General features: G+C 30.8%; 18 protein-coding genes across 18 annotated transcripts; 9 read left to right on the top strand and 9 right to left on the bottom strand.

The window, feature by feature from the left end:
* Positions 1-649: 649 nt before the first annotated feature.
* On the bottom strand, positions 650-2,523 carry LOC112721162 (serine/threonine-protein phosphatase 7 long form homolog). Its single transcript, XM_025772235.1, has 5 exons — positions 2,486-2,523; positions 1,552-2,017; positions 1,256-1,494; positions 1,082-1,169; positions 650-997 (listed from the first exon to the last, which is right to left on the bottom strand). Exons 1-5 carry the CDS (start codon positions 2,521-2,523, stop codon positions 650-652), a joined length of 1,179 nt encoding a protein of 392 aa, XP_025628020.1.
* A 9,740-nt stretch (positions 2,524-12,263) lies between these two features.
* On the bottom strand, positions 12,264-16,113 carry LOC112735558 (chaperone protein dnaJ A6). The gene is made up of 8 exons (XM_025785090.3): positions 15,676-16,113; positions 14,744-14,918; positions 14,315-14,483; positions 14,082-14,220; positions 13,478-13,611; positions 13,254-13,396; positions 12,899-13,097; positions 12,264-12,800 (listed from the first exon to the last, which is right to left on the bottom strand). The coding sequence occupies exons 2-8, from the start codon at positions 14,894-14,896 to the stop codon at positions 12,475-12,477; spliced, it is 1,263 nt and encodes a 420-aa protein (XP_025640875.1). The 5' UTR covers positions 14,897-14,918; positions 15,676-16,113; the 3' UTR covers positions 12,264-12,474.
* Positions 16,114-22,353: 6,240 nt separating this feature from the next.
* LOC112721153 (serine/threonine-protein phosphatase 7 long form homolog) lies at positions 22,354-23,389 on the bottom strand. The gene is made up of 3 exons (XM_025772224.1): positions 22,881-23,389; positions 22,711-22,798; positions 22,354-22,575 (listed from the first exon to the last, which is right to left on the bottom strand). Exons 1-3 carry the CDS (start codon positions 23,387-23,389, stop codon positions 22,354-22,356), a joined length of 819 nt encoding a protein of 272 aa, XP_025628009.1.
* A 3,603-nt stretch (positions 23,390-26,992) lies between these two features.
* Positions 26,993-27,532, top strand: LOC140176504 (zinc finger BED domain-containing protein RICESLEEPER 1-like). Its single transcript, XM_072208040.1, has one exon. The coding sequence runs from the start codon at positions 26,993-26,995 to the stop codon at positions 27,530-27,532; it is 540 nt and encodes a 179-aa protein (XP_072064141.1).
* Positions 27,533-30,708: 3,176 nt separating this feature from the next.
* On the bottom strand, positions 30,709-32,558 carry LOC112735550 (hydroquinone glucosyltransferase). Its single transcript, XM_025785083.3, has one exon. It carries the CDS (start codon positions 32,354-32,356, stop codon positions 30,890-30,892), a length of 1,467 nt encoding a protein of 488 aa, XP_025640868.1. The 5' UTR covers positions 32,357-32,558; the 3' UTR covers positions 30,709-30,889.
* Positions 32,559-40,768: 8,210 nt separating this feature from the next.
* Positions 40,769-44,637, top strand: LOC140176497 (replication factor A protein 1-like). The gene is made up of 3 exons (XM_072208037.1): positions 40,769-40,783; positions 44,151-44,421; positions 44,534-44,637. Exons 1-3 carry the CDS (start codon positions 40,769-40,771, stop codon positions 44,635-44,637), a joined length of 390 nt encoding a protein of 129 aa, XP_072064138.1.
* Positions 44,638-46,498: 1,861 nt separating this feature from the next.
* On the top strand, positions 46,499-53,825 carry LOC140176495 (uncharacterized). Its single transcript, XM_072208035.1, has 13 exons — positions 46,499-46,516; positions 46,711-46,828; positions 48,931-49,005; positions 49,208-49,348; positions 49,449-49,532; positions 49,711-49,935; positions 50,192-50,197; positions 50,316-50,754; positions 50,861-51,789; positions 51,979-52,704; positions 52,876-53,196; positions 53,331-53,639; positions 53,749-53,825. Exons 1-13 carry the CDS (start codon positions 46,499-46,501, stop codon positions 53,823-53,825), a joined length of 3,468 nt encoding a protein of 1,155 aa, XP_072064136.1.
* Positions 53,826-58,624: 4,799 nt separating this feature from the next.
* Positions 58,625-60,259, top strand: LOC112718125 (hydroquinone glucosyltransferase-like). The gene has a single exon (XM_025770025.3). It carries the CDS (start codon positions 58,639-58,641, stop codon positions 60,085-60,087), a length of 1,449 nt encoding a protein of 482 aa, XP_025625810.1. The 5' UTR covers positions 58,625-58,638; the 3' UTR covers positions 60,088-60,259.
* A 4,941-nt stretch (positions 60,260-65,200) lies between these two features.
* LOC112721132 (hydroquinone glucosyltransferase-like) lies at positions 65,201-67,729 on the top strand. Its single transcript, XM_029289819.1, has 4 exons — positions 65,201-65,211; positions 66,415-67,012; positions 67,145-67,283; positions 67,446-67,729. The coding sequence occupies exons 1-4, from the start codon at positions 65,201-65,203 to the stop codon at positions 67,727-67,729; spliced, it is 1,032 nt and encodes a 343-aa protein (XP_029145652.1).
* A 4,396-nt stretch (positions 67,730-72,125) lies between these two features.
* LOC112721122 (uncharacterized) lies at positions 72,126-73,302 on the top strand. Its single transcript, XM_025772195.1, has 2 exons — positions 72,126-72,426; positions 72,521-73,302. The coding sequence occupies exons 1-2, from the start codon at positions 72,126-72,128 to the stop codon at positions 73,300-73,302; spliced, it is 1,083 nt and encodes a 360-aa protein (XP_025627980.1).
* A 10,815-nt stretch (positions 73,303-84,117) lies between these two features.
* LOC112735542 (hydroquinone glucosyltransferase-like) lies at positions 84,118-85,988 on the bottom strand. Its single transcript, XM_025785077.3, has one exon. The coding sequence runs from the start codon at positions 85,876-85,878 to the stop codon at positions 84,364-84,366; it is 1,515 nt and encodes a 504-aa protein (XP_025640862.1). The 5' UTR covers positions 85,879-85,988; the 3' UTR covers positions 84,118-84,363.
* An 8,655-nt stretch (positions 85,989-94,643) lies between these two features.
* LOC112735525 (uncharacterized) lies at positions 94,644-96,820 on the top strand. The gene is made up of 4 exons (XM_025785061.3): positions 94,644-95,318; positions 95,433-95,591; positions 95,685-95,793; positions 96,280-96,820. Exons 1-4 carry the CDS (start codon positions 94,998-95,000, stop codon positions 96,459-96,461), a joined length of 771 nt encoding a protein of 256 aa, XP_025640846.1. The 5' UTR covers positions 94,644-94,997; the 3' UTR covers positions 96,462-96,820.
* Positions 96,821-97,071: 251 nt separating this feature from the next.
* On the bottom strand, positions 97,072-98,459 carry LOC112721115 (transcription factor DUO1-like). The gene is made up of 3 exons (XM_025772189.2): positions 98,242-98,459; positions 97,911-98,142; positions 97,072-97,581 (listed from the first exon to the last, which is right to left on the bottom strand). Exons 1-3 carry the CDS (start codon positions 98,457-98,459, stop codon positions 97,072-97,074), a joined length of 960 nt encoding a protein of 319 aa, XP_025627974.2.
* A 3,670-nt stretch (positions 98,460-102,129) lies between these two features.
* LOC112735507 (obtusifoliol 14-alpha demethylase) lies at positions 102,130-104,559 on the top strand. The gene is made up of 2 exons (XM_025785043.3): positions 102,130-102,760; positions 103,340-104,559. Exons 1-2 carry the CDS (start codon positions 102,296-102,298, stop codon positions 104,339-104,341), a joined length of 1,467 nt encoding a protein of 488 aa, XP_025640828.1. The 5' UTR covers positions 102,130-102,295; the 3' UTR covers positions 104,342-104,559.
* A 193-nt stretch (positions 104,560-104,752) lies between these two features.
* Positions 104,753-107,162, bottom strand: LOC112735516 (UPF0481 protein At3g47200). Its single transcript, XM_025785052.3, has 2 exons — positions 106,961-107,162; positions 104,753-106,210 (listed from the first exon to the last, which is right to left on the bottom strand). The coding sequence occupies exon 2, from the start codon at positions 106,187-106,189 to the stop codon at positions 104,837-104,839; it is 1,353 nt and encodes a 450-aa protein (XP_025640837.1). The 5' UTR covers positions 106,190-106,210; positions 106,961-107,162; the 3' UTR covers positions 104,753-104,836.
* Positions 107,163-120,424: 13,262 nt separating this feature from the next.
* Positions 120,425-125,554, top strand: LOC112735501 (glutamate receptor 2.8). Its single transcript, XM_025785037.3, has 5 exons — positions 120,425-120,763; positions 122,006-123,345; positions 123,473-123,785; positions 123,989-124,395; positions 125,009-125,554. Exons 1-5 carry the CDS (start codon positions 120,469-120,471, stop codon positions 125,552-125,554), a joined length of 2,901 nt encoding a protein of 966 aa, XP_025640822.2. The 5' UTR covers positions 120,425-120,468.
* Positions 125,555-126,507: 953 nt separating this feature from the next.
* On the bottom strand, positions 126,508-132,472 carry LOC112721109 (UPF0481 protein At3g47200-like). Its single transcript, XM_025772183.2, has 2 exons — positions 132,149-132,472; positions 126,508-127,912 (listed from the first exon to the last, which is right to left on the bottom strand). Exons 1-2 carry the CDS (start codon positions 132,291-132,293, stop codon positions 126,525-126,527), a joined length of 1,533 nt encoding a protein of 510 aa, XP_025627968.2. The 5' UTR covers positions 132,294-132,472; the 3' UTR covers positions 126,508-126,524.
* Positions 132,473-135,767: 3,295 nt separating this feature from the next.
* On the bottom strand, positions 135,768-139,468 carry LOC112721101 (UPF0481 protein At3g47200-like). The gene is made up of 2 exons (XM_025772177.2): positions 139,146-139,468; positions 135,768-137,472 (listed from the first exon to the last, which is right to left on the bottom strand). The coding sequence occupies exon 2, from the start codon at positions 137,428-137,430 to the stop codon at positions 136,054-136,056; it is 1,377 nt and encodes a 458-aa protein (XP_025627962.1). The 5' UTR covers positions 137,431-137,472; positions 139,146-139,468; the 3' UTR covers positions 135,768-136,053.
* Positions 139,469-144,179: the final 4,711 nt, after the last annotated feature.

The raw sequence follows: 144,179 nt of genomic DNA, 5'->3' as shown, positions 1-144,179 counted from the left end.
ATCCACATGCGCAGCATCGGCCTTCAAGTTCTGGTTCTCATCAATACCCTCCACACTTCTCCACACTAAACTTGGAAGCTCTTGCTCAACAGGAAGACAGTGGTAACAGAGTGGGTAGATCTTCTACAGAATTTGAGATTGGGCAATCGTTCCAGAGTAAAGATGAAGCTGTGCTCAGTGTGAAGGACTATAGCATCCGACGAGGTGTTGAGTACAGAGTCATAGAACCCACGTCAAACGTCGGCTGATCCATAGCTGATGCTGATCCAACTACATCCTCAGCGGCCACGTGACCAGTGCTGCCCCCCTGCTCGGATGGTCCTCCATCAGGCGCACCTCGACGGTCAGGCCGCGCAGGTGGCCGTCTGCCTCTACGTCGAGGAACACGGTAGTCCACTGGATCCCCAGCCTCAGCTCCAGGAACGTCCTGCTCCAATCGGTCGGCAAACTCCCTCCACTCGCGATCGGTGGTCCGGGTCCCAATACGGCGACGCCGATCGACTCGTCTGTTATCTGGTCTGTCATAAACGTGCACTCTAGGAGGTGCCTGGGACAACCCTCTGTGACGCGCCTCCTCAGTCAACACAATCGGCCTCGGATCCTGAAATGCTACATCTGGGGATAGGAACCTGTGCGCCACACGGCACCACTACTCTAGGTAATCTGCTGATGGACCAGGGTCGAGCACTCGATCGACCCATAGGACTGACTGATGCCTGTTCTCCCAAAGCTGGTGCCACTCCTGATAATATGTTGGAAACCACCGGTCCCCACCCCTACCATCCTTCGCATGTAGCCAATCTATGTTCAAAGCTACATCTGGGAGATGCTGAACACCGCCGAACTGGGGTAGAACCCTATCCACCTGGAGCCACTCGATCGCAGCAAAATATATCAGGCTAGTGACGGCCGTCCATAGCCGTCGGTGCTCGTCAGCTAGTATCTTCGGATGAATAACAGCAACAACATCGGCAGAAGAATAAGGCTCCCACACAAACTGCATAGAAACAGTAAGACTTTCATGAGGCAGTGGCATGTAAGAAAAACTAGTACAACTATCAGTAATAAATAAATCACTCACATCGTGGACACGCAGTCGATCAAGTGCAAGGCGTGCGGAAACTAATCTCTGTGCCCCTGCATTGTTCCTCGGAACAAACTCGGCCCACCTACAATTTAAATTGAAATGATGTCAAAACAAACCATAACACATGCATTTTTTACAATTTATGAACGCCATATTTTTAAACCATACCTAGAAGCAAGAGGAAAACCGAACTGGTCAAAACCAGTGGGCCTCAAAGTGGGAAACCTCCAGAAAATCCAAGACTGTAGTAGCTGTAGCGGCCCAGCCAAGTTAACGACATTTCTGTTTGTACCACGACAAAGACACCTATACAACCAGGCTAGTGCAGCGGAGCCCCAGCTATATCTGCCCAAGTCGTCCAATGATGCCAAATAAGGCAACCAGCGAAGGTGTACCCTGTTTGCATTCTTGTCCGCAAACAGCTAAGACGACAACAGCATCAGGATATAAGCGCGTGCGTATACACGCACGGTCTCATCAGTAGCATCTGCAGGGAGAACTCGGAACCTCTCGTGGAACCATGTGTAGCACACTGTCATCTGCTTCACTTTACTCTGTGGAGGTAACTCCCCGAACAACTCCCGGACCCATGCTGGTCTACCGTGTTCCATCAGATTCTCAAACTCAGTCAAGCACCCACTAACGGGTGCACCATCAATCGGCAAACCCAGCTGATACGCAACATCCTGTAAAGTAATGGTGCACTCACCAAACGGCATATGGAACGTGTGGGTCTCCGGACGCCACCGCTCGATAAATGCGCTAAGCAGAGACTCATCAACCCAGAACCACTGACTGTTTAGCCTAGCAAGATGATACAAGCCCGCAGTCTCCAGATACGGTATAATCCGGTCATGTAAGGGCATATTCTGCTGCCGCCTAACGGCGGTAATAACCCTACTAGGCTGCAAAACGTCGGTAACAAAATCCCTTAACATACAACCATTACAAACAACAACAAACATATTCTTCGTAGAAATTATTAGACTGCTCACATTAAATTCATTGATTCTGTTTTTGTGTAGTAAATACTGAAGCTAAGAAAACTATGCACTCATTACAACAAATTAACAATATAAATACAGAAAAAAATATCTTTGAATAAAATATTAATATTTATAATAAAATATTGTACAAAAATACTATTAACCACACTAAGAAGATAAATAAGCATAATAAAATATGCATTACTAACAGTACCGATAATAACATTAATATTAACGTAAATAATATTAATCAGAATCACAAAACAAATAAACGTAATAAAATATTTTTACTAGCAATATTCCTAATAATATCAATTTAAATTTAAATTTAATATTAGAATTAAATTTAATAACAATAATAATATTAGAATTAAATTTAATAACAATAATAATAACAATAACAGTAACTAACCTCTTCGTCGATATATCCTGCCACGTGAGCGATGCCATTTAGTCGGTACAATCGATCCTCATCCTCCATTGGCCCCACCACCCACTTCTCCTTCACACCTCCAAACTTTTTCCAAACTCTCTCTACAACCCAGCAACCCACTTTCTTTCCTGATGTCCCTAATGAATCCGTCCCTGCCTTCCGCGGATTAGTTATATATATAGACACACGTAAACCGCGGTGGGTTACCGGGTTTTACGTTCAAATATGTTTCCTCATAAACCGTGGTGATTTCCCACGGTTTATGCAAGCCAATTTGTCTTCGTAAACCGTGGTGACCTACCACGGTTTACATGTAAATCCATTTGCTCCTAATCCGTGGTGACCTCCCACGGTTTATGCGTGTTTAGAAACCGTGGTGGGTTGCCACGGTTTACATATAAATTCGGTTTTGCACATAAACGTAACAACAAACAGATTTGCACATTTTGGTAAACATCTCTCCCATTCTATTTATTTTAATAAATTGCCCTTAAAACAATATATAGCATATATAAAATCATATTTTTCTCTTTCCATTTCATCTTTTTCCTTTTAAACATTAAAAAAAAAAACACAAAACAGATCACAGGCCAAACAAACCTTGAGTTCTTTAATTTTTCAATATATTGAATTTTATAATACATTAAAATATTCAAACTTTCTACTTTAATTTAATTCTTTAAACTAATATTCTTAAGACACCTCTATTTATAATCGAAACATACATGTGTTAACAATGAAAATAAAAGTATGAACTATATTTTTCATTAGAATATTGTGGCACTATTCTCATGATTCTTGCACAAAAGCACCATTTATTAATTAATGTATAGATATTTTATTAAAAGTAGAAAAAAATAAAAAGCGCTCCTTTTCACATGTATTATGCATACACTAAAATGTTTGGAAATTATTTAAAATATGAACGATAATAATGTTAATAAAGACTATCGCCCATGGCAAGAGATATATATATTTCAACTCAATTATAATAGGAGAAATAGTCCAAAAAATATCCTACAACTGATTACACTATTTTCTTAGGCATTATGATCACGAATGACACAACGAATTATAAGATATTATAAACAAAATACCCAGGACAACTCATATTAATATACGCGTCTATCGGTCTATAGAATTTTGGTTATTCCAATCGTTATTTTCCAATACTTGCTTCAAACATTTCATTGCCATAAATACTTAATTTTTCTTTTAAATTATCACGCTACTCATACAATTTCATCCATTATTAATCCAATCTAATAGTGAATGAAATGTATGCGAGTTAATACATAAGGATGTTACTCAGATAAAGACGTCTAAAACATATTTTTTTAAAGATGTTTTTATATTGTGTTTTAATTGGTTTTTTATAATTTATTCAGTGTTCTTCATCACATATTATTAAATTTTTCAAAATTTTTTTTTAAAAATAATAAAAAAATATTTAATTTAGACTAAAATAAAAAAGATAATAGATTAACTATTATATTTTTTTAAAAGATTATTTACATAAAAAAAATATATCACATTCATCAAAATATATATATATATATATATATATATATATATATATATATATAACAAGCTCAAGCTTCTTAAAATTTTTATAAATAAAAAATAATTAATTTATATTCGTACAATATATAAAATAATTACTATATTATTATTATATTATAGATTAAGATTCACTAATTTAAATTTTTTTATTTTTAATATAAGTATTAGAAATAAATAAAATTTTTATAACTAAATGTAGTGTAACAAAATATATATAATATTAATTAGTTCTTAAAAAATTCTAAAAAATAGTTTCTTTCATTTTAGTAAAATAACTATTTATTAAAGTAGACAAATTAATTATTTTCTTCTCATATACAATTTTTTTAAGACTAAAAGTAATTAATTAGGACATTGGTTAAGATAATTAAAGTCACTATTTTATTAAATTTTTAATTTAAAGAAAAATTCTAGTTAATTTTGGTATAGAAATTTCGAATTTGAAAACATTGATAAAAATTATGTTGAATTTTGATTTATTTGATTCTCATTTAAATTAATCATTACATAAGTTAAAATTCTGTTTTGAAGTTATATTCAAATTTTAATCTGATTTTTAAAGTTTCAATTTACTTAATTTGATTTTTTAACTTAGGTATCCATAACTCATATTAGGGTTTTAAGTGTTTAGTTGAAAAAAAAATAAGGTAAAAAAAATTTCAATTGTCACATCAAATAGTCGCTAGAATGTATAATGTAGCAGTCGTTAGTCCATCTCAACATGTCGTTAACGATTTTGTGAGACAGTGACAAAAATAAGATTAGGAAGCAATGTGAGTCATAACTATTAAGTTGGGAGACTAAATTGAGTAAATCGAAATTTTTGAAATTAGATTGAAACATAGTTGTTAGAACCGAACCAGTGATCGAACCGGTCAAGCTACTGGTTCACTGGTTTATTGGTTCAATTGATAAATCACTGGTTGAACCGATAAAACCGGTCTCACGTAAATATAAAATATAAAATAGTTAAAAACTTAAAATTAAAATTTGAAATACATATCTTCACTAACATTTTATGAAGAATCAAGTCTCAACTTCTAAAAATAACTAATATAAAAAACCATAAAATTTTAATACTATAATAGTATCTTATTTTGACACAATAAAAAAATAATTAATTCACAAAACCTATCATCTAACTATAATATCAGTAGATTTTAACACTAACATCAAAACAAATAACCTTAATCACAATATTAGCAATAAAATAGATCAAGTAAGTTAACAAATTTTTAGTGAAATTTATATTTATATTAATAATGGTATATAATTAAAATATAATTAATTTTAAAAATAGAAAAAACAAAAATTAAATTAAATTAGATATTTATGTATACTATATAATAAGTATTTGTCAAATATAGTACTTAGAAGTGTAATAACTGAGTGGCAAGTAGAGGTTGCTTTTACTTCAAGTTCTTGGTTCGAGACCTTGTGGAGACATTTTAAAAATTTTTTCAAGTAGACCAGTTCGGTTAGACCGGTTCTTATCGGTTCACACCGATTTTATTCCTTAAACGGTCCAAGGAGTAAACCGAACTGATTCTAGTCCGGTTCATTAATTTTTCGGTCGAACCAGCCGATCCAGTTCGGTTTTTACAACTATGGATTAAAATACGAACATAATTTCAGAAACCAATAAATATTATCTCTTTGTTGACAATTAAGTTGTTTTAATGTTAATTAAGATCTAATAATGGTTTATAATAAAATAAGCATTCTTTTGCAACAATAAACCTATAGTAGTAGTTAGGGGTGTTCATAAATTAGGTCATATCCATATAAATCTACAGTATTTATCTGTATCTGATCTATAATTTGACGATATGATCTGATCTTTAAGACGATCGGATTGGATCGAATCGGATCCACACTCTAATCAGATAGAAGTAAATATGTTTAAAAAAAAAGTAAACAAAAAAAATATTGACTTTTTTTATAAAAATAATTTTTTTAATATTTTTTATTTTATGGATATATTTGATATCTGATCCAAACATAAAAAGTGCAAATATCGAATTTGATCTAATGAGTTTAGTGCGGATTGGATCGAAATTTCAGCCATATCCCATCTGTAAACACCCCTAGCAATAATAATTTAAAAACTATAATGATTATATTTTTAACTAAGAGGAAGTGTAAAAAAAAAGTACTAAATACATGAACAATTAATCAAATATTAAAAGAAAATTTTACTTTAAAACAGTTTGACTTTTTTTGCTCATATATATATATAATGTAATAATAATAATAATAATAATAATAATAATAATAATAATAATAATAATAATAATAATAATAATAATAATAATAATAATAATAATAATAATAATAATAATAATAATAATATGATAATTGTTTTATATATCACACAAATATAAACCTTTTTTTCTATGATCTTAAGAAAGGTTTTGTAAGTCCCTAACCTTGTTATCGATTTTTGTAGTGTTAGCTCTCATATTGTCAATTTGATTCATATATAATTCGGATGATAAATTATTTGGTGACGTGCTTCTTTTTTTACTGTGATATACTTGTTTTTTATTATTATTATTATTATTATTATTATTATTATTATTATTATTATTATTATTATGTACATTAAAAAATAACAGGCCAAATTATTGTCATAACATAATAGAAGTATGAAAGTTTATCATTCTTCTCTAATGGAGGAAAGAAAATTCTTTTCAATAGTTTATTTAACGTTTAGTAGAATAAAAATAAATTTTATTAGAATAAATTTTAGTACGAGTTTAATAATTTTATTCATCACAAAAGAAAAAAAACCATGATTTTTAATTTTATTTTTAAATAAAATTTATTTTTAATTTTAAAATAAATTTTAATTTTATTTTTTAATAATATTAATTTTTTACCGTATATAATTATTCAATTATTTTTTAATCATATATAAATAAATTACTCTTAATAAAACTTTTTGTGTTATTTAATTATCTTTTTTAAAAAATAATTAATTATTAAAATAATTAAACTTTTCACAACAAAAATAATAAAAAAATTATGAACGAAAAAAATTAACCATCCTGATCATTTTTGTATTTTTATTCATATTTTAATTATAAACATAAATATAATTTAATTATATTTTTATGAAATATGACTATAGATGTAGATAAAATTTAATTATATTACTTATATATAGTTTTATTGTATTGTATTACTTATAAAGTTAGATTATAATTATGACAATAGAATTGTTCTTGTATTTTTATATGTGTGACTAATTGATTGTGTTAAAACATTACTCTTAATTATAAATAAGGTTTATAATTTAAAAAATCAAAAACTCAATTAAAAAGATACGAAAAAATGATGTTAAAATATTCTAACTCTTTAAAATAAAAATTTTCGAAATTCAATTAAAAATTATTTAAAATTTAAACTCAATAAAAATTTATATTCAATGTGTTTTGTATTAAATATATTTAATAACCTATTATATCCTATTGGTTGAAATTAGTTTTTATAATGTTAATTTTTTAATAACACTTTATTAGAAAAAAAACCATCTTTTTAAAATTTTTTAAAAACTAATTAATATTATATATATTTTGTTACATTATATCTTGTTATAAAAAATTTATTTATTTCTAATGCTTATGTTAAAAATAAAAACAAAATTTAAATTAGTAAATTTTAATCTATAATATAATAATAATATAGTAATTGTTTTATATATTATACGAATAAAAATTAATTATTTTTTTATTTATAAAAATTTTAAGAGCTTTTTATATATACAATTAATTATATATTATACGAATAAAAATTAATTATTTTTTTATTTATAAAAATTTTAAGAGCTTGTTATATATATATATTGATAAATGTGATATATTTTTTTATGTAAATAATCTTTTAAAAAAAATCTAATAGTTAATCTATTACTTTTTTGTTTTAGTCCAAATTAAATGTTTTTTATTATTTTTGGAAAAAAATCTTTTGAGAAATTTAATAATATGTAGTGAGAAGCATCGAATGAATTATATAGAAACCAATTAAAACACAACATAAAAACATCTTTAAAAAAATATTTTAAGCATCTTTATCTGAGTCGTTTTCGATATGTAATAATGTCGGATATTTTATATATATATATATATATATTCATAAGATAAATAATTATTGCCTGATATTTAGATAAGGTGGGACACTCCAACCACAATTCACCCAATAAAAATGCATAATTTATTACTTAGTAAATCAAATAAATATGATTTAGATTTATCATTGTATAGTATGGGTATCTTTATATAAATCGAAAAAGGTTTATTTGATTTAGTATGATTTTATTTTTGTTTCGTTTTTTCTTTAATAAATTAAATTAGGTCAATTTAATTTAATAGTTTATATAATAATTTGACTTTAATTAATTTAATTTATATAAAAATATTTTAAAACAAAATGTGTAATTAATTCTAATTTTAGACATCTGTTTAATTTTTAACTCTATTTATTTTATTAAAGTAAATCATCCTAAAAATAATATTTAAGATACAAATGTGTATTATATATATAAATAATTTAATTAAATATATAAAAATATTTAATTATTTTTAATAATATTTGTATTTTTTTATATACTAATTCGTCGCGAATTTGCTTTTATTGAACTTCATTTAAAAGTTTATCACTAATAAATGGGTTACTGTATGAATAAAACAAGATTTTAATTCTCGATATTTATTTAAACAGACTAATAAGTTAACTACTAGAACAACTCAATTTGATTATGTATGGTTATCATTTATTTATTCTTTTCTCTAAATGTATTCTATAAACTTGCTAGTTGCTACTCCACATTTACGCTGAAAGTGATGCGAACCAAAATCTCTGTTAAAAGATATAATTAATAGGTGAATGCTATAGTGCCTATAATGTGGTGTCTATTTACTAAAAATGGTTAAAAGTTATTATTTTATTTAAAAGATATAAAAATAAATAATTTTTAAAAAATTAAAACTTAGTACAAAAAGTAAGTTAGACAATATTTAGGCAAAAACTCATAAGCACCATAAAATTGGCCTAATTAATAAGGCAGTAGTCATCAATATGACATTAGAAAAATATGACATTAGCTCCGCACATCTCGTTTATTTCTTTCACAATGAGCAGGTTATTGCTGAAATGGTGCCTGTTTCAATGGCCGAAGTCATCAATCTTAGTTTGTAATAGTTTCAATTTCGTATTAGCTCTATAAAATGATTGATTAAGTATATTATATGAGAGGATTTTTCTTCCTCTTACGTATTGTAGGCTACTTAATTATGTAAAGTTAAATATGAATAACGAAAGTGGTATTACTCCCATAATATGGCGATAGTTTTATCAACGCTTTCAAATTAACCAATTAATTTCACTTATTATATTTGTTTTTAGATTTTTAGAAATGATTCTTAATTTTTTTTTCTTTTAATTGATATTATAAAATGTGCTCTCTCATTATATACGTGGGATCGGAGAAAAAAAAAATATATAAGTGATATTGTATGATACAAAAACCATTTAACCACATCACTTAAAAGAAAAAAAATCGAAAAGATCTATTCTCCTAGCTTTCTTATCTCTTATTTTTATAATGTAGTTTTATTATTACTATTATCATTATTAGAGTTGAATTTTGATGTATTAATAATATAAAATATTTTATAAAAGCATATCGTTATATTTGTTTCTTTGGATGAAAATTCATAACTATTAACTTAGGTTTAATTTGAGTAAATAATTTAAATAATTTTTTAAAAAAAAAGAGACTAAAGTATAAAGACTTTTATTAATAGCAGCTTATAAATAGATTATTTTATATTTAAATTTTTAATTATAGAAGTACTTATTTTAAAGTTATAGCGTTTGGATAAATAACTCAAAAAATACAATTTTTTATACAAGAAAATGAAAATTAAAATAAATGATGATAACAAATATTTTTCAATATTAAATGTTGATTTTACATAATCTAATCAATAAGATTACAATCGTTTAGGCAATTCATTCTTTATTTGCTTTCTTATTAGTTCCATTTTTTAGACAATTAGTTCTTGCCACGTAATATCATTAGAAATTGGTTCTTCTATTTCACCTTCACCCATAAGGGTGTTTTTGTATGTGGTGAATAGTAATAAAATTTTAATTCACAATAATCTTGATGGCAATTCCAAAAAAATTATTGTGTAGTTAGTTAGTATATGCTGATTTATTGTGTATGATATAGTAGATAAAAATAAAAAATAAATATAAAATGTGTGTCAATATATATTTTGTTGTTGTTTTTTTATTTTTTTTACTCCTATTAGTCTTCTCCTTTATTGGGGTCAAGAACTTGTTATAACTAACTATAAAAAATTAAAAATAATAGCAATCTATATAAAAATAAAATCACATGTGAAAAAATAAAATTAAAACTAAAATTTTATACCACACACAATATTAAATACAAATTTAATAATAAAAATAGAGTGGTAAAATGATAAAAAAATAACCGGAAAGAATATATGCAGGAGGTGATTCAGATTCAGATGGAATATTGTTTTAAAATGGTGGTAGAGAGTCAATACTTTTAGCAGATGAATGGTGGTGGAGGCCAATACTTCCAGCAGATAAAACATTGCGTGAAAATGATGATAGAAGGTTAGTGTTTCTAATGGATTTAGATCTTCTAAAGTTTGAATTTTATTTTAGAAAATAAAGTGTGATCTCTTACCATTGATTTTATAAGTGGGACCAAGAATAAATATAAAAGAGAAACTATTCGTGAAAATGATGATAGAAGGTTAGTGTTTCTAATGGATTTAGATCTTCTAAAGTTTGAATTTTATTTTAGAAAATAAATTGTGATCTCTTACCATTGATTTTATAAGTGGGACCAAGAATAAATATGAAAGAGAAACTATTCAAAGATAAAAGATTATACTTTACTCTCTGAAAGTAAAATTTAAACTTTAGAGGATCTAAATCCGTTTCTAATAGATGGAACCTTGTATAAAAATGGTGATGAAAAATCAATATTTTCAATAGAAATAAGAAATATTTTCATAGAGCCAAAAATGAAAGTAGATATATTTGTTTTGTAGTCAATTTTTTTTAGAAAATTGATAGAATAACTTATCAAAAAGAAAAAGGCATATATTTTTATTTTTTTAAAAGGTTGTGAATTAACTTTTTAAAAAATTAAAATTTTTTTAAATAATATTAAAGATGTGTAATGTGACTTTTTATAATTCAAAAATAAAAAAAAAATCTGCTGTTTTTCAAGGACTCTTATTTTTTTGAGACTGTATATTTGACTTATTCTTCTGGAATTTAACGCAGGCCGAAGGGTTCATCAATGCAACACTACAGGCGTGAAGGATACAACGGGCCAGGCACTTAATGAAATATTATACATGGGCTTTAAGAGCTTGTGTTGGAAACCGATGAACTAAAACTTATTCAGTAATTAGAAATATTTTTTTTTTACTTTGAAACAAATAAAAAAATTTAATTTAAATTTTTTTAAGAGTTTTAATTTTCACTTTTTCTTTGTCTATAAATGAGACAAAAAAAATTAATTTTAAAATCAATTCTCCCACTAAATAAATTTAATAGGTCAAACATAAAAAATATCCATGTTTACAATTAATTGTTCCAATTTTGTCTTAACACACCTATTTAGTCTTTTTTCTTCTCTTTGTAAAGAAGAAAAAATGTAAATTATTCCAAACTAAAACTGAATTTTATTCTATTAATATGTTAAAATTATTTCAAATTATAAAATTGAATCTCGAATAAAAATAAATTCTATTAAAAGAAATAAGATTATTTTCTCACATTCAAATAATTTCCAAACAATCTCTAAATAATTAGTCCTTATGATGACCAAAATGGTCTTATAAGTTCTGTTTAAATTTTCATGAAAATAAAAGAAAGCTTTTATTGCAAGAGAAAATAACATAAAATTAATAAATTTGGTTTCAAACACTACACAGGAAATTTTCATTTTGCCATAGCCGTCGTCGTGTGATGTTCCAACCTCACCACTCCCCCCCCCCCCCTTTTCTTTTTTCTTTTTTCCCCATTCTCTCTCTCCCCCCTTGTTTTTCTCTCTTTTTCCATCCGAAAAATCACAGATAATTCCAAGAACCACTGGACCACAGTGAAGAAGAAATGCAACCAGGAACTACAAACACCATTGCACAATAACACGAAGGGATGTTTAAATTTTGATATACTAAATATTACAAACAAAATCTAAATAAACAGTGGCAATCTTCTATGAGCTGTTGTGAATTAAATAACACCAAGCGGAGCCTACGGGTAAAAACTGGGACGCAGCAATAACTGCATTATGAACACAGAAAATAACCATGCAAGATGAAAAATAAGCAATAGCATGAACTGCACTACTGTTGAGCACATTGCACTCGAGGCATGGATTGCTCATCATCATCATCATCATATGCCTCGTGGTAGTGCTGTTGCTGCTTTCTTCTCATCTCATCCTTCATGTTGACATCATGTAATGTGGTCTCCTCACACTCATCCAGCTCCATATCTGTCAACTGCTTGCTGGATTTCTGAGGTAATATCGTCTCTAATAATCGGCATTGGTCAGGGGAAAGGAACCCCGAGTCTGGAAAATCCACATTGAACTTGATGTAAAGACGACCCTTCATGAAGGGCCTATTATGTTGTGGCATTCCCTCATCATTTATGGCTTTTTGTTGGCCTACATTGCAGATTTTATAAGAGATTTGTGAATCAAAACTACATTCATAGAATGAAATTCCAGTGAAGCACAATCCCAAAATTATCTATAGATAGTACCTGGTTTGATGACTTCTCCAGGGTTTGATTTGATCAATAGTTGTCTCCCATCAAGATGGGTGACAGCAAACTGGAAGCCACAAAGAGCCTCGGTCAAGTTGAGACTGTGCTCAATATAGAGGTCATCATGCTCTCGTTTGAATCGTGGGTGCTCCTTCACTTGTAAGACAAAAACAATGTCTCCTGTGATTGTGTCAGGCTGCAAAAGGGCCGCATACATTAATTTAAAAAACACCCATGGAGTGGACTATGATGATTAACTTTAGCCAATCTTACAAAGAATTAACATAGTATACAACCATACATAAGTAAAAGATAACGATATGCTTAATTCTGAACTGTAATTTCTACCTACCGCTTCATCAGCTTGACCTTCAAACACAATCTTCTGGCCCTGTTGCATCCCCTTCTCAACATGCACCTCAAGCACCTTCTTTTCTTGGGAGACCTTGTTTCCCTTGCACTGAGTGCATCTATCTCTCTCGCTAATGACCTCGCCTGCATGAATTGACAGATAAGGTATAGGAAGGTACAGCAAAAATCAAGTTAATGGAAAAAGTAAAATGAAGCTTCCATTACCACTTCCTCTGCATTCAGGACAGATGTGTTGCATTTGTTGAATCATGCCCAGTCCAATCTGCCTTGTTGTAATCTTCATACCCGTGCCTTGGCATCCATAACACCTACCAGCATTTCCACTTTTGGAACCCTTCCTGATTTATCGAAAATTGAAATACAGATAATTGTCATCACTTATTAGCTATATGCCTTAGTATCAGTGAAATAAATAAAAATATGAAGTAACTAAAACCTAAATAAGAGTTCAATAAGTGTAAACAGCTTGACCACAACACAAAGGCTGTATGATAAATGTCTCTAGCATACTTTACCTAGTTTATCATGGTGGGATCAAATATTTAAGAGCTAGTCATTATGGAAGCAATAGAAAAATGATTTTTCACATGAATTGGATAAATAATTGAGTCAACATCACCCAAGTAGATAATCATAACATTACAACATAAGAATACATGCACATGGTAAATTCTACAACAAAAATATAACATCAGCCTAACAGAAATTTCTTTATGGGAAAGAGAACTGAGAGAAATTATTCAAATGCGAAATTTAAGATGGTATGATACAATAACATGAGGCACACAACATCAGTACAAGTGCATACCCTTTACATTTCGGGCACAATACATTTCTAGAAAGAGATAGTTTCTTTGTTGTGCCATTATAAACATCCTCCAAGGAAACCTTTAGAGAATGCACAACATCTTCACCATGCTTTTGTCTTCTACCTCGTGAGCTACCACCTATTAAGAGATATAGTAATAGTGAGCTTATCGGTGTTTACACATTAAAGATTTACAGATTAAAACAATACTATTGTCAAAATGAACATCTTACCACCAAAGCTAGCTCCACCAAAAAATGATTCAAAAATATCAAATGGGTTATGGAATGAGCTTCCTCCTCCTCCCATTCCTTCCTTAAGGGCATCTTCACCATATTGATCATACAGTTCTCTCTTTTCCGGATCACTTAAAACTTCATAAGCTTGACCTAGCTCCTTGAACTGAAATAAGAACCGTATATTTTAGTATGAAACCAAAATAAATGCAATGACAATGACAAAATCCACAACAGGTAATTTTTCAATGATTGAAATTTCAATCACAAAAGCTTCCACAAAATCATAAGTGAACAACAAAAGGACTATAAATTGAAAATTTTAGCATGCTCAAGTTATCTGCTGATCTGCTTGAAAGAGAGATTAGGAACCTTGCTGTTAAATGTTAATACATGCCCTGGCATTAACAATACCAAGAGGCTTACCTTCTCTGGATCTCCACCTTTATCTGGATGATTCTTCATTGCAGCCTTTCTATAGGCCTTCTTGATTTCATCTTCATTAGCGTTTTTTGAAACACCGAGAACATCATAATATTTGGTGTTATCGCTGCTCCTTCTTGCTCCACGCCCAAACATGATTGATGCACCTCAAAAGGCACTACACACACCCCCAAAAAAAATGAGGAATGAACGACAAGGCAAAAGTCAATAATGAAAATCTTCATATCATATCTACATGCTGCACAGCAGTTCACTTTATCTGCTCTATATAAATTTCACATTTACACGAGACACTAAGGAAAAACACCAATACACCTAAAACTGTAGCATGCATAGCTAGCATATTTTACTAACAGTTTTCATGGAACAAAAACTAATCGGCCCAATATCAATTAAGGAAATTCAATTCAAAACCGTCATAGCAGACTCTCACCCCACACGCTGAAATAAGACTGCCTTCTCAAATTCGTACTATGATCGCAGTCAATTGACTCTAGAAACATTGACCGACGATTCCATAATAACGTATTCCTTTACCAGGGATCAAAGAGAGAATTTTTGTTTCCAATACCAAGAAGGGGGAAAGAAAAAGTAGTAACATTTAATCGAGAAATTGATCTAAGATGAACTAAAATCGGCATCACAAAGTTATCAAAACCTCGAAAGGAAAGTTCATAGAAAAAAAATTGATCGAAAAAGCCAACGCAAAGGTAAGAAAGTTCTCCCAGAAAGAGTTGACTGAAAGAACTAAAGCAGGAAATTCGCAGAAAAGAAAAAGCCAAATGATAGGATCAATTTTCCAGTGGAGAGAACTCCACGATCGAAAGGCACAACAGAATTGGAACAGCGGAGGGGATAGATCTATAAACCCTAGAAATCAAAGTAGAATTAATTGATAGATAGAGAGAACATACAGAACGGGAATTCGTTCGCGGCGGGTGTAACCGCTGCAGCTGGCGGTGGTTCTTGTTCGAGGGACAAAGAGAAACCCTCGAATCGAAGGAAAGAGAGAGTCTTCCTCTTTCTCTCTCTTAGTAGATAGCTTTAGCAGCAGTGGCAGTAACAGGTAGAGGTAGGAAGGGAAAGAGGAAAGGAAGGGTAAGGAGGTGGAACTGGTTTTGTTGGAGAATGGAAATTGATATTTACAGTGATACCCCCGGAAGAGAGGTGAGGTGGACCAATAACGAAAGAGGCAAAGAGCATTGGGAAGGAGATGGAGGGAAAATACAAAAATGTACTGTATTTGTGTGTTGGGATGGTGTTCGATGTCAATTGCGGTGCTCAACTTGCTTCAGCTTTTGCTTCGCGAGCGACTTCTCTTCTTCTGCGAAGGTGTCAGTCAGTTTCTTTTTTTTTTTTTTTTGGTCCCGGTAAGTGAGTTTAACTTGGTCGCCCTTGGCGGCGCTATTTTGGGCTTCATTAAACAATCCATGTAGTTGAGATAATGATAACGAGAGTCCATATTATTGTATCTCTTATCTCATCAGTCAGTTGTACGTAGGTTGTAATATGGGTCTTAGTCCTTTTTTTTGTTGACATCAATTAATTTAGGCCCAACAAAAATCAAGCTAATTCATGATAGTTTAATCCCACAAACAATATGATGATTAATAAAATAAAAATTTATAAATTTTTTTATGAAGTTAATAGTTAAATAATTTAATATATTTTATTAAATTATTATTTAATAATTTTTAATTATTAATTTTATATTAATATAACTGCATATGAATTATTACTCATTAATAAACATAATTTGGAGTTTGATGAATACGGTAAACAAAATAATAAAAAAATATTTTTTTTTGGTTTTTGTGTAACATAGTCTATAGAATTAGGGATGACAATTTTTTTTGACAGAACGAGTATTCGCGAGGATTTACTTGCCGGGAGATGGGAATAGGGACATTTTTTCACCCGTGGAGGGCGGGGACGGGGATGGAGACGGGAATCCGCAAAATAAACGGCTCCCCGCCCCATGGAGACCCGTATAATACCCGCATATACAAAATGACCAAAATATCTCTAGTATATATATTAGTTTTGAAACCCTAATTCCTAACCCTTTCCTATTTACCGCCCATCACTCACTCACTCTCCTCTTAAAACTCAGATTCTCCTTCTCCCTCTCCGTTTCTCCTCCACGCTCACTCTTCCACTCAGACACTCTCTCCGCTACCCTCCTTCACTCAAACACTCTCTCCGCCGTCCGGTTCCCTCGTTCGCACTCACTCGCGCGCCTGACACCCAACCCTAGGAGGACCGTCATCACGAGAGGCAGATTCGTCACGAGGAGGTTGAAGCGTCACCATTTTCATCTTCGGCAGAGACAGAAGCGTTCTTCACCGCCGCCTTCTTCATCTTCTTCGCAGAGACAAAAGCTATTTTTTTAGTGATTTCTGTAATTTTTATTTACTTGAAGCATTTGTTGTTTTTTCATTAATTGTCTTGTGGTTTCTGTGATTTTCTTTGAATTTCAAACAATTATCTTATGATTTTACTTTAATTGTTATGTTTTGAGGATATATGGTTCTTGATAGTTGAATATTTAAAATATTAATTTTTGAATATTTGAAGGAGTTGGTTATGTTTTTTATGAAAGTTGAAGCGGGTTTGTAGAAGATCTTTGATAGTTGATGGTTAGTTTGTGAATTTTGTTTAAATTTTGTTTTTGGATTAGTGATGGCCGGATGTAAATTGGTGTTTGATGTGGCCGGTTGATTAATTTGGTATATGATTGTATTCAAATTGAAAGCATGAATATAAATGTTTTTATGATTTGAGTAATTTTTTGTGATTCATTGACTTGGTTTGGGTATAGATTATGAACTTCTGAGTTATGACTAAATATTGTTGGTGATGAAGATTACGATAGTAATGATAATTGAGGTTTATTTTATTTCTCTAATTTTTTTTACTTTTTAAAGAATCTGCAAAGACTCCGATCCCCGATGAATACGGGGTCCCCGTTACCCGTCGCGGGAACGGGACAGATTATGGGTGACGGAGACGAGGGGCGGGGGCATATTCCCACCCCATGGGATCCATTACCATCCCTATATAGAGTATAGACTATAGCTTTTATCACTTTTACAAAATAATAATTGTTTAATTTATAAAAAAAATGTTTAAGGGTTTACATAAATTTTTTTAACCATTACTTTTAGTCATTATTCCGAACCTGATTTTTGAAACCCAAATTAGAACAATTATAAATCCAGTTATTTAGACTGACCATCAATTCGGCTCAATAGCCACAAACTCTAAATTAACATTTAAATTCAAGTACTTCACTTATCTTAACCAATAAGATAAGTTGAGTTAACAATACAAACTATATAAAGGGAGCTAGGAGCTTCTTCAGGTACGTTACACACTTTTAATTCTCACCTACACCTCTAAGATCCATTCTAACTTGAACGTCGGAGTATTTTTGCAGGCAGGGACGAATCCAGAAATATTATCAGGAGAGGCCAATAACATATATATAATATTAAAAAATTATGCAAAAAATTATATAATGTAAGATATATTACAAAAATATACCGATAGAAAATATATTTTAAAATACAAAAAATATGTGTATACTATTTATTAATGAAGTGGTCGATTCTTTGTATCATAAAATTCATGGATAATAAAATCTGTGTCAAATTTTTCAACAATTTTTTTTTCAATATAATTAAGAGACAATTAGTAAGAAATTCATCTTTCATTTTGTAGTTATTCTTCACAATATTCATAGCTAAAAAAATCTCTTAGTTGCAGCAGTTAAAATAGAGAGAATTAATACCAAATAAATCAAGAAGGATAGTCACAAGAAGAAAAAAATTCACTTTATGGGATTTAAAAAATTTTATTTTATTAAAAACATTAGTAATAACATATTTTTCAGATTTTTTTAATATTGTTACGTACTTGTTAGGTATTAAAAATCCTTAATATTCAGGTTGGACTTGATTTTTATTTATACTAGACTAAATACTAAATAATTTTTTAAAAAAATTAAATCATACCTAATAACTTATTACTATTAACTTTTTTTAAAAAAAGCTAGAGGCGAGGCCTCCACTCGCCTCCGTATGTCTGTCCCTGTTTGCAAGTAGCACCCCCGCCGCTCTAAAAGTTTGATCCTGTCACTCCCTGACCAACTAGTCCTTGATCCATCTCACAACCCATACCAACAACTTCTTGCATAGTTATCCATTTAATTTTTTTAATTTAGTAATCCAACAACATATTTTAAACTTACACTTTTAAACATTGATAACTAACTGCTAGTCAAAAATAATAAATTCAATTGGTCCTCTAATAAGCTTCCTCATTTATAAATTATTAATATTTTTAAGGGTAAAATGCATATTTAAACTAAATGGAGTCCAAAATTACACAATTCACCCAAAAGGAAAAACGTTACATGAATCTTCTAAAAAGACATTTTTATATAAATCGAATGAGCCCCATTCGAATTACCCATTCCAATACTAATTCGAATCAGGCCAATTCAAATTACTATAAAAATATAAATCGAATATGACTAATTCGATTTACACATGCATGGAATGTCCTATTGAATCGAATCACATTGATCCGAATTATGCATGCAAGGACATGCCTAGTAATTTGAAACAACCTGTTTTGATTTACACATAGAACTATCCTTATATAATTCGAATTTGACTGATTCGAATTATCAAAAACATGTAAATCGAACAAGGTAAATTCCATTTACTTAGGCCCCAACGTATATAAATATGATGTGAACGTGAATTCCTCCAATGAGAGTGAACACAATGGCTAGTAAGGATAGGTTTTTAGTGTTCATGCACTATAGAGGGTTGATTAAGAAAAAAACACGCTTTGGAATTAAGTTTACTGATAAGAATCCCCTAAGTGTTTTTCTGAAACCTACAACGAGCTTCGTTGAGTTCCTGAATTCATTAACCCAAAAACTGGGGTTGCAATGTGTGAAACAGGTTGAGAAGTTATTCTATCGCATTCCAATTTCACTTTTGCGAGATGATGTGAAATACGATTCATTTGTCATATGGAGTAACGAGGATTTGGAGGTTCTGTTCTATTGTCGTTGGCAATTTCCTGAGGTCAGGACCCCTGAGTTGTTGGCCAAGCTTGTAGATGTGGTCTCCAACTCAGGAGGTTCGAATTGGAATCCCCAAGCTCCAGCAACGACAGCCTGTTCTAGTTCGAGGCCTGTTGATGCCTCTCAATCCTTGCATGTGATTGCACCTCAGGCAATGGTGGTTTGCTCCCCATCCTTCGCAGCTGATCTAAACTGTAGTGGTGACGGAGAAGTTGGTATTATTCATATGGCACCGGTTTCATTACAGGGTGGGATACCGGATGGTATAGACGAAGTATTACTGGATGATGATGACGATGATGATGTGGAGCCAGACATCAATGTCGATGATAGCGGTGATAACATAGCAGCGAGTAATCCAGGTGAGGCTGGTGGAGTGTCCAACTCAGAGACTCAGCAGTACCCCCTTGTACTTTTCAATTTTGGACTTGGATGCCATGGGACAGCAGGGAGTTCCTGGCGAACCTGTTGGATTTGATGCCAGAGATACATAGGGTACTGGAGGTCTAACAGAGTTTCAAGTTGCTCGCAGTTTCAAGACAAAGAGAAGGTCATGTTAAGCATGAAGACCTATAGCATCCGACGCAGGATTCAGTACAAAGTGGTGGAGTCTGAATATCGCAAGTACTTTGGAAAGTGTAAGAAATTTGGCAACGGGAGCACATGGTTGATTAGGATCAGTCTCTGCCAGCGTAGAGGTATTTGGGAGATAGAACGGTACAATGGACCTCATACTTGTCTGGCCACGTCGATATCGAGCAATCACAAAAGTCTTGATTATCATGTGATCTCAGCCTTCATACTACCAATGGTTAGAGCTGATGCAGCCGTGTGTATCAAGGTAATGCTGAATGCGACAGAGCCACATTTCGGGTTTAAACCGACTTATAGGAGGATTTGGTTGGCTAAGCAGAAGACCGTGACACGAATTTACAGATATTAGGATGAGTCATATAATGAGTTTCTGTGATAGGTCCTAGGTGTCCAGATGATGATGCTTGGTAGTGTTGCAGTGTTGAGGATGAGTCCTGTGCGAGTGGGTAGGCAAGTGGACCAGTCGCAAGCCTATTTTCATAGGCTTTTTTGGACATTTCCACCATGTATTGAGGCCTTCCGCCATTGCAAGACGTTGGTCAGTATTGACGGGACCCACCTGTACGGCAAATACGGGGGTACGTTGCTCGGTGCAATTGCCCAAGACGAAAACTCCAACATCCTGCCGGTTGCATTTGCACTTGTGGAGGTTGAGAATGTTGAGTCGTGGTCGTTTTTTCTATCCCACCACCACCAGCACGTGACTCCGTAGTCAGGTATTCTGGTGATATCAGATTGGCAGAATGGTATTAAGGCGGCACTTGAGGCTCCCGACGGAGGTTGGCTACCACCTGCAGCATACCGTGCATTCTGTATTTGACATGTGGCAACAAATTTTGTCCTGAACTTTAAGGGCAAGGATGCACGTAGGCTTCTGGTGAATGTGGCACATGCCAAGACTGAGGTTGAATTTGATTACTGATTTGATATTCTGCAAACTAAAGACCCTGCCATGTGTGATTAGGGTAACAGGATTGAGTATGCGATGTGGACTCAGCATTGGGATGAGGGTAGGAGATTTGGACATATGACGACGAATATCTCCGAGTGTGTGAATTCGATACTGAAGGGAGTGAGGAACCTTCCATTTTGTTCACTGGTGAAGTCTACGTACGGGAGGTTGGCTGAGCTATTTGTTCGCAAGGGGAGAGAGGCAGAGGCCTAGCTGAGAATCGGACAGCATTTTAGTTAACATCTGGTGAAGCCTATAGAGGCTAATCTGAAGACGTCAAGGTGTTTCACAGTGACTTTGTATGATAGGGATAATTCTAAGTTCATTGTCACCGAGACCACGCCTACTGGGTCATTCTCACTTGGTAGTTACAAAGTGTCACTCAAGGCACAGACATGTGATTGCGGATATTTCCAGACACTTCATTATCTATTTTGTCATGCCTTAGCTTGTTATGCATATTCCTGCCTCACTTGGCAGCCCTATGTGCATCGGGTGTATCGCCTTAGCTCGGTGTTCAGCGTGTATCAGATGGGATTCACCCCTCCGGTCCCTGAGGGTTTTTGGCTACCATATGATGGACCCGCAGTCATACCAGATCCCTCCAAGAGGCGTGCGACTGAAGGGCGTCCCAGGACCACCAGGATTCGGACTACCATGGATGAGGCTGACCCAAACAGACCCAAGAGATGTGGACTGTGCAGACAGCTAGGACACACACGTAGGACGTGTCCGCAGGCGGTGTCACCATGGGTACCAGAGTCGATGTCTAGTCATTAGTTTCATATTTGCACTTAAGTATGTTAACATTTCCTATGTAGTCAGCTTTATTGAGTTTATGCATTATACTGTCCGGCATGTTCCATTGTAGTGGCACAACGGGCTTGGGTCTGGCACGACGCCAAATTGAATGACATGATCTGTCCGGTTGTTCCAATGGTGGTGCTAAAACTGCAAGCTGTATGAGAACCACCGATCACCACCTCTGCCATCCTTTGACATCAAGAAATCAATGTCTAGTGCGGCTCGTGGTTGAGACTGTACTCCACCAAATTGCGGTAGCATCTGATCTACCTGGTGCCACTCTATGACAGCAAAATATATTAACGTTGTCACAGACCTCCATAACATCGTATGCCGAGGCTCCAATATCTCTGGATGCACCACCTAAACTACATCATGAGAGCTATACAACATCCAAATGAACTGTGAATAGAAATAGTTATCAAACGTTATCATTAAATATACAGTGTTGCCAATCTAGGAGATATTTGAACTATTTAGAGTGGTTGAAATATTCACATTCCCATCCTGTAAGAGATCTATCATGAGCCTCCAACTCGCAACTCGAGGTCCCTTCTCGCTCACTGTAGGGTTGTGACCTGACCACCTGCAACCCAAACACAGGTTATCGCTAAATAAAACTAACACCAAATAATTGTGACAAACATAGCATTTGAATAGAATACTACCTCGAGGCCAAAGGCCATCCGAACATATCATATCCAGCGGGTCTAAATCCAGAGAACCGCCAAAAGATCCATGACTGAAGCAGCTGTAATGATCTGACAAATTTCACAACATTTCTGTTCATCACGTGGCACAGGCACAGGTATAACCATGACAGAGCAGCTGATTTCCAACTGTACCCACCCATGTCCTCAAGCCTGGCTACATATGGTAGCCACCGAATGTGAATGCGAGTATCGGACTTGTCGCCAAATAGTTGAGTCCCCAACAGAATCATGATATAGGCCCGGGCATACCATCTAACAATGGCCTCATCGGTACCATCAGGAAGCTCTCTGAAAGTGTCCTGAAACCAACTACATCTCACTGCGAACTTGTCGATGCATTTCACAAGAGGAAAAACACCCAGCAGCTCCTCAAACCACGCCCAAGCTGGGCAACCACCCTCGATGTATCGCTCAAAATCTATCAGGTAGGAGTGGCAGGAGTACCCGAACCCCCGAGTACCCATCCCGCCCCTACCCGATCATTACCCGCCCCGGGTGCGAGGCGGGTTTTATCGGGGGCGGGTTCACTAGCGGGGCGGGGTCGGGGTTAGGGTGAACCCGCCCCTACCTACCACGGAGTATATATTACAAATAATAATACAAAATAAAATATATAATATACATATATAAAAACTAATAAATATTATTAAATATAAAAAATATATAAAAAAATTGTGTGCAGACAGTGGAGTGTGGGTGTACGCCTCACTCTTAGATGCAACATTGAAACCCTAGCACTATTCTTCTCTTCTGCATATTCCAGAAACTAGTGAGAGGCTGAGATTGAGAGTAATAGCCAATAGAGCATCGAGCTTCTTGCCTTTCTCTTCTCCAAGTCTCCAACACCTACTCGCCGGCTGTCGTCGTTCTTGCCTTCGTCCTCCGTCCGAGAGCAGCTGAGCAACGCTTCACCGCCAATGTCCTCTGTTCGAGCGCAGAACCAAGCCTCCGTCCTCCGTCCTCTGTCCTTTGTTGCCGTGAGTCTGTTGCCGTCGCTGTGAGTCCGTCGCCGTACCCTCCGTCCGAGAGCAACTGAGCAAAGCTTCGCCGCCATCATCCTCAGTCCGAGCAAAGAACTTAACTGACTTCCTCCGTCTTTCGTCGCCGTGAGTCTGTCGTCATTGCTGTGAGTCCGTCGCCATACCCTGTGAGTCCACTGCGAATCACTTCTTTTTTTTTGGTAATTTTTATTTAGGGTTTACAATGTTTCCTAAATTTAATTTGGGTTACAGTTTTTTCTGAATTTTTATTTGAGCATGGATTTGTTGTTGCATGCAATTCTATTTGTATGAAAACCTGTTCAGATTAATATGAGAAAAATGGTTGAATCATGCTTATTTTGCCACTATATTTTTCTCTTGAATATTATTTATTTATTTATTTATTTTTATATATAAGATTCAATTATAAGAATAAAGATTATAGTAGAGTAAACAAAGTTATGTTCCTGTTATTCATTTCATCTATAGGCTTCGGAGAACATTGGCAACATAATCAGATTTGTGATGTGCTAATTATGCTTTTGTTTCTCCTTTCTCTTAGTTTATATGAGACTTCGAAAAGGTTGAACTTTTGTTTGTTTCACCATGTCACAGTCATTTTTAAGGTCTCATTTATGATTTTGTGTGGAAGATTTTTATTTTTTGGGTACTGTATTGTTGAATGTATTAGAATAAATTTTTTATTTTAAATTAAAGATTCAATTATTTAGTTTAGATTATAGTAGAGTAAATTTGATTTTAGATATACATTTTGTAGCACCAATCATGTATTAAATTGGAAAATTAAAACAAGAGAGGAAAATAATTGAAAAATGTGTTTTGTGATTTGTCAAGTTTGCAGTTTGAAAAAATGTTGTCATTAGCTCAATGCTCTGAACAAATATCTTTGGAAATGTCAATAAAATCCAATAATTTTGGATTGAAATGTCATGGATATTTTGGTTTTGAAAAAAGAAAGAAACACTTAATAGATGTTGAGGCTTTTTAACTGCATTCATCTATCCTTCTATTTCTCTTGAAAGTATTGTCCAATTTTTACTATGACAAAGTGATAATTGAGTTTCTCTTTTCCTTGCCTTTGTTCCCTTGTTATGATAGATGGTGATTGAACTTAAGTGATAGTTACTGGTTCTTACCTGTAATTATGTGAGGATTGTTAAGATAAAAATTGATCAGACAGGTTGTTAAAGAATTATTTTACATAAATGTTATGTGAGTACCACCATGTAATTGCAAAATTATTAGTTTTGTATTATTATTTTATTATGCTTTATCAACCCCTTTTCTTAATGGAATGTATTGAACTTAGATTCGAAGAAATATTTGTGCCCAAGTCTAACACTTTACATTCACATGTGTATATGCTTTTAATTGAACATCTTTATTCTTTTTACGTAAAAGTGAAATGTGCAAGAAAACAACTACTAAACCCTCAGTAACTTTAATTTTATTGATATAGGTGTTTTCAAATTACTTCATTTTATTGATATAGGTGTTTTCAAATTACTTCATACCTAGTAATGCTAGAGAAGACACACAAAGCAACAGTGTTGCTCCTAATGATAATGAAATTGAAGTTCAAAGTAATGCTAATCCAACTTCAAAAATTCTACAAGCAACGGATAATGTCTCAACTCCAAAAGGATCAACTCCTAATGAAGGTGACAATAAGACTCATGTTAAGAGTGCTTATTGGGAGTATTTTGATCGTTTGAAAGTTGAAGGTGAATGGAAGGTGAAATGCAAGTTTAGCAAGAGTGTGCTTAATGCGAATCTGAGGAATAATACCAAGTCATTGAGGAACCATGTGGATCGATATTGTAAGAGAATAAAAGTGGCCAACTCTAGGCAATCATCAATTGTTGAATTATTGTCAAAACAATCACAAAAGCAAAAAGTGAATGAAGATGGCTTTGTGTTTGATCCTTCATTTACAAGAAAATGTGTCGCTGAAATGATTGTTTTGCATGAGTATCCTATGAGTTGTGTGGACCATCATGGATTGAGGCGAGCTTTTGCTTCAATGCAACCAACATTTAAAATGTCTAGTCGAAACACTGTCAGAAAAGACATCTTGAAGATGTATGAGGACGAGAAGCGGAAGTTAACTCTTCAACTAGATGAAAATAATAGGAGAGTTGCAATAACTAGCGATATGTGGACTTCCAACTAAGAAAAATGGTACATGGTTGTCACGACTCACTATATTGATAGTTCATAGAAGTTGCATATGCGCCTATTGAGGTACTTTAAAAATTTTATAAACTTTTATACATTGTGTTGTTTTCATATGTTGAGTTTCGTTAATCTAAAAATGCATGCATGTTTGTTAATCTTTTCAGCTTTTGTTATGTTTTTTGTCCCCATACAAGTGAAGTTCTCACTAAAACGTTGATAAAAATATTGTTAGAATGGAACATTGATAGAAAATTGTCCACTCTTACATTGGCTAACTGTTCTACTAATGATGCTATGATAGATGGATTGTTGGGGCGTTTAGATTCTTCATTCTTGATGTTGGAGGGTAAATCGTTACATATGCGTTATTGTGCTTATATATTGAATTTGATTGTGAAGGATGGCTTAAGTATTGTTAAGGAAAGTATAGAAAAGATTCGTAGTAGTGTATTGTATTGAACTGCAACACAGAAAACGAATGAAACTTTTGTGAGTTGCTGTACTAAAACAGCGATCTCATTTACTAGGAAATTAGTTCTTGATTGCCCGACTAGATGGAACTCAACTTATTTGATGTTAGAAACTGCTTTATTGTATAAAGTTGTCTTTCCTAGGTTAAGGCAGAAGGAACTCCAATATAAAACTGTGCCAAGTAATGAGGAGTGGGAACTTGCGAAGGAAATATGTGATAGATTAAAGTTGTTTTATGATGTTACTCAACTATTTTCTGGGTCTAAATTTCTGACTGCTAATCTTTATTTTACTCTGGTTTGTAAAATAAAAGTGTCATTGGATGAATGAGGAATTTCTACTAATTCGTTAATTGCGAATATGGCATCTAACATGAAGAAGAAATTTGAAAAGTATTAGGATGAAATTCATGGAATTATGGGTCTTGCTGCTGTTTTAGACCCTAGGTACAAGATGGTTGGGGTTGAGTTTCAATTTAAAAAAATGTATCCAGATCCAACAGAATGCTCCAAGCAAGTTGATAGAATTCATCAGTTGTGTAATGAGTTGGTTAATGAATACACTCAACAAATGAGTTTTGATGTGTCACATGTCAGTGTTGGTGTTGGTACAAAAGAAGTTGATGAAAGGGGAAATGCAAATCTATTTGAGGGTGATGATTATATGGTGTATCTTAAAAGAAGAAATATGACAAGGAGTTCATATGTGAATATTGAGTTTAATCATTATCTTGAGGAGAAAATTCATCCTCCAAATGATCCTAACTTTAATGTTTCGAAATGGTGGAAGAACAATCGGATGAAAGTTAAAGTTCCTGCAAAAACAGCTAAGGATATATATGCTATTCCGGTGTCCATTATTACCTCTGAATCTGCTTTTAGTACAAGTGGTCGTGTAATTTCTCCTCATCGCGCAAAGCTCAAACAAGACATAATTGAAGCCTTGATGTGTGGCTAAAGTTGGTTGTGGGAACCTTTATGAAGTAAAAGTGATATATTGTTTAATCTTCATTTATGTTAATTTTTTATATAGTACCAATTAATTTGTTAATTGTTATCTCTTTTGATTTTTATGTTTAAATCTTGATTTGCAAACTTTTAATGATGATGAAGATGTTAAAATTGATCAAGAATAAGGATTGAAGATTGCTTTATATCTAATATTGTAATTTCTTTATTATGGTGTTAAATTTGTAGTGATCTAACACTAGCTTTTTTTTAAATTTCAAGTTATTTGAGCTAATGACATTGTATAAATTTTATATTTGTAATTTAATTTATCTATGAATTTTAAGTTTTTGTCTTAATTTACATATGAATATATAAAAATTAAAATATTTAATTTTTATAGGGGTGGGTAGGGTGGGGCAGTTACCCGCAGGAGCGGGTTCGGGTACTGCAGTTTACTACCCGCAAGTAGTGACTGGACGGGTAGTACATGAGTAACAGGACGGCGGTGCGAGATCGGGTAGGAAAAAATCCACCCCTACCCGCACCACTGCCACCCCTGTTGTCAGGCAACCACTGACATAATGTCCATCGATCGGTAGCCCTAACTGGTACGCCACATCCTGCAGTGTAATCGTACACTACTTCTCAAACGGCATATGAAACGTGTACGTCTTTGGACGCCATCGCTCGACGAATGCACTAACCAGCGGCTCATCCAACCTAAACCAAGTCTCGTTCAGCCTCGCAAGATGGTATAAACCGGTCATCTGTGAGTACGAAACAACCCTCTCGTCTAGGCGCACACCCTGCTGTCGTCGCATGCTCGTGATACATCGGTGGAGCTGCATACAGAACGTAGCAAATTGTCTCTCAGCTCAAAACATATTTATATAACATTATCAACTATGCATATCTTAATCCAAAGAATACAACGTGTATGCAATCAAATATGTTACGTGTTCAAATACAAAATAACATCATATATGCATCAAACTAGGCCTAATAAAAAAATTAGCTAAAGTATTAATATAAAAATTTATTTCAATGACTATGTTTCATGTTAACAAAAAAATCTTACTCTAAATAAGTTTCACCCCCATTATCTTTACTACTCAGACTCTTCTACTTATTTGTAATCACTATCCAAATTAAAAATAAAAATTGCTCCGTCAAACCTCTAGAAACTAATAAATCAATAATATAACCAATCTATCTAACTTAACAATTGTAAATAATGACTAGGTTTATAAGAAACAAAAATAAAAATATAAAAGTAACACATTAAATCCTATTTTCAAAAGAAAAGTGCACACTAACCTCTTCATTGATGACACCAACTATATGGGCGACTCCATCTAAACGATAAAGCCGGTCCTGGTTATCCCCCATCAGCGGAATATGATGTTGAACACTTTCTTGAAGAGTTTTCTCTGGGATTATTTTGGTAACGTAGGGGTTTGAAATTGTAATTCGAATAAACTCAATTCGAACTCTATTTATAGGAAAAGCATTAGTAATTCAAATGAGTCCAATTCGAATTACCTTGGGTTGCTCATTGGTGGTAATTCGACTCAATCTGCTTTGAACTATACCAAGGATAAATCGAAATAGCCTATTTCGAATTACCAAAATTATGGGTAATTCGAATTGGTGTGATTCGAATTAGTGGGATCGCGTGTATACATAATTCGAATCCATGTAATTCAATTTACTAGGCCATTTCATGAATGCATAAATCAACTAGGTTAGATTCGATTTGCATCTTTTTATAGTAATTTGAATTGGCCTAATTTAAATTAGTGTTGGAATAGATAATTCGAATGAGACTTATTTAATTTATATAAAAATATCTTTTTAAGAGATTCATGTAACATTTTTTTTGAGTGAATTGTATAATTTTAAACCCCATTTAATTTAAATATGCATTTTATCTTATTTTTTATCACTCTTTTGAGTATCAATGTTTTCATTAACAATAATGGAACATAAACCCAAAAAACAATAAAATCTTATATTTTGATTATAAATATAAACCCTAATAATACCCATTTAAAATAATGGTTTATTCTCGTTATACATATAGTAGTATAAATATAAATATATTATTGAATTGACGATATGCTATTTGTATAGTAAATAATTTGAAGTCCATTTATATATCAATCCTACTATTATTAGATTAAATAATAGGTTATATTTATCCTTTATTCATTTTTTTTTTGTTTTACTATTGATATTAAAAAATTATGTAAGTGGTGGACACCACTTTTGATATGAAATAATAAATAATATTTTTTTTATATTTATCATGAATGATGATAAGAGAAGGGTAAATATGGCCGTAAGTTGTTGAGCACGTACAGCCACCCAACATTTTATATCCTCATCATGCGCATAACAACATATACATATGGCCATGCTAATGATGCTATTCTTATCAAAATGAAAGCTATTGTCACTCACTGTTATATGTTGAAGCCTCTATAGACGTGGCCGTGCGTGGCCACTATCTCTCTGATGCGACACCAAATGATGGAGGAAGTAAATATTAATACTAATAATTATTAGTTAATTACACAACATAATATATATATTACTTTGATTAGTAATTGTGACTCTGATGAAATAACTTGACTGATTGGGGAAGGATAACAACATTGACTTTGATCCCCGAAAGCCTTATTGTGATATTCTATATGTATTGAGAGTTCACATTCAAGAGTGTTTGAAAAGTCTCAAATATTCTAAAATTATTATATTTTATATGTTTTAATTATTATTGAAATAATTGAATAATATTATTAGATATAATAAAAAGTATATAATTATGAATATTGTATATTAGAAGGATTTCACTTTTGTTCTCATATAGTGATATAAATAAGAAGGTAAATGATAGATCTTAGATTTGATCACTATAAATTATCTTAACAAGGTTATGATGATCCCCACCAATTATTCTAATAAGATAGGGTTAATTTGGGTTATTATCTCTCAAATATTACTCATTGTATAATTAAATTTCACCAATTTTTAAAGTTTTTTTATCTATAATAATTAACAAAAGTTCGAGTTAATTTCATGTGAAGTTAATAGTAAAAAGTCGATAAATAATTTGATAAGTTTGATTAAATTATTACCTAACGGCTCTCAACTATCAATTTCAAATCAAGTACACACGCATAATTGTAATATTATTTTTATTTAAAGAACAAAAAAAACTCATTCCTAATAACTTAGCTATTTGACTCAACATTGATAATAAACAAAGAACAAACATTATATCAATAAGCTTTATTTGCTACCACATCTGATGAAGCAACTATTTTTTGTCAACATGCATGAAACTTTGGCACTTGAACAGTTAAAGGTTCTTGTTCAGCAATTCATGTGCAAGACTAGAGAGTGCCTTGGTAGAAGAGCCATTTTCACTGAGTGCAGCAGCAGCAGCATAACTCAACTCTTGAGTCCTCTTTCTCATTTCCAACCCTTCTTCATTACCGTGGTCCATGATTCTCTTCACAACTTTGGCAATTTCTTCTCTGTTCACAACCCCGTCCTCTTCACCCTGTGGCCTCACTGCAACTCTAAGCACATCCGTGAGCAGAATTGCATTCATTCTCTGCTCAGCAAACAATGGCCATGCAATCATGGGAACACCATGAACAATGCTCTCAAGCGTTGAGTTCCAACCACAATGACTCAAGAACCCACCAGTGGAGCCATGAGCAAGGATCTCAATTTGTGGTGCCCATGATGGAACCACTAGGCCTTGTTCTTTCGTTCTCTCCACAAAACCCGGTGGCAAGTATTGAATTGGATCCTCCTTTTGTCCAATAACATAACCGGAATTCGGAATCTTGTTTGGGACTCTCACTACCCACAAGAATTTGTGTCCACTCAATTCCAATCCAAATGCTATCTCATTCACTTGCTCCTGAGAGAGTGTTCCACCACTTCCGAAACATATATACAACACAGATTTGGATGGCTGATGGTTCAACCATGCAACACATTCATCAATCTTCTCATCTTGGTTTTGATTAGGTTGAGCAACGATGGGTCCAATCGCATAAACAGAACGAGAAGAAGAACCGTTGTGTAAAGCTCTCATGGCCTCTGGTTCTAAATCATTGAAGGTATTCACTATGATTCCATCAACCAAGGAGGCTTTCTGGCATACACTGAGAAATAGTGTGTAGATTTCACCTGATCGAAGAAACAGAACCGGATCTGGAAGATCCTTCACCTTGAAAGATGCATAATCACAACCAGGAACATCCATTGTTCGTTCTAAGTCAAGAAACTCGGGTTGGGATTCGAATTCGGAGGAGAAGCTTTTATCAAACTTTGGAAAGGAAAAAGTAAAGGACAGTGTTGCAGCGCCAGAGGCAAATGCAAGGTAGGAAGAGATGTTCAACTCTTTAGCAAGATGAAGTGCTTCGAGGGAGAACACGTCAAGAACTAAAGCAACAAGGTTAGTTCGAGAACTCAATGAAGCTAATGCGTCTTTGAGAGAGGGGAGAGTGTGGCGAACGGTGAGGACCATCTGGGGAACGGGGTGGTCGGTCTGAATATGAAGGTCTTGAACGTTGACCGGAGGGAGAAAAGTGAAGTCAATGTTTGAAGGGAGAGTGTTGATGATGGCGATGGTGGAAGGAGAAGGAGGACCAAGAGTGGGAATAAGGAAGGTGACATGGAAATCATCTCTGTGATGAAGAAGAAAACGCTTTGCAAATTCAAGAAGTGGTATGAGATGGCCATGTCCTGGGCATGGAACCATAGCAATGCATGTTTTCTTCTTCATCTCCATCTCCAACTCCATATTCATCGAACTTGCATTTATAAATTATAAGAAGCGGTTGTGATTTGTCCGGGTGTTACACAAGTTCAGGCGTCAGGCGTCAGGATCATAGGTAAAATATGAAAGTCAGAGTTAAAATAGAGAAAATGTTTATTATTTTTTGATATTATTTAATTATTAATTTATTTTTTTTAGTCATTTTATTGAGATTAAAAGTGAGGAGGAATTATGAATTCATTACTAGTATTTACTTATTTATATATATATATATATATATATATATATATATAAAACTAATATCTCTAATTAGTTTAAATAAATTATAACACTCTATTACATAGAATTTTATGCTTAAATCACAAAATAGAGGTAGTGAAGTATTACAATTTCTAAAAAAAATTATATATATATATAATATAATTGAAAAAAAAATTATATCTAAAAGCCTTTTTGTAGAAGGTTTAAAACAAAGCGTAAGCAGAACAATGCGTCACTTATGTAAACATTAACGTAACGAAGTAGGTGATGCATGAACATCTTTCCTATTTTTTCCTAATGAATTTGCATTTGAATTGTTAAGTTTAATCAAGATTTAAATACTTTTTAGCTACTATGAATACTATTTTGATTTGTGTGCAATTTTGTTTATTTCAGGTAGCGTTCGGATAGATTTGACGGTGTTTTATAGAAGAAGAGGAAGAAAGTGGATGATGATGCAACCCTGACCTCCCTACATTCTAACGGATATAGCTTGAGTTTCAGAGGTTCAATTGATGTGATTCCAGTGATATTGGAAAGTTAACTTCAAGAGTTTTCCAACGATATATAATAGTGTACACTTCCCTCCCATTTGATACGGTCAAGGTGGCACCTAACTTGGAATTTCTCAAGTTAGGCGCCAGAACCACAAATTTTTCAAAAGCTTGCTGCCAAGGCAATGCCTAACTTGAAATTTTTCCAAGTTAGGCGCCAGAAAGGACTCTGAGACTAAGTTAGGCGCCACATTCTTCAAGTTAGGAGCCAGGAGGGAAACAAAGGAGAAGTTAGGCGCCAGGATAGATTTTTGCACTAAGTTAGGCACCATATAAAGGGAAGCAATGTCGAATTCATTCGGCCATCGCGAAGTCTAACTTCACAAATGTGAAGTTAGGCGCCAGCCTAAGAAAACCAAGTGGTCCCAGCGCCAATCGAAGCAAGCAACAAAGATATTATTTAATTTTGATTGAAATTTAATTTTAATTATAAATAGGAAAATATATTATTTAGTTTTAGAAAATATATTTTACGTTAATTAGGATTAGATATAAAAGAAAAAAGAATCAGCCCTTCGGGCTCTACTCTTCTCTTCTACCTTATTTCGTAATTTACAGTTTTTCAGAACCCTAATTTTCTCTCTGAACCATGAGTAACTAAACGTCCACCGTTAAGGTTAGGAGCTCTGTTTATTCTATGGATTAATACTATTACTGTTCTATTTTAATTCATGTATTGATTTCAATTTCAAGAATTGTTTTCGATCTTTATCTTATGAATCTGGGTGGAACGGAAGTATGACCCTTGTTCTAATTGAGTTCTTGTAAAACTTGGAAAAGCTTTTTGCTTGAACAACAACTTGAAAATAATTTCTCCTAAATTTCTAATTATCTGGACTTAACGGGATACGTGACATATAATCTTCTTATATTTGGGTAATTAGGATTTCTGTAGCATATAAACTAGAATTGAACTTAACCCTCTAATTGAAATCAAGTGACCAAGGAATTGGCGGTTGATGAAAGTTAGAGAAGACTAAAAATGTCTAAGGAATTAGGGTTTAGTCACATATATTTTGTCATGAATTGAATCTTGCATGATTAAAATAGTTGGTAGGAAAAGTTAATCCGGAAAATAAATATCTCTGAAGTCTTAACTGTTTTCTCCATATATATTTCACCTCAATTTACTGCTTGCTTTCTAATCTTCTGAATTTACTGTTTGATGTAATTGAACTCTCAACAATCTTTTCAATTTGTCTAACTAAGTAAATCACTTAACCATTGTTGCTTAGTCCATCAATCCTAGTGAGATCGACCCTTATTCACTTGAGGTACTACTTGGTACGACCCAGTGCACTTGCCGGTTAGTTTGTGGATTATAAATTCCACACCAGTAGGATAAGAGAGTTTTAAGATACAGATAACAAGGCTCCCGACCCGGCTCGCGAAGTTAAAATTGGACAGAGCATATAAACATATATACACAAATACATGAGAATCTCAAAATGACCCAAAGCAGGAAAAACAACAACCTATTTCTCAGAGTCAACCTCTAAGAGGGATAAACATAAAATATAAGATGGAGATTCTATATACGTATATAACCATAAACAAAATACGTCCCTGAGTTCCAAGAGTTCTTCGTTTCATCACGGACTCTAGAACCAGTGGAATAACCACTACTACGGCTACTACCCAGGTGGGTGTTTAAAAGCTCAACTTGGAGCAAGTGTAATAATTCACTACTGCTGCTACTACCCATGTGTCACAAACATTGACCTGGAGCAAACGGGACGAACCACAATCCTTGCTATTGCCAGGCATCTCATTCAAGAATTCATTCAATCTCAAGTAAATTATTAATTTTAATTCATCAATATTTCATCATCAATCATTCTCATATATCATATTCACTCGAAATTCTATAATTAACTCAGTTTTCATAATTCTCCTTTCTCATCTCATACCCGGAGCAAGTGAACAACGCCACTGCCTACTACCCAGGGGTCACATATCACATTCATTTACAAACCATCATCATTTCTCCCATTCTGTTCATCAATAATTCAAACTCAAAATACCATTCATTCTTTTCTAAATAAAACAAACTCAAAACGTAATTCTTTTCTTAATAACTTGATCAAAATCAAATTATAAAATCCTTAAAAATTCAAATATTTTTAAATGATCACTCCAAATGAAGCCTCCTATTTTCATAGAATTTTTGACAGTATCTCTTCTAAAACTTTGACTTTTGCCATCCTTTAAGGGTCCCAACCACCAAAATAAACACATCTTAGTCATTTAAATCATCCCTAATATCAAACTATTTCAAAATCAAACAAATTCCAATATTAATTTTTTTTTAAATAAAAAACAACCAACTCCATTAGTAAACTGTTTATAAAACCAAATGACGCATCTCTCAACCAATCAATTCAATTTCACAAACCCACCAACAATATTTAACATATCAACAATCATCATTATTTTATACTCATTAAAGTCATAATTCAACACATACAAATTCATTCCTATCTTAAGGTCTTCTAGCCTAAGTTTTCACGTGATATTAAACATTAACTACGAGAAACCAAAATCATACCTTGGTCGATTCCTCCCTAATGTCAAAGCACCTCAATTATCTTCGTTCCTCCAGTGTCCAAAGCCCCAAATCCTCACCGAACAAAAATTCAACCTCCACGGTTTGCTTTCTAATCACCGATATCATCGAATTTGTCTTCAAAACATATATCTCACTCTAATTCCAGATAAATACTACAAAAATCAAACTAGGGTTCAAAATTATTAATGTTCTGCAAGATTTAAAGGTTCCTCACCTTAGCGAGAGAGATTTGGACAACAAGCCCATAAAGTTAATTTGATCATAAACACCAAAATCACATAATTTTCAAAAATCAAAACCTCAAAATCATGAAACTAAAAGGGAAAGAATTGGGCATGAAAACTTAAGTTTCTTACAAATTTTTTGGATGAGTTTTGTAGAGAATTCTGAGACGAACGCGTGATCGTTGACGGCTTGTCAATCGGAGCTTCGGATTGAAAGTTACAAGAATTTAAATTTTGGAGTGATTTGGGAATTAGGTTATCACCTCAATCTCTCTTCCAACGTTGCCCTTTCATGTTTGACATGAAAATGAGCCTGAATGCCTCAAGGTTAGCCTTATATATATTGGGCCTTGAGCCCAAGATGGACCTAGTCCAATTGATTCGGCCCGTTGGCCCAATTTTGAGCCAAAAATTTTAAAATTAGTGTTAAAATTCTTATTTTAATTTTCTCTATCTCATTAAACTATAAAATTTTATTTTCTAATTTCTTAGATTAATAATTAATTTATTTGATAATCATTTACTAATTTTTCGGATTTTACATCCTACCCCCTAATAGAAATTTTCGTCCTCGAAAATTCGCTCTCAAATCTTCACATACGCTCCCTCAGATTCAACTGACCTCGTATTATTGATTCTATTATTCACCGATATCAATTCAAAACTAGTTCATATTCTCCATTTTCATGTACAAGATCATAAACTTAATCAAAAATCCAAGCATAAGTCATACTATTTGTTTCACTCTTAGCTTTGTCTAATTCTTTCTCAACGAATACAAACTTCCTTACCCTTCAAGGGTTCTCTCTAAATGAATTTAATCCCAACTTCTTAGCTATCTCAAATACTAAACAATTCCGTAATCTCTTAGTCTGAGTCAATCTGTTATAACCTAAACCACACATTTACATTCTGGCGTTCCTCGATCCTATGTTAATCCTCGAATCATTATCATATCCCAAGACTTCTTCCTCCCATCACTACAACTCTAGAGTCACAAAAAATTATCGCGCTTCCGCAGCACCACTCTGATCATTTATCACTACGATCTTAATCATTAATTCATTCGATTGGAAACCGGCTTGAATCTCTTTCTCATACTAACTAGACGTCATCAACCATTGCTTCAGCTGCACGAGTTTTAATTTTGTTAGTTGTCTCTACCGCCAGGTCGATTACAGTCTACATCACCGTTCCTAGTTTGTTCACTCCTTCCATTCAGCAGAAGCTTACTTAACAGCAGCCATAGAAATAACCGTATTACCTCACTAGCGTTCACGAGATGCCACTTGGGTCTTGTCCACACCGAATAATTGATATTAAGGTGATCAGACTTATTATCTCAAGTCTAGTGCTTCAATTCTCCAAAAGTATACTCATGAACATCTATGCTATATATATCAAGCAGACATCCTAAATAGCATATACACACAGCCAGAGTATGCTCAGAAGCGTAGTCAATCCGTCCCTCAGGCTCTACAGGAACGAGCTACTCTGATACCATAATGTAACACTTACCACACAAAGTCTTATGCTTAAGTTATAAAACAGAGGTGGTGAGTTATTACGACCTCTAAAAGAAAAATTATATATATATATAGTTGAAAAAAATTTATATCTAGGAGCCTTTTTAAAGAAGGTTTAAAAAAAAAAGCGTAAGCAGAACAGCGTGTCACTAACGTAAGCATTAACATAACGAAGTAGGATAAGAGAGTTTCAAGATACATATAACAAGGCTCCCGACCTAAATCGTGAAGTTAAAATCGGACAGAGCATATAAACATATATACATATATACATGAGAATCCCAAAATGACTCAAATAGGAAAAACGACAATATATTTCTCCGAGTCAACCTCTAAGAGGGACAAACATAAAATACAAGGTGGAGAATCTATATACATATACAAACATAAGCAAAATAAGCCCCTGAGACCCAAGAGTTCTTTGCTTTATCAGAGACTCTAGAATACAGAGTAGTGCTTCTCAACCTGCATCTAAAAAATAACAATATTATATGGGATGAGAATCGGGGTTCTCAGTATGGTTGAGGTTCCCACATATATAATAAATAAAGTCCCAGAAAAGTTAGAGGCAATCTTAGAACTCCGACACTCAGATTATAAAACTTAAAGAATTAAAACAGAAACCTTAAATCATGGTGGTTCTCTAAGGCTTCCTAAACTTAACCAAACTTAAACCTAAACCCTCAATCCTCCTCTTTTCCTCAAATCCTCCAACATCGGTGAAACCGCACACACAAACAAGTAAACAATCGCAAACACATGTAGGATACAGATACAGCAGGTAGCAAATATAGCAAGTAAGCACAATAATCACATAGGCAAGCCCAATTAATGCACAATCAAACAAAACACACATAGATACATATGATGTATGCTTGCCCTATGACTGATGATATCATCTGTCAGTTGTATAGCCAATCTGACACGTTCTCGTAGCTAACCATGGACAGAAACACCCATTACGGAGCAAGTGGGTTTGAGCTATAACCCCTTTGCTACTACCTGCTTAACCAAGAGCCAGTGAAATAGCCACTACTGTGGCTACTACCCAGGCAGGTGTTTAAAAGCTCAACCTAGAGCAAGTAGAATAATCCACTACTGCTGCTACTATCCAAACGTCACAAACACTGACCTGGAGCAAGCGGGACGAAACACAATCCTTGCTATTGCCCAGGCATCTCATTTAAGAATTCATTCAATCTCAAGTAAATCATTAATTATAATTCATCAACATTTCATCATCAATCATTCTCATATATCATATTCATTCGAAATTCTATGATTAACTCAATTGTTCATAATTCTCCTTCCTCATCTCATATCTGGAACAAGTAAACAATGCCACTGCCTACTACCCAAGGGTCACATATCACATTCATTTACAAACCATTATCATTCCTCTCATTCTGTTCATCAATAATTCAAACTCAAAATACCATTCATTCTTTTCTAAATAAAACAATCTCAAAACGTAATCTTTTTCATAATAACTCAAAATCAAATTATAAAATCCTTAAAAATCTAAATATTTCTAAATAACCACTCCAAATGAAGCCTCCTATTTTCATAGAATTTTCGACAGTATCTCCTCTAAAACTTGGATTTTTGCCACCCTTCAAGGGTCCCAACTACCAAATTAAACACCTCTCGGTCATTTAAATCATCCCTAGTATCAAATTATTTCAAAATAAAACCAATTCTAATATTGAATCTCTTTTTTTAAAAAAAATAACCAACTCCATTAGTAAACCATTTATCAAATCAAATGACGCATCTCTCAACCAATCAATTCAATTTAATTTCACAAACCCACCATCAATCTTTAACACATCAACAATCATCATTATTTTATACTCATTAAAGTAATAATTCAACACATACAAATTCATTCCTATCTTAAGGTCTCCTAGCCTAAATTTTCACGTGACATTAAACATTAACTACGAGAAACCAAAATCATACCTTGGCCGATTCCTCCCTAATGTCAAAGCACCTCAATTATCTCCGTTCCTCCAGTGTCCAAAGTCCTAAATCCTCACCGAACAAAAATTCAACATCCACGGTTTGCTTTCTAGTCACCGATATCATCAAATTTGTATCCAAAACATATATCTCATTCTAATTCCAAATAAATACCACAAAAATCAAACTAGGGTTCAAAATCATTAATGGTTCACAAGGTTCCTCATCCTACCGACGGAGATTTGGGGCAATATTCAACAAGCCTATAAAGCTAATTTGGTCCTAAATATCAAAATCTCATAATTTTTCAAAAATCAAAACCTCAAAATTACGAGACTAAAGGGGGAAGAACTGGGAACAAAAACTCAAGTTCCTTACCAAATTGTTGGATGGATTTTATCGAGAATTTTGAGACAAACGCGTGGCCACTGACGACTCATCAATCGGACCTCCAGATTGAAAGTTACAAGAATTTGAAGTTTGGAGTGATTTGGGAATTAGGTTATCACCTCAATCTCTCTTCCAATGTTGCCCCCTTCAGGTTTGATGTGAAAAATGAGGCTGAATGCCTCAAGGTTAACCTTATATATGTTGGGCCTTGGGCCCAATATGGGACTGGTCTAACCGGTTTGGTCCGTTAGCCAAATTTTGGGCTAAAAATTTTAAAATTAGTGTTAAAATTCTTATTTTAATTTTTTCTATCTCATTAAACTATAAAATTTTATTTTCTAATTTTTAAATTAATAATTAATTTATTGGCTAATCATTTACTAATTTTTCGGGTTTTACATAAATCACATGATGTGTATTATCTTTTCTTAAGTTGGCAGATAAATGTTTATCATGCCAAACTTAAAAATGAAATTATTGAACTGAAATAGAGTTACAGGCTTTGTAAACACATAAACTAGTTGGTGTTATGTCCGAACGTGAATGAGATTCAAGAATTTTGTCACTAATTGTTCTCGAACAAAGTGACAATTGGTTTCAATATGCTTTGTTCTCTCATGAAATGTGAGGTTCGTGGCAATGTAAATGGTTGACTGTGAATCACAAAAGAATTTAGAAGATGAAATGTCAACCTAAAAGCTAGAGAGAAGGCCTCTCAACCAGGTTAATTTAGCTGCCACTGCTACCATGGCCCGATATTCAAATTCAGGGAAAGACCTTGAGACAGTGTGCTGCTTTTTTAATCTCCAAGAGATAAGAAAATCACGAATGAAAACGCAGTAATCAGTGACCTTTCTTCTAGTGTCCGAACAACCTACCCAATCAATATCAGCGTATGACTTGGCAGAGAAGAGAATGCCTTGTCCCATAGTCTCTTTTAAATACCTCAGTAAGTGATGGAGAGTAATAAGGTGAGTGGTGGTTAGTTTGGATAGAAATTGACTCAATGTGGAGATAGCGTATGTGATATCAGGACGTGATATTGTAAGGTACATTAGCCTCCCAATTACGCCTATAAGTGAAAGGATCATGCAATAGGTTCCCATCAGAGACACTCATTCTCAGATTTGTCTCTATAGATAAGAAACTCGGCTTAGCATCAATGAAGTTGGTGTCTTCCAATATGCTCAATGTGTATTTTTTTTTCCTAAGGACAATGCCTTCAAGTGATCTTGCAAGTTCCAGCCCTAGAAAGTATTTTAAATCACCTAAAATCTTGAATTTGAATATAAATTCTAATAAATGTTGCACCTTGCACATCATTTTCTTGGATGAGCTTACCAAGATGATGTCGTCCACATATACAAGTAAATAGACTATGTTATCACCTGTGCCAAAGGTGAAAAAGGAGTAGTCTCTCTTGGATTGTTTGAAATTGTGGCTCCATAGAGAATTTAAAGAATCATTGTTTGGATGCTTGTTTCAGGCTATAGATGAATTTATTCAATTTGCATACAAGATTCGATTTCTTGGTCTTGTATCCAAGAAGAAAATTCATATAGACTTCCTCAAAGAGGTCGCTGTTAAGGAACGCATTATTCACGTCCATTTGTAACAAAAACCAATTATTGATGGCTGCTAGTGATAGAAGAACTCGATCAGTAGTTAATTTGGCTACTGGAAAAAAAGTATCTTTGTAATCTATCCCAATTTGTTACGTAAATTCTTTTGCGACTAATCTCACCTTGTATCCCTGTACTAATCCATCAGCCTTACACTTTATCTTGTATATCCATCTGCAATCTATGGTGTGTTTTCCTTGCGAGAGAGGCGCCAAGATCTATGTGTTAGTTTTTTCTATTGCTTGAAACTTTTCATTCATGACTTGTCGCCACTCTAGATATTTAATAACTTAGTGGTAGAAAACAGATTTAGGTATGGTGTTTATATTGGTTATAAAATTCATGTATAGTTTGGTCAAATGTTTGGAATTGATTATGTTGGCAACATTGTGACATTAATAATCATAAAGATATTGTGGAGGTTTAATTAGTCTAGTAAATCTTCTAAAGATGGGTTGAGATGGTTGAGGTTCAGGGATAATACAAGGATCATTGGGAAGGAGATGGAGGGAAAATACAAAAATATACTGTATTTGTGTGTTGGGATGGTGTTCGATCAATTATGGTGCTCAACTTGCTTCAGCTTTTGCTTCGCGAGCGCCTTCTTCTGCAAAGGTGTGACCGTGTGACTCAGTTCCCTTTTTTTTTGGACCCGTTAAGTGAGTTTCACTTCGTTGCCCTTGATGGCGCTTTTTTGGGCTTCATTAAACAATCCATGTAGTTGAGATAATGATCACAAAGAGTCCATATTGTATTTCTTATCTCATCAGTCAGTTGTACGTAGTTGTAATATGGACCTTGGCCATTTTTCTTGGTTGACATCAATCAATTCAGGCCCAACAAAAATCAAGCTAATTCATGATAATTTGACCCCACAAAAAATATGATAATTAATAAAATAAAAATTTATAAATTTTTGTGTAAAATTAATAGTTAAAATTATTAAATAATTTAATATTTTTTAATTATTAATTTTATATTAATATAACTGCGTATAAATGGTTACTAATTAATTAACATGATTTGGAGTTGTATGGCTACCGTCAACAAAATAGAAAGAAGAAAAGAATTTCGTTTTGGTTCCTGTGACAATAATACAGGTCTAGTTTGAATAACTAACTTAATTAAGTTTTTTTTGATAAAATAATTTAAATAATAAATAATTTTGTTAAAAGTGATTTATAAATAAATTATTTTGTGTTTGAATTTTTAATTCTAAAAGTATTTATTTTATAAAAATGTAACGAGAAATAGAAATATTATAAGAAAAGTCATTTTTTTAACTTCTCTATAAACTCTTAAATAATTTTTTAAAAAATTATAATTTAATTTTAAAAATTACACCAAACATTAATACTACTATTTTTTATAAATTAAAAATTAAAAAAAATTATTTCTAAAATTTCTCAAACCACCATCATCTTTAGAGTATAGACTAGAGCTTCTATTACCTTTACAAAATAATAATTGTTTAATTTATAAAAAAAGGTTCAGGTCAGCATAATTTATTTTTTTAATCATTATTTTTAGTCACTGTTTCTGACTTGATTCTCGGAATTCAAATTGGAGCGATTACCATCCGATTGACCATCGATTCGATCCAGGCCTAATAATTATAAATTCCTAACTAATATTTAAATTTAAGTATTTTTCTTATTTTAACTAATAAAATAAATTAACAATATCTTTATAGTAATACAAATAGGGAGCCAATTTGCTGACGTGGCGCTCATACGTTGAGTCTGGGAGTTTATTTGCTTTCGTGTCGTGACTAGAAATTTTTAGATTTATATTTATAAATTATAAATTATTATTTGCTTAAGTTGTTATTTTCAAATTTTAAGTTTGGGTTGTTTTACATAGGTTGTTATTTTTTAAATTTTAAATTATTTTATTTGTTTGGGTTATTTTAGTTAGGTTGTTATTTTTTAAATTTCAAATTATTTTATTTAAATTGTTATTTTTTTAATTTTATTTAGATTTTACTTAGGTTGTTCTTTTTTATATTATAACACTATTTTTTAAATATCTGTTAATTATTTTTAGCATTATTTTTTAAAATTTTAATTTTTTTTAAATTGCAGCTACATAAATTTTTTTAAAGAAATTTAGAGTTTTAAAAAAATTTACGTTAATTATTCTTCAATTGTTACGTACTAATATTATTATATTATTATATTATTATAAAAATTATTATATTATTATATTATTATAAAAATTTACGTTATGTTAGAATTTTTAAATTATAATTTGTTTAAGTTGTTATTTTTAAAATTTAAGTTTTGGTTGTTTTATTTAGTTTGTTATTTTTTAAATTTTAAATTAAAGTCAACCAAATTTAAAAAATATTAGTTATGATACAACTATAAAAGTATAAGTTACGAGAGATGTAAAGCACCACAATTTAAAGTACATCAATCCCTTTCTTTACATATATCTAAAATCTCTCTATTTATTCTAATGGCTGGTATTCACAAAATTGCTGACATCAATCCTACAATCGACAATTTGTGTGTACGTATACGAGTGATACGGTTATGGACACTGCCAATTTACGGAAATTCTCCATTGCCATACTCAATTGAGATGGTTTGGCTCGATGAAGACGTGAGTTTTCTACTAATATTTTTTCTATTTTATTTAAAATTTATATTATTTATATTTTAAATTTATTTGTTTATTTCCATCTAATCGTTTTTTTGTACATTAATTCTAGGGAGGAAAAATACACGCCTCAGTTAAGAAGGCTTTTGTGTCTCGATTCGTGAATTTGCTGGAGGAAGGAATATCTTACCAAATAAGATATTTTGGTGTTGGACTCAATAAGGGTTACTTCAAGACTACACATCATGAATACGTGGTTAATTTAAACCAACGTACTGATGTGCACAGACTTCCAGAATCGTCGAGTATCCCACGATATGGATTTAAGTTTTTGAGTTTTGACACTCTCAATGCTCCTGGGTATGATTGCACCTATTTAGTTGGTAAGTTTATTATTTTAGAAAAAGTATAATTATTTATTTTATTGATAATTTATTCTGCATTTTTTTTAACAAATTTATTGACAATAATTTTTTTTATTTTAAATCATTTCAGATGTTGTTGGATATCTTGCTGGAATTGGGAATGAGAAAACTCTTGAAAAGGATGGCAAATCTACCAAATATACTGTTATCGAATTAGAGATTGATGATGGGTAATTATCTATTTATTTTTATAAATATACAAATTTTGCTAATCTCATCTTTTTAAATTATTATTTTAACTTATTTTATTATAAATATTTTTATTAATATTAATAAGTAACAAATGTATCTTAACTAACATTAAGCTTAGTTAAAATGTTTTAGATTCAAAGCCACCGTTTTTAAACGTCTAATTATTTAAATTTAAATTTTTTAAAAAAAAATCACTTCGGATTGATTTAAAAAAAAAAAGATTCAAATTTAAAAAAAAAAATAATAAAAAGCATTCTTTCCGCGGTTTATTTGTTACAAATTTAAAATAATTAATTAATTATTAATTTTTTAAATTGTATTTGATATTTTAATTTTATTATTAAATTTTAAATTTTAAAAATATAAAATATATATAATTTGATATTATTTTATTGGTAGTTACTTTTTTAACATTAAACATTCTATTTGATATAGAAAAATAATGGAGTGTGCACTTTTTGGCAACTATGCACATGAATTAAATGCTTTTCTGGGATCTGGCAATAAGGATGGAGCTGTTGTCGTCTTACAGTTTGTTAGAGTGAAGTTATTTAACGGTAATATTTATCCATATTTTTTTAACAATATATTTTTATATGTGAGCTTTTACTTATTGTTTATGTGAATTTTTACTCATTTTGTATTAAAATAAATTTTTCAGAAAAGATTGTTTTACAAAATTCCATGTATGGCACAAAGATGTTCTTCAATCTTGAAGATACAACTGTCATCCAATTTAAAAATAGGTGGGTATTTTCTTTTTAATTCTTTAGTTCCATACTATGTGTGTGTTATCTAACATAATTTTTTTTTTTTAACTTTATTTATCAAGCTTTGTAAGATTTGAAGAATCTAGAGGTAACATCGGCGGAATTCCAAATGAGGCTGCATTCTTAAAAATTTATCAAGGCAAAACCATCGAGCAGTTAAAAGAATTCGAAACGGTAATTTTTTTTTTAAAAAATGGAGAAAAAAAATAATTGAAATCCGTTGTACATAGATTATTTTTATTTATTCATCTTATTTATTTAAAAAATTCACCAAATTTAGGGAATTTAAATCATTATTTTTTTTTCAGAATTCTATTTGTATTGTCTTGGCTACTATAAGTCATATTATGGATACTCCAGACTGGTGGTACGGCCAATGTGAATGCAACAGGTCCACATATGCTTTTACAAAAACTTTCAAATGTTCAAGTTGTGGCCGTCTCCTTTTATCCATAACTCCAAGGTTATTTATTTATTTTTTTTAAATTAAAGTATATGCACATTGGATTAGATATTGAATAAGTCTATATTTAACTTTTTTTTATGTTATTTTTTTTAAGCAGATATCGAATAAAGCTTGGTGTCATTGATGATTCTGACTGTGCATGTTTTGTAGTCTTTGACAAGGAGGCAAAACAAGTTTTGGGAAAGAGCTGTGTAGAGATACTTGATCCACTCCTATTGGTAAGATCTAACCAATATTTATTTCTAAAAATATTAGTGAAGATATTTTTATTGGTAATTTTTATATTATTTATTATTAATATATTATGTAATACCCTGCAGAAAGGAGATCTATCGGATACACCTACACTTTTGCTCAACCTAATTGATAAGACCTTTCTCTTCATCGTTGAAGTTCAAATATCTGATAATCCACATTTTTCACCTTCTTATAAAGTTAAGAAGATGACTGATAATGTGGACCTCATAAATAAATTCAAAGAGGCTCACCCTATTCAAATTGTGAGTATAATTATAAGTGTATTTTCTATTAAAAATTAATTTATTTTTTGCTTCCTTGGTCATTAGTAGTATCTAATTTATAATTAATAATTAATTATAATTTTAGGATGTTGACTACACCGGTGGTTTGCTTCCAATTTCAAAAACATCCTCAATCATTGAAGGGAAGAAAGTAAAAGGTGCTAAGGTATTTGTTCAAAAAATAATTTTTTTTTGTTTGTTCTCTCAAAATTAGAAATTAATTTTTTTATAATTAATAATTAATTATAAAATCAAAGGTTAGAAAGAAGTCTTTAATTTAACGTGGTATTTTGTACAGAATTTGTTGCTTGAATTCTCCAATGAAGTTGCTGCCAATGATGAATCCGAATTGTTGGAAAATGCTATTACACCAACTAAGCGATTATGCTCGGAGTCGGAAGAATCGAAGGTAGAAGGTGATACCTCAACTTCCAAGAAGATCAAGATTGAGAAAGAAACTTGAGAATTTGGATGCACATGTTTTGGAATCCCTTTTAGAGTCTATCTTATAGAATAATGTCAAGCATATGTTTGTTTTGGTGGAAACATTATCTTTTCTTGAGTTGTTATTTTTCTTTTGGTTCTTTTCTATTTTTATGTTTGGAATTTAGAATTTTTTTAAATATAAATTGAAGTTATTTGGTTATTACTTGTGGTTTTATTTTTAATTTGATTTTCACCGTTGATATTCTGATAATATCTAATTTAATATTTAATGTCATAAAGTTATAAATTTTTTCTTTGAATTATTGTTGATACAATTAAGTTAGTTATTAATTTTTAATGTGTATTTATTTTTTAAAAAAAATCTAATTATAATTTTTAATTAAAGTATTATGTTTAGAATTTTAAATTTAAATTCAAATATACTTTTTTTTTGAATTTTTACGTAAGCAATTTGATAATATTTTTTAAGAATTTATATAATTTATAAGTTATTATGCTAATTACAAAGGAGTATAATAAAGTAAATAGAATTATCAGTCTTATTAAGACGTGAAATTATTTATACTATTTAAAAAAATGTAATACTGTTTAAATTTTAGAAAAAGTATAATAAAGTTAATACTGTTTATGATGAAACTAAAAAAAATTATTTTTAAATTAACAAATTTCTATATTCCTAATAGACAACGGACGTTTGATTAGAAAATTTTATTTAAAAATTTAAAATTTATATTAGCTAATTAGAAAATTCTATTTAAAATTTTTAAATTTGAATTTCTAATACTAATTTCTAATTAAGTAAGTTCTTAACCATTTCAATATTTAAATTTAAATTTTTTTACTTGCCATATTTATAAATTTTTATTATTATCTTTTAGATTATTTCTCCACAATAGAAGTACTTTCATCTTTTTCTCTCTTTTTAAATATTTTTTTCTAAATTTACGATATTTATAAGGTTATTAATTTTTAGATTATATTTAATTTTATTATTTTTATCGATAAATAATAGGATTGATACTATTTATGACAAAACTAATAAAAATTATTTGTAAATTAACAAATTTCTATATTCTTAATAAACAACAAACGTTTAATTAAGAAAGTTTATTTAAAAATTTTTAAATAAACTAGCTAATTAGGAAACTCTATTTAAAAATTTGAAATTTAAAATTCTAATACTAATTCCTAATTAAGTGACTTCTTAACCGTTTTGATTTTTAAATTTAAATTTTTTTGATTTGTCACATTTATAAATTTCTCTGTTTACTTCGTTTACATTGTTATTTTTTATATTATCTCAGCACAACAATAGAGGTACTTTCATCTTTTTCTCTCTTTTTACTTATAAATTATTCATTTTCAATCTCTTTATTTAAGGAAATAAAAAAAAAAAGATTTTAACTGTAAGTTGAATTTATTGATCGTGAGATTAAACTTATATTTATTTGAAAAAAGATACTTTTGAAAAAAAATATATATTATTTTCCATAAAATATGTTTAAATCCATACATTATTATTTTCCATAAAAATATATATTATTTTCCATAAAATATGTTTAAATCCATACCATGTCTTTCATCATTTTTGTCTCAGTATTCAAGCACTATACATGTACTCCTATGTACTCCCGTATCTATGTTTTGATCGATATGTATACCAAAAACAAACGCCGCCATATGTGTACTCCTGTGTACTTTATTTTTTTTAATAATATAAAAAAAATTGATAATAAAAATGTATTAGGTATAAGGTATATATATTTTTAATTAGTTAAAAAAATTATTTATTTGGTATTTCCAGGTATATATTGAAAGATGCAAGAAGTCCAAAGAGAAGCAAGATCGAAGAGAAAATTGATATTAAAAGACAAAGAAAATACAAAGCGGACCACAATTCAAGGTAGACTTCATACAAAAAATAACTAACATGTCATGAGTATTTTGGACGAATGAAAACCCATAAAATACAATATTTTCTATATATTATTTAGCTATTGACAAGTAATAAATTATTAATTTACATTGTTTTTGTAATATGTTACTAAATTTGTTTATGAAAAAATTACAGGAAATTCGAGTGATGGTTCCAATGATGTGCATTTTCAATCGGTGTTGTCGAACATTACAAATGGACTCAATACAGGTTAATTTTTGGATGATTTTTTTTGGAACTTACTTATGTGAATGTACATGCACTTTATGTATTTTGATTTTCCTACTATTTATTCAATTATAAACTTTAACAAAAAATATGTTCAAAAAACTAATATCTCGAGTTATCTTATTAGATAATAACCCAACACCATATCGATCAAGGTCTCCAACTACTAATCTACACTCTGTAGGTGAAAAGGAACGATGTTCCAATATTAGTGATATTAGTAATTCAGGTATCACATGCGAAGCATATGATAGCCCATGTCATCAGACAAGTCAACAACAGCTTCAACAAACATCAAACAATATCGACCAGTTGCAAAGCCAGCGTATGTTAATATATGCTTTTATTACTTAAAGACCAAACATTTAACTTTTCAATTGGTCTCTTGAAAACAATCTTTGATATATGCTAAATAATTATTATAGATTCATTGGAGTACTCAAATCGAATTAGATTGCAAAGGGATGCAAGACTGAATAGAAAGACTATGCTACTTCAAAAGAGACATGGTAAGATAAGCATGATAGATTGTAATTATCATAAAGCTAAAATTCTACTTCTTTTATCTTTAATACTACTTTCATAATATATATTCATAACTCAGCTGATTCAAACATTTAATATATATTCATTTTTCTTTTTTTTTATAATATAAAGTGCTTGATTTACTATCTCTAATGATTACAGGAGCAAGTACATCTAATTCAAATTTAGATACTAAAGAATTAGAAGAAGTGTGCATAGCTGAAAAAGGAAGACACCTGAGACAAAGAAAAACATTCTTGAAGGAATTGGCTATAAATCTTTCAAAATTTTTTGAAGAAGTTGAAGATATTACTGAAAACACGACTATATTAGATGATTCTGTGCAAATTGAATACCCAGCCATATTCGATGTTGCTGAGAATACAGGTAATCTAAGAAGTAGCAATATCAGCAGTTTATTATTTACTATTGTTATGCTTTTTATAAACAAAAAATTATCGTTTAGTGTTCAAGTTTTTAAAATTCAAACTAAGATATGGTTATATATTATGATTTTTGTATTTGAACATTGATATATTGTAATTCTTATTGTTTGATTAGTGTGCATATAAAACTTAAACCTTGAGGTTGGCACAAAAAAATTGTATTATATGATCTCATCTTTTTAATCTATAAATTGCAGTATTCGGTAATCTTTTATAAATATTATTTTTATACCTAACATGGTGAAAGAAAGATATATTTTTATATAAAGTATTTTTTTCAGATATAACTGAAACATAATTTATTATCTTGGTGATTATTAGATGTGATAGATATTGGTGACCCAGAATTTTTTTGTCGGCATTGCGACGCCATGATGTGGTATGAGGAGAGATCAGAAAAGTCTAAAACAGGATCCAATATTGAGTTCTCAATATGTTGTATGCGAGGGAAGGTACAATTGCCGTTTTTGCAACGTCCACCTCAGCTCTTGCAAGGTTTATTATCTGGAGCAGACCAGAGAAGCAAACACTTTAAGGATAATATAAGAACTTATAATAGCATGTTTTGCTTCACGTCCCTCGGAGGTAAAATAGAGACCTCTATCAATGATGGGACAGGTCCTCCCCAGTTCATTGTGAGTGGACAAAACTACCACAGAATTGGAAGCTTGGTACCAATTGAGGGACAAAGACCAAAATTTGTGCAGTTATATATTTATGATACAGAAAATGAGGTCTCAAACAGGATAGAGATTTTCAGGTTTGTATCATGCATTCCAAACTGATTAAAAAATTATTTAGGTAGTTCGTACTTTGATTTTGGTTAATTATGAATACTAATATTTTTCAATTGATGTTTTATACAGTTCAAGAACAAACAACAACAACATTGACCAGTCCTTAGTTCTAGATCTCAAGGACATGATCGATCAACATAATGTTCTTGCTCACACATTTAGGATAGTGAGAAACTACCTGAATCAAGGAGATATCGCAAATATAAGACTACGGTTGTACCGAAAAAGATCAAAGGATGCAAGAGTCTACAATTTACCATCTTCTAACGAGGTCGCAGCTCTAATAGTAGGAGATTTTGATTCTGGAGATGCAGGGCATGATATTATAGTTCAATTAAAGTCTGGACATCTGCAAAGGATTCATGAGACACACACCGCATTTATTCCTCTTCAGTACCCTATGATGTTTCCTTACGGTGAAGATGGCTACCAAGAAGACATTCCTTTGCGAGAATCTCATAGGGCTGATGAAAATAGAAAGAGACAGCGTGTGAGTTTAAGGGAGTTCATAACATTTAGAATACAAGAGAGAAAGGTCGAGTATGCAACCATTGTCAATGGTGGAAGATTATTTCAGCAGTTCTTGGTTGATTGCTTTTCTATGATTGAAGCACAAAGGTTGACCTACTACCGAAACAACCAAACCAAGGTGAGGAGTGATATATACAAAGGGATTCAAGATGCAGTTGTTAGGGGTGAGACACGTGCTTCTAAAGCAGGTAAGCGTATCATCCTACCTGCGTCCTTCACTGGTGGCATGAGATACATGTTTAATAATTGTCAAGATGCTATGGCAATTTGTAAGAAATATGGATATCCAGACCTCTTCATCACAATGACATGTAACTCAAGTTGGCAAGAGATTGGCAGGGTTAACAATCCAAGGAACTTAAAGGTTGAAGACCGGCCGGATATATCGTGTAGAGTATTCAAAATTAAGCTTGACATGATAATCTCGGATCTTAAGCAAGGAATTCCATTTGGAGTGCTAGATGCAGGTATTGCTCATCATCCGACCTTATTTTTAGAGAAATATTCATTTAGATTGTTATAAAATAAATGGCAAAATATTTTCTTACTTAACGTATTGTTGATTTTTTATTATCACCCTTAATTTATCAAAGCACATACATAAAATAGATAGTTTAAATATAACATATAACTTTTTTTTGTCTTTTTGGTATAAGGGATGTATACGGTGGAATTCCAAAAAAGAGGTCTACCACATGCTCACATTCTTTTGTGGTTAAGTGGAGACCATAAGATAACAACGACAACTCAAATTGATCAATTAATATCTTCAGAGTTGCCAGATCCTGCTCAGCATCCAAAATTGTTTAGAGCTGTATCTACATATATGATTCATGGACCATGTGGTAGAGCATTCTCAAAATCTCCCTGCATGAAAGATGGGTACTGCACCAAATATTATCCCAAGACATTCAGTAAAACCACAGTTATCGATGATAGTGGATACCCATCATATAGAAGACGAGACACAGGGGTGGTTACTGAGAAGAAGGGAGTCCATATGGATAATAGGAATGTGGTTCCATACAATGCATATCTACTGATGTCTTATCAAGCGCATGTTAATGTAGAGTACTGCAACAAGTCGAATGCTATCAAATATTTGTTCAAGTATGTGAATAAAGGTCCAGACAGGGTAGCAGTTAGAGTTACAAAGGAAGCTTCCAGTGGAGAGGATGCTCAGGTTATTGATGAGATCAAACAATTCTATGATTGCAGATATTTGTCTGCATGTGAGGCTGTGTGGAGAACCTTAGCGTATGATATTCATCAAAGGTGGCCTTCAGTGATGAGATTAACCTTTCATTTGCCTGGAGAGCAAAATATCATCTTTAAAGATGATGACGATCTTGAAGAAATCGTGGAAGAAGAGGAAGGAAAATGTACAATGTTCTTAGCATGGATGGAGGCCAATAAAAAATTTGAAGCAGGTCAAACTTTGACGTATGCTGAGTTTCCAAATCAATTTGTTTATGATAGAGAATCAAGGGTGTGGCATCCACGCAAAAGATGGTATTCTATCGGGAGGTTAAATTATGCTCCACCGGGTACAGGTGATATTTATTATATGAGAATTTTGTTAGCTGTTCAGAGAGGTTGCACAACATATGAGTCTATTAGGACAGTTAATGGAATTATATATTCTAGCTTCCAAGATGCTTGCTATTCCATGGGACTACTGTGCGATGATAGGGAATTCATTGCAGCTATTAATGAGGTAGCTGAACTTGCATCTGGTCATCAATTGAGAAAATTATTTGCGATGCTACTGATATCTAATAGCATTAGCAACCCAGAGCGTGTTTGGAATGCAACTTGGACATTATTGGCTAATGGAATACTATATGAGAGGAGAAAAGCTTTGAAAAACCAAGGTATTTTACTATGTCTTTTTTTATATATCAAGATTGTATTCTCTTATTATCTTTATTTTTATTAAGAATATTAATAATTTTATTTTAGAATTATTTATTAAATATTTCATAAAACCACTATGTGCTTTTTCTAGGACTAAGCATGACTGATGACGAATTGAAAAACCTCTGCCTTATTGAGATTGAGAAGATACTCAATAGCAATGCGAGATCTTTAAGAGACTATCAATCAATGCCATATCCTGAGATGTCTCATGTTCGCCTTTTTCAGAATAAGCTAATAGAGGAGGAGTTAGCATATGACACAAATGAGTTGACTCATACAAACTTATATACAGAACAAAAGATGACTCATGAGCAAAGGTTAGTATTTGATGAGATACTCAATGCTGTTGTTACAGACTCTGGTGGTTTTTACTTCGTTTATGGGCATGGTGGGTGTGGTAAGACATTTATTTGGAATGGACTTTCTTCTGCTATTCGGTCTAGAGTAAAAATTGTTTTAAATGTCGCATCCAGTGGAATTGCTTCTTTACTCCTACCTGGTGGCAGAACGGCTCATTCTAGATTTTCAATACCCATTACAATTACTGATGAATCTACTTGCAACATCAAGCATGGCAGTTTGAAGGCTGAGCTGCTCATCCAAAGTAGATTAATAATTTGGGATGAAGCTCCAATGCTCAATAAAATGTGCTTTGAAGCACTTGATCGGACGCTCAGGGATCTTATGTCAGTTACCGATCAACATAAGATACATCAACCATTTGGTGGTAAGGTTGTTGTTCTAGGAGGTGATTTCAGACAGATACTTCCGGTGATTCCGAAAGGAAGTAGACACGATATATTGGCATCCGCTATTAACTCATCCCATCTGTGGTCATTTTGTAAGGTTCTGAAACTGCATACGAATATGAGGCTTCTAATGTCTTCTTCAGATCAAGATGAAGGTGAAATGAAGAGATTTGCTAATTGGATACTTGATGTTGGAAATGGAAATATTGGCTCTGTTGTTGGTGATGAATCAGAAGTTGAAATTCCAAATGATCTATTGATTACAACTACTGATGACCCTCTCTCTCATTTGGTAGACTTTGCATATCCAAATTTGTTGCAAAACATGTCAGATTACAGGTATTTTCAGAGTAGGGCAATTCTTGCACCCACGCTTGAGAGTGTCGAGAAGGTAAACGATTTTGTCTTGACAATCTTTCCAGGGATGGAAAAGGAGTATTTGAGCTCTGACACAACATGTCAAGCTGATGAGAATGAAGATGTACAACAAGAGTGGTTCACACCAGAGTTCCTAAATGACATCAAATGTTCGGGACTACCCAATCACAAGTTGACTTTGAAGCCAGGAGTCGCTGTAATGCTACTGCGAAACATAGACCAGACTTCAGGTTTATGCAACAGGACAAGATTAATAGTTAACGAACTTGGCAGCAATGTAATTGGAGCGACAGTAGTGACCGGTAGAAATATTGGAGATAAAGTGTACATTCCAATAATGAACTTGATCCCTTCAGATTCAGGATTGCCATTTAAGTTCCAACGGAGACAATTTCCATTGACAGTATGCTTTGCAATGACCATTAACAAGAGTCAGGGTCAATCATTATCACATGTAGGCTTTATTTGTCAAAATCAGTGTTTACCCATGGACAACTTTATGTTGCTTTGTCAAGAGTTAAGAGTCGCAGTGGCCTCAGGGTTTTAATTCTAGATGAAGACGGCAATCCAAAGTCATCAACAACAAATGTCGTGTTCAAAGAGATTTTTAATAATATTTAGGTAAGAATAATATTATTTTTATTTTAATAGCATGTTATGATTTATACTTTTGTACAAATATTTAATATAGATATTACTAATTTATCTATAACTCTTTTTTCAGATTTGAAATGAAATGTGTAACAAGGAGCACAACATCCTATGCCAATTGCTTTTCTAATGAAGTTAGTAAGATACTAGGTTATCGATCGATAAATTTTTATTAGCTTTTTATACAAAATTTAGTGTAAAATTAACATGCTATTATTACAGTTATATATGTTCTTATTTTTTTCATGTCTCCCTCCTTATGGTTTAAGAATATTATAAATTTCAAACTTTTCTATTTATATTTTACTTTGAATAAAGATAAAACAACATATTTAACACGTTTATTATATAACTACGATGATAGTGTTATACTAAATTTAAAAAAATATATAGTTATAAAATATTATTTTTAATTTAACTTATCAAATTTAAATATAAGCCCGTGCATCGCACGGGTTTAACACTAGTAAACTATATAAAAGAAGTTAGCGGCTTCTTCAAATCTCAGGTACATTATACATTTTTAATGTTTATACATATTTTTAAATTTATTCTGATTTAAATATTAGAGTGTTTTTATAGGTACTATCATTTATCATTCTAAAAATTTAATTTTATCACTTCTTAACCACTAAATTTTTTATTCATCTCACAATCCGTATCAACAATTTTTTGTACAATCATCAATTTAATTTTTTTAATTTTATAATCTAACAACATACTTTTAACTTACACTTTTAAACATTAATTAATTGTTAACAAAAAATAATAAATTTTATTGATATTCTAACCTTCCTCATATGTAAATAATCAAATATTTTTAATCACTTTTTTTAGTATCAGTATTTTTATTAACAGTAATGGAACATAAACCCAAAAAACAACAAATCTTATAGTTTGATTATAAATATAAACCCTAATGATCCCATTTAAAATAATGGTTTATTCTCTTCGTACATATAAGGTGTAGTCTATGGTGGCTATAAGTTTTGGTGCTTATGGTGGCTATAAATTTTATAAAATGATATTTTTAACTAAATAAAATGAAAAATTAAAGTACGATTTAGTTCTATTAATAAATAATAACATGTTTATGAGTGTAAATAAAAGAAAAAAAATTAGATCATTTATCATATTTTTTGACAAAAAATTGATCTATCGTTTTCTCTCGTCATTGAAAATGGAGTTGCTACTAATACCCAAAATTTTAAAAATGATAGTATCTAAAAATACTTACATTGCATTAATTTTTTTCTCACGTTAATAAATAATTATTTATATCTTTTATTTTTAATTAAAATAATCATTTTATTCTGCAATAAAAAATTTGAAGTCTAAAGTTACTGTTATTAATTAAATTTTAATATTACTCAAGTGAAATTTAAAATTATTAATTATAAAAAAAAGTATAAGTAGACAATGAAAATATTAAATAATATGAATAATAGATATATCGGATGTTCAATTTACTAGGTGTGCAGATAATTATTCTAATATTAAAATTTAAGTAGATCATTTTTTTGTCAAGAAATATGATAAATGGTCTAATTTTTTTCTTTTATTTACACTCATAAACATGTCATTATTTATTAATAAAACTGAAACGTGCTTCAATTTTTCATTTTGTTTGGTTGAAAATATCATTTTGTAAAGTCCATAGCCACCATAGGCACTAAAACTTGTGGCCATCATAGACTACACCTACATATAATAGTATAAATATAAATAGGTAAATTTTACTATATCTTTTCTAAAATAAAAGGTAAATTATCTCTTATAACATATACAGTAATTATTGATAAATTATCTTTAACTAGAATTTTAAAGTCCGAATGAGATCGTCAAATCTAATTATTATCTTTAATATGATCGAAGAAAAATTCTAGAAAAGAGAGAGCTGAAAAACGGATAAAAATTTATGATATATTAGTTAAAAATGATGATAATTAGTGTGTGAAAGAGACATCAAGATATTTTTTATGCTAAAAAACGGATAAAAATTTACGATATATTAATTAAAAATAATGGTAATTAGTGTGTGAAAGAGACATCAAGATATTTTTTATCTTTAATTACTCTTAAATTATCTTTCAATTATTATTCAAATAATAAAAATTCTAAGATAGTAATTATTGACTCATTATTTTATGACTAACTAATATTTTAATTTTTTTGGTTATATAGCTATACAAAGCTATGGGGTGATTACTTAAAGAGGAGTACCATTGTTGATCCAACTAAATTTTAAGAAAAATACCAGAAAAAAAATCTTAAGAAGAAGAGAATTGAAAAATTGATAGATGTGCTCATTGAAATTGGAGATTGAAAGTGTAAGAACAAGTTTAAAATCCTAACCTAATTGATTGAAAATGGTGATTGGATTTGAGAGGAATTAGAGTTTTAAAGTTGGAGAAGAGGTGTATTTTGTGGGGATGATGAAAATGATATTGCTATTAACTTACAAGAGAAACATAGCGTCAATTGAAAAGAAAAGAGAAGATAATGTGATCTTAGAGCTCTGATAGAAGAATAATTTTTCAATAATTATTATATATGTCATCAGAGGTAATTTATCCTTTATTTTAGAAGGATTTATTTTAAAAAGAAAAACTACCAAAAGTACTTATGAAGTTTACGAACACTAACAAAAGTATCCATAAATTAAGAAAATTAACGATGTACCCATGAAAAATGGATTTCATATAATAAAAGTATCCAAACTCTAATTTTTTGTTTATTTTTTAATAAAATTCTCAAACTAATCCCACTTTTAATCTCAACTCACTTTTTCAACCTTCGTCAACCCAACATGTATCTTTAAAATCATTGTCATAGAGTCTGGAACTACTCTTACAACAGACGAAATAAACCTTTATGATAGGAGTTTTGAATAGTAACGCAATAGAGGATTGTAGCACCAAAATAAATAACAGAATTAACCAATATTGATGAAAAACCAGAGAAAGAAACATAAAGGTCGTTTCAGTTGTTTTCTCCTTTTTTTTCTTAATTTTGGGGGACTTTCTTTGTTTAAAGGGATGTGACGAAAAAAATGGAAAAGAGTTCACCATATTGAATTTATCTGTTAAAAATTGGTCGAAGTCCTCTATCATAACTACCACTATTAATTTTGGCTTGGTCTATTGTAGGAGTAATTTCGAACTCCATGACAAGGATTTTAAGGTGCAGGTTGAGTTATAGAAGGTTGAAAAAGTTAATTGAGATTGAAGGTAGGGTTAGTTTGAAAATTTTATTAAAAAATAAACAAAAAATTAGAATTTAGATACTTTTGTCATACGAAACCCATCTTTTATGGATACATTGTTAATTTTTTTAGTTTAGGGATATTTTTGTCAATATTCATAAACTACAAGTACTTTTGGTAATTTTTTTCTATTTTAGAAAAGGCAGGTAGAATTCACTTTAAAAAAATGTATATATAAAAGATAAATATTACTACTTTATGGTATCAAGCAACTTCACATGCTTCTAGAAACAAAATGATGAACCTACCCCATTAAAGTTTAGAATGTATATATAGAGTGTCACTTGTCAATGAAGAACATAATAACATAGTAAGGGTAGTGTGTGTGTGTAAAGCTGTGTGATCGAGTGAGTATGGAAAAGAAGGTATGCATTGCAATGGTTCCATGCCCTGGCCATGGCCATTTGATTCCATTCGTTGAGTTTGCAAAGCGATTCCTTCTTCATAATAACAATAATGGTGTGTTCTTCCATGTCACAATCCTTGTTCCAACACAGGGCTCTCCTTCTTCTTCCACCATAGCCATCCTCAACGCTCTACCTTCAAACATGGACTTCACCTTTCTCCCTTCCATCACCATGGACCAACTTCACAACCCTCCTACTCACCCCATTCCACGAATGAAGCTCATCGTTCAACTCTCTCTTCCCTCTCTCCGCAAAGCACTTACCTCTCTTACTTCTCGCACTACCCTTGTCGCTTTGGTTTCACACTTTTTCTCAATCGACTCGCTCCTTCTTGCTCAAGAATTCAACATTTTCTCTTGCGTTCTCTACTCTGCAGGAGCTACCTCACTCTGTTTCTCTCTTTCTTTTCCAATGCTTGACAAAGAGAGTGATAATAATAGCAATGATGAATTTCTAGACTTAACAAAACCTGTGAAAGTTTCAGGTTGTTCTGTTTCTTTTCAGGTGAAGGATCTTCCTGATCTTATTCACTTTCCAAGATCAAGTGAGGTCTACAAATCCTATCTCGATGTATGCAAAGCCCTGTCTCTTGTTGATGTTGTCATTTTGAATAGCTTCAATTCTTTAGAAGGAGACACCATAGGATCCATACAAAAAGAGAAGACTGCTCCTTTTGTTTGTCCCATTGGACCCATTATTCAAACCGAGTCAGGCAATGAAGCGAACAAGTTAGAGTGCGTGAGATGGTTGGAGAATCAGCCACCAAAGTCAGTGTTATATATATGCTTTGGGAGTGGTGGAACAATCTCTCATGAACAACTCAATGAGATTGCACATGGCTTAGAGTTAAGTGGCCATAGATTCTTGTGGGTTCTAAGACCCCCAAGCAAAATCTCTGAATCTGGTTATCTTATTGTAACGAAAAATGATGACCCATTAGAGTATTTGCCTTCAGGATTCTTGAACAGGACCAAAGGTCAAGGCTTGGTGGTTCCATCATGGGCCCCACAAATTGAGATCCTTGCTCATGGCTCCACCGGGGCTTTCTTGAGCCATTGTGGTTGGAGCTCGGCAATGGAGAGCATCATCCATGGTGTGCCAATTATTGCATTGCCACTGTTTGCAGAGCAGAGAATGAATGCGACATTGTTCACAGATTTGCTCAAAGTGGCACTGAGGCCAGAGCAAGGTGATGCTGATGAAAATGGCATAGTAACAAGAGACCAAGTTGTTAAGGTTATAAAGAGGATCATGGAAAGCGATGAAGGGTTGGAAGTGCGTAAGAGAACAAGAGAGTTGAGTGATGCGGCTTTTCTTGCAATCAAACACAATGGCTCCTCCTACATGGCACTCTCTAGCCTTGCACAAAAATGGCGCCTCAAGAGCATTGCTTAATTTGTGTGCTTCTGGTGTATGTCATATGCTAGATACTTTTCCACCATGTCACATGCCATGCTACTCTTCTTTCTATCACTAGTAATAAGGAAAAGAAAAATGCTAATTACAAAATCAGCTACTAAAATTAGCCACCAATAATATAATAGTCTATGCGTTTGTTATGCTATATTTGATATCCAGTTTCTGATTGAAAATGATATTTTAGTTAATATTTGGATGGGTGACACTACTTCAAGTCTTCAACCATACTCCATTAGGAAGTTTAAATTAAAGATGTTGCCTATGTAATTTCCATTATTAGTTTGAACTAATCTTAGCTTAATTAATGATTTCATAATATCTTCTATTACAATAATGCTAGATCACTAAAATTCAGTTATCAATTAACCATTATATACACATATAAATATATACTTAATATTTTATAAAAAAATTAGTGTATTATTATAAATAAATCTTATTATTTATTTATTACAAATATAATTATTAAAAAATATTATATATATATAGAGAGAAAATTAATTACTATATATTTATATATAAAGTATATATTGTTTAATTTATTTTTAATATATATTTTATATAAAAAATTAATTTAATAATTAATATTTTGTATATAAATAATATGATTGTTATTATACTATAATAAATTTGAGTATTTTTTAATTTCAAAATATATAAATACATAAATATATAATAATTAATTTAACAACTAATTTTTACTTTTCAATATACAGAGAATATTTTTCTTTCATTAATGTTCACAAGGCATGCATTGATTCAAGCTAAGATAAAATAAAAATGACATTTAGATTGCATTTATTCTTTGGAACTGAGACTAATATTAAAAATTGGAATTGAGTATTGACATTGAAACTAAAATTTTAATTTTGGAATATAAAATTTCAGTTTTTTTTTAATATTCTTAAAAAACAGAGACACAAAAAATTGAAATTTTTAAAAACAAAGATTGAAATTTTTATAATATTTTTTTTAAAAATACTTTTATTTAATTTTTTTAAATTTTAAATTTATTACTCAATTTCTATATTTATCTTAAACTAAATATAATATTGAGATATAACTCATTCTAATATATTTTACATCAAATACAATATAAAAACTTAATTCAGTCCCTATATACCAATCTCAGTCATTCTCTTAAACACAACTCTAGAGTCTAAACAACTAACTAATGTTTCCATTAAAATTTTGTTTTCATTGTACTTTAATTTATCGAGTTTCACATGATCATTGGTCTCACATCACATGTAGGGATGACAATAAAGTGGCCAAGGGCGAATTTTTGCTTTATTAGATCTTGCCACACCCTATAATAATATGTATACTTAAATTCTAACTCATTTTTGTAGGTAACCGTCTTGTTTTTATAATTATTAAAATTTAATAAATTAAATAAAATTTAAATTTAAAATTTATATAATCTTTATCACATACATAATATAAATTAAAATAAAAATTTAAAAATAAATAATGTTAAACTCACAACCATTTAATTTACTAACTTAGGACATTTATTTTTTTTATAAAGTTAACTTAAAATAAAAATAAAATTAAAAAAAAGTCAGATTGAGATATCACATATTAGTATTACACTAAGTGAATTTAGAAATTCTAACGCTCTTATATCACTCAGTTTTTTATTAATATGCATAAAATTTGAAATGATTAAATTTTATATTTATTTAAAAAAAAATTAATTTTCTCCAGATAAAATAGGATAGAATTTAAAATTTTAGGATACAAATAGAATTATAATAAAAAAATTCTTAACCGCAAAGTAAGATAGAGTTTTTTTTTAAAAAAAATTAACTTGCAAATCGAATTAAAATATACTCCAAACCATATCTTAACCTACCAATTATCAGCTCTATTTCTCACCAAAATAAATACCAATAAATTTGAGTAGTGTTATTATCCCTGACACATGGACTTCACATATGCATACTATAATTCTTCAACTACCTGTCCGACCATCGAATAAATGAATCACTTAGCTTGTTCAATTCATAGCTACTCAACATCTTAGTGTGTGTCTATATTTGTAAAACTTTTTTTTTTCCATTCTGATTGAATAATTTAGTACAAAAATAAAAATATACAAAAAATTATATAAAAAACAATGCATATATAATATTCTTTCGACCATATATACCTACCGTTTCTCTTAGCTTCCTATTAAAAATATCTACATAAAATTCTCTTTATTTAAAATTTCTCAAAAAAAGATATTTTTTCATAGTACAAAGATTCATATAATCCACATGCATTATCATAAAGTGAAAACTCAAGTGCAGTCAACTTAATGTGAAGTTGATTATTGAGAGTCGTTAGATGATTTGACTGATTTGACTAAATTTTTATCTAACGACTCTTAGATATCAACTTCACGTGAAGTCAACTCCACCTAAGTTTTCACCCTATCACAAAAACAAATGAAAAAATAAGTAAGAAAATATCTATGTATATACTTTTTCAGAAATGAATGACTTCGTTGATTAAATAACAAATGAAAGGCAAATCCTTGGAACAACAAGTTTGTGCAATTTATCAGAATTTGATAGTGCAGGCTAACCTTACAGAAAATCAACCAATAAAAAACTATACAGTTTTAAATATAAGAAATAATCTTTAAATATTATTTTTATGTATAATTTTTGTGTATATTTTATTATAGTATAAAGTTAAAAAATTTTTTCTCACTTATATATCCCTTTTAAATATAGACATCTTAGAATAAGGACTTAATAATCACATCACACAACAAACATTATAAAGCAAGGGTGACCATGCCAAATCCCATATCTATCTTAGACTCTTGAACAATAAAATATAATCAACTTCTTAGAGTCAAGGGCGCCATAGATGATTTTAAAAAATTTAAAATCATTATATTTTGTATGAATTTATAAAAAAAAAAATAGCATTATTAAAATATGAATAATGTTATTATCTCTTATAAATAAAATATTTATTTTCTATAATATAAAAAATACATAATACAAAGATAAAAAAATATATTAAGATTTCATAAGATAAATAAATTAAAACAAATACATAATTATAAAAAAAATACATTTAGACTTTGTGGTAAAAAATAAACGAAAAAAATTAAATAAATTATAAAAAAGATTTTTATTTTTATTTTTCTTGAGGATAATATTTAGAGATAAACCATCACCACTCATCACGGTTTATGCTTTTAATTTTTTTTTTTTATATAAACTGCTATGACTTACATTAACAATTTCTACTTTATTATTCTCTCCTCATAAACCGCTATAATTTATAGCCATTTTTTTTTCTTCTAACTTGTAACAGTTTAGCCTTTACATAATGTTATACGTAAGTCTTATTTTATTTAATCATATTATTTATCCTTAAAATTATATTAAATCTTTTAATTTTAAATCGACTTAAAAAACTCATCTTTAAATACTTTTAAAAATATAAACATATATTTTTTTTTATCAAAGCAAGCTTTTTAATTCAAATTGATTACGACATACGGAAAAGATATTCCAATATTCCGATGTAAATAAAGTCACTCTCGAGTCTAGAATGTGGAAGAATGCCGTAGCCAAATTCCTTATTATATATTTCCGTCCAATATTTGTGAACCTTAACAGTTACAATCTAAAAAGAAAAAAAAATAGAAATAAACAAAAATCTATCACTTCAGTTAGAAATTTATATATGATATAATATAATATAATAAATATAAAATTGCTTGGCGTACATTTTAAATAGAATGATGAAAAATTATTGCAATTTATTTTATGAATTTTAACCTTTAAATATTTAACTATTAATTCTTGACTTCGGTAGAAACTTATTTTATTGAGTAAGTTACATAAAGATTACATCTAAAAATAGAATGAGAATATAATGTTTAAACAACAGATAAATTAGACAGTCAAAATTCTCTTAACCAAATTCAACTAAATTAAATTTATATATATTTATCTTTTGCATATTTTTATATGTTTTTATCTTTTTTTTTTATTTTTTTTATTCTTCTTTCTCTTTTTGTGTGATTTTTTTCCTTTTTCTTCTCCTTTTGTTATCATCGTCGTTATTATTATTATTATTATTATTATTATTATTATTATTATTATTATTATTATTATTATTATTATTATTATTATTATTATTATTATTATCTTTTTATTTAATATTATAAATTTAATTTAAATAATAATAAAAATATATTATTTAATTATAAATGACATATAAAAACTTTTTTCAAATGAACTTCTACCGCACAATAATGTTTTATGCATTTCATCTTTCAATTTCAAAGCTCACCTCTATATTATATTGTCAAATGATGAATCCAGACATTTTAGACAATAAAGACAAATATGTAGCATATAAAAATATTAAACATTAACATAAATTTTTATTATATTAAATAATATCATAGAAAAATATAGTTATTAATTCACCTTTTTATAAAAGAAATAATAATAATAATAATAATAATAATAATAATAATAAATAAATAAATAAATAAATAAAATTAATTAAAATGATAAATAGATTATTTTTTAATCAATAATAAAAATAAAATATATTTTTTTATAAATTATATATAATAAATTATATTTTAAAATAAAGTTATGCACCAAATCTCTTGTATTCTCGTTGTATATTTTATAGATTACTTAATAAATATTCAATCATTTAATAAAAGAAAGATCGAAAATTAATTTCAAATAATAATAATAAAGTTAGTTATTTAGATGGATAAAAGTACAAATGCGTTATTGTTTCAATTGATTTTTAATTTAATTTATGCTTGAAAATTAATTATCAAAATACATGACTAGTACAAAATTTTCTAATTTACTAGTAAATATTAAAGTTGAGTAAAAAAAATTCAAGGATATAAGCTTCAATTAAATAAATTTATTAATTAAATAACACTATAATAATATTTTATTTTTTGTTAAATTAATTTAATATATATTTTTATCTTATACTATTACATACAAAATAGAATTTAATTTTAATGTACTAATAGTATGTAAAATATTTTACATAATTATCTAATTACATCTATTTTTTTAGATAATTATTCACACGAATGCAATTAAGGTAGTTTATTTTTTATGATATAGTAGTATTATATAATACATATATACAACTATTTTATACTAATAGTATATCAAAATTTTATTCTAAATGTTAAAAAATATATATAAAATAAATATTTTCACACAATAAAATATCGGGACAAATATAATTTTTCAATGGAAAAACATATATATTTTATACATATATTTTTTACAATTTTTTAAAATGTTAGCGGAAAAAAATGCAATAATACCAGAAGAAGAAAGAGGATGAGAAGGAAAAATGAAAAACAACAATACCAACAACAATAAAAAGAACAACAAATAAAAAGAGATACGTAAAGAAAAAATGAGTAATTTATACACATTTTATATGAATATTTGACAAAAATACTTAAATGTGTGACAAAATCATTTAAATAGTTCAAATACATGATTAATCATATTAATATCAATATTAAATGATCAATAAAATTTATAATTTTTAAATAAAAATACTTTTATACTAAATTCTAAATCTTTCCTAAATTTTAAAGTCTAAATTAATAGTATAAAAATATAAAAATATTACTACAGGATCAACACAACTTTGTTTATAACCAATAATTAATTAGCAATAATTAAAAATATTAGCTATAAATATAATATTAAATTACTAAATTAAGAATATTAGATTGTAAATTAAAAATACTGATCAATATAAATTAAAATTATTAGTTTTTGGAATTTTTTTTAAAAATAGAATATTAATTTAAAATATGCATTAATATTATTAAAAATTATTAATCTTAACCTTTCTCTTTTGATAATCTAATATATTTGATTATTAATCGCATGAAAATTTCTTGGCATCAAATTGTTAAATAATTTATTTAACATGTTTATATTTTAATAAAAAATATTAAAAAATTAAGAGAATTTATTATTTTTTATTATTAATATTTAAAATATAAAATAAAATAATTTATTAAATTATTAAATTAAATAAATTAAATTAAAAAAATTAAATAAATAATTAAGTGATGATAAAAAGTAATAAACATTTTTGCTATTTTAGCTCTCACTTTCATATGATCCTGACGCCTGAACTTGTGTAACACCCGGACAAATCACAACCGCTTCTTATAATTTATAAATGCATGCAAATTCCATGAATTTGGAGTTGGAGATGGAGATGAAGAAAACCACTTCTTGAGTTTGCAAAGCGTTTTCTTCTTCATCACAGAGATGATTTCCATGTCACCTTCCTTATTCCCACTCTTGGTCCTCCTTCTCCTTCCACCATCGCCATCATCAACACTCTCCCTTCAAACATTGACTTCACTTTTCTCCCTCCGGTCAACATTCAAGACCTTCATATTCAGACCCACCACCCCGTTCCCCAGATGATCCTCGCCGTTCGCCACACTCTCCCCTCTCTCAAAGACGCATTAGCTTCATTGAGTTCTCGAACTAACCTTGTTGCTTTAGTTCTTGACGTGTTCTCCCTCGAAGTACTTCATCTCGCTAAAGAGTTCAACATCTCTTTCTACGTTGCATTTGCCTCTGGCGCTGCAACACTCTCCTTCGTTCTTTTCTTTCCAAAGTTTGATGAAAGCTTTTCCTTCAAATTCGAATCTGAACCCGAGTTTCTTGACTTGAAACGAACAATGGCTGTTCCTAGTTGTGATTATACTTCTTTTAAGGTGAAGGACCTTTTAGATCCGATTTTGTTTCGTCGATCAGGTGAAATCTACACACTATTTTTTACCTTCAATGATTTGAAACCAGAGGCCATGAGAGCTTTACACAACGGTTCTCATCCTTCTCGTTCTATTTTTCTGGTTGGACCCATCGTTGCTCAACCCAACCAAAACTAAGATGAGAAGATTCATGAATGTGTTGCATGATTGAACCATCAGCCATCAAAATCTGTGTTGTATATATGTTTTGCGAGTGGTGAAACACTCTCTCAGGAACAAGTAAATGAGATAGTATTTGGATTGGAATTGAGTGGACACAAATTCTTGTGGATAGTGAGAGTCCCAAACAACATTCCGAGTTCCGGTTATGTTATTGGACAAAAGGAAGATCCAATTCAATACTTGCCACCAGGTTTTGTGGAGAGAACGAAAGAACAAGGCCTAGTGGTTCCATCATGGGCACCACATTGAGATCCTTGCTCATGGCTCTACAGGTGGGTTCTTGAGTCATTGTGGTTGGAACTCAACGCTTGAGAGCATTGTTTTCTGCTCACGGATGTGCTCAGAGTTGCAGTGAGGCCACAGGGTGAAGAGGATGGGGTTGTGAACAGAGAAGAAATTGCCAAAGTTGTGAAGAGAATCATGGACCACGGTAATGAAGAAGGGTTGGAAATGAGAAAGAGGACTCAAGAATTGAGTTATGCTGCTGCTGCTGCACTCAGTGAAAATGGCTCTTCTACCAAGGCACTCTCTAGTCTTGCACATGAATTGCTGAACAAGAACGTTAACTCTTTAAGTGCCAAAGTTTCATGCATGTTGACAAAAAATAGTTGCTTCATCAGATGTGGTAACAAATAAAGCTTATTGATATCATTTTTGTTCTTTGTCTATTATCAATGTTGAGTCAAATAGCTAAGTTATTAGGAATGAGTTCTTTTTTTCTTTTAAAAAAAACGTAATATTACAATTGTGTGGGTGAAAATTCAATTGTAGTTGATTTTATATAAAATTAATAGATGAAAACTGTTAGATAATAATTTAATTAAATTTATTAAATTATTTAATAATTTTTAATTATTAACTTTATATTAAGTTAACCTAAACTTTCATTCATTAGTATAAATAAGAAAACTTTGAAGATTGATAAAATTTGATTATGCAACGAGTAATATGTTTGAGATAATAACCCAAATTAATCCTATCTTATTAGAATAATTTGTGGCGACCATCATAATCTTGCTAAGATAATTATTATAGTGATCAAATTTAAGATTTATCACTTACCTTCTTATTTATATCACTATATGAGAACAAAAGTGAAATCCTTCTGATATACAATATTTATAATTATATATTTATTATTATTATATCTAATAATATTATTTAATTATTTCAATAATAATTAAAACATATAAAATATAATAATTATTTCATTAGCGTGGTCATATGTACATGTGTTATGCGCATGAGGATATAAAATGTTGGGTGGCTGTACGTGCTCAACAACTTACGTCCATATTTACCCTTCTCTTATCATCATTCATGATAAATATAAAAAAAATATTATTTATTATTTCATACCAAAGGTGGTGTCCACGGCTTACATAATTTTTTAATGGGAGTCGTATAAAGATGTCTAAAATATTTTTTTTAGAGATATTTTTTAATAATTAAAATTTAATTCGTGTTATTTTTTTAAAATTAAGTCAAACAAATTAATTTGACCGAAAAATAATAAATTAAATTTTAAATTAGTCTAAATTATATTATTTTTATAAAAAATAATTATAATATTCCTATTATAGAAAATGACTAACATATTCTTATTATATATATTAATTTTAAAAATTCTAAATTCTAATTCTTTTTTTTTTGTCGTCGTAAGATTAGGATTTAGAATTTTTAAAATTAATATATATATATATATATATATATATATATATATATATAAAGTAGAAGTATTTTAGTAATTTTTTATAATAGAGATATTGTGTTTATTTTTATAAAAAAATATTAATTTATATCGATACAAAATTTAATTTATTAATTTTTTAGTTAAACTTATTTGTTCGATCTAATTTTAATAAAAATAATACAATTTAATTGATTATTAAATTTTAATTTTTAAAAAATATTTAAAAAAAAAATATTTTTGACATTTTTATCTAATTAATTTTTTTAATATTAATAGTGAAAAAAAATATGAATAAATTAAAGGATAAATATAATCTATAATTTAATCTAATAATAGTTGGATTGATATATAAATGGACCTCAAATTGTTTACTATACAAATAACATATTGTCAATTCAATAATATGTTAATGGAAAAGTATAAGAAGTTAAGTATCCACCAACTAAGAATTGAACAACTCAATTAATAATAATTAATTTTAAATTATTTTTTAAAATTCAAAATTTTATTAATTGATATTAATGGTATTTTTTGAATCAAAACTTATCCTAATTTATTTTCACTTCCACTCAACATTTACCACACAAAACCACAAATCCTAATTCCTTTTCTCAATGCCCCACGCTATCGCGGTCTCATCTTTGCGCTGCTAGCGTCGCTGCAGCACCTTCCTTGCGCGTCATCGCCGGTCATCCTTGCATCCTTCTCCGTCATTTTATCTACCGTTCGCGCAGGAAAGACAGCCACCATTGCACTTCTATTTCACCCTCCTCGCGTCTCATCGCGACTCCCCATCGCTCGCCCGACGCACCCTTGACGCTCACGACTCCCCATCGCTTGCCACTCACACCCCACAACTATCCATCCGTCGCGACGCAGCCACCACCAGGTTTCCATTCGCGACGCGCGATTAACTACTCCAATCTATGGCGACTCCTCCATTTGTCGCAACACGCCACCGCGAGTCTCTCCACTGTCCATGCAATGCCGTCTACGACGTCGTCGCCGGCCATTCTGCGAGTCTTCTCCTCTTCCTCCTATTTGGTTTTGAATGTTTTTTTAACTAGTTTTTTATGTTTCTTTTTTTACATTTCGGATGATTCTTTTTATTACTTTGAATGATTCTTTTTCCTATATTTTGTATGTTTTTTTAAATTTGGATGATTCTTTTTATTAGTTTTTAGATAATTTTTTTATATTTTTTTTAGAATTTGGATAATTTGTTATCATCTTATATTTTGGTGCTGTTTGTTTTTTGGAGTTTCAATTTTTTTTAAAAAGAAAAATTAGTGTTTGCGTAATGAGAATTTCAAAATTTACGTTATCTTCTCGTTTCTTTTCAATTGAAACTATGTTTCTCTTAAAACTTAATAGCAATGTAATTTTTATCATTTTCACCAAATATACCCTTTTTTTCCTCCAATTTTAAAATCCAATTTTTTTCAAATTTCATCACCATTTTCAATTAATTAGATTATCTTTAATCTGTTATGTTGAATATTCATTTTTTTCCAATTACACCTCTTTTAATTACTCTCTGTATCTCTCTCTTTTATACAATTTTTTTATGGTAAAAAAATAACATTTTTATCTTCTTTATTTTTATCCATTACTTTAATATTAAAAACAAATAATATAGAAAAAAATACTAATCAACATTAAAATTTGTTTCCATTGCATTTCTAATTAGATAAAAATTTATTTATAGTTGTTTTTATGTAAAATTAATAATTAAAATTATTAGTTATTAATTTAGTTAAATTTATTAATTATAAAGAAATATTTATTTATTAATTTCCTATAAAAATAAATACATATATATTTTTAAGGGCAATTTACCCAAATAAATAAAATAGGTGAAAACTTTACTCAAATACACAAAATAGATATTCCTTATCTGATTGTGCATTTTCACAATTCTATGTAAACCGTGGCAAGCTACCACGGTTTCCAATTTTAACATAAACCGTGGCAGCTAGCAACGGATTATGTGTTGTGTGGTTTGTGTGTAAATCGTGGCAAGCTCCAATGGTTTACGAAGGGAGAATGCGAGGCATAAACCGTGGCAGGCTCCCACGGTTTATGAAGGAGAAATTTTGATCATAAACCGTTGTAGATTACAACGGTTTAGGAACACCGAAATTCTATATATATGTGATTAGAGAAATTCTACTTGCATAAGAGATCATTCTCACAATGGCAAGTGAGGAGGAGAGTGTTCTTGCCTTAGTGCATTGCTTTGGGAAAATTAAAAAAAGCAAAAGCTATGGTGTGAAGTTCACTGACAAAGAACCACTGAGTGTGTTCATCAGTTCGTCAAGCACTTTGTCAGATCTAAAGAACAGCATCTTGCAGAAGCTTGGCGTCTTTGGTATGAAGTGGGTGAAGAAGCTATTCTACAAGATTCCCATCGCAGTTATCTCGACCGGTGTTCAGTATGATACCTTTGTGCTAGCGGCTGATGAAGATATTAGGGTTCTGTTCCATTGTGTTAGGAGTTTTCCAGAGATCCGAATTCACGAGTTGTTTGCAAAGTTGGAGGTTGGTGTCGATAGTTCTGGGGCATCAGCTCCATTTCATAGCTCGACTGCCGCGGGAGGTGCGTCTAGTTCGATGCCTGCGGTCAGACCGTATCTTCCGCTGGTGGGTTCCCCTACGTTCGCGGCTGATTTAGAGCGAACGGTTGTTGTTGGTTCTGTACAGTTGGAGAATGCAGGAATCTTTGAGCCGCCTGATGTCGTGGGCACCGGTGGTTGCCAGTTACCTTATATGGAAGGCTTTGGTGAACCTGATAGAGTAGAGAATACAATGTGTGACGATGACTCTGACCAGGAGCCTGTCGATATCATTGGTGACAGCGACGACGACACAGGTGCCAATCCACATGCGCAGCATGGGCCTTTAAGTTCTGCTTCTCAACAGTACCCTCCACACTTTTGCACACTAAACTTGGAGGTTCTGGGTCAACAGGAGGATGGTGGTAACACAGTCGGGGGCTCTTCTATAGAATTTTAGATTGGGCAATCTTTCCAGAATAAAGATGAGGCTGTGCTGAGTGTGAAGGACTATAGCATCCGGCGAGGTGTTGAGTACAGAGTCATCGAATCAGATCATCTGAAGTATCATGGAAAATGCAAGCAATTCGACAAGGGTTGTACTTGGTTGATTCGCGTTGCGCTGCGTGCATGAAAGGGCACTTGGGAGGTTAGGAGGTACAACGGGCCACACACATGCTTGGCAACCTCTATTTCCAGTGATCACCGTCAGCTGGATTACCATGTCATCTGTGCGAGGATTCTTCTGTTGGTTAGGGCAGATGCTACAGTTACGGTAAAGGTAATGCAACAAGCTACAAAAGCCTATTATGGTTTCAGGCCTAGTTACAGGAAGGTTTGGATGGCGAAGCAGAAGGCAGTGGCACAAATATATGGAGATTGGGAAGAGTCGTACGCGGAGTTGCCACGTTGGATGCTAGGAGTACAGTCAACAATGGTCGGAACAATAACTGTGTTGAAGACCTCTCCTGTTCGGCTTCGTGGTAAGGTTGATGAGTCGACGGTGTACTTTCACCGATTATTCTGGACATTCCCACCCTATATCGAGGCATTCCGTCATTGCAAGCCCCTCGTCAGTATTGACGGTACCCACTTGTATGGCAAGCATGGAGGGACACTGCTGTTAGCGATAGCGCAGGATGGGAACTCCAACATCCTCCCCATTGCGAACCCTTGTAGAAGGAGAAAATGCAGAGTCGTGGTCATTCTTCTTGTCCAACCTACGAGAGCATGTGACTCCTCAGGAGGGTATCCTTGTAATCTCTGACAGGCAGAACGGGATCAAGGCAGCGCTTGAGGCACCTGAGACTGGGTGGCTGCCTCCACGTGTTTTCCGAGCGTACTGTATTCGGCATGTGGCAGCGAATTTTGCCCTAACTTTCAAAGACAAAGATTCAAGGAGGATGTTAGTGAATGCTGCCTACACAAAGACTGAAGCAGAATTTTATTACTGGTTTGACATCATGCGGACTGAGAATCCAGCAATGTGTGAATGGGCCAATCGGATGGAGTACGACAAATGGACCCAACATGAGGATGGTGGTAGACGGTTCGGGCACATGACAACCAACATCAGTGAATGTGTGAACTCGGTGCTAAAGGGAACTCGAAACCTCCCGGTCACAGTGTTGGTTCAGTCAACTTACGGGAGGCTTGCTCAGCTTTTTGTGGTACGGGGACAAACAGCAGAGGCACAACTCGGATCTGGTAATGAATTTTGCCAGGCATTGGCCAAGGCAATTGATCGGAATCTAAGAGACTCAGGGTGCTTCACTGTCACGTTATACGACAGGCATCAATCTGAGTACACCGTGGCCGAGACAACACCAACCGGGCACTTCTCGATGGGTAGCTATAGAGTTTCCCTTAAAGATCATAGATGCGACTGTGGCCACTTTCAGACGCTGCATTATCCTTGTTGCCACGCCATTGCATGTTGCGCCTACTCCCGCCTTAATTAGGCGTCTTATGTTCACGAGGTGTATCGTATGAGTGAAGTTTTCAACGTTTACAAGCAGGGTTTTGTTCCGCCTATCCCGGAAGGCCTATGGCCTCCATATGCTGGGCCAACCATCATTCCTGATCCTAACATGAGGCGTGCAAAGGAAGGTCGTCCAAGGGCAACCAGGATCCGTGGTAGTATGGATCAGTCTTTGGAGAACCAGCCGAAGCGCTGTGGGCTATGCCGTCAGGCTGGGCATACGCGGAGGAACTGTGACCAGCGAGACATACTACCGTGGGGATGCGTAGATGTCATTACCTTGTTGTTTTACTTGTTTTATGAACTGTTCAGTTGAGTTATATATGGTTGGTTAAGTATATGAATGTCACCATATTGATTTTCTGCATTAATTTCATATGAATAAAATCCGTTTATTTTAGATGTTTGATTGCATCAATATGGTATCATTTATACTGCGCATGATAACTGTGACGGAAATAATGTATATCATAGAATCTCAAACCGCTTAAACTATCAAATACATAGCAGATAACATATCACTTAGACTGCACACTGTGAGCAAAATTTCTCCTTCATAAACCGTGGGAGCCTGCCACGGTTTATGCCTCGCATTCTCCCTTCGTAAACCGTTGGAGCTTGTCACGATTTACACACAAACCACACAACACATAATCCGTTGCTAGCTGCCACGGTTTATGTTAAAATTGAAAACCGTGGTAGCTTGCCACGGTTTACATAAAAATGTGAAAATGCACAATCAAGTAAGAAATATCTATTTTGTGTATTTGAATAAAACTTTCACCTATTTTATTTATTTGGGTAAATTGCTCCATTTTTAATCTCTAATTAATATCCGCTGAATGACACGTTGATCCATTACCTTTCTCGGTCCTCATTTATTTATCTGTAGAAGTCCTCATCATGGCCTCATTTATTATTTATCTATGCGTCATGGCGAATGGAGAGCCACGAACTTCACCTAACTTTTGTGCATCAACGTCCTTAACGAATGGAATCAAATGGCCATGGCCAGGGCATGGAACCATTGCAATACATTATACATACCTTCTTTCCCATGCTCGATCACACACCTTCTTCATAGACAAGAGACTCGTATGTGTCTCTGTCTATATATACATTCTAAACTTTAATTGGGTTAGGTTCATAAATTTGTTTCTAGAAACACTTGAATTTGGTTGATACCATAAAAGTAGTATTTTTTTTTATCAATGTTATAAAGTCATTGCAATTTATTATTTTTATTTAATAATTAGTTAATAATATTTAAAAATATTGACTAAAAAATAGTATTAGACCGTTAGATTAAAATGTTAAATTGTTAACTAAAAATATTAATTAATATAAATTAAAATTATTAATCCTTGAATTTTTTTTTGAGTGATGTTACATAACTAAACTTTTTTAATAATCAAATTTAACTAAATTAATCTAATAATTTATTGTTATCACAAAAACTGTTCAAATAAATGTGTAAATTGATGCTCTAAATAAGATAAAAATTGAAATATATTAAAATATTCATCAAAGTATAATATAATTTCACTGTGAACTTAATTATAAAAATTTATTTACCTAATATTTTTTGTATTTTTATATTTTACGAAAAAGATATATTTTGTGTGAGAATAATATTTAATAGTGGAACATATATACGTCTCTTTTAATATTAAAAACAAATCATGTATAAAAATGATATAAAAAATAATAATATTTAAAAGATAAAAAAATCAACCAAAATAAATTTAAAAAATAAATTTATGTAATTTTTTATTTTTTTAATAATTTGGTAAAAAAAATTGTGCATATATCATTAATCAAGGGTTAATATTCAAATTCGTCTCTGAAAGATCACGCGATCTTCATTTTTGTCCCCGAATAATTTTTTTAATCAAATTAATCGCTGAAAGATAAATTATTAGTCAAATTAGTCCTTCCGTCAATTGGATGATGACGTGTCACGTTAAGTGCCACGTGGCTTGATGACGTGACACGCCACGTGGCAGGCCAATAATACATGGCACGCCACGTGACAGGTCAGTGACACGTGTGTCACTTGACATATAAAAAAGTTTTTTATTAGTCAAAATAGTCCTTGAAATTCCAAACGTAAGTGATTTTCATCCCTCACATTTTAAAAATTAGTCAAACTAGTCCTTATATAATTTTTTTATAATATTAAATTTATAATATTTTTTATACTACTAATTTTAATATTATTTTTTAAACCTTAATAAACAAAATTCTTTTTACATAAAATAATAAAAATAATTAAATTTTTATAAAGTTATTTTGTTATTTGTATTTTAAAATTTTACATTTTCAAATTGTAATTTTTATGTGAATCTTTTTTATTTAAATGAGTTTATCAAATTATTGTTGATTATATATTTAAAAATTTAATATTTTAAATTTTACTAAATAATATAGTAATGATTTTAAATTTTAAATCTTTTAAATTTTTTAAAATTATAATTTTTATTATTATTTAATTTATATAGTAAAACTCAATAATTGAAAAACTAGTTTATGTAATCACTTTTTGAATCTTAATATTCTAATATAATTTTTTAAATATTTCACTTTGAATTTTATTTTAATACGAAGCATGTCTATTTATATAATGTACTATTGCGAAATAGCCTGTGTTATGCATAGGTATAATGTTTCCTATTTTATTTATCTCATTAATTTGTGAAATTAAAAGAAAAATTATATAATCTATCTCAAACATATGAAACACACAAAAATTTATTATGATGTTTGCACGTATTACGCTTAAGAAGCAATTCATTTATAATAATAATAATTAACCAACAAATTTTCAATATTTTGTAAAGTTTGGAATCGAAGCAAAATTTGTGGATCTTCTTGAATTTTGACTCTAAGTATCACTACCATTACCTGCTATATATAAGTAATACCGTAATGGAAAAAAAAAGATGTAGTAGAAAAAAATAGTGGTATAACTTTGTTTAGGTTAACATACATAAATTTTTATTTTGAACATATAACTTTGTTTAGGTTAATAAATACATACATTTCAATTTTGAGTATATATATATTCCAGCAAAATGTAGTAATGTAACAAAAAAGGGGTTTTAGAATAGAAAAGAATAAGAGAGATTTTGAGGAGAATTAAAAGAGAGAGATAATTTTATGAAGAAAAATAAAAAAATTATATAAGAACTAGTTTGACTAATTTATAAAATTTGAGGGATGAAAATAACTTACGTCTAGACTTTCAAGGACTATTTTGACTAATAAAAAACTTTTTTATATGTTAAGTGACCTGTCACATAGCGTGCCACATGTTACTGACCTGTCATGTGGTGTGTCACGTCATCATGCCACGTGGCACTTAACATGACACATCATCATCCAATTGACGGAAGGACTAATTTGACTAACAGTTTATCTTTTAGGAACTAATTTGATTAAAAAAATCATTTAGAGATGAAAATGAAGATCGCGTAATCTTTCAAAGATGAATTTGAACATTAACCCTACTAATCAACATCAAAACTTGCCGTTACATCTCTAATTAATATCTGCTAAATGAGACGTTGCATACTTTTTTTTATTAAAGATAAGAGGCTCAAACCCATAACCTCTTAACTGAATATGAAAAAATTATGTCATTTAAGCTATTATTCATTGGCATTCTTGCATTTGGCAGATCCGTTACTTTTCATGGTTCTCTTTTATTATTGCAATTATATAATTATACTATATGTACACATTAAAATTAATAATTAAAATTAATTATAATAAAATATATATTATTAAAAATTTTGAATACAAAATTTATAATAAAAATAAATTAAATTATATATTTATATAAAAAATATATAATAATTAATTTTAATAATTAATTTAAGGTATAAATAATATTTTTATTATTCTTGTTTATCGTCCGTCATGGCAAATGGAGAGCCACAAACTTGACCAAACTTTTTTTCTAAAAGGATGTGCATTTTTTTCCGAGGGTAAATCACATAAATAAATTATTAGTTTTTAATTATATGAATATCCAAAGTATAATAACACAAATTTGAAAAATTATATGTAAATTGAAATAACCTAATTTGATTTACGTTTATTTCATATAAATCGAATTAGTATAATTTGATTTATCTTATTTTAACATAAATTAAAGCAATATAATTCAATTTATGTTTTATTCGCATAATTTAAATCAATATAATTTAATCTACATTGTTGTATTCATATAATTCGATTAATATGATTTGATTTATTATGGAGATTCGTAACATATATTAAATTAAAACAATTTTGCATGAATTGATAAATCATGATAAATCGAATCAAATAGATTTAATTTAATAGCATAAACATGCATTTGATTAAATCAAATTGATTTAATTAGATTTACAAGAAGCGTGTGTTATATATAAATAGGATTAGAATGCGAAGTGTTCAATAGAAGTAAATTTACAATAGTTATGAAGATAATTTTTTAGTTCTAATGCACTACAAAGGCACAATTAAAAAAAAAAAGCGAGCGAGAATAAAATTTATTTATAAGAATCTGTTGAGTATTTTTATCAAACTTTCTACGAACTTTGTTGATTTTTAGAATACCATATTATAAAAATTGGGACTGCATGAAATGAAACAGAAGTTATTTAATAGAATTCCAATTTTTGTTATTCGCGATGGGGTGAAGTATGAATTGTTTGTGATAGACAATGACAAAGATTTGCAAATTTTATTTCACAATCGTTGCCAGTTTTTCGAGGTGAGAACTCATGAGCTATTGGCCAAATTTAAGGATGTGGTCTTTAGTTTAGGAAGATCGAACTGAAATCATCAATAACCAATACCAATGGCAGCAGCAACGACCATGACGAGCACAAGAAAGAGCGATGACATCGACTAAACTAGTAGTAAAGAGAATAACATAGCACAAGAAAATGTTAAAAAATTAGAGATTTAGTTTTTAGTATCTAAACCCCAAAAAAAAAAGAAAAAAATGTGAGAGAAAACTCTACGTTAGTCAGAGAATAAAAAACTCAGAGTAGTAATTTTAATTTTAGCTTTTAAAATAAGTTTAATCTTGACCATTAAATTTAAGCCAACAATAATAATTATATTATCACATTTTCATATAAACAACTCATTCATAATAAATATATCCTCTATATATATATATATATATATATATATATATATATATATATATATATATATATATATATATATATATATATATATATATATACACCCCTTGTTAACTAAGCTTAACACGTACTTGACTGTAACAAAAAAATTAACTAAATTAACTAACCAAAATGATATTGTTCACGTAATTTTGAGAGATAATAACAAGTTATTTAAAATAATTTAAAATTATATTTGAAATAAATGTATAATATTAGATATAATAAACATGTAATTTTAATATTATATATATAAAATTATAGATATTAAATTAATAAATTTAGTTAAATATATGCTAAAATACGTGCTATTAATGAAAAATTTTAAATATATTTATTTAATAAATACAAAATAAATATATTAAAATTTTAAATTTTTATATTTTTAATAGAAATTTTCTTGTTTTATATTTTTCTAACATTACTGTTTTTATAATAATTATTAAATTTTTAATTTTATAATCCAATCAAATTACCATTTAAACTAATTTAAATGCTTATAATATTTGATAAGACTGATTTTATGAGATCCATATAACATTATTCATATTATATATCATTTATAATCATTAATTAGACTGTGATTTACCTCCATTTTTATCTGATCTATCTCTAATGCAAGAGTATGAAACAACGAGTTACATGCCACTTATTGATGTTAACTTGATGGTAGTACCATGGGGAAACTATTTATTTGGATTTGCCATTAAGGAAGTATTCTTATTAGATACATAATGACTTAAGAGACATTAGGGTTCGGTTTTGATGGTCCCCGGTACAAATAGAGATAGAGTATATATTTATTTTGGTTCTCAATAAATTTTGGATCAAACACTTTAATTTTTTACTAAAATTAATTATTTGATTGATTCCTAAAAATTAATTTGATCAGTTATTTAGATCTTTATTCTGTCAATTTTAACGTAGGACAAAATGATCATTAACAATTGGGATAAGTAGTATTGTTTTGGTTCCTAACATTGAAGGTCAGAATCGAAACCACCCCCAACGTAATTTTTGATTTAGAATTATTCTTAACATTTTTTTCGTATTAAAATCGTCTTTTTAATTTTTTTTTGACAAAAATATCCTCACCACTACCAACATAATTATCTCCTCCACTACCACCGCCACCACCACCACCAACACCAACACCAACACCACCACCAACACCAACCAACACCAACACCAAGAACGCCAAACAACAGCAACAACACCAAACCAAGAAGCAGAAATAGAAAGCAAGAAAACAGAAAGCAAGAAAGCATAAATAAGAAAACAGAAAGCAAGAAAGCAGAAGTAAGATGAGGCGGCGAGGTTGCGAGGCGGTGAGGTGGCAAGGCGGCGGTAGTAGCTCGCGTCTCCTCTCCTCCTCACAATCTCCAACGGCGACGGCCACGACGATGGCGACGGCGGCTCCAAGCTCCCCCCTTTCCCCTCCCCCTCCCCGTCTCCCTTTCCCCCCACCCCACCCCCACCCCGTGTCTTTTCCCCTCCCCCCACACGCGTTGTTTTTTTTTATTTTATAATTTTTTTAAAACAAGGGTAGTTTAGGAATAAAATTAAAAATTTTATTAAAAAGGACAATTTTAATACAAAAAAATGTTAAGGATGATTTTAAATCGGAAATTACGTTGGGGACGGTTTCGATTCCGACCCTCAACGTTAGGGACCAAAACAATACTTATCCCTTAACAATTCTAACAGAGGACAAAATGGTTCCTGACAACCTCTGTGTAGAAACAACACTATTTTCTCTCAATTTTCATCATATCTCGCATAATCCTAACAGTTTAACATTACAACTTCAAACTACATGTGCACACTCTGCAACTTCAATGTTCACAAGAAGAAAAATCTTCAACTTATTTTCAACCAATTCATACTCAGGAAACTAATGACTATATCTCTCAAGTACTTATCGTCTTTGATGGATCCCATGAATCTAGATAGCAAGTTCGATTTGTTAAGACCCATCGATGTCATCACCATCTCCCTCCTCCTCTGCCATATTATTTCCATGGCCACATTGTCCACCACTCCGATCGCTTCTTTCATCTTTTTCTCCAAATTAATGTTCAGTAATCGCTTCATTTTTCATATGAGCGGTGACGGTGACATTGCTTGCTATACTGATAGCTTGGATGCAAGGTCGAAGCTGTCTACCAGCTTGGACTCGGAAAGAGAAGGAATGAAGCACTTAGAGTCCATTCTAAATAAGAATTTTACATATGATGTCGAAGGAGAATCTTCTCGGGATGTCCTAGTGTCCAACAATTTATATTGCTTGGCAGATAGTGGAGAAAGACGTGCCCTTAAGGTAGTTATAGAACTTGTTCTTGAGGATGTGGTGGACGTTGTCGAGGTTGGAAGTGATGCTGTTATCGAGGATGTGGAGGTATATGTTTTTGGTGGAAAAAATGGGAAGAAGGTGGGTATACTAGTCACAGATATTTAGAAAGTGTGGTTCATGACATGTTGAGGTAGTTGTGACATGCGTGGCAATTATACCATGGTTTGATTTTGAAGTTGAAGATGAGGAAGGAAAAAATGAAGAAGAAGACTGTGAAGATGAAGAAAGAGAGTATGAATGTTAAAGTTATACGAGATATGATGGAAATTGGGAGAAAATAGTGTCGTTATCGAACAGAGAGGTCAGGGATTATTTTGTTCTCTATTAGAGTTATTAAAAATTATTTTATTTTTTGTTAGAATTGTCAGTAACTATTTTATCTTTCATTAAAATTGACAGCATAAATAATCTAAATGTCTAACAAAATTAATTATTATAAACTAATTAAATAATTAATTTTAGTTAAAGAATAAAGTATTTGGCCGTAACTTTTTAAAGACTAAAATATATGCTCGTATAGAGATATATATCAAGCAATAATAATGCTAGGTAGTTTATACTATAAAGTAGATGAGGCATGACTTAATGTTCCCTTGGAAAGAAGAGAGCAGTAATTGAACGATGTTTTCAATGCACCGCCAAAGATGGTGGTGGTCCGATGCAATAAATATTATATTTTAGAAAGAGGATCGGAGAACAAAATTATTTTTTAAATATATAAAATGATATAGTTGGTCAATGAATTAGTCAAATTTAATTCTCACTTTATATTTTATAAATAAAACCAAATTTCACAGACACTCAAATCTCTTTGGGTCACATTCTTATCGTGCGTAGAAGTGTAGAACCATATTATATTTTATCAAAAAACATTTTTATACTAAATAGATAAATAAAAAGATATAGAAAGCCACAACGTTCACACATACAAGATTTTTTTACGGAAATAAAATAAAATAAAATAAAATAAATCCATACTTAGAGTTTTAAACTGAAATTTATTACTATTTGTATGAATCATGCTATTCTTTTACGATTTAATTTATTAATAATATTATATATACTGTCTTTTATAAATAAATTGTTATAAGATAATGTGCTTTATTTACAAAAGTATTTACTCACAAATCCAACACATATATTATTTTTACAAAGAGACAAATAGTTAATATCCTAGCATGATTTATGTACAATAATAACCAAGTGCTTAACATATTGAATTTTGTTGAGCAACAATCAAACAAAAGATGAAGAAATATAAGTTATGAATAATATTTATAAACTTAAAATAAGAAAACATCAAACAATAAAACACAAAGTTTAAATTGACGGAGTAAAATCTCTAATAAAACAATCGTAATGCATTTCATTCAAAAAGATATATAAAACTTAAGACCCTAATATTGTATTTCTAGACAAAATTAATAGAAAAAATAAAGTATTACGTACAGTTAATCGCAAACTAGTATTTGAAACATATTGTATTTTGTCTTATAATTAATTTCTCAAATATGTATGACCACGCTTGTAAAACAATTAAAAAGTTAAACAAACATAATATACTTTGATGAATTTACAGACAAAAACTTCTAACTACATTTTTTCGATTCCCTCCTACAAATCATAAATATTTTCCTGATGATAATTTTTTTATAATCTTTATTTGAAAAAAATAATTGTATGAAATTTTCCTAATCATAGTATTCCTAATTTTAACAAAAATATACACAAACACAAGGCAAATATATTATTTCTTATGAGAAATTTGGTTGTAGATGCTATGTATTTTAAATAAATCCTAATAAATTGTGAGTCTAACTTTTTTAAACACAAAATTAACCAAAGTATTAATGCAATATGACTAAGAATAATAAATTAATAGTGTTCAAATTCTAATTGTTTATTTGTAAAAACTTTAATTAGCAACTAATATAAAAAAAACCTATTCATCAAAGATTTAATAATTAATATAATTTTTTTATTTTACAATTGTAGTCATACATATTTAAAAAATTAATTAGACAAAGTATAATATGTTTCAAATACTAGTTTGCGAGTAATTATAATACTTTTTTTTATTAATTTTGCCTAAAAATGTAACATTAGGGTCATAATATATATATGTTTTGTTATATAAATTTATGATTTTTTTGTTATATATGAAAATGTTATTTATAACATATTTTTTATGTGCTCTTTGTTTTTTATTCTACAAAATTTGATGTGTCAATCATCTAATTATTTATATATAAATCATGACAAGTTATTGAATGTTTAATTTAATTTGTCTCTATATATAAATTATGCTAAACTAGTGGATTTTATGTACAAATTTAAAAGTCCATAACCATGTTACAATTCATGTGTTAAAATATAATGTTAAATTTATGAGTAAGGGTGTGTTTGGTTTTGTGTTGTTAAGGAGAGAAGCACATATGAGTTTGTTAAATGTTTTATTTTTGTGTTTGGTAATTTTTTTTAGGTAAAAATTTCAGTGAAGTTGACCTTACGTGAAATTGATGCTTGAAAATCTTTAGATGAAAATTTAGTCAAACAAGTCAAATCATCTAACGACTCTCAAGTATCAATTTCACATGAAGTTGACTTTACCTGAATTTCCACCTTTTTTTTATCTTCTTAAATGCAAAAATAATTTCTACCTTCAACCCACATTTATCAAAAGCTATAAATTCTAGTTTTTACGTTAATTTTTTTTAGGTTAAATTAACATTTATTTTATCAATTATGTCCTTCATTATTTATATATTTATTTTTTTATAATATTTTTCTCCAATACTCTCTCATGCATATTATTATTTTTTATAAAAATTCTATTATTTTTTGTTTATATGAGCTTTTTATTTTGTTATTTTTATTTTTTTGTATAGAATATTTATTTTATTTTATATTATAATTTTATTAATTTTATCAAAGTATTATAGAATATTGAGAATATTAAAAAATATTAAAATTTATTTAAATATATAAAAAATTATAAGATAACATAAAATAATTATTTAAATTTATTTTTTTTGTAATTTTTTATTTAAAAATTATTTTAAATAATGTAATTCAAATAATATTTAGTTTACTATAATCCATCTTAAATAAAAATTATCAAACATAAATTATTTTAATATCAATTCAATCTTAATCAAAATTAATTTTATACAAATTTCTGTTTACCAACATAAATCTAAACACACACTAAACCTCTACAATTTATAAATAAATAATAACATCCACTTACCTGAAAAGATTTATATAAATTTATTTTATTATTTTATTCCAGTGAAAAGATAACACACCAAAACAAAATACAATAGATATACAAGAGTAGAAGTAACAAATAAAAGGCCAAGACAGCATTTGGTTTTAGTTTATACTTTTATTTTTAGTGTTTTCTTTATTTAAAATTTTATAAAAAAAAACATAAAATTTAAAATATAAAAAATACTAAAAATAAAAATAAAAATAAAAAATAAAAACATAAATCAAAACCATCCTAATTTGACATGTTTTTCCAAATGAGTGCCAACTTTGAGAGTGTGATTGTGGAAGATCCATGTTCCATGATAGCACAAGCAGCAGCTTCTTTCAGTTTCTCCATTCTCCTCCTAACTTCTTCTCCTTCTGAACCCTCCATGAGCCTCTTTACAAGATCAGCTATCTCCTCTTTTAGGACCACACAATCATTATTATTATTTTTATTATCATCATCATTATTTGGCTTTAGAGCAACTCTGAGTGCATCAGTAACCAAAGCAGCATTGGTTCTCTGTTCAGCAAAGAGAGGCCACGCTATCATTGGCACTCCCTTCACCACACTCTCAAGAACCGAATTCCATCCACAATGACTCAAGAATGCACCAACTGAACCATGATCAAGAACTTCAATCTGAGGTGCCCAGCTTCCTAAAATCAAACCTTTCTCCTTTGTTCTCTCTATGAACCCTTCTGGCAAGAAACTCAAAGGGTCAGCACCCTCATCACTTAGGTAACTAGCATATGCCTTATCATTAGGTTCTCTCACATTAACCCACAAGAATCTATGGCCGCTAAGTTCCAAACCCAAAGCAAGCTCTTTGATCTGTTCTTGTGAGAGTGTTCCACCACTCCCAAACGAAACATAAAGAACCGAGTTTGATGGTTGATTATCCAACCATTTCAAACACTCCCACCCATTATTATTTCTATGATGATGGCCACTAGTTTGTGTAATGGGTCCAATTCCATACACAGGAGGGTTAGCTTCTTCTTGTGATTGTGACAATAATGCTTTGAATGCTCCTTCTTCCATTTCCATGAAGCTATTCACCAAGATCCCATCGGCAAGAAAGTAGTCCTTACACCTTTGAAGATACAATTTGTATGCCAAGCTAGACCTGTCTTGAACACTATTAGGAAGATTTTTGCCATGAACAGAGATGCAACCAGGAATTTGAATAAGGTTCGGATAATCCCTAAACTCACAAGGAACTATTTGATCAAGATTTGGTGAGTGAAGGCACAGAGATAGCAACATGGCAGAGCAAGCGAAGTATATGTAGGACAAGGGTTTGAGTTTGAGTTCGAGGTCCTTACTTAGATGCAGTACCTCGTGTGCTATGGCATCAACCACCAAAGCAACAAGGTTGTTTTTGTTGCTGCTGGTGGTGGTGGTGGTGGTGGTGATGAGTGTGTTCAAGGCTTCGCGTATGGATGGCATAGATCGAGAGACTGCAAGCGAAATCTGAGCTTCAAGGGAGACTGATGGGTCGTTTCTGAGATCATCGAAGTTGACCGGTGGAAGGAAGATGCAGTGAACGTTTGGAGGGAGAGAATCAAAGAAAAAAGGTTTGGAGGCATTGTTGTTTTGTGAGGGAAGAGTGGGAATGATGCATGTGACATGGAAGCAATGTTCTTTGTGGAGATTAAGGAGTCTTTTTGCAAATTCAAGGATTGAGATTTGGTGGGAAAGTGCAGGGATTGAAACTAGAACTATGTGTGTTGTTGGTGTTTTCTCTTTTTCTTCTTCCATGGATTATGGCAACGGAAGGAAACTAACCTTAATTTGGAACAGAATATAAGGACAATAATAATCCACTGAATATAATAAGAAAGGGTAGAGACGTATCTGTCTTTCTTTGTTTTCATACTTTATGGAAGCATTTATGGTTAATAAATGAAAACATTAAAACAAAAGAGTACATAGTACTACTTTGATATGGTGGATCTCTCTTCTCTCTTGCTTTTATATCTAAGAAATTAATTGGAAAATGATATGGGTGTGAAGAAAATCAAAATCAATTTTGGATGCATGATTGATAGAATTTTAGAGAAAAAATTATTGATTAAATTTGTTTGAAGTTTGATCAAATGGTTAAGTTTAAACATGCATGATGATTTTATATGTGAATACAAAAAGTTAAAATTTTGTATTCATATCCATGTATGTTTGGTGGTTTGAGTTTGTGTATTCACCTATGTTTAGTGACTTGATTGTATTCATATTAGAAATTTGTAAGAATACAACTTGTATATTTATATTCATGTATGTTGGTGGGCTTTATTGATACCTATACAAAGGCTTAAGGTTTGATGTTTCAAAATCAATATGAAGTTAGAGAACTATTGGGTGCAAGAATTCTTTAATTAGAGTTTTGGAATTCTTTTATATTTGTATTTTGTATACCAAGTTTATTTGGTCTGCTTTCTTGTTGGAGAAAATTTGTGTTAATTTTTTTTTTTGTTTTTTCTCTATATTTAATGAAGAATATTTTATTTTTGTTTATTTCATTTGAAACTTGAAAGTTGAAAATATACCCTATTTAATTTAGTACCATAGATATTTAAGTGGTTTGGTCATCATTTTAGTATCTCATTAGAGGTTTTAGTTTAGGTGAAATAGTTATAACTTATTTTATACCTCTTTTATATTTATCATACTTTATATATATATATATATATATATATATATATATATTTGGCAATGAAATATTTGTTTGTTTTTTTTTTTTTTTTTTGCTTTTAGTGGAACCATGCAGTCCATGCTAATCTCTCTCATGTTAAATTTTGTTATTCCGCTTACGCATCACTCTTGTTACTATCTTAAATTCCTAATCATGGAGTTCTGAGATTATTTAATTTTTTTAGAATCACTTAATAGAAGGGTGTTAATCTAAATTCATCTTTTTAATTATTTTCTTAAGTATAAAAAAATTATTTTTTAATTTGTTTATATTAGTCAATTTTTTTAATTCTAAAAATTATTAATTTTTTGAAGATTTAAAATTTAAAATTTAAAATTTAAAATTTAAAATTTAAAATTTAAAATTTATAATTAAAATGTAAAATTTAAAATAAATAAAATAATTTTAAATTAATTAAAAATTTTGGAACTCTAGTGTTATTATAGTATGTAGATCCTAAATTCATAAATTCTTAATTATATATTTTAAATTATAAACTTTAATTAAACTCTAAATCTTAAAGTTAGTTAATATGATTAATTAAAATTAATTTTTTATATTTTTATTATTTTAATATGTATTTTATATAAATAATTAATTTAATGATTTACTTTTAGTAATTACACAAGATACTATTGTTTTCAACAGCAACTTTTGTCAACATAATGAGTTACATTGCTTTGAAATTCCTATTTATTTATGCCTATATATATATATATATATATTAAGATGGTACTGTCGTAAATCTCTAGGCAGCTTTTTAATGCCTCAAAAATTTGTTAGTGTCAGAGTTTGAGAAATATAGCTAGCTATAACTTTTTTTTATTTATGTTTATTAATTATCATCAAACTAAAATAAATATATAATATTAAATATAATAAATACATAATTATACATAAAACTATAAATATTAAATTAAATTAAATAATTTTAGATTATATTTTTTAATATTATTCCATGTACTTTTAATCATTTAGGTTAAAGTTTGAATACAAGAGTGAAGTATAAATCTTTAGTCCACGTATATATTGATGGTGCAATAAGTATCTCTCTCACACACAGACAAGCTAGACAAGGATAAAGTGTTTTTTCTAGAAAAGTAATAATGTTCTTCTTAATATTATTTTTTAGCAATGCTAGGGACAGTAATCTTTGTAATTGTTAGCCATTAATTAATTATCAATGATAATTTGATGGTGTGAGATTGGTGTGAGATTTCATTCAATGGCTCACCTTTTTCTACTGGTTACATACTGGCCAAAATTCAATAAAATTATTAGTCCCTAGACTTTTTCTTATTTTTTATCCTATTTAATTATTTGTATTTTAAATTTTTTAAAATAATTCAATAATAGTATACTGATAATTCTATAAAATTAAAATAAAATATTATAGATTTTTCTTACTTTTCATCATTTATTGTATTTTTACGTTTATGTAGGCTAAATTTTTACGTATTAAATTACCAAAAAAATTAAAATATGAAAAAAATATTTTTTATTAACATTTTTTATATAGAATACAAGATGGAGTATGTCGAATTACTTTTAAAATATTCGAAATACAAATATATCGATTAAAATAATAGAGATAACTTATTTTTTGTCAAAAAAAATAGAGATAACATTTATCTTTAATTTGTTTTAAAAGATTTAAGACAAAAAAAATTATATCCTATATTATAAATATTTTTTAGAAATTATAATTTAATTTTAAAAATTATATCAAATATTAATATTATAATTTTTTATAAATTAAAAAATTATTTATAAATTTATCTAAACTGACTCTTAAAATTAGAAAAAAAAAATATTTAACCAGCCAAAAGTACTTATAACAAACAAAAATATAAATCAAATACACTCTAATAACTTCGGAATTGATACCATTTGTTTGACCTTTGCTGCCCTATCCCCCTCTCTCTCTCTCCATTTGGCGATTTGCAAAAGGTTCTGTTTAGGAAATAATTTAATTAAGCATCTTTAAAAAAAGTTTAAATAATATATAATTATATTAAAAATAATTTATAAATTAATTATTTTGTATTTAATTTTTTAATATTAAAAGTATTTATTTTAAAAAAATAATAATAAAAAATTTTATTATAAATTTTTTTAATTTTTTATAAATATTTAAATAATTTTTTAAAAAATTATAATTTAATTTTAAAAATTACATCAAATATTAATATTATAACTTTTTATAAATTAAAAATTCAAACAATATTTATAAACTTATTTAAATTAGTCATTAAATATGGAGGAAAAGTTATTTAACCAGCCAAAAGTACTTATAACATGGAGTAGGAACAGAAAAAAGAAATGGTTGATATTTTTTTTTCTCCTAATATATAATCAATAATTTCAATTTTATTATATTAACTACACGTTAGATATAAAATTAGCATTTGGCTATCTTTTATCTTAAGTCTTAATAATCTGAAACTTCTAAATCTTTTTTGTATTCAATACATTAGAAATATAAACAAAACTATTTGTTTAATAACTTCTAATAAAATATTTTACTTTATGATATTTTTAAAATATGTTTCTAAGACATATATTAGTAAGACGGTTTTGCTTAGATAGTTCTACGAAAATTTGTGGTGATTTCACCAAATAGTCGATATTTTTTCATTTTAAATTTGTCTATTTTTTACATGCGAATTTTTTATTTTTGATATTGGGATGATAATGATATTTTTTGAAGTATAAATTGTTGAAGTATTATTTTTAAATATAAAACCGTTTAATTAAAGAAATAGAAATCGGATCATTTGATTTATTAAAGATACACAAATCAGATCGTTTGATTTATAGAAATATAGAAATTAGATCGTCTGATTTATGTTAAAAAAATTTAAAATACAAAAATTAGACCCTCTAATTTATATACTTTTTACAAATTTAAAAAAAAACCAAAATTATAATATTCAAATATATCACCATTTTTATTTTCATATGAAAAAACGCCTTCGCACACCACTGTCTAATAAATTGGGCATAATGCATTTTATAATTATGAAAAAATTTTAGTATCTATAATTTTTTGTGTCTAAATTACCTAAAAATCGATATAAAAAAATGAGATAAACTTTTTTATTTTTAAATTCTATAACTAAAATTTAGACATCATAAAATACACCGTTAGTTATAGATTACCACCATTTCCAGTCTTAAACTTCGCGCCAGTAAATAGAAAGCTAGGTCCACAAAATCAACTACCACATGACTCATGAGTCATGAATGATGAATCATTCGGCAAAGCAGCTTTTAATGGCAATCGAGGACCACACAATTAGCCAACTATCTTTAGAAAACAAAAATACTTTAAGCGATCAAATTGTTTTAGAATATTTTTATAAGTTTAATACTAAAAATTAAATTTAAAAGTATAAAAAATTTAAAAAATCGATTTAATAATTAAATATTTTTTTAGAATTTAAAGCATATGTTATAAAGAAAATATATACTCTTCATGACTTATTTTAAATTCTGGGTAAAAAGAAAAGACAAGAAGAATTAAAGTTTTCGATTCAAACTTTATTGACTGATGAAAACACTACGAGCATAATTAAAAAGAACCCAAGTGCCATAAGTTCGGATTTATTCCAAGTCGAAATTACATAGACAGAGTCGGAGGCTTATCAAGTAAAATTTTTTACAAAAGCTGTCTAATAACTAAATTTTATGAGGTTAATTGTTATATTGTAATTATTATTTTATTGTTAAAAGAGAATATTATAATATTAACTATATAAAGATCTAAAAATATTATATGAGGAGACCACAATAAAATAACAAATGATTCATGAGAATAATAACTTATTCTCTTAGTTCAACTTAATTTAAAAGGTAATTCACAGCCTCTAAAAGAGGTAAGGAGAAGAATTAATGACAAGTTCAAAATATATATGTACTATTTTAAATACGTGCATTAAGATATGATCTTTAACTTAATTATTCTTGTGACTCATGTTAATTTGAGTGTCGAAATTTTTGCAAAAACATCCCACCATTGAGAATGACAAACTCGGATAATTAGCAACTCGAAATAGGAGGATGTCGGCAACATTGTGTCTCCAACCTACTCTCTACAATTTTGTTCAAATAACTCCTAAACTTGGAAAAGCAAAAACACTTCTGAATAATAGCGTCATCTGTGGAAACACGTCGCTTGTCACATTCCCTTCATTCTAAGTTCTACCCCGAGATGAGTTCAGCACATGTTCACAAGATGAACAATATAGGAAAAAGAGCAAAAAATGCATGGTCAAAAAAGACAAACATTAAAACACATAATACAAAGTGATAAAAATATTTACAAATTTAAATTTGTGACCATATCACTATAGGTTTCAAATGCTTATAATTGTTAAACCAATTAAATAGTCAATGATTTGGAGGCTTAATAACAACGTCAAAGTTGTGAAGTAAGAAATTGAAAAAAAATTTGCAAATTTACTACAAAAATACAACTTGACACTCAAAGATCGAAATTTATAAAACGGAAAGACAAAAACTTGTTCTTATGTTGAACATTCTAATTAAGCTCCTTGAAGGCAAATCACATTCATACTTAGACACATAAAGATATGAGTTATTTTATTTAAATTTTTATAAAGTATTTTAGAGCAGATTATTATTTAAAAAATAATAATATAAAAATTTGTGGAAGAAATTAAATAAAGAAATAATCTTTGAATAATTGTTTATTGAAAAAATTTATGAGTTTATTAATCTAAATTAGAAAAACCTATCATTCAATTGTCAAAATAATTGCTTTAGATCGAAAAAATTTTTATTTAAATAGAATGCACTTAAATGAAAAAGTTACTATACAATTGGTTTAAGAAAAATAATTTCTTTATTTTAAACTCAATACTTTTATTATTGAGTTCGATTTCATCCATAGTAAATTTAATTACTATTGATTCTGACAACTTGAATTTATTTTAATATATCTTTGTTAGAATCTTAAAAATTCGGACGCTCGAACTTACAAGTTACGAGTTGGGGGTACCTACAACGGAAAATTCATGATAAAATCAAAAAATAAAAAAATGAAAAAAAAAATCAATTTAACATTCAAGGAATGAAAATATTGACTCTTGATCCTAGAATCACAATATACAATTTTGATTAAAAAAAATCTAACTCCAAACTCATAAATCGAGGTGATAATTTATGATTGATAGAAGTTATGGTCAGAGTTAAGACTTTATAAAAAAAAAGTTAGCAAAATAAAAAGCTCCACCTTAAAGGATGAGATGCTTGAGTTGAGATGTAAAATTCAAAAAATCTTTCTTGAAAAAAAGACATACCGAATTTCGGAGTTTGTTTTAGAATATTTCTATAAGCCTGTTGAGTTAAGAATATAATTAATTTAATGATAATGACAAACATTGATTTATTGGGTTAAACACCTAATTGATTTTAATTGCTTTATTTAGTGAAGTAGGTCCAAAAAAAAAGTTTGCAGCAGTCCAACAAATTAAAAACAAAGAAATAAAGACTGCTGAAGATTAATTGATTCACAAACAAAACCCATAAGAAGGAAACAAAGAAATCAAGTGGGCTGAAAGTGATTCACCAACCAAGCCCAATGCATCCCAAAGAGAAAGGTAACCCCAAAGCTGAGTCTCAGTATTGTGCTTCTTCGGGTAAACACAAAAAAGAGAAAGAGAGCTTCACAGTCAAAGTTCATATTTCAGAGAAGAGAGAAAGAGAAAGGTTAGCTAAAAAAGCAAAGTCCAATCACATTAATCAAAGGCATGTTAAGCTAAGTCAAAAATTAAATGTGATTTATTTTCATTTGCATGCAAGTTGATTTCTTCACTTCTTCTACTCTCTGCAACACTATTTTTGGAAAGATGAAGAAAATGATGGTTGATAATCTCTGCTGTGAATCGACAGTTAAAGTTTTCAAGAGTTTGGATTTGGGAGCTTTACTGAGCAAACTCGTCTCTATTGAAATGCACTCTTCGTTCAAGCAAATGAATTAGATTTGAAATTTCTAATTTAGTGGTTGATTGAAAAAAGAGAAGGGACGATTTTTGAAAGCCCAATATTCAAGAAGTTGACTCTAGAGGAACTCCAACAGTGGCTCTGCCTAAAGTACAAAAGAAAAGTTGAATCTGATTAGAGCTTAAGGAGAGAGAACCCGAGAAAGAGAGCTAAAAGTGAATCTTCACTGCTGAGTTTGAAATCTTGGAAGCATTGCACCTACACTAAAGGGAGTACTCCGCCAAGATGAAGAACAAAGTTATGAGTTCAGATGCTGGGTTCAGTGCATAGAGTTAAAGTTGTGATTCATCAATCTCCTTCATGTTTTACTATTTTGTATTTCTGTTTCAATGTATATAATTTTTAGTTTTCTTTGAGAGGTAAAAGGCAAGAAAGAGAGGCATTGAGAAAAAGCCATAAAGTGAAAAAGGCTGAGAGATACACTTGAGAGAAAAGCCAAGAGAGTGATTTCAAATTTTTATTGGTTGTATTTTTGTCTTGTGTCATGTACCTAAAAGGTATCCCTTGCTAAGTTGGGTAAACACTTAGTGTGGTGAGTCTAGGTATTAACATAACCAAGTCGAGCTCAGGTTGAAACTTGTGTGCCCAGATAGAAATATAAGATTACGTTGAGTTCTAGGGAATTGGTGTATGTAATACTTGGAATATAGTGAAAATTCCACCAACGTTGTGGTGGAGACTGAATGCAGGTTGAATTGTACAAGGCAACTGAATCAGGATATATGACTGTGTCAACTTCTTCCTTTCTGCTTCAGTTCTGTTTTCTGATTTTTATGACACAAAACTAAATTGTCTCCTGATTTATCCATTGCGTTGATTAACAGAAAACAAGTTTCAAGTTCTGTGTTCAAGGCTTAATAAATAAAAGTTAAAGAAGGTCATAGATTTAACCCCTTCTCTAAACCTTTTGAAACCTTCAAAGTCCAATACTAAGAACTGCGTTTAAGAGTATAAGAAGTTCTAAAGAATCGGTTTGATAATTAAGTATTTTATCGGATTTCAAAGCATATGTTACAAAGAAGACATTAACTCTTCTTAACTCATTCTAATGTCTAATAACTCAATTTTATGAGGTTGATTGTTATATTGTAACCATCATTCTACTATTAAAAGATGATGTTACAATATTGACTATATAAAAGTCTAAGAGCATCATATGATAATGAGACCACAATAAAATATCAAATGATTCATGAAAATAATAATTCATTCTCCTAGTTCAACTTAACCTAAAAAATAATTCATAGCCTCTAAAATACGTAAAGAGAGAAGCTCTGTGATATCACAACCTCACAATATATACACTATTCTAAATATGTGCACTAAGTTATGATCTCTAACTTAGAGTGAGAGAGACGAAAGCCATGGGACTTATGATCTCTAACTTAGAGTGAGAGAGACGAAAGCCATGGGACTGAGAGTGAAAGAGACAAAGAGAGGGCCGCAGTGTTAGAGGATTTGGTTAGGGTTCCGGATTTTCCGACCCGACCCAGGTTTCCTAGGTTGTTTGGCATTGGCCAAGACCCAAAAAAAAGAGAAGAATTTATGTATGAATAGAAGTTTACAGACTTTTTTTAAATTTAAGATGATAACTGATAAGGTTTAGGTAAAAAACAATTTAATAGTTGTTCTTAGACTCGAATTTTAACAAAGATTATGGTAAAAAAAAAAATAAAAATTAAGATAATATTTAAAATGAGATAACCACTCAACTTTTGAATAAAATTCAATTCTTTTATTTATTTAGTTTTAAAGAAATGAGAACATATTCTATTAGTAATGTTATGAGTAATTGATAGTTTGATACACATCTTTCTTGTCATATTTTAAAAAATAAAATTCCTATTAGTGATTTAAGAAAATAATATTTATATTTATTTATTAAATTTTTTTTATTAATCGTTTTTAATAAAAAAAAATGGAAATACGTAAGGAAGATATGTATGTAAAAGAAAAAGTATAGTTTGGTTACCTCTTTTAATTGGCCCCTATTTAGTGGGTTAGTTAGTTGGGTGGTACAAGGCAGAGCCCACCACCACTGTGCAGCTCAGCAGCACCATGACTACTAACCTTGTTAAGAACAATACCTGAAAAGCCAACTCTGAAAGCATCGACAACTGAAATCAAAACACCTTCTTGACTTCTTTCAATCTCTCATCAAATGGAGTCCACTCCGGAGTTTTACCAGAACGTCGTCGTAATGAGACACGGCGATCGCATCGACAACTTCGACCATTCCTGGGTCTCCACCGCCACCCGCCCCTGGGACCCACCGCTCGTTCAACAAGGCCGTCTTCGGGCATTCAAAACCGGTCAGATCTTTCGCAACAACCTCTCTTTCCCTCTCCACCGCGTCTTCGTCTCCCCCTTCCTCCGCTGCGTTCAAACCGCCGCCGAAGTTGTCTCTGCCCTCTCCGCCGTCTCCGACTCCCCTGACGCCCTCACCGGCGACGCCCTTCCCATCGATCCTTCCAAAATCAAGGTCCCATCCCATACTCCCCTACCTTCCTTCCTTTTTAATTCAAGTCAACGGATCCATTCTTTTCTTCTCATGCCATGCTTGTGAACAAATCAAATCAAATAAAATCAAGTGCAGGTTTCTGTTGAATATGGATTGTGTGAAATGATGAGCAGAGAAGCTATCAGGCTTGATGTTGCTCCAAAAGATGGAAATTGGGGTTTTGATATATCCGAGCGCCAAGCCATGCTTCCACCTGGCACAGTTGATGAAAATGCAGTAAAAATCTATAAAGAGGTATACACGCTACTTCATCTTCATATTCGTTTTTTTTCAGTTGCATCCATCTGATGAGAGACTCTTTTATTTATTTAAATTTTTCCACATCAGTTGCCCCGGTGGGAAGAGCCTGTTTTGCAAACTAAGGCAAGATATCAGCACATCGTCAAAGACCTCGCGGATAAACATCCTACTGAAAACTTGCTGCTTGTCACACATGGTATATATACAATCCTGCTATGCATATACTGTTCATATACCAAACACTCTTGACACGCATATAAAATACTTTCGATATTAATTAATAGTAGTGTTATAGGCAGCACATTTTTGATTTGTAACCTTCAATTAGTTATCATTAGTATTTTTAATGGTGTGGAATTACACACTTTTTTCTTGATGGATAAATACCGGCTAGATTTTAATGAAAGTGCTAGTCCTCACTTCTCATTAATTAATTGTGAAGGAGAGCCTTAGATGAGTTGTCTTCCCATGAAGGTCATGGGTTAGTGAGCGATGTAGTTGTCAAGTTAGGTTGCGTATATTACACTTTTTGAATTCGACCTGCATAATGCAGGATGCTTATGTACTAAACTTTCCTTTTAACAAAATAAAGGATATGTATTATAAGGGTGTATGCATAACGAGATTGTAGTAACAATATCATATCATATCATATCATTCCACTTTGTTTCTTTTTTGGCAGGGGAAGGAGTTGGGGTTGCTCTTTCTTCATTCAAGAAGGGTACAACAGTTTATGAAGTTGATTACTGTGGATATGTGGAACTTCGACGCCCTATTTTCAAGAAAGACCAATCATTTGTTGCTGGGGAGTTTGAAGTAACTGGCCAAACAGCTGTAAACTTCATCTCCTCCGAAATCCTTTGAGCAATCACAATCACCATCACTATCTCTTGGACTCCATTTCATGACTCCACTGTTGTGTTGTCAAATGCGAATTATTAATTCGAATTTAGTAGCAGAATTAAAACCCCCTTAGATTATGCTGCCCACAATGTCGTTTGCCTTGATTGACTACTAGTAAACATTGGAGAAAAAGAAATTAGGTGGAAAAGCGATAGAAACAAGTGGACTCCATTCTTCCATTTATTCAAAACAAGTTGAAATTTTACATTAATCTAAATCAAGCTATGGACAATATTATGTTTGATAGAATTGAATTTAATGGTGATGTATTATCGCTTCATAGAACTTATTATTATTATAATATTATTGTTGTTGTTTTATGCATGGTTGTGAATGATAGAACTTGTCTGTTGGGAAGGAAAAATAATTTCCAGTATGCAATCATATAAATTTGTAAATATGTTAAACTAGAGTTAGCCCATTTAACAATAGATAATAGATGTCATATTACAAGTGTAATTAGTAAGATAAGCAATGTAGATACAATTGCAATATGTCAATATCCATATTAGATATGACTTTTACCCTACAACACATCTAAACCTACAATATATGACAATTATCATATAAGTCAGAGCTTGGAAGGAATTGAAGGTGGATCCATATGATCAAACATGTTAACTGGGAGATCATCAAAGATGCTGTCATAGTTTTTGGAGCTACCTATGATATCCGTTGACCCAATTCTGCAACTTCCTTCTGATGGATCAGAGAAAGGGAACCCAATGGTGTGTTGTGGGGCTAGCCCAAGCTCATATGCACCAAGAGGTCCAAAGTAATCAGCAAAGTTTGGATCATCAATTCTAGTCAAAAGATCTTGGTCTCCCAATGAGAATGGTGTTAGATCAGTTTGGAGTTCATCAGGAATCTGAGGGAAGGGAATTTGTTCCATCATACTACTGCTTTTATTGCTCTCAAAAAGTGCAGATTCTTCTTGCTCAGAATTAGGCAACTTGGGCTTGATAAGATCTGGTAATGCCACCATTTTAATAACCTCGGAATTGTCATTGCAGGAGAACGAGCATGGATGATGAGGCTTTGATGACGATTCTCCCTCTGATGAAGAACTCAATTTAGGAGCCTACAACTCAAAAAAACCAAAAAAATCATGTGCAACAGAATTGTATGTAAAAGTTTTCGGTTCACACTCACATACAGTGTGAGAAAGTACATAGCATACAGAATATGTAAAAAAAAAAAAAAATCTACAAAGCATGATTTTTACTCTCTAGCAAAGTTTTCAAGTGAACAAAAAAGAATATTCTAGCTACCCATTTTCCAAGTTGAAACTACTAGCTTAAATCATTAGAATCTGAATGCAAATTTTCATCAGTCATGTCTATTTCTTTGGTATTGTAATGGATGAATTTAAACAGCATGGAAACGGAAGAGAAATGTTAGAATGGTTACCTGGAAAGTTGGAAGATGATGATGAAGTTTAGGTTTGTTCCTGTGTGATTTGGAGGTGGATGTTGATGCCTGAAGAATCCTAGCAAGCCTCTTCTGCCTACTGCTCCAGAAATTCTTGACATCATTGTCTGTTCTTCCACTCAAATAGGACGCAATCTTAGCCCATTTGTTCCCAAATTGTGCCTGCAATTCTATCACAACCCTCTCTTCCTCCGCTGTAAACTTGCACCCACTATCACAAAAAGAAATACATAGTCATTAGTTTAAGAAATCAAAGATTATATATGATGATGGAAGAGAAAGCATGCATGCATGCAATGAAGTAACATACTTCTTGAGGTTAGGTCGAAGCTTGTTGACCCAACGAAGGCGACAAGACTTGCCGGTTCTATGAAGAAGACCCTTGGATCGAATGGAGCTCCAGTCTCTGGGGCCATACTTGCTTACATGGTTGAGTAGCACTTCATCTTCCTCTTTCTTCCATGGCCCTTTCCTTATGTAATCTACTAATTCATCCCCTCTCTCTTTCTTTCTCTTATTCCCATGCATTTTCTTCTTCATGCAAGAATCTAGTTATGTACCACACTTGTACTTATTTCAATGCTCTTCAACCTACACTACTACTTCGTACACTGTTATTATATTCTCTCTGTTTTGTTCTGGCGGTTATATATGGCAGTTACCTCCTCTTTCCCCACTAACTTACCCACGTCGTTCCTATTATTTTGCTTGAATTTTGAATTACCAAATCTACCCTTGTCGTCGCTCCTTCAATTTCTAGTAGAGCAATTTAGCACTCATTAATGAAGGGTTATTTAGTCAATTTCAGAATAAGCTAGATATTCTAGGACAGACTAACGATATTTTGAGAGGTTAAAATGAATGAAACAATGCAAAACAAAAATTGATATTAAACATTAACATAGAATACTTGCTTCCTTGGCGATCAAGACGAAGAGATGTGCGACTTACACGGACACTTTTTGCATCTAAATCGCGCATTCTACCAACTTATATGATCTTATTGTTAAGTCTATGAGGTTTCATTTATCTTTGAAGTTTCACATTAATAAACTGTTTGTGACAATCAATTCAATTACATCATCTATAACGGTGGCAACATCTTCCTATAGCTGAGGACATTAGTGTTCTTTATAGTATGCCATGTGCCTCCCACACAATTAATTCCAAGACTTCATAATTTACACATATTCATATGTCTCTATTTATAAAATTACAAAAAATTTATATATACTAAAAACTAAAAATCAGGTATCGAATTGACGAATTATATATTTCGGTATAAATATACGTATTAATATATAATTTTTGATAAAATTAATATCGTTAAGCATAAAATAATGGAAGTCAACCCTATAGAGCGAAAAAGTTGTATGTTGTTCCTCAAAAAGCGCCAAAGAGTAAACTGCAAAGCCAATTGAATTGAGAATTCCAAAGTTGCCCCGTGTACTGTACTTGATTAGTCGCACAAAGACAGATATTCTGGACAGCTTATAAAACCAAACCCACAGTTTTGCTTCCAAAACCCTCTCATCCTATGAGCCCAGCTAAGCTAAGTCCACAATAACAAAATTCGCACTCACTAATCTGCCACCAACAAGTAATTAATTGCAAATAGCATGCTATGCAACAGGAAAAAAAAATGTTTGTCATTTTATATGGAGAAATGTGAAATTAAATTTTATTAATTTATTTAAAATTATTAGTCAATATATTCTTATAAAATTATAAATCACGATAGATGATTATCATTGTAATTCAATATATATTTATTTATTGTACTAATTGATAGTATAAAAAATTAAAAATATTTCATATACAGTAAAAAAAATTTTAAAATTTAAAAGAGCTCAACACAGTAAGGTGGAACATATAGGAACAAACATCACTAGAAACCTTACAACTCTCCAAAATCCTAACCCAAATATCCAACATCTCCACGTCATCTCCGTCGAAACCATCAACAACCATAAGGATGCTTGCCTCTCCACTCGTCACAAGTCAGGGCAGTCATTGTGATGATCTCTTCTACGCCTTTATCTTCATTCTAAAAGAGCCTCGTATTTCGCTCCAGCCAAATGTTTCAAATAATCGCATATAAACATCTCAGACGCTGCTTTCTGTCCTCCTTTTTCCGCGGCTCATCTGTCTAACTCAGAAAATGGTCATTCAATAACTTCGGGAAAACCCATGGCCGGCCAGACGTAGATATCCATGCACTCCACACCTGTCAAGCAAAATCACAGCCAAGGAATAAGTGGTGGATCAGCTCATCCTCCTTATTACACAAGACACAACGCTTATCGTCTTAGCTAATAACCCCCGAACCGGCTTAGCCGTTCCTTTGTATTCACCCTGCCTACCAGGACAAACCAAATAAACAGCTCCACTCTTGGTGGGGCTAACCCTTTCCATATGGTCTTCCTGAAATTGTAACTGGTAACACCTTCTAATAGCATTTTTTCTTGTATTACCTACATAAAGAAATTAATCGAAAAAATTCTAAGTCTATCATATTTCCACACGATTCTATCCTCTCTATTATTCGCTAACCTCACAGGTCTCAATACCTCAAAAATTATATACATATTAATGTTTTAACTAAACATATATACACCGCATCAAAATTAACTTATTCTACGTCTATTTTAATGTAACATGTAAATAGAATATTGAATATGGTGAAAATACAATAATAAACTTATTCGAATATATTTAAATTGGTTCTTAAAAGAGTTTAAATCATATACTTTAAAATTTTTGAGAATTAGTTCGGTGAGATAGTTTCATCTTTTTAACACTTACAATCAAATGTTTAATATGTGTGCGCATTTGATAAATAATAATTTAATAAATTTTATTTGGTAAATAATTAAATTTGTCTAAAATTACTCATTCTTTAAATTAGTTCTTAATTTTTTTTTAATTTAAATTTATTTTTTAAAAATTTTAAATTAATTACATTAGTTCTTGTATTTTTTTGTTGATGGTACCAAAATTTGTTAATATAACACGTTAAGTGATATTACAACACATAAAAGTCTTAATTGACTATTAGCATAATAAATTTATAAAATTAGATCAAATTAAAATCTAATTGAAAAGAAAACTTGAGGCATTGAAATTTCTCTATTTGAAATTAATTTGATCTAATTTCATATGTTAGCTACCAACTAGAACTATTAAGTATGTGTTGTGATCACATTAATAAATTTTGACGTCATTAACAACAAAAATAACAAATGACTAAAATGACTAATGTAAAATATTTAAAAAACAGATTTGATTAAAAAAATCTTTTAAAAATTAATTTAAAAAATAAATAATTTTTTAAAAACTAAATTAACCATTTATTCAAAAATTATTATAAGACAGTTAAAATCTCAATAATATTATAAAATAAATTAATCTTTCTTATTGAACCATTAATTTGTCTAAAAAATTTAAAATATTAAAAATTTATTGACAATCAAAATGTCTTATTTAAAATTTTTAAAGATTAAGTTAAGTGTTTATTCAACTTATTCAATTTAAATTTGATTAATTATTTTTTTTATTGGAAGTAAAATTCTCAACTATCCCTGCGTTGAAAACCAATAGCTTATTTCTAACTTAGTTGAAATATAATTCACATTTTGATGGTAGTAAATTGACCATAAAACCTACTAGTTACTCTATATACAACATTATCTAAAAATCGAAATCCTAAACATAACAGTTTGGGTTAATTTTTTTTTGTTACTCATGCAGTCATGCAATTAATTTGTCATATATGTATATATAAAGTAGAATTTAATTTTTAATATTTATTTAAATAAATGAATGAATTTTTTACATGTTCATAATGTATTAGTTAAATATAAGGGTGGCAACGAATCGAGTAGGGAGCAAATTTTTGCTATACTCAATTCGGATTTGAATCCTCTAAAGTTTGAATTTTACTTTAGAGAGTAAAGTGTGATCTCTCACCATTGATTTCATAGGTGGGACCAATAATAAATATGAAAGAGAAACTATTCAAAGGTAGAAGATCACACTTTACTCTCTAAAGTAAAATTCAAACTTTAGAGGATCTAAATCCATCCAATTCTGATCAAATTCGGGTGATATTGCCATCTCTATAAAACAAAAATATTATAAGCACGTAAAAAATTAGTCATAATTATGATTATATATATACATACACACACTCCATACCAAGCCAGTGGCCACAACTTCACACTTCCTTTCCTTTTATTGGACATAGATCTATCATCACTCTTACTATCTTCCCCACTCCCTAACCTACCTTCTTCCTCTTCTGGTTCTGCTTTCGATCCATTTCTCAGCAATTGTCGTCTTTCTCTGGATAATTCATCCAATCGATGGACATTGATGTGTCAAAGTTCTTCAACACATGCCTCCTATTCGTGGCCACCATTGTTGTGGCCAAGCTCATCTCAGCCTTCATTGTCCCTAAATCAAGAAAGCGCCTTCCCCCAATCGTGAAGGGCCTTCCATTCATCGGAGGCTTACCCCGATTCCTCAAAGGTCCAATCTTTATGCTCCGTGAAGAGTACCCTAAACTGGGTGGCGTCTTCACCCTCAAGATGTTCCACAAAAACATCACCTTTTTGATCGGTCCCGAAGTTTCTGCTCATTTCTTCAAGGCCCCAGAATCTGAACTCAGCCAGCAAGAGGTGTATCAGTTCAATGTTCCAACTTTTGGACCCGGTGTTGTCTTTGATGTTGATTACTCTGTTCGCCAGGAACAGTTCAGGTTCTTCACTGAGGCCCTTAGGGTTAACAAGCTCAAGAGCTATGTCGATCAGATGGTTACTGAAGCTCAGGTCAATGTTGATTCATGTCTAGTGTTTATTTTTGTTTGATCTAATATATTGTGTTATTTGACTCTTGATTTGTGACATTAGCAATTTGCCTGTTGGGTTTGACTTATTTTTTCCTCCTAGAGTTGAATTTGATGATCATGTTACTAAATTTAAGATTGTCTGTCATTAGCTGCAGATCCATTTAAATTGTGCCTTTTTAGTTTGTGTTTATTTCACCTTCTGTTTTTACTTGGATATAGTGTGAATCTGCATTCAGTACTTCATTGGATTTGGTCATGAACTTTTGCATGCTGCATCTTCCAAGCTAATAAATTGCAGCAATAACATTAGATAAGCGTTATGATATAATTGTGGGTCTATTAATAATACTGAAAAGCAAAATTTGAATTGGAACCTTATTTCATTCCAGTGTTTTTAATTTGATAAGCTAGAGAGGCTTTTCAGCTCCATTTGTACTTGACATTATTTTTAATATTGTCTCATTATGTTAATAGTAAGCCTTCCCTTAAAATTTTCATCCGTATTGTACTGAATTGGCATTATGGGCTATTGGTTCTCTAACATGGACCTGATTTACAGGACTACTTCTCAAAGTGGGGAGAAAGTGGTGAGGTTGATTTGAAGTATGAGCTCGAACATTTGATCATCTTGACAGCTAGTAGGTGTCTCTTGGGACGTGAAGTTCGTGACAAGCTTTTCGACGATGTGTCTGCATTGTTCCATGACCTTGATAATGGGATGCAACCAATCAGTGTTCTCTTTCCATACCTTCCCATCCCAGCTCACCGGCGCCGTGATCAAGCACGCAAGAAGCTTGCTGAAATCTTTGCAAGAATCATAGCTTCTCGCAAAAGCACTGGTAAATCGGAGGATGACATGCTGCAGTGCTTCATCGATTCAAAATACAAAGATGGCCGCCCAACAACAGAAGCCGAAGTGACTGGACTGCTCATTGCTGCTCTTTTCGCAGGGCAGCACACTAGTTCAATTACCTCCACTTGGACTGGAGCATATCTTCTCTCTAACAGCAAGTACCTTTCAGCTGTGGTTGATGAGCAGAAGAATTTGATGGAAAAGCATGGGGATCGAGTTGATCATGACGTCTTGGCCGAAATGGATGTCCTGTATCGGTGCATCAAAGAAGCCTTGAGGCTCCACCCACCATTGATTATGCTCTTGCGAAGCTCACACACCGATTTCAGCGTCACAACACGAGAGGGGAAAGAATATGATATTCCTAAGGGTCATATAGTTGCCACATCCCCTGCTTTTGCAAACAGGCTGCCTCACATTTTCAAAGATCCCGATACGTATGATCCCGATCGATTCACTGTTGGGAGAGAAGAGGACAAGGTAGCAGGGGCTTTCTCATACATTTCTTTCGGAGGGGGCAGACATGGATGCCTTGGCGAGCCCTTTGCATATCTGCAGATAAAAGCAATATGGTCTCACTTGCTAAGGAATTTCGAGCTGGAGTTGGTGTCACCTTTCCCTGAGATTGATTGGAACGCCATGGTTGTTGGAGTGAAAGGAAAAGTGATGGTCCGCTACAAGCGGAGGGAGCTTTCTGTTAGTCACTAGGACCAAAATGTTTTGAGTGTTTTGGCATGATTTCTTCTTTAAGCAGTATTTGTTAGTCTTGCTGGTTCTTCTTCTTCCTCGGCCAAATTTCACTGTTTTGAGTCTTCATTTTAACACACTGTAATTTGGCAAGTGTTTTTAACTTATTTGGTTTTAGTGAATTGTGAATTTGTGATAGCTCCCAATATGGCTTGTTTATAAAACTTAGCTTCGCTTGATTCATGCATCCAGCCATATCTAGTGAGGGAAAGGTTTTGATGTTGTCATGATAGGTTTTAGTGAATTACATCACAGTTTGATTTTATTACTAGCTACTTGGTTTGTGATCATCCAAGATTATCCCTCTCCAGGTGAAAGAATAACTTTCTCACAAATGAGATTAGGACAAGACTCTTCCATTAAAATGACAGCTTTTGTCCCAAATTGGCCATTTTATTAGTATATGGAAACTAGAGTTACATGTTCAACCATTAAACATACATAAAACAGAATAAACTAAAAGATTAATTGAACAACTCGACAGAAGTTGAAGATGGTGAATATTAGAACAGCTATCCCTACAATGGTAGAACTGCTTCTCCAAGGGTCCCGGAAGTACACCCACCTCAGTGTTCCCATAGTCCATTTCCAACCATTGTTGTAATGTTCGTTAAGATCTCCAATGATTTGTTGGTAACATGTTTTATTTGTCACAACATGTTTGCATAGACTATTAACCAGTGTTGCCAATTCCTTGTCACTTCCAAGTTCATGGACAATAGCTTCCTTCTCAACCATCAATTCTGCATCATCCCTGGTGTGAATAAGAGAATCAATCAGAGAAACATAGTTGCAAATGTAAGGCTCCTCAGGATAGTGACACTGCTCAAATGCTATTAGGTTCCTAAGAACACATTCTGTTGTGTGGTCTACTTTTAACTGTGGGAACTGAAATCTAGCCTTAAAACACTTGGAATATGGGAAGCAACCCAAGCAGAGAAACCAGCTGAAGAATCTCTTCTTCTCAAACTTTATGTCTAGCAAGGATCTATTATGAACCTTCTCGAAGCTTATTCCGGCTTCATTCAACTTTGTCGCGGTCCTCAGCATACATTCCTTTTGCGAGTAAGTGTGGCGACTCTTGTCATCGTTGAAACTCAGGTTCGTGGGGAGATAAGAACATCGAACCAAATCAGTGAAATGCAGCGATTTCTCCCACTTCTTCGGCTCGAACTTCCTCTCAGAAGATTTCTGATAAGGGTAATAAGATGCAAAGTACTCATGAGCAAGCCTAATGAATCTGGAATGCTCTTTGAGATTGCTTGGGACACAAGTCTCATAGAGTTTCTCCAAAACTTGAATTGGAAGCTGGTTCTGAAGCAGCAACAAGTCCCTCTGGATGCTTTTGCTAAGACATGGCTGAGTCAATACATAATCATCTTTGTGTTTCCACCGTTTCGCTTCCCTCAGAAAGAGCTCCATGATGAAAACAGAATCCAACAGAATAATCCTCACGAATTCCTCGCTTCCGATGTGAGGGAACTTCGGCTGGTAACAACGCCTTATGATCTGCTCTTGTTGTTCAATGAAGGCCTTGAAGTCCTCTAGGACGCGTTTGTTCGATAGGCGTTCCGAGAAGAAATGAAAATATGTGTGTTTGTGGTGCTGCATTTCTTCTAGCTTGGTATTACCATGGTGAATAGGGCCAATTGAGATCAAGAGAGGATCATAGGAATCCTCTTTCACCTTCAACAGACTCTTAGGGATCTTGTAGATACAGCACTCTGGCCATCTTATTGCAGGATCAATGTTTTCTGGAATATCAATTATTTGTTGAATAGCATATTCATCAATAAATGTAGATCCCATCACACCTGCTTATAGCTTTTTCTGTTGCAAATTCAGCATAGCAGATCCAATATCAGACATAACTAAGTTGTGATTATTATAGAACATTTTTTTTATAAAGTTCAAATTTTATGAAATTAAACACAAAAGAAAGGAGCCTCAAATGTTTCTATGTTGTGACATCAAGGTCAAGGATACAAACATTGAAAATAGTCTCTCCACTTGTAAAGATAAATTGTGTAAATATATACCAAACATATATATAGAAGAAAGGCCTTTTCAAATTAAGGAAGTAAAAAGGAATGTAAGGTGTGTAATGTAACTTATCAATATAAGAACTTATAGAATAAAAATAAAAAGAGAACTTTTGAACAAGATGAAAAAAAAAAAGTTGGTATATACAAAAGATTCAACCCCTCTTCCAAGTAAAGACATAAATTGTAGATACCACACACAAAATGGCTTTGCCGCTTTGTCTAAAGCCACTGTTTTTTATTATTAAATATCACTTCAAAGTTCAAACAGAACAAGGGCCAATCTAAAAAGAAAGGGACAATAAATTTTATTTTTTTAAAAAAGAAAAAGAAACAAAAATAGATTAGTTCTGGTTATTAAGTAACAAATGGCAACATCATCTCAAAAGAAAAAAAAAACAAACAAACAAACAAAAAGAAGAAAAGAAAGAGCATACTACTAATAACCTGAAACTAGTGAAAAAACAATATGAACTACTGCAACAATCTAAAGACAGAGAACAAGCAAAGTGCAGAATACTAGTATACTACTAAGAACCTGAAAGCAAAGGTTGTATCTTTTCACTTTCCAGAAGCAATTTCTCAAATTCTGGCTTGTGACTCTTTAAGTTCTAAGTTCTCTTATTAGCTCTTTCTGCTTTGTACAAAGACAACAACCTATAGGAGTGTGCTTCATGGAAATAGCAAGTGGAAAGTAGAAAATTCAAAGAAAGACAAGACCATGATAAATGAGAAACAAATTTATAACCGATATGTCTGATTTTACTTTATCTTTTTGCTTGGTACAATTAATTGGAAGGTGGGAAGATTATTATGAACTCTTGTGAAATAGTATAATAATGTACTTGTTCTTTTCTTTTATTTTCTTTCTTCTTTTAACCATCTTAATTCACAATCAAATATAACTCAATAACAAATGAAATTATTGAATGAAAATGATAATTGAAAATATTGAGGAAAAACTTTGATTTAACAAACATGTACTCTAAAATTCAATCATTAAATGAGTTAATAATTTAAAATATATATTAAAAATAAATTAAATAATACCTATATTTATATATAAATATATAATGATTAATTTAAAAATTAATTTTTGCTGTGTTATTATTTTTTATTTAATTTGTTTAATATTATTATTAAATGGTCAAATAAATATTTTTTTTCTTCTCTTGTTTATTAACGTTTTTTTTTTTAGGTTTTATATTGTGGTACAGCAGAAGCAAGTACATGACTTGAATTCTATGCATAATGCGATCTAGTTGTAAAGAAAAATGAAACAGTAAATTGGACCGACCGTGTCCCACTCTAACTTCATTCATATCAATGACAAAAACCAAAATAGTAAATATATAATAATTTTAGCTAGTGATGTATACATACTTTAAAGTAATCCTGAAAATAGAAGAATATATTGAATATCAACGTCGTCTTTTTGTTACATTTACTATTAACATTTTATAATCGTTTCATAAATTTTAGATATTTTTCCTGCATTAAAAAATATTATATAATTAATAAATATTATTATTTTTTACTAATATTTAATCAGTAATAATTTATATATATCTATATTTAAAAAAATTTAAAAAAAAATTATATTTGTACCTATAATTTATATTTATATTTTTTAAAATTTATACACAAATTAATAAAATTAATTTATTAAAAATAGTTTAATATATATTAATTAAATAATAACTAAAATTACTAAAATTTACTGCTCCTAAGAATTTCTTCTAAAAGATATTAAATTTGTTTATTTAAGTACTAATTTTTAATTTTTTATACGTAATTCATTGATTGATACTTACTTGAAAAGAAGAGAGAAAGGGCAGTTATATAAAAGGCGTTTTGTGAGAGACAAAAGAAGTCATAGAGTAAATGAATAATGCATGTACAAATAGTATGTATATAGCGGTGGAAATTAATTGCCGTTTTGGATTTTATTATATAAACGCTGCTACCAAACGGAAATGATGAGTGGCTATAGACCATAGTCCCCACCATATGAATAGCGCGGCATCATGCTTTTCATTATTGAGCCTCTCCAACGGTTGAAGAAAGTACATTGTCTAAATGGTAATAATATTAATATATGCAAATTATCAAAACAAGATGGTATTAACGTGTATACTTTCCTTTTCGATTACTAGTTTACTAGCTACTACTATATGTCACTATAGCGTTATTAATCTTCTAGAAGTGATGAATAATAAAAAATATTTGGGACCAACTTCAATAAAATATTTTTAACTGAAAATACGGGTATGAAAGAATGAAACTACTCTAAAATTAAAAGAAAGCTATTTTTTTTCCTTATGTACATTTTAAGAACATTTAAGACAAAAATAGAAGAAAAATATAATTTTTGATGCACTCTGTTTTATATAGTTTTATATATAATCTCAAATTCAAAAAAAAAATTTCAAGAATATAGCACGTTAAAATAAAATATTTATTAAAAATTTTAAGAATATGACTATTTTGTAATTATTTAAAATGTCTGCTTAGAAAGAGATAGAAGAATTTATCAAAACAAAAATCAGAGGCGGAGAAAATCATTAGTGCAACTTTACAAAGAGAGTGGAGCGGACGTGGATTCTTTTTATTATTGATGACAATGATGAATATGACAATTGGATAAGCTTATTAGTTTTTTTTGTTTGGTTCTTTTTGTTCTTTTAATTTTTTGTTAGTTTTTTTTACTCCACTTGTTGTATTAAATTTTTTTGTTCAAGAAAAAAAATCAACAACAATAATAATATTCACACGGTTCAATGATAGCAACATCATGCAAATTGGTTTTAAAATAAAAAATAAAAAAATAAATCTCAAGAATTCATAGAATAAAAAAGAGAGTGGGAAATAAAGTAAAAGACACAAAATAGAGAAAGAGTTAGAACGTGACACTTGAGGAAGATGTCAATATTGACAGAGGAAGAATAAGACATTGGTAGTGAGCAAGATCACTCTCGCTATCACCGACATAGAACTCAAAGTTAAACGCGACACTATGCTCGACGTAGATTCTCACGTCGACACCACCATGTCTGCTAAGCTCGACCAGGTCCATGCTGAAGCTCACTAGTTCGGCTCTACCTACGAAGAAATCAGGTTGTGCTGGTGAAATTCTATCTCTGAAATCAATCATGATTGTTAATATTGTAGGTACGAGAAGTGCATGAATTTAGTTCCAAATAAAAAAAAAACAAAAAAAAATGAAGAATTTATTAGACGAGAGATTCATTAATTTATTATCTTAAGATTTTAAATTGGATTATGAAAATCGATGGTCGAAGAAAACAGAATAAAAAATTAAATTAATTACATAATAAAAAATTATGAATAATTTCTCAAATAATAATAAAAAATAACATCACTATTTTTAGATTTTACAAAATTTATAATAAATCAATCGCTACTAAATTATATATTAACCCTTAAAAAAATAAATAAATTATACATTAGATATTATTTATGTACTAATATAATATATATTATCGATTATTAAGTTATAATTAATTTTTTTATTTATTTGATAATTAAAATTTAAATAATTAAAATTATTAAATATTAAATATTTTATGTTGAACTAATTTTTTGTTATTAAACTTACAAAAAATTAAGTTATTAATTAATTCTGAATTTAAATTTAAATTTAAATAAAAAATAAAATATTATTTTTAATTTTATCTCATTAAACCTAATTTTTAAATAAATATTATTATTTTATAAATTATATCGTTGAAATCCTAATCACATTCCTTTTGGCCTCTGGCGTACTCAAGCTCTCTAGTCTCCAGATTAATTATTGATAGCAACTAGACCATTGACCGTGATTGTTCCCAACTATTATAGGGTGGGGTATAAGATAAGCGAATTTTTAAACGTTGTGTAAATCAAACCTTCTTTTGAGAAATTACATGTTTACATGCGTGCGATTTTCATCACCAAAGATGAATGGAATTTTGATTTTAGTTTTATACCAGATGATTATATTCTCTATATTACTTAGGTTATTTTTGTATCAATAGTTAGTAAATGTAGATTTACTTGTTATAATTTTTATATAATGAGAATACATAAAGAGTACATAATATATAAGATAAGTGAACATAGACTAAATATGCAGCAGTTGAGCACTAACATTTTAAAAATTAACAATACTCAACATCTAAAACAAAGAGAACAATTGTAAAAAATAGATATTAATAGTTTCTTTCTTCTCCTTTTAGTTTTTTTTTTCAATGGAAACAAGATTTAACAATAAAAATTCAATAATAAAAATTCCATCATTCATTTTAATCAGTTCAAAACAAGATACAACTTAGCTAAATTTAACTAAAAAATTTAATAAATAAATTCCGTTCAATACAACAGAGAAGACTTAATCATTCAGATAAAAGCTCATGCTTTAGTATCATTTTAACATAAATTAACAAAGAATTATCAAAGTTTAAGCATAATTTTTTTCAATATAGCATAAAAAAACAATCAAATAGAATACAGCCCAGCAGTAACAGTAGAGTTAATCATTCAACAATAGTATTAACTATGTTCTTAACCTAAAACAGGAGCCAAACACAATGAAAATTAACAGCATATTCTTAACCACAATACAACACAATTTTACTTAGTGCCTACAACATTCAGCCATTCAACACAATACAATTCTACTTACAATCAGATAACCCCAATCATAAACAGACTTGTGGACTGAATTTGGCAAACAGATTAATTAGAAAATCCTTTAGATTATGTATTTTTTTAATTATTTCTTTATTATTATTTACTAATGGAGTAGGGTTCTAATTATCGTTTTTCTAATTGTATTGATATATCCTGCAATTTTATCAGTAATTTTTAATTTGGTACTCCAACCGTACTCCAATTGTATTATAAGGTGTTCATTTTTGTTACTAGAAAATTTTTGTGGCATTATTCTTATTGTTTTTGTCCAACTTTATAGCAGGGAATTGCTAAGCTTATGGAGATTGTGCCTACTTTTAATGTCTCTCTGTTGTTGAAAAATTTAAATTGATGTGCATGTTAGTGCATGTACAAAATATGATTTTCAAATTTCTATCGCACTATGTTGTTATTTTTGTAGCTTTTCTAAACATTTGGCCAACATTTTTATTGTTGTCTGAAGAGCCTTTGCAAGTTTGTCTGAGGGTGCACCTAGGATTCGCAAAAATACAAAGGTATATCTTATTTGGTTATATAAGTGTGGGTGTTCTTTGCTATATCGAAAATAATATTTTTGATAAAGATATTATTGTATTTTTTGATAAGTCAATGTTCGACAAAAATATGTCCCGATCATTTCTGTTGGGAAAACTCAACACAGGTTTAAATCAAGAACCTGTCTAACAGCGGAAGCACAAAAAAATAATTTTCCTACAATCTGTGCGATTAATGGGCAACACCAAAGATACTTCAAGCAGCAAATATAATCGCAGAAATTAAATAATCAGACACCATAATTTTAACGTGGAAAAACCCCAAAAGAGGGAGAAAAAACCCACGGGACCTAGTCCAGAAAAATCTTCTACTATCAGAATAATGGGTACACAAACAGTCTTCCTAGTGACACTAGGGCATCTCAACAATCAACAAAATACATCACCAAAATTGGTGGAATCAACATAAACCCTCCACAAAAATGGGTATCTCAAATCAGGCAAAAGAGAAGGCAACACAACTAACAAGTTATATCCTAATGTTCATCTCTACACCAGGAATAACATACTAAAATTTCATAAGAAATGGAGCAAGTTTACCAAGTCAATATGATCAAGGTTGACATGCCCTTTTCCCCCAAAATTCCTTCTTCTCTCGACGCCGATGCTCTTCTATTTCCTTCTTTCTTTCTTTTTGAAAAGTGAGGCCTCTCACTCACTCTCTCCCTCCGTGGCTTTTTAGCCGCTTTCTATTTTCTTTTATTTATTTATTTTTTTTGTTTTAAAAACTGTGGGCCCCACTTAGTTTGGAGACCCACCAACAAATCTCCCCCTCACCAACTAAGTGGGGATAGGCTGCTCTACCAAGCCCGCCTTCTCTTTGCAGGAATCAAACTTCACTGCAGGTAAACTCTTAGTCATCATATCTGAACCATTATCATCAGTATGGATCTTCTCAAGTGCATATGACTTCATCTCAAGCGCTTGACGTATCCAATGATACCTCACCTCTATATGCTTCGATCTAGAATGAAACGTCGGATTCTTGCTGAGATGGATAGCACTCTGACTGTCACAAAATAACACAAACTTATCTTGATTGATGCCTAACTCTTGTAGGAATTTCTTCATCCACAAGAGTTCCTTAGAAGCTTCAACAACAGCAATGTATTCTACCTCTGTAGTAGACAAAGCAACACATTTCTGAAGTCGAGATTGCCACGACACAGCTCCCCCTGCAAAAGTCATCATATAACCAGAAGTAGACTTCCTTGAATCAAGATCCCCAGCCATATCCGCATCTGTGTAACCATCCAACACAGGTTGGCCACTCCCAAAGCATAAACAAACTCTGGAAGTACCATTAAGGTATCTGAGAATCCATTTCACTGCTTGCCAGTGTTCCTTGTCAGGATTAGAGAGAAACCGACTAACAACTCCAACGGCATGAGCAATATCCGGCCTGGTGCAAACCATAGCATACATCAAACTGCCAACTGCAGATGCATATGGAATCTTCTTCATTTTCGCTTTCTCTTTCTCACTTGTAGGACATTGCTGCGAACTCAGCTTGAAATGACTAGCAAGTGGAGTACTAACAGGTTTGGAATTACTCATGCTAAACCTCTCTAAAACCTTCTCAATGTACTTCTGCTGCGACAACCATAGTTTCCCATTTTTCCTGTCACGAGTGATACTCATGCCAAGGATTTTCTTTGCAGGACCCAAATCCTTCATAGCAAAGGATCTGTTCAAGTATTTCTTAAGACTTTCAATCTTCTTAGTGTCATGACCAACAATCAACATGTCATCAACATAAAGCAAGAGAATTATAAAATCACCATCAGAAAATTTCTTAACATAGACACAAGGATCAGAAGAAGTCTTACTGTACCCATGACCTTCCATGAAGGAATCAAACTTTGTGTACCACTGCCTTGGCGCTTGCTTCAACCCATATAAGCTCTTTTTCAACTTGCATACAAGGTGCTCTTTTTCTTTAACCTCGAAACCCTCTGGTTGCTCCATATAGATTTCTTTATCTATGTCACCGTGAAGGAATGCAGTCTTCACATCAAGCTGCTCAACCTCTAAATTCAAGCTAGCCGCCAATCCAAGCACAACTCGAATAGAGGACATCTTCATAACTGGAGAGAAAATCTCTTCAAAATCAATACCTTTCTTTTGCTCAAAGCCTTTCACAACCAATCGAGCTTTGTACCTTGGCCGTGAGACACTTTCATCCGCTTTCAATTTGAACACCCATTTATTCTTGAATGCTCTCTTACCCTTCGGCAACTTTACCAATTCAAAAGTATGATTCTCATGCAAGGATTTCATTTCTTCTTGCATGGCCTTTAACCAATCTTCCTTATGCTCATCAGACATAGTCTCCTGGTAGATTTCTGGCTCCCCAGTCTCAGTGTTCATCACATACTCATGCGGAGAGTATTTCTGAGAAGGATGACACTCTCTAGTAGATCTTCTCAATTCAGGCTCAACTGGTAGTTCAGGTGGAACTTCAACATCTGGCACCTCAGGTTGAGGTGTAGGTTCATCATGTAAATCATCACCATCATTATCAACTTGTACATCTCCCCCATCAACAGGAGGTCTAATGGAAGGACCAAGTTCATCATCAACAGAACGTCTAACAGTTACTATTGGCTTATCTGTCTTCTCAAGATCTTCAATAGTTTGGTCTTCATGAAAAATCACATCTCGGCTTCTAATTATCTTCTTGCTTACCAGATCCCATAATCTGTAACCAAGGTCTTCGTGACCATAACCCATGAAGATACACTGCTTTGACTTCCTATCAAGTTTAGACCTTTCATCTCTTGGAATGTGAACAAAAGCCCTGCAGCCAAACACTCGCAAGTGACTATAGGAGACATCTTTCCCTCTCCAAACTTTCTCTGGAACATCACCATTTAGTGGAACTGAAGGAGAAAGGTTGATCAAATCTACTGCAGTCCTCATTGCTTCACCCCAAAAGGATTTAGGCAACTTTGCATGAGAGAGCATACACCTGACTCTATCATTGATAGTACGATTCATTCTCTCAGCAACTCCATTATGTTGAGGAGTCTTAGGAACCGTCTTCTCAAGCTTGATCCCATGTCCTTTACAATACTCTTCAAACGGACCCCTGTATTCACCACCATTATCTGCTCGAACACATTTCAATTTTCTTCCTGTTTCTCTTTCAACACTTGCATGAAAGTGTTTGAAGATACCGATCACCTGGTCTTTAGATTTCAAAACAAAAGCCCACACTTTTCGAGAATAATCATCAATAAAAGTAACAAAATATGATGCACCACCTAGTGTCTTAGCATCCATAGTGCAAACATCAGTGTGAACTAAATCTAGAACATGTGATCTCCTATGAGGTCCAGAATTATGAAATGATACTCTAGCATGCTTTCCAACAAAACAATCCTTTCACTGGAAGTGAGTGCTTCTTGGCCAAGACGCTTAGTCCTTTCTCGCTCAAGTGACCAAGACGTATATGTCACAAATCAGGAGAGGAATCATCAGCTACATTCATCTCTTCTTTGCACAACTTTGCTTGCAACTGGTAGAGAATAGTGAGACTATTGTCTTCTCTAGCAACAATGAGAGCTCCTTTGGTAACCTTGCATTTTCCACTACCAAAGGAAGTGCAATACCCCTCTTGATCCAGTGCCTTCACTGAAATGAGATTGAACCACATATCTGGCGCATGCCTAACATTCTTCAACTGCAACTTGCATCCCATATTAGTTTCAAGCCACATATCACCCATACCAATGATATCACACACTCATTTATCTCCCAATTTGATCTTGCCAAAATTTCCAGCAGTATAGGAATTGAAAAATTCACGCTTCGGAGTGACATGACATGAGGCACCAGAGTCTATAATCCAAATGGAATCATCACAGACAAGATTCACATAATTTTCATCATATGTGATAAGAACATCTTCATAAACAATAGCAGCAGTTTCTTTATCACTATCTTTACCTTTGTCTTCGTTTCTTCTCCTTGATTGTTCTCTTTTCAAGAACCTACAATACCTCTTGATATGCCCCGGCTTGCCACAATGGTGACAAATGAACTCCTTTCTTGGCTTGTACTTTCCTCTTGACTTGCTTCGACTCTCTGACCTGTCAGAACTGTGAGGTTTTCTACTTTGACTTTTCCCCCGTGACTCTGAAACAAGTGCTTCTGATTGGGAGGAGGCATTAGTCAAACCTCGCTCTCTTCTTCTGGCTTCTTCATTCAACATACTCTCTTTAACCATTGCTAATGTCAACTTTCCTTTTGGAGCTGAGTTAGTCAGTGTCACAACCAGAACTTCCCAACTATCAGGCAAAGAGCTCAACAACAACAAGGCTTGCAACTCATCATTCAAGGTGATTTCATTATTTGTCAATTGGTTCACAGTCTCTTGAAAAATACTCAAGTGCTCCGGCATTGATTTACCTTCAACATACTTCATATTGACAAGCTTCCTAATCAAGAATGCTTTGTTTTGCACATTCTTTCTCTCATATAACTCCTTCAATTTCTTCCACATCTTCTCAGCATTCGTTTCGGTGTCAACATGTGGATACACACTAAGATCAAGCCATTGCCTAATCAAAGCAACTGCCTTCCGATTCAGCATCGGATTTAGTACCTTTGGATTTATCTCCCTCCACAGGATCATACAAGTCTTTGCTATACAGCATATCTTCCATGAGGGTCTTCCAAATTGAATAATTTTGGGAATTCAGTTTGACCATATTCGGTCCATGAGTATTTTCCTCTATTTAATCAACACAGAGATAAACAATCAAAGCTATGGATACCACTTTGTTGGGAAAACTCAACACAGGTTTAAATCAAGAACCTGTCTAACAGAGGAAGCACAAAAAAATAATTTTCCTACAACCTGTGCGATTAATGGGCAACACCAAAGATACTCCAAGCAGCAAATATAATGGCAGAAATTAAATAATCAGACACCAGAATTTTAACGTGGGAAAACCCCCCAAAAGAGGGACAAAAAACCCACGGGACCTAGTCCAGAAAAATCTTCCACTATCAGAATAATGGGTACACAAACAGTCTTCCTAGTGACACTAGGGCATCTCAACAATCAACAAAATACATCACCAAAACTGGTGGAATCAACATAAACCCTCCACAAAAATGGGTATCTCAAATCAGGCAAAAGAGAAGGCAACACAACTAACAAGTTATATCCTAATGTTCATCTCTACACCAGAAATAACATACTAAAATTTCATAAGAAATGGAGCAAGTTTACTAAGTCAATATGATCAAGGTTGACATGCCCTTTTCCCCCAAAATTCCTTCTTCTCTCGACGTCGATGCTCTTCTATTTCCTTCTTTCTTTCTTTTTGAAAAGTGAGGCCTCTCACTCACTCTCTCCCTTCGTGGCTTTTTAGCCGCTTTCTATTTTCTTTTATTTATTTATTTATTTTTTGTTTTTAAAACTGTGGGTCCCACTTAGTTTGGGGACCCACCAACAATTTCAAGTGTCAAAAAATATTTCGATCAATTTCTAAATACATGTTAGAATTAATTTTGGATTGGAGCCAATTAAGTACTCCTTTAAGTATTAATCGATTGATGCAAATGTGAAAATCGAAGAGGCAGACTCGATAAAAAACCGAATCGAAAGCAAAAGTTTCAATCTCTAAAGCAATTTGTCTGTTGAAAAAAGAAGTGAAGGTTAACCACATAAGATTCATCAATGATGGTCATCGATGAAGGAGAAGATTTTAATCGACTTGTCAATAAAGAGCGAAGCAATCGAAGAAGTGAAAAAATTAATAAGTGAAGATGGTTAGTGGTAGTTACAGACGGCACTCAAAGAGAGCGGGAACAGTTATTTAAGGATTGACGTACGTTAAAGTTGTATCTGAATTTGATTGGTCAAAGACTTCCATAATACGTGAAAGATCGAAGGAACCAAGGTTGGAATCCTTTTGAGAAAATACTCACACTCACTCACATCTCATCGACTTTCTGAGTCAGTCAAAAGTCTTTTTTTTTGAAGAGTTCCTTCCTTGTAACGTCATTTCCATTCCTTTAAATTCAACAATTTTTACCCTTGTCAATCTTTACCTTTTAATTTTCTCTTTACTTTTCCAAACACTTTTCCTTTTTATAATTTTATTTTCCTTTTATTCAAGTGATTTAAATTTTATTGTTCATTTTGAATTTCTGCAAAGTTTAATTCATTCTTATTAGTCATTGCCAAAAATATGAATTTTGATGCAAATAAAACTGATATTCACAAAGAGAAATAGATTTCGATTTCAAACTATTAAATATGAACTACTCTTAATTTTGCTAAAAATCAACAAAACACTTTTATTTGATTATATAAGTGCTCTTATTTGATTATATAAGTGTTATTTTTCTTACTGTCTGTCATAATTTTACTTTACTTATGACTTATGAATTAAATTTTTTTGTCGGTGCTTAAATTTTTCAAATAGTAATTTGGTAATTAAATTCTAATTATATATATATACTGCGGAGGATGCATTTTTTATTGGATACAAGTTTTTGTAATTTATGGAAATATTTTAGCCATTAATTTTAATAAAATGAAAAAGAAAAAAGGAAATAAATAATAAACAATAAATAAATAATTAAATATAGTGGAGGAAAAAAAATTAATTGACACCTCGAGTGGAAAATAAAAAAAGAATATGTGAACGCATAAAAAATTATATTCCAAATAGAGGTCTAGCTATTTCAAACTTCAAAGGCAACGGTGGAAATATAATTTTTATCTTTCGATGATTAAATCTTATTAATTTATAGTGCAATTTACATTATCTTTTTTTATTGTATTTTTAAGATTCTATATTAGTGATTATATTAATTCTATGTGATGCACACAGCTTCATGATTCATGTGGCTCCATGAGTTTTTCAACATGCCAGGAATCGGTAAGTCAATGCAATTGCGAATAGAATAGTAAAATGTAGACAAACTTTTGGTAATTCCCAAATTATTTAGCATTGAATAAATCAATAGACTTCAGACAAATTAATAAATTTATATTTTATAAACGTTTTTTAAAGTTAACTGTTAATAAAAATTTAATTATAAAATTTAATATAGTATAAGAATGTAATTAAAAAAAAATTTAGAGATTTAATTAAAAAATCGGTAAAATTATAAGAATTAACAAAACAATTAAATTTTAATTTAAAAATATTTTTTTATTTTTATATTTTAACAATATTGCATAATACATTTATTATTAATATTAGTGTCTTGTCAAATATTTTTTATGTTCATCAACTCATATTTTATTGATTATTTTTATATAATACCAAAAAATTATAGTTCAATAATTAAAAAATTCTATAAACAGTATAAAATTAAAGAAAAAAAACACAAAAATAATTACAAAAAAAAAACAAAAATTCAAATCAAACAATTATAATTTTTTTATATATGAATAATGGCTTTTTTTATCAAGTAATTATTCAAATATTTTTTATCATTTAATTATAGAGTTGACCCTCTATAATATTGTATATTTAATTTTTTTAATATAAATAGATTAAATTTATATAATAGGACAACTTTTATTATTGTGTTGTTATTATATAATCTAAAATTTTCACCCATACATAAAAAAATAAATATGGGGCAAACCTATTATTTTATGGGGACATTATATATATATAGGTATGTATGGATTACAATTTGGTTTTTAAAATTTAATGGGGGCAACTGTACCCCCACACACATACAAGTAGATCTATTTTTAGTTTTCTACATATTTGTATGGATAATTTTTATTATCTCAATAAATAATTTGACTAATTTCATTAGATTTATTTGAATTTAGTTATGTAACATCACTATTAAAATATTTGAACCTAATATTTTTTTTAATTAATGTGTAAAGTATATTCATATTTGAACCAACCTCGGATTTCTATTAATACCGTACACATAAAAACAATAAATTAATAAGCACAAATACAATTGTATATATAATTGCTATTGTTATATAAATAAACCCCCAACATGTGGGAGTAGAATCACGATGTGAGATGGGTGCAGGGTCAATCGCGTCAACGTTATATAAATAATTTTTTTTTTTAATTTTTCAAATACAAACACGTTGTACAGAGATATTGATATTTGATACAGTCTACCTTTCTTTTACTGACTTGACTTTGGTAAAACAAAAATAGTCCATCAGTTCAAACATATAATCAATAGAAATAATATTTTTATTATTTTCTGTTATACTTTAAAATGTATATTTTTATTAAAGTAGTATATATTTATTTTTTAAAAGATATACATAAAAGTGTATTAAAAAATAGTATAAATAACACAATTTTATAATCACTCTTATATTTGATAACTTTCTATATGAATACATTGGTTATATAAAATATTAAGAAGATTTTTTTTTGAAACAAAAAAAAACTAATACAATAAAGTGGAACAGAAATATTAAAAAGACTTGTTTATATTTATATTAAAAACATTGTAAGATATAAATAAAAGATAGTAAAATTTACACAATAAAATTTTAATCACTTTTAAAATAAAAATGGTGAAATTCACACGTAATAAAAATTATAGATTTAATCATTATTATACTCTTATTTTTCTAATTCACTAATTTCATCACTTTAAAAAAAAAATATTTTTCTACTTATCGTATATAAAAACATTCTTAAAAAATATTTGTGTCCACCACAGACCGCACCTACTAGGTTTCCTCTATCAACATATATAATGAATTTTCGTGAATAAAAACATTTGAGCTATCTGCTTGGCTAACTTCACATTATTATTACTAATAGCAAGGAAAATGGTGAAGCATCAATCTCGTAGCACCTTGGTTCTAAGTCTCTGGTGGTTCTTTGGTGTGTTAGCAATAGTAGTGATGGGTCAAAGAAACAGTAGTGGTGCAACAACACTTCCAACAAGAGTAGTGAAAGTGGGAGCGGTGCTTGATGTTGGTGGAGCAATGGTTGGAAAGATGGGTTTGAACAGCATCAGAATGTGTATCCATGATTTCTATGTGTCTCATCCACATTACAAAACTAGGCTCCAACTCATTCTAAGGGACTCCCAAAGAGACATTGTTACTGCTGCTGGTCAAGGTTCGTTCCATCTATCTATCTATACAGAGAGAAATGCTATTTGTCCACCAAAATCTACCACTAAAATTAGCCACCAATATATTTTGTATAAATATATGTATCGTTTAATTTATTTTCAACGTGTATTTTGTATTTTAACATGTATTTTATACTTGTGGCTAATTTTAGTGTACACGTAGCATAATCCATCTATATATTCCCTCTTATTATTAGTAGCTTTGCTTTTTCGGTAATACTAGGGGAATAAAAAAACAGAACATTTGTTAATTATTACAACTATGAAGAATGAATATTAAATAAGACAAATTTTAACTATTTTTGACTAATTTGTTTTAGGGAAATGTTAGGAGGACAATGACTTTGTTGAACAATATGAGCAACCACCAATCAAATAAAAACACACTACACTTTTAAATTAACCCTCTAAATTTTAATATTAAAATAACCATTCGTACACTAGTAAAATGAACATCCAATATATTTATTATTTACATTGTTTAATATTTTTATTGTTCACTTGTACTTTTCCTTTTTTTTTATTACCAAATATTTCCATCACTTTTTATATGCGCATCACGTTTAATTTCTCATTGTATTATGGATGTTGATTTCTATTCACATAGATCGGAATTGTGATACAATATGGTATATCTAATCATTGTACACTAAGGTGACTTGGCTTACTGTTTTTTTTTTTTTCACTAAAGAGTGCAATATTCAGTGTTGGTATACTCTTTCAACTACATGCCTCTGTTCAAGAAAGACGACACTTACATTTTTTCTTATCAATTACTTTTAAGCTTCGTTCTGATTAATGGCAGAATTGCTGAGTTGTAGGACTAGATTGTGTTTAATAAAGAAGAAAGAAAGCGAGCAGAGGAATGAGAGTGACTGAATATACTTCTATGCTTTGTATTTCATTGAAACAAGTGTACTAATCCTAAGTATACATACTGAACCTATTTATACTACCTGCTGCTACACATACTCAGCAAAACTAACTTATCTATCTTGACATTCTTTACAAGAAACACACTTAACTATTGCTATCTTTGGAGACTTGTGTCTTGTTTTGTGGTATCACACCCTTAACAAATATAGAGGAAATACTAAAATAAGTCTTCAAAAAATTTTACGTCGGACGTTTTAGTTCTCCAAAAAATTTTATTACGTTGAAGTTTTTTAATTTTATAAAAGTAAGACATATAAGTTCCTACATTAATCAGCTCAGTTACCATGTAGCTGTGGATCTTATAAAGAATGAGCAAGTGGTAGCTGTGATAGGACCAATCACAACAATGGAAGCCATGTTTGTGATCAACCTCGGAGATAAAGCGCACGTGCCCATTCTGACGTTCTCAGAAATGAGCCCTTCTCTCTCATCACTCCACACCCCATACTTGTTCCAAATTGCACAGAAAGATTATTATTTAACTCAAGTCGAGGCTATAAGCGCCATTGTTCAAGCTTTTGGGTGGAAACAAGTGGTTCCAATATACGTGGACAACGGTTATGGCGAAGGACTAATTGCATCCCTAACCAATTCATTTCAGAAAGCATACATTCGTGTTCCTTATCTCAGCGCCATTGATTTCTCAGCCACAAATGATGCCATTGAGAGAGAGCTCTACAAGCTCATGACTATGCAAACTAGAGTCTTTGTTGTTCACATGACATCCCGTCTTGCCTCTCGTCTCTTCGCCATTGCCAAAGACATTGGAATGATGGATGAAGGTTATGTTTGGATTGTGACTGCTGGAATTGCTAATCTTTTTAACTCATTGGACTCTTCGGTTATGGAATCCATGGAAGGTGTGTTGGGTGTTAGGCCTTATATTCCAAGAACAAAACAGCTTCTTGATTTTAGAGCTCGATGGAAAAGAGAGTTCTTAAGAGACAATCCAACACTTGTTGATGTTAATTTGGATGTTTTTGGAATATGGGCCTATGATGCTACTGCTGCATTAGCCATGGCAGTTGAGAAGCTTGACAACACTGTTTTCGGCTTCACTAATGTCAGCAACGACTCCAGCAACGTGACTGATCTTGAAAACTTGGGCGTTTTGCGAAACGGCGAGAAGCTGAGGGAAGCTTTATCAAATGTTAGATTCAAAGGTGTTGGTGGTGAGTTCAAAGTAGTGGGTGGTGGGAAGTTAGAAGCATCACCATTTGAGATAGTTAATGTGATTGGTAATAGTGAAAGGAACATTGGATTTTGGACACCACAGAAGGGACTAATCAGAGACATGGATGCAAATAATTCAACTTCTAAGGAGAATCTAAGAACAATTCTATGGCCAGGGGACTCTTACTCTGTTCCAAAGGGATGGGAAATTCCCACAAATGGTAACAAGTTAAAGATAGGAGTCCCAGTGAAAGATAATGGCTTCTCTGAATTTGTGAAAGTAATCCATGATCCTATTACCAATTCTACAAAGGTCACCGGGTTCTGCATTGATGTGTTTAATGCTGTGGTAGAAGCGTTGCCTTATGCCCTTCCATTTGAATTCATTCCATTTGAAAATTCCAACAATGAGATGGCAGGAACATATGATGATTTGATCACCCAAGTTTATTATGAAGTAAGTAAACTGTCTATTATATAATTGAATGCACCTGTAAAACTACTTTATCATGTACGTCAAAATTAAATTCTTATTATTCATGAGTTTCATCTGATTGTGAAGCAATGTATGTCTATTGGTGCAGAAGTTTGATGCTGTGGTGGGGGACACAACAATTACGGGAAACAGGTCCAAGTATGTCGATTTCACATTGCCGTACACAGAATCTGGTGTGACTATGGTTGTTCCAGTAAGAGACAATAGAAAGAAGAATGCATGGGCCTTCTTGAAGCCATTGACATGGGACCTTTGGGTAACAATATTTTTTACCTTTGTTTTCATAGGATTTGTTGTTTGGGTACTTGAACACCGAATCAATGAATGTTTTAGAGGGCCTACGCCTTATCAAATTGGCACTAGCTTGTGGTTTTCCTTCTCAACCATGGTATTTTCTCATCGTAAGTCTCTATGTCTACTCACTTTCATTTTGATATATTCTTCTTAATTAAATAATTGTATATATAAAAAGATAAAAGCTCACACACAGTTTTGACGGATTTGACTAAATTGTTATTTAATGATTTTTAATTATCAACTTTACATGAAGATAACTGCATGTGAATTTTTACGGTATGAAAATGTTAACTTTGCAATTATGCAGAAGAGAGAGTGGAGAGCAATTATGGAAGATTTGTGGTGATAGTATGGGTTTTTGTAGTTCAAATTCTGGTTCAAAGCTACACTGCAAGTCTTACCTCTCTCTTAACAGTTGAACGACTACGCCCAGCATTTACAGATGTTCATCAACTCTTAAAGAATCGGTTGAATGTTGGTTATTTGGAAGGTTCTTTTGTTCATGAAATCTTGAAGGATTTGGGGTTCCATGATAACCAGCTTAAGATATATAAATCTGCAGAAGAATGCAATGATCTCTTCACAAAAGGAAGTGCTAATGGTGGTATCGATGCGGCTTTTGACGAAGTCCCTTACGTGATGCACCTTCTTGGAACTTATTGCTCCAAGTATGCCATGGTTGAGCCAAGATTTAAAACTGGTGGCTTTGGCTTTGTAAGTTCCATCTATCCACTGCACCACTTTTTATATATATAATTCGATGACTATTTATGTAAGTTTTCACGTGAAAATGATAGTTAAAAATTTTTAAATGACCTAATATGTTTTATCAAATTAATATATAATGATTTTTAATTATTATCTTTACATGAAAATAATTGAATCTAAAATTTTTACTATTAATTTTTTTATTTCTCATATGTAATTGTTTTCGTATAAAAATAAAAATTGAGAAATTTCAGATAATTTAATATATTTTATCAACTATCATTTGACTATTCTTAGTTAACATCTTCACTATCACAAGAGAATAATGAATTTGTACAAAGATAATGGCTGAGAACCTACACATACTTTATGTGCTTTTATATATATATATAATGGTGGATATTATAATGAAAACTTTATAATTGTCTTCATGCGAAAATTTTTTTTTTTTACTTTTGGACTATGAATTGGATGATTAGATTTGATATTTATAAAAATGTTGTCTTTGTTTAAAGTGTGGTTAAATAAATAAATCACACTTTTAAACCAAGTATCTTCATAAAAAAATATTTTTGCTATCTTCATTTGAGTAGTTGTCATATATAATATGTATATTTAGGTGTTTCCAAAAGGCTCACCTCTAGTGGGAGACATATCACGTGCAATCTTGGATGTGAGTGAAGGAGGCAAAATGAGAAGAATTGAGAATGCATGGTTGAATGGAAGCAGTTGTCAAGATTCAAATAACAATGCAGCACAAGTATCTTCTTCTACAAGCCTAGGACTAGAAAGCTTCTGGGGTCTGTTCTTGGTTGTAGGTATTTGTTGCTTATTAGCCCTCGTTATCTTTTTAGCCACATTCATATATCAGCATAGACATATTTTGTTAAGCCATAATCTCCCTGATGATAGTAGTTCTATAAGAACACGCATTGGAAAGTTGCTAAATACCTTCCATGAGAGAGATCTAAGCTCCCACACTTTCAAGAAAAGTGATTCAGGCGTAACAACAAGTGTGTCTTCTTGCCCTCCAATTAGTCCATCTAGTTACACAGGCTCAGGCTTTTCGGCCACTCCAAATACTCAACACAAACCTACACAAGAACCTCCTGTCATTACAACAAAAGGGATACAACCTCTTATTAAGCCACATAGATCCCTCTAGTTCTAGAACATGATTACCTATTGTCCAAAAAAAAAAAAAAACACATGATTACCTAATTATCTTATGTTAAGCACCTTTCTTTTTTTGTTCAAATAAATGTCTAAAATTAATTATCCATGGAAAATATGTATGGAGTTAATTCGATTATCAGCTAGCTTTTTTTCCTTTCTGTTTTGAAAACGAGATTAGAATTACCTTTTTCATTTCATGCTCGTCATGCAAATTGGTCCATCAGTATTTAAATAAATAAAATATTTTTATATATTTATTTAAAAAAAAAACATTTACAAGTATTTTATATATTTTCTTAAAAACATACAAGTCATTGTTTCTTTTTTAAACAAAATATTATACAAGCAAATTTTTTTGCCCCAATTTATGAAATTCGAGGATCCTTCCCTAATTCCGATTGAATGGCATGGTCATTTAAATCTCCGACAAGTAAAATATGTTTTCAAAGCCTTTGTTTTACAAAAAAATCCAAGCACAAACATTAAGTGAAGTAGCTGATAATCTGAAAAAAAAAAAAAACATCCAACATTATTTTAAGTCTTACTGATGGCTGATTTTTTTAGATATTGGGCACAATTTGATGTAACACTTAGTTATTGGATTATATGATATTTTCCAAAATTTTAGAGATGGGACAATTTGCAGAGAGCAAATTAATACAACAGATTTTTTTAAATTTGTCCAAGTTAGGAACACACAATTTGTATACTTCAACTTGAGGGAGTATATTAGTCACGGTATGTATTGACATTTAGTTTAGTTGATTAATTGTAGCTTAAGTAACTAAGATAGTTAATTAGTTAGTTGATGTAACATACAGTATGCAAGTTAGTTACACTCCATGTGTATATATTGTACATCTCAATGAAATGATCAATCAATATCGAAACTAAAACACAGAACAAAGACATTTTATTTGTGTTCTGAAAAAAGAAATTAAAAGGGAGCTCAATTAGTTTTATTTAGAAATTAAATCATGAATATTGCGATAGAAACTAACGATGGTGTAGACGAGAACAAAAATGCCTATAATGGTGGAACTGCCTCTCCAAGTGTCACGAAAGTACACCCTCCTAACTGTTCCCATGGTCTTTTTCCAGCCACTCTTATTGTGGAGTGTGAGTTCTCTTATGACTTTATAGTAGCATGTCTTGCCGGTGGAAACCACATGTTTGGAAAGGCTCTTCACCAGATTCACCACTTCCTCATTACTCACGTGTTCTCGAAAAATGCATCCTTTTTCCACCAACAACTCTACATCTTCTTTGGTGTGAACCAGAGAGTCCAACAGAGACACGTAGTTGGTGATAAAAGGTTTATCCGGATAATGGTAATGCTCAAAGGCCATTAAGTTCTTGAGAACACATACTGTTCTGTTATCAAATTTCAACTGTGGGAACATCAATCGAGCTTTTAAACTCGTGAAGCATGGTTGCAAGCAACCCAAGCAGAGTAAATAGCCGTTGAACGGCTTCTTCGTCTCAAATGTTATGTCAATCAGTTTTCTATCACCAACGCACTCAAAACTTACTCCATTCTCATACAACTTGCTTGCGCTCACTTGCAAATTGTCTTGCTTTAAAAACAATTCTAAGCTCCAGTCGGGAAGACAACACCTCCTAACAAAATCAACGAAATGATGAGCTGTCTCATTGTCCCTTTTTAAATATTCCGCATACAGATGAAGAGATCCAAAATAATGGTGGGTAAGTTCATGGAAATCTAAACCTTTAGCTGTGAGAGTTACAAATTTATTATAGAGTTCCTCCAACACATACAATGGAAGCTGATTCTCAAGAAGCAGTAAGTCCCTCTGGATGCCTTTTGTAACATAGTTTGTTAACATATTTCGATGATCAAATTCCCAATCCCTCAGAAAGTACTCCACGATGAACACAGCATCTAGCAGCACTATTTCCACTAATTCCTCATTGCTTATCTCTGGGAACTTCTTCGCATAACACTCCCTTATTTTTTGTACTTCACTTTCAAGGAAACTTTTGTATTCTTTCATCTTCATGGCTTCCTCGTTTGAGACACGCTTCGAGAAGTCTTGCAAGTACTTATACTTTAGCTTTTGCATTCCCTTCAGCTCTTTTGTGTCGTAGTGAATGGGTCCAATTGAGATCCACTGAGTTGTGAAAGAAGCTTCTTCTTCATCCATCTTCCTAAGTTTGGAAGGAACTGTGTAGATCATGCACACATCTGGAGTAAATTCTTCTTCAACGTCGTCAACATCAATCACCACGTGTTTAACCATCTCCAATAATGTTGAATCAGTAGCATCAGTGGTAGCAGTCGTCATCTTGCTCCAACTAATTAACCAAACTTCACTTCTTATGTTCCCTACAGCAGTGAGCCAAAAGGATTACTTTAAATTAGAAACCAAAAATGAAGAAAAGATTTTAGTTTTGAAAACTGATTTTATATTGGTGGAATTTCAATGCGGTCGGCTTCACGTGAAGTTGATTACTGAGAGTAGTTAGATGATTTAACTTATTTAACTAAATTTTTATCTAACGGCTCTTCGATATCAACTTCGCCTAACTTTTTACCTTTTATATTTGTGTACAAACGTATTACTATTTAATTCAGTTTTAATATTTATTTTATATTTTAATATGTATTTTATATATATGATTAATTTAGTGACTAATTATTATTAGTGTATTCTTAATTTGTTGAAATATAAATTTACACGTAGAAATATGTCAAGTTCTTTAGTGAAAGATGCAAAAATAAAGACAGATCAAATTTTTATATTAGTTAATTAAAAATAATACATTATGTTGGTCTTATAACGATGTTATTTTATATATATAATGTTAAATTTTTAATCTCATGTTTTATGTAATACATAAATATGAACATCACTAGAAAAAAAAAGGTGGTTAAAATTAAAGAAAAAACAAAGGTTAGAATAAAGATATTCAATTAGAGATAAACTTAGGATCAGCAAATTTTTTTGTTTTTAGTCGGTATTTTTAGTTATTTATTCAATATTATTAATCTAGTAATTCAATAACATCATTTTTAGCATATGTAATTACAAATCTTACTGACCATTTAGCATTTCTAATTTAATTACATTGCATTTTGTCTTGATAACAAGACAAAATAAACCAAATATTAAAAATAGGACACAGAAAAACAGAAATACAAAAATTAATGTTTTTATATTTTGTTTTATGGTGAACTAAATATAAAATAGAACAAATAATAAAAATTTAATTTACTTTTATTTTTTACATAAAATTTAGAATAAAAAATATAATTATAAAAATTTGATAGTGATAATAATAAAAGTTATGTATTTGTTCAGTATTTCTCTGTCTTTTCAATAAAATATATATATATATATATATATATATATATATATATATATATATATATATACTAATTTAGTGTCTCAAAATATAATATCCTCTTTATTTTTCACTTGTCAAACATAATTTTATGTTTCTATATCTATATTTAAGAGTCTTGTCTTCATAAAAAATACGACAAGACAAAACCAGAGAATAAGATACAAAGGAATAAAGATATTAAAATTAGTATTCTTTCATGTTGTTTGGTGATAAATTGAAATAAATTTTAAAAGTTATTTTTTTTAATTTAAAAAAACTATAATAATAAAAAATAATATCTAACATATATTATAAGAGTATATGATAGGCTTATCATAATAAAATTTTTATTAAAAATATAAAAAATTCAAATTGTTAATATATTTATTTTATTTTATGAAAATATTTAAAATTAAAAATAATAAAAAAATAAATTATATCTTTTTATCTTTTACAAAATATATTATTTCAATATTTTTAGATATAATATTTATTTTTATTTGATCGACAAATGCAGCCTAATATAGGCTCTGCAATGTAATTACTTTTACCTCCGCAAGGAGAAAACCTTTTGGGGCGTTATATATTCGGTGACTTATTGATAATTATCAATTGGTTATTAATAGTATTTTTAATTGTGTAAAATTATATTTAATAATAAAAAATTATTTATTTTTGTTTTAATATTTAAGTACTGATACAAAATACAAAAATTACTTGTCTCTAAATCTTTTGTTTTAACAATGCAAAAATACTAATTACTAAGAGAGAGAGAAATAAATACGGGTTTTTTTTTTAATTTACAAGAGGGTACTTTTATGTATGTGAGTCGGGACTCGATTCCATACTCCTTGAAGCTTTGGAGTACTAAAATTCCTTTTAAAAAATGAAAAAGAACGTTAGCATTTATGATTATTCTATGTTTTTTTATTTAAAATTTATCTGGACTAACATTAAATTTTATATTAGATTCGTTTGGACTTATAGTCAGATTGGACTTATTATACTTTTTATTATTTTTTTTGTGACCATTATACTTTTCTATTAATATTACTCATATTAAATTATTATAACATTTAAAAAATTATTATAATATTATAATTAAAAAAAATAAAAAATTTAAATATCAAAACATATTTTTAGTATTAATTTTAAAAGACTAAAAAAATATCCTTTAAAATTAAAATGATTTAATTTTAATTTAAAATTTATTTTATTAAAAAGACAAAATATTCTTTTAGTATTAATATTATTTAAATATATTAAAAAAAGACCAAAATAATATTTATTTTGTGTAAGCATATTAAAAGGGAAAAAATTTTATGCCATTAATTACTTAAAAATATTTATGAATTTAACTTTAATTTTAAAAAATTTAAATTTATATGTATACTATATAATGTAAAATAAATACTTCGTCTAACAGAATGAATTTAATTATTGTTCTTCTTTCTAATTTTAAAAATTAATTATCTTAAGCATTTTGTATTTTAATTTTAATTATTTATATTTACTTCATTCCATTACACTCAAAAAATATTCTTAAACTTATTATTGAAATTTAAAAAATTAATATAATTTAAATAATTTATATGCATAATTTAATTAAATAGACTTAATTCTCTAATATTTTTTAAAGAGGACAAGATACAAGATTGAGACAAAAATATCTTTTTAAAAAGAAATCTATGAATTATTATTAACTTTATTGAAAAAGTAAAAAACTTCAAATTTCATAAAATATTTTTTTTAGAGTTTGGGATTCGACCTAAACTAATTATCCTATATATTAAAAATAAAAATAAAAATTTATATAATTTTTACCTAACCTTGATCAAACTTTAATTATCATTCACATTTTTTTATTCTTATTTTTTTCTTTGCAAATCTTTTTTCCTTTTTTTTAAAGAAATTTAATTCTAATTCGATATTCAAATCAATGCAAACTGATATGATCTGTCCAGGTTTAATTACAAAAACATATTTACACCCTAACTTCATGAGTTAAATATCAGAAGCAACAACTCTAGTTACAAATCTGACGATAATTTAATACTATTCTGCTCTTTGATTTGTGACTACTTATTTAAAATTATTTTTAAATTTAGTTTTAACTATAAAAATCTAAAATTAAATTTAAATAATAACCTAAAATTGATTTAAAATAACACTTTAAAAAAATATTAATTCTGTTCCTAATATATATTTATATATATCCTAATTAAATGGTATGTTATAATATAGTTAATTTTTAAAATCATGATGTTATAGATAAAAAAAGTAGTATACATGATAAGTTTTATGAAATGAATTATAATATTAAATAAATAATTAAAATAAATAAAATTTAAAATTATTAATTAATTAAAACATAAAAATAAATCTTAAAAGATAAAAATATATCAGTACGATTTAGATGGTACTGTAATGAGTTTATAAAATTCTAAAACAAAATAAATCTTAAAGATAAAAATAAAAAATTGTTATGGAAAACAATAATTTTTTTATTTTATTTCAATAAAAAAAATTAACACTAATAAAACACTAATTAAAAAAAATGTTGCTTAATAGATAAAGATATATTTTATGATTATTTTATGGTTTTTATTTAAAAGTATAGTTTTATGTTAGTGTTAATTTTTTAAATATTAATTTTTTAAAAAATATAATTTATTGACATTAATTATTTGATGATGTTATCAATATATAATAAAAGTTCTATTAATAGAATACCTATTATAAAATTGTGCCAACACATATTACAATATTGATAATCTAAAAGGAGTTTTAAAACTCTAAATATAAAAGGAGTATTGTAACATCACCATCAAACTTAAGTAAGTCATTTCACCAATTAACACAGCGCAGCCTTTATGTGTACTCATAGATCAGATGTGAACATAACATATCAGAAAGTAAATCATCACTTGATGATATGGCAAAAACACTTAGGACAATTGTTTAATTACCTTTCCATGGTGTAGTAGAATCTCTTGCATTTCTAGATCTCAATATAAGAGAACATTATTTTAACTAAGAAGGCTTTTTTTGGTGACTAACTAAAAGGCTCTAACTAACCTACTACCTCAGTTCTAAATTATATTATACAAATTAAAGAAATTGTTAATTAATACAGAAAACATATATAAGGAAAAAAATACAAGACAATCATCAAAATCAAAGAAATAGAATGGACATAACATGGTGAGATTGGTGATGAATATAGATTAAGAACCTGTTTTGTGGGAATAAGTCAAAAGTTTCCAAGTGCTCTTGATCAGTAATGGCAAAGATGAGTTGCAACTTGCAAGTGAGAGGGAGCAGCTATGAGAGTCAAAGAAGATTTTAAAAAATGAGAAGAATCTGATCATAAAACTCATTTAGCTAGGCTTCACATTATTGTTTATATAGAACATTCTAAAGTCACTTAACTCGACCATAATTAAGCTGGTTATATTACCAAAAAAAAAAAAAGAAAATTAAGCTGGATAACTCTGGTTCCAACAACCAGAGATGAAGGGTTTCAAGTTTTTAATCAATTTAAAAATAATTAATTATGTCTCGGTTCTATTTTTAAAATACGTTTTTTAATCTTCAAATTTTAGTTATATTATTTTATTTTATTAATTTTGGTATCCACCATTATTTATTATTGTAAAACCCATTCTATTTTTTAATCAGGGACGACAAACTTGGATCTTATAATAATATTTATAGCTGACTTGACCATGTTCACTTCTATATTGTAATTCACATGCAGTAGGTAGGACTATGTTGTATATCTATCATGTTAACCTACGGATAAATAGATGAAGGTGAATGCTATGGTACCTAAGTTATAATGCCTAACTTACTAAAAAAGATAAAGAAATAATATTTAATAAACTTTAACTATTTTATTTTTACTTTATACATTTTATTTTTTATCTATAAAAGTAAGTTAGGTAATTTAGACACAATAATAAAAGCACCATAAAATCCACCATAGATGAAATGACATATGTATATAGCAACCTGATGTATTAAAATGAAGAATGACCATGAATATCCAGTGAAAATTGGAGGAATAGTGTGTAGACCGGTGAACTTAATTGAGTGGGTTGTGGGTCCTGTGATAGGTGAAGGGAGACTAAAGAAATGGACTATATATGTATACATAAATCTAACTTATAAATGGATTTGAGAATTTGAGGTGGAATAGTATTTTAATTTATGTTGTTTTTGAAAATTTAGCTGTGTGGATGTATATTTAATGCAACTCGAAATTTTTTAAGATAAAACTAAAATAAAATACAATTTAAGAATATTTTTTAAATTTTTAACAAATTTAAAAGACAAAAAAATATACATTACATAATACATATCATAATTAACTTCACATATATCTATATATTCACACGACAAAGAACAAGTAAATAAGTGCACATATATTATTATACTGCTAACTATGACTCCAAGTTAAGAAAATAATGAACCTCATGAAAGCTAATGTGGTTTTGGTGAACAAGCTAAGCAAATTCTTAATAATAATGTAGACCTTTTTCGTTAGCTATAATAATGCAGATAGACAGCAATGACCAATAAAATGTATGTCCACAACCTACTAATATGACCCACAGGTACAAAAATAAATAAAAGAACAATGCTAAGAGGTCAGTAATTTTTGTGATTGTTAGCTATCAATTAGCCATCAATGATGATTTGATGGTGTGAGATTGGTGTGAGATTTCATCCAATAGCTCACCTTCCTTTGCTGGTTACATACTGGCCAAAATTCAATAAAACTGATGGTCCCCTAGACTTTTCCTAAATAAAATGTGGACAATGAGGTCACAAGGAAACGCAATAGTCATGCGGTCGTATACTCATACCACCGACAATGCGTTTAAATTCATTTATGATATGGATATATCAAAAATTAATTATTTATATAAAATATATATTAAAAATAAATTAAATAATACATACAATAACCAAACAAAGAGGTCTAAAGTGAGCATGATCCTTTCAATTTTTTTTTAAAATTTATTATTATATATAATATGTATATCATCGATTAACTATTTGTTAACATATTAAACCTAAGAAATTATAGGTAAACAGTTCAATATGTATAATGTATATTGCAATATAGCAATAGCAAGTAGTTTTTAAAAAGAAAATAGTATAACTGTATTATATATGAATATGTAATAAATTTGAAATAAATATAAGCCAAAATAAAAAAATAAGTTAGTTTATTGATTACCCAAGATCTAATATAATAGTACATAATAGGATAAATTAAAATATATTTTTGTTTTTAAAATTTGTTAAAAATTTTAAAAATATTTTTAAGTTTATTTTTAAATTTAATTTTGATGCATTGTCAGAGTAAAGTAATTTTATATATGCATCCAATTATATAATACCACATTAGTAAAATAACTACCTTTCATATTAATCGCGTGAATGTTTATCCAAAAGAATGAATATAATTGTATGATTGTGTAAAACGTTTTACATTATCGTGTATCAAAATCAAACTTTTTATTTTATTTTAATTTTATCTCAAAAATTTTCGATTTATATCAAATATACTATTAACAATTAATTTTTCAAAAAATTTAAAACCAATTTAATAATAATTTCAGAAGAATAATCTTTAATATAAGTAAATTAAATATATAATTATCATACATTATTATTAGATTAGTCCTAAACTTTTAAAAATTTAACTGATAGATATATATTTGATGTAAATAAATTTTTTTTAGATAAAATTAAAATAAAATAAAATTTATTTTTTTAATTTTTAATAAATTTCAAAAACAAAAAATATAAGTTATCTTACGTGATACATAATATATAGTCATAATTAACTTCACATACATATATTCACATTACAAAAAACAAGTAAAATAAGTGCACATATATTATACGGCTAACTATGACTCCAAGCTATGAAAGTTAAAAAAGCTAATGTGTGTTCAAGCTAAGCAAATTCTCAGTTGCTAGATCTGTTGGTAATTAGTAATGGACAAAAAAATCATATCAATAAATAATTACTAACAAGATTTATACTATTAAATTTATTTCGTCACTAAATCTAATAATATTTAACATTTTTTTTATAGTGCCAGTATCTAAAATTTCTAACGACTTATAAACACTACAAAACTGCTGTGCAGGTACTTTGTTACCTCAAGAAAGCCCCTGTTGTCGCAGGTCTCTTTTTCCACTAAGCACTGATTTCAGCCACACTGGGTTTGTAAATGCCGACAACTTGTTCAAATACTGGCTAATGCTTCTTCCTAAGGACCACTTAATCTTTTAAGAGAGTAACTAGATTGAGAACCTTTATTTTATTTTATTTTTTCTATTAAGAGAATAAAAATATGTACATATTATTATTATGGTGTTATTTTTCTTTTTAATATATTATTTTGTTTTCATTAAAAAAATTATATTGACATTAAATTGTGTTATTATTAAAGTATTTATAAAATGGAATGATCCTCGGTAAATGAATCGTTGGATCTTAAACTTATAATAAATCTAATATGTCAAATCAAGAGAGATACTTGAAAGCTGCATATGAAATTTCAGACAATATCTGCGATATATATACCCATCCAGTTCTAGAATTTAATCCTGCAAACATTTCACTTAGGTTGCCTTTGATATACATTTCAGATTCGATGAGAGAGTTTAAAAGAGAAAGTCTAGCCCAGCTAATTTTATGTTTTGTAGCCAACACTTAACTATTAAAAAAAATAAATGATCTCATTATTAAATATAATTTCACATCATTAAAAATATTATTAATAATTAATTAATAATTATAAAATACAAAAGTTGTTGCCTATCACTCTTCGGGGCGGAATTAGAAAAAATATTAGAGAGAGCAAAAAATATTTACACACTAAAAAAAAGACTAAAATAAAATTTTAAGAGGAGATTAAACTGAAATTTACATATAATTTACGTGTAAAAAATTAAAATTAAGGAAAGCCATTGCCCTTTCTATGTATGTAGCTTGGCCCTGCTCCTCGAGTTTAAAATTACTGTATGATGGTATAAAAATATTCTGATGGCTAAATGATAGCTAAGTTTTGATCAAAAGTGATGGTTCTGAAAAGAAATTAAAAGGAAGCTCAATTAGTTTTCTTTAGAAACTAAAGCATGAATATTCCGATAAAAGCTGACGACGGTGAAGATAAGGACAAAAATGCCGACAATGGTGGAACTGCCTCTCCAAGTGTCACGGAAATACACTCTCCTGACTGTTCCCATGGCCTTTTTCCAGCCACTCTTGGTGTGGAGTGTGAGTTCTGTTATGACTTGATGGTAGCACGTCTTACTGGAAATGACATGCTTAGAAAGCTCCTTCACCAGATTCACCACTTCCTTATCACTCACCTGTTCTCGGATAATGCATTCTTTCTCCACCAGCAATTCTACATCTTCTTTGGTGTGAACGAGCGAGCACCACAGAGACACGTAGCCGATGATGAAAGGTTTATCCGGATAATGATTTTGCTCATACGCCATTAAATTCTTCAGAACAGTTACTGTTGCATTATCAACTTTCAACGGCGGGAGCATCAATAGAGCTTTGAAATTCTCCAAGCATGATGATGGCAAGCAACCCAAGCAAAGTAAATTGCCGTTGAATGGCCGCATCGTCCCGAATGTTACGTCAATCAGGCATCTATCATCAACGCACTTAAAACTTACCCCACCCTCATACAACTTGCTTGCGTTCACTTGCAAAATTGCATGCTTTGCATACAATTCTTTGTGCAGAAACTTCTTATCGGGAGCACAGCTTCTCCAAACAAAATCCAGGAAATGAACTGCCTTATAGTCACTTTCTGAATATTCCGCGTAGAGACCAAGAGATTCGAAGTAATGGTGGGTAAGTTCACGAAATTCATAACAAGGTAAATCTCTGCTGGCTGAGGCTTTAGCATAATTATAGAGTTCCTCCAACACATACAATGGAAGCTGATTCTCAAGAAGTAATAAGTCCCTCTGGATACCTTTTCTAACATAGTTGGTTAACATATATTGATGAATATATTCCCTCTCCCTCAGTAGGTGCTCCACGATGAACACAGCATCTAGCAGCACTATTTCCACAAATTTCTTGTTGTTTGTCTCTGCTGGAAACTTGTGCGCATAACACTCTCTTATTCTTTTTACATGGCTTTCAAGGAAACCTTTGTATAACTTCATGATGGTAATGACTTCCTCGTTTAAGATACGCGCCCAGAAGAACTTGAAGTACATATACTTTAGCTGTTGCATTTCGTTCAGCTCTTTTTTGCCGAAGTGAATGGGTCCTATTGAGATGAATTGAGGGGTGAAAGCTTCTTCATCCATCTTCCTAAGTTTGGAAGGAACGGTGTATATCATGTGATTACCAAATAGAGTCGAGTCTTCAAGGTCTTTAACATCGAAATCGATCACGTGTTCCAACATGTCAAGTGGTGGAATTAATGTTGAATGAGCAGTAGTAGCAGCAATGGCCATGTTTCTCCAACCAACCAAACTTCACTTCCTTATATAGCACAGCTGTGGAGCAAAAGGATCACTTTAAAATAGAAACCAAAAATGGAGAAAAGATTTAAGTTTTGAAAACTGTTTTATTTTATGGTGATATAAATATAAAACGAAAATGTTTGTAATCAAAGAAAATTAATCAAAAACAATCATAACATTTCGACAATTAAAGAATGATAAATAAGACAAATTTTAACTGTTTAACTACATCTACTTACATATATAAAGTTGTTTAAAGAAAGACAGATATAAAAACATGAATGCTAAATGCCAACGCTTTTAGTGTAAAAAAAGGAAAACGTAGTTAGTGTTAATCTAAATGTAAGATAAAAATAAGAAAAAAAATATTAGTTGTCTAGATAGTTTTTGTATAAATATTGATAGAAGATAATTTTTGTATTGGGACATATTTAACTTAACTTCTAATTTATTAAAAATAAAAATTAAATAGTAAAAATATAGAAATAAATATTTTCTAATTTACCTTTTTTATTATTTTCAAACTTTCAAACACATCCTAAATGATATATATATATATATATATATATATATATATATATATATATATACAATAATGTTACATTTTTAATCTCAAGTTTTATTTAATTAATGCACAAATTAAAACACGAAAATATTTGGTAACCAAAGAAAATCAGTCGAAAATAGCCATAACTTGTCTTATTTAACATTCATTAATTGTTAAATTCTTGACTGTTTTTTTTTTGTCTTCCTAGTATCATTCAAAAGGATTGTTAGACAACAAAACTTAAACTAAAAATGTTTACTTATGACGCCAACATAACATTTACCCAACAAGGAGCCAATTTTTTTGGGTTCAACCATTTTAACTAATTTTTTTAATTTTTTTATTTTAAATTATAAATTCTAAATTTTTAATCATAAATTCTTAAATTTTCTAAAAATATGAATTAATAAATAATTTAATAATAAAAAATTAATTAATATTAACTAATTAAAAAATTAATATCATATATTATGTAGATACAAAAATTATTATTAAATTACTTTTTTTTACAAAATATGTTAAAAATTAGTTAAATAATATATTTATTCATACATAAATACTGAAATAAATAAGAACTATAGCATTTTTTATAGGAGAAGTGAATTCTTTATATATATATTTTTAATTGTTTGATAAAATATACTTTTTTATTATTTAATATATTCTTTCATATTTTTTTTAGTTTCACTTAGAAAAATATAAAGTGAGAGATCACACTTTATTAAATAATTAAAAAATATAAAAAAATATATTTCCACGTATCCGTATGCTATAAAAATATGAATTAAAGAAGGAAAAAAACGGTGAGGAAAATATCAGTTGATAATTGATCTATAATCAACTTAACTAAACCATTTAACCAAGCACGTACGGGCTACGGCCTTTATTTATGTGTGATTCTCACAGATGTGAACATAACAACAAATTCGAGTATGATGCATTTTAAAAGGCTTTAAGCTACCCCAATTAGTGCCGAAAGAATTGCGACAAAATAACAAATTAATTATACAGCAAATTGCTAATCAATTATACATTATATTATACAAAAGAACTTGTTAATTAATACATGATGAGAAGAAATTAGAAGACAATATCATTAAAAATCAAAGAAACGGAAATGGACAACATGGTGAGACTACTGATGGATATAGTTAAGAACCTGTTTTGTGGGAAGAAATCAAAGTTTCAGGTGATGAGCTCTTTAGTAGTGACCACCCCACTCACTCATCAGTGTCTGAGCTTGTTTCCTTAGTGTTCTGTCTCTTCTTCAAGTGAAGACTGCATATGCCACCTTAAAATTATCAAGCTTTATGTGAAATTCTATATATGTTTTTAGTTGCAAAGAAGATTTGCGAGTGAGAGGGAGTAGCTATGCGAATCAAAGAAGATAAGAAAATTGAGAACTAAGCACTGGTAAAACTCATTTAGACGCTAGGCTTCCCAAAATTGTTTATATAGAACATTCTAACGTTACAATAACTCAACCACACTTAGAGCTGGATAAGCTAAGTGTGTTTCTAACAACCAGAATAAAGGATTTTTACGTTTTTAATTAAATTAAAAAATTGTGATACTATATGATCAAATTATTCTGATAATTTTTTTAGTGATTTAAATAAGTTAAATAAATAACAAGAAAGAAAATAAAAAACAGAAACTACTTAAATAAAGGGACAGTCCCACTTAAGACAACTCTCAAATTCCTCTTAAGAAGAGAAAAGCTCCACTTGATTGAATTGAATCTCATTATCATTTTTGTCATGATATCCGCTACCGTATTTATATCTCTCATAGTCAAATAAAAGTCAACTCTCTAATTTCAAGGCACGATATCCTTTACTCTTAATCATTTTCACACTCTTTTACCAACACCCATTATAATATCTGATAATGCAAACAAAACCAACACTTCACCAAAATCATGATAACTAGCATCAAAATTAATCTTGAAAATACTTATAAATGAAGGATTTCAAAAACCACTTAAAATAGAGAGAAATGACATACTTTGTAACTTAAAAAAAACTCCTAAACTTTTTTTCTGAAACTAAAGCCAGACAAATCACTTTTTTCATAGGGCAAGTCTCATGAGAATTAAAGATGTCATTATTCTTTGTTGGTCATATCCACCAAAATTTCGAAAAGAACATGAACGGATGCTCTCTGTTATGATGTAAGAACCAGTTCTTCAAATCTAAAAGATGAGAAGAAATATCCAACATGTGTCATACAAGCTCAGCTTTCGAACAATCTCGAGTACAATGTAAGCGATTCCAAACTAGAAAGACATCTTGAGCAATGTGCCGATGATGACATCCCTCTTATGAAGTGAAAACCTGCAGTAGGAAGAGCCTCTCTAAAACACAGCTAAGCCAAAAATTTGTAATTCTCCGGAATAAGTTGACGTCAAATTCAAAGCCAATTTTCCTATTCCTCCCAACCAAAAAGTTGCTTACACAACTATAAGTAACCATTACACTGAGTCATAGACTTTGGATCCAACTCCACACCAAGATCAACCCACTTCCGAACCTGTTTGCGCATCTGGATCGTAAGAAAGAATATTACCTTTCATATTCTAAGATAGAGGAAATAAAGAGTCTCCAAATGTCACCTACCAACTGACTAGATATCCTGTATCGTAGGTTCGAATCAGAAATGTGAACATAATCCATCTCATTAGATAATTGCTATTCTCTCCTCCAACTAAAAAACCAAAAATTCTGGTTCAAATCTCCAATACACTAAGCAAATCCATCTTTCAATATTTCTCAAGCCTTGCAAAAACTCTTTCAAATGTGAGAGCCCTTGTTCCAAGACAACAAAAAACAGTCATCTTGAGATCATCGATATTCGATATCTAACAATTGGACCCATAACTTAGTTGGTTGATGAAAAAAAAGTCCAAACTAGCTTTCTAAGAAAAGTAATATTCGCACAATAAGGATCTCTAATCCCCAAACCTCCATATTTTTTGGAATAACCAGCACCTTCCAACTAACAAGATTCAATTCGCTTTCATCAGTCTGTCATTTTCAATGAAAATTTCTCATCATAGACTCAAGTTTATTGATGATCCTTTGGAAAAAATAGAGATCTGCATCTGGTATGTGAGAATAGTGATTATAACAGAATTGGCCAAGTAGAGTCTACCTGTCCAGTTAAGCAAACTTCTTTTTCAGCTTGCTAGCCTATCCTGATCTTATCCAGGACAATATTAAAAGTTGAATGGGTCACCCTAAAATGGCTAAGGATAACCCCAAGATACTTGCCCAAGTGCTGGACAAATCTGATGGAGGACACCCCAGTAAAAATCTCTTTTCTTGTCGCATAGACATTACTGAAGCAAAACGCTTTAGACTTCTCCACATTAATCTTCATCCTAACTGCTTTGAAAATCCAAAACCACCATCACATTTTGCACTTGTCTCTTTGTAGCTTTACAGAATAAAAGCAAATCATCCACAAATATTAACTGGGATATTCTTGGTCCTCCTTTAAAAATAGCAACCAGCTCCCACATGCTCAAATCCACCTGATGACTAATATAGTATGCCAATCTCTCCATACATACAACACAAAAAGATAGGATGACATAGAGTCTCCTTGCCTAAGTCCCTGAACTAGAAGTAAAGTCATTCAAACGATTTTCATTCCAAAAGAATAGACAAGAAGGAAGTAGTGACACAATCTATAATCAAATTGATTGTAGGAGTAAAAAAACCAAAGTTCTGAAGGGTATGGGCCAAAAACCTCCAGTTAACTCTGTCATAAGCTTTCTCCAGATCAATCTTAAAGGCCAAGGTGCCTTTCTTGGATTTTAGTCTTTTTCATAAAGTGAAGAATCTCTTACGCAATAATGATGTTGTCAAGAGTTCCTCATCTCAGAATAAATCTGCCTTGAAGCAGGCCAACAATCTCCGCAAGATGAGGACGTAACCTATTAATAAGGACCTTTATAATGATCTTGTAAACTATGTTACAGAGACTAATTAGCTTGAAGTCCTTCATGGATACTGACGTTTCAACCGTCGAAATAAGAACTAGTAAAGTCTCCATCATCCTTGGATCAAGAGCAACACCAGAGAACGCCTGCTTAATCATATCCCAAATATTAGGACCAACGATCTCCCAATATTTCTTGAAGAAAAAAGCTTGGAACCCATCAGGATCCGGAGGTTTAAAAGAATTCATGTTAAAAACAATTATCCTTACTTCCTCCATAGTAACTGGTGTTGTAAGATCATTGCAAGCTTCCTCATGCAGAGAAGGAAGAGGCACATCACCAAGACAACCCAAATCAACATCATCTAAACGATAGAATAAGCTTTTATAGAAAGACTTTGCTTCCCAATTCTGAACTTTTGGATCATTTTTTCACATCCCATCCTTGAGGAAAAGGCCATGAATCTTATTATGCTTCTTTTGTACAAGAGTTTGAACGTGAAAGAATCTTGTATTTCTATCTCCAAACCTTAGCTATTGTTCTCTAGACTTTTGAAACAATAAGAGCTCTTCTTGCACTAGAGTATTATTATAATCATCAATCAACTGCTACTCTTTCTTATGCAAATAAATGTTATCCACCACTTCCAAATGCTTATGCAAATAATTAATTTGGTGCTCTACTTCACATTTCCTAACAAAAATGTTATCAAACACCTTCAAATTAAACTCTAAGAAGTTTTTTTTGCACTTTTGAAAGCTCGCAATGAATCCTTCTATTATTAGATCACCATGCTGGTTCACAATATCCTTGTACATAGGATGAGTAGCCCATGCAGCAACAAATATAAAGGGTCGATTCCCTTTAGGATGAGGACGACCTTTACAATGCACCAGGATAAGACAATGATCAAACTGAAGCCTATTTAAAACTTTTGCATAGGCCTCTGGAAAGATAGATAACCAACCGCTATTTATACAAATTCGTACAAGCTTTTTTTCACGTCAACATAATTTTTTACTCTCCTGTACCAAGAGAATTGTCTTCCAATAGTCTTCAGATCAAACAAACCATTATCCCCTAATGAAGCAATAAACATGTCTACTCTTTGATGAGAAAATTGGTAACTCTTAGATTCATGAGAAAATATGACTTCGTTAAAATCACCAAGAACAATCTAAGGTCTTTGGAAAATCATGAACTGTGCAACAAGATAATTACAAAGAAGAACTCTTTTATTAAATTGGAGGCTACCATAAATACCACTATGCCTCCAAGTCAAATTATCAAACTGGACCTCGACCGTAACACTCTGATCAAAGGCATCAATAAACTTATAACAAACACCCTGCATAGATGATAAAAACCAAATGTCCCCTTATGCCCCTCCACTATACCAACAAAGTGATACCCAGTCTTTTCCAGAACAATTTTAAATGTTGAAAAGGGGAGTGAGTTTCAACCACAATAAAAAAAACAAGTCTAAATTTCCTAACAAGTTCCTTACAATACACTTAGACTAACTTATTAGAAACATCTTTAATATTTCAAATAATCATATTTAAACTATCCATAGAATCACCAACCTCAATTGGTGAGTTGTCCTGCGGTGCTGGCACTCCCTGATCCTCAATATTTGCCACCCTCAAACTCTCCAACGCTGCACTGCCTCCATGCTTCCATCTACTGAGGCACCCTCTGTTGCGCTGCCATTTTTATCAACTGGAGAGTACTGCAAGGAGGAAACTCGCAGGCACTTCCAAAGGACAATTTCACGACGTGCAGGAGTTCTGTGCGATGAAGATGCACACTTTCATGCTTTTCTTGTTGTCCCGTCCTAATTCCAATTGATTTGCATCAATCACCATGCAAATTGGGCCTTAGGATGTTTCCCAAACCAGACTTGTGCTACCTTTCATCTTGGGCATTCAAACCTGACTTTATGACCCATTGTGAATTTTTTTCTTACGCATAACTTGTTACCAGCCCTCTCCGTCATCCATACATGCCTCATTATCGTGAACATCATACATGTGAGGAGCCAATGATCTCGATCCCGTATCATTTTTTTAACAACTTTTGATTTCTCGCCCAAATCACGAGAATCCTTGCCCAAATCACGAGCTTCTGATTCGACCTTTTTTGAATTTTTTTAATCGTTGTGTGACACTAGTGTCGGAGTTTCATGATTCTTTCCATCATCGAAAACATCACCTTTTCCTTCTGAGTATTTCTTCTCCATGTATA

This window comes from Arachis hypogaea, chromosome 2 (assembly GCF_003086295.3).
Source record: "Arachis hypogaea cultivar Tifrunner chromosome 2, arahy.Tifrunner.gnm2.J5K5, whole genome shotgun sequence".
Classification (NCBI taxonomy): Eukaryota; Viridiplantae; Streptophyta; class Magnoliopsida; order Fabales; family Fabaceae; genus Arachis; species Arachis hypogaea.
This window is presented reverse-complemented; position numbering and strand designations above follow the sequence as displayed.

Bases quoted from the DNA above. Each gene is read 5' to 3' on its own strand.
- LOC112721162 (XM_025772235.1), bottom strand. From the start codon at position 2,523: ATGGCATCGCTCACGTGGCAGGATATATCGACGAAGAG. The intron at 1,170-1,255 runs GTATGGTTTAAA...TTTAAATTGTAG, and splicing joins GGTTTTCCTCTTGCTTCTAG to GTGGGCCGAGTTTGTTCCGA. The intron at 998-1,081 runs GTGAGTGATTTA...GTTTCTATGCAG, and splicing joins ATCGACTGCGTGTCCACGAT to TTTGTGTGGGAGCCTTATTC.
- LOC112735558 (XM_025785090.3), bottom strand. From the start codon at position 14,896: ATGTTTGGGCGTGGAGCAAGAAGGAGCAGCGATAACACCAAATATTAT. The intron at 14,484-14,743 runs GTAAGCCTCTTG...TTCTTATTTCAG, and splicing joins AAGGTGGAGATCCAGAGAAG to TTCAAGGAGCTAGGTCAAGC. The intron at 13,397-13,477 runs GTAATGGAAGCT...CAATTCATGCAG, and splicing joins TCCTGAATGCAGAGGAAGTG to GCGAGGTCATTAGCGAGAGA.
- LOC112721153 (XM_025772224.1), bottom strand. From the start codon at position 23,389: ATGGGTACTCGGGGGTTCGGGTACTCCTGCCACTCCTACCTGATAGAT. The intron at 22,799-22,880 runs GTAGTATTCTAT...TTTGGGTTGCAG, and splicing joins GGATGGCCTTTGGCCTCGAG to GTGGTCAGGTCACAACCCTA. The intron at 22,576-22,710 runs GTGAATATTTCA...GATGTAGTTTAG, and splicing joins ATCTCTTACAGGATGGGAAT to GTGGTGCATCCAGAGATATT.
- LOC140176504 (XM_072208040.1), top strand. From the start codon at position 26,993: ATGGGTCTTGCTGCTGTTTTAGACCCTAGGTACAAGATGGTTGGGGTT.
- LOC112735550 (XM_025785083.3), bottom strand. From the start codon at position 32,356: ATGAATATGGAGTTGGAGATGGAGATGAAGAAGAAAACATGCATTGCT.
- LOC140176497 (XM_072208037.1), top strand. The intron at 44,422-44,533 runs GTAAGTTTATTA...AAATCATTTCAG, and splicing joins TGATTGCACCTATTTAGTTG to ATGTTGTTGGATATCTTGCT.
- LOC140176495 (XM_072208035.1), top strand. The intron at 46,829-48,930 runs GTGATACCTCAA...AAAAAATTACAG, and splicing joins GGAAGAATCGAAGGTAGAAG to GAAATTCGAGTGATGGTTCC. The intron at 53,640-53,748 runs GTAAGACATTTA...ACCTGGTGGCAG, and splicing joins TTATGGGCATGGTGGGTGTG to AACGGCTCATTCTAGATTTT.
- LOC112718125 (XM_025770025.3), top strand. From the start codon at position 58,639: ATGGAAAAGAAGGTATGCATTGCAATGGTTCCATGCCCTGGCCATGGC.
- LOC112721132 (XM_029289819.1), top strand. The intron at 67,013-67,144 runs GTTGGACCCATC...ACACTCTCTCAG, and splicing joins CTTCTCGTTCTATTTTTCTG to GAACAAGTAAATGAGATAGT. The intron at 67,284-67,445 runs GTTTTGTGGAGA...TCAGAGTTGCAG, and splicing joins AATTCAATACTTGCCACCAG to TGAGGCCACAGGGTGAAGAG.
- LOC112721122 (XM_025772195.1), top strand. From the start codon at position 72,126: ATGCAACAAGCTACAAAAGCCTATTATGGTTTCAGGCCTAGTTACAGG. The intron at 72,427-72,520 runs GTACCCACTTGT...GAACCCTTGTAG, and splicing joins GCCCCTCGTCAGTATTGACG to AAGGAGAAAATGCAGAGTCG.
- LOC112735542 (XM_025785077.3), bottom strand. From the start codon at position 85,878: ATGGAAGAAGAAAAAGAGAAAACACCAACAACACACATAGTTCTAGTT.
- LOC112735525 (XM_025785061.3), top strand. From the start codon at position 94,998: ATGGAGTCCACTCCGGAGTTTTACCAGAACGTCGTCGTAATGAGACAC. The intron at 95,592-95,684 runs GTATACACGCTA...TTTCCACATCAG, and splicing joins CAGTAAAAATCTATAAAGAG to TTGCCCCGGTGGGAAGAGCC. The intron at 95,794-96,279 runs GTATATATACAA...CTTTTTTGGCAG, and splicing joins CTTGCTGCTTGTCACACATG to GGGAAGGAGTTGGGGTTGCT.
- LOC112721115 (XM_025772189.2), bottom strand. From the start codon at position 98,459: ATGCATGGGAATAAGAGAAAGAAAGAGAGAGGGGATGAATTAGTAGAT. The intron at 98,143-98,241 runs GTATGTTACTTC...TTTTTGTGATAG, and splicing joins CTTCGACCTAACCTCAAGAA to TGGGTGCAAGTTTACAGCGG. The intron at 97,582-97,910 runs GTAACCATTCTA...TTTGAGTTGTAG, and splicing joins ATCATCTTCCAACTTTCCAG to GCTCCTAAATTGAGTTCTTC.
- LOC112735507 (XM_025785043.3), top strand. From the start codon at position 102,296: ATGGACATTGATGTGTCAAAGTTCTTCAACACATGCCTCCTATTCGTG. The intron at 102,761-103,339 runs GTCAATGTTGAT...CCTGATTTACAG, and splicing joins AGATGGTTACTGAAGCTCAG to GACTACTTCTCAAAGTGGGG.
- LOC112735516 (XM_025785052.3), bottom strand. From the start codon at position 106,189: ATGGGATCTACATTTATTGATGAATATGCTATTCAACAAATAATTGAT.
- LOC112735501 (XM_025785037.3), top strand. From the start codon at position 120,469: ATGGTGAAGCATCAATCTCGTAGCACCTTGGTTCTAAGTCTCTGGTGG. The intron at 123,786-123,988 runs GTAAGTCTCTAT...GCAATTATGCAG, and splicing joins AACCATGGTATTTTCTCATC to AAGAGAGAGTGGAGAGCAAT. The intron at 124,396-125,008 runs GTAAGTTCCATC...ATGTATATTTAG, and splicing joins AAACTGGTGGCTTTGGCTTT to GTGTTTCCAAAAGGCTCACC.
- LOC112721109 (XM_025772183.2), bottom strand. From the start codon at position 132,293: ATGAGTTTTATGATCAGATTCTTCTCATTTTTTAAAATCTTCTTTGAC. The intron at 127,913-132,148 runs GTTCTTAATCTA...TCACTGCTGTAG, and splicing joins GACTTATTCCCACAAAACAG to GGAACATAAGAAGTGAAGTT.
- LOC112721101 (XM_025772177.2), bottom strand. From the start codon at position 137,430: ATGGCCATTGCTGCTACTACTGCTCATTCAACATTAATTCCACCACTT.